The following is a 144,179-nucleotide window of genomic DNA, read 5'->3' on the forward strand; positions in this document are numbered from 1 at the left end:
AAAAAAAATTGATCACACCAATTTTTTTCCATATATCTAAAATCGCAGGACGCCTGGACCGAGTTGACTAATTTTTTTTTAATGTTCGCAGTACATAGTCCACAAAAGTTTTTATATAAATATAAATTGCCCACGTCCACTTATTAAATACATCTGCAAAATACATCGGTCTGTGATCAATCATATTTCAAACCAAAATTCTATTTTTTATATAAAAACTCAAAATATCTAAATTCGCTAATAACTTAGCCAATAAGCGTTTAATCAAGAAAAGGAGCTCGATCTGTGATCACTAAAATTTCTGAACAAAAATCGATTTTTTATATAAAAACTCAAAATATCTAAAATCGTTAATAACTTGGCCAATAAGCGTTTAATCTAGAAAAGGAGCTCGATCTGTGATCACTCAAATTTCTGAACAAAAATCGATTTTTTATATAAAAACTCAAAATATCTAAAATCGTTAATAACTTGGCCTATAAGCGTTTAATCAAGAAAAGGAGCTCGATCTGTGATCACTGAAATTTCTGACCAAAAATCTATTTTTTATATAAAACCTCAAAATATCTAAAATCGTTAATAACTTGGCCAATAAGCGTTTAATCAAGCAAAGGAGCTCGATCTGTGATCACTCAAATTTCTGAACAAAAATCGATTTTTTGTATAAAAACTCAAAATATCTAAAATCGTTAATAACTTGGCCAATAAGCGTTTAATCAAGAAAAGAAGCTCGATCTGTGATCACTCAAATTTCTGAACAAAAATTGATTTTTTATATAAAAACTCAAAATATCTAAAATCTTTAATAACTTGGCCAATAAGCGTTTAATCAAGAAAAGGACTTCGATCTGTGATCACTCATATTTCTTAACAAAAATCGATTTTTGATATAAAAACTCAAAATCTCTAAATTCGCTAATAACTTGGTCAATAAGAGTTTAATCAAGAAAAGGCTCGATCTGCGATCACTCATATTTCTGAACAAAAATCGATTTTTTATATAAAAACTGAAAATATCTAAATTCGCTAATAACTTGGCCAATAAGTTTTTAATCAAGAAAAGGAGCTCGATCTGTGATCGCTCATATTTCTGATCAAAAATCGATTTTTCATATAAAAACTCAAATATCTAAATTCGCTAATAACTTGGTCAATAAGAGTTTAATCAAGAAAAGGAGCTCGATCTGTGATCACTCATATTTCTGACCAAAAATCAATTTTTTATATAAAACCTCGAAATATCTAAAATCGTTAATAACTTGGCCAATAAGCGTTTAATCAAGAAAAGGAGCTCGATCTATGATCACTCAAATTTCTGAACAAAAATCGATTTTTTATATATAAACGTAAAATATCTAAATTCGCTAATAACTTGGTCAATAAGAGTTTAATCAAGAAAAGGAGCTCGATCTGTGATCACTCAAATTTCTGACCAAAATTCTATTACTTATTTAACTTGGACAGGACAACGTCTGTCGGGTCAACTAGTACTTAATAAACTTAATATGTTTTATTCGATTAAAATTAAAATCGAATATTTGACAAACCCACTTGATACCTAAAATAAAAATAAGATTGCATGCATATCTCAATTACCAAATTTTACATTTTCAGAATTTAAAAAAAATTAAATTTAAACAATTGGGGTCGTATTGTCATAATGTCTTAAAATATTTTTTAATTTAAATAAATTTTTGTTGGATTTCAAACATAAAAGTTATAAACTAATAAGACTTTTTGAACTATGTTTATTGGTTTGTCATAAAATAACCCTTTTTTTGTTTGCAGCACAACAAGAATTTGTTTAAACTAAAAAAATATTTTACGACATTATGACAATACGACATAATAGCAGACCGTTTGAATCCCTCAAATGTTTTAAAGCAAAATTTTTATACAAAATTTGATTTTTAAACGTTTAAATTTAAAAATTGTTTATGAATAAGGCCGTAGAGGTTTGAAATTAAATATTAGAAAATAGCATTTATTGAAACCGAAAATAATATTTCTTTAAACAATTTTGAAAATTTTAATTTTAGAATTTTATAATTTGTATAATTTGTTTTTGGTATCAAATGAGGATGGGTTGTCGATGTTAAACAACTTTTATATTTAAACATCTATGGGTAAATGAAATACATTATCTGTTTGCAACTGAATATTTTTTCATTATTGAATTTATTGAAATTTTGATCCACGCCTGGTCCAATCTCTAATTAAACGTTATTCGATTTTGCTAAAATGTTCAGCATTTGCGTTTTATATAAAGGAAAACAATTTTAGACCTTGGACAATCACAGAAAGTGCAAAATAAAGGCCACCCTAATGGACATATTGTGAATCTTTAACAAAAATAATATATGCAAAAACGAATGCACACCTTAAAACACTGGCAATAACCATAAACAAACAATCTTACGAATTTGTATTAAATTCTAAATAGAAAACAACTGTACAACAATAAAAAAAAATCATGAAAAATTTGTTTATAAACTTTTTTTCTATTGTGATTTCTTGAGAAAAACTAGAGCAAAAAAAAATCAACCAAAACTTTTTCTTTTTGTTTCAATTTTATTTTCAACACAACAACAAACAGTAAAAATTAAACACACACACACATACAAAACCAACTACAAATGTAAATACACACATACTACATACACATAAACGTGTGTGTACACAGAAAGTTGTAAGAAAGACAAACTGACGTTGATTGGAAAATTTATGCATACCCTCAAAGGGATACTATTTTACGGCTCCTACCTTTAGCTAATAAACTAACTAAAACAGGATATAAAAAATACAAATACAGAAAAAAAAAATTATATTAAAAGAATAGAGAAAAAATCTAGGAATTGCAAAAGTAAAACTCTGTAAATGATGAGAAAAATTTTGCCTTAATGAAAGTTAGAGGAGAGAGAGCACAAGTAGCTGGAGTAAAGAAAACAAATACCTTTAAACACTCGAGGAAAAAATAGGTTAAAGTAATTTTTATACTCAATACCAGAAACATAAGGGGTATGTTGATTTTGTTATTGAAATATTGGTCGCAGAAGCAAAAAATATTCTGTGTCCTTATAAAATTCTAAGACGATCTAGCTATGTCCATTAGTGTGTCCCAAAAAAAATCTATATAAATAAAAATCAAATGTCGTTCGTTGGTAATTGCATCAGTAGAGAACGGCCGGATCAATTTAGACAAATTTTTTTTTAAAATGTTGGTCATATCCCAACATAAGTTCTTACGGAATGAAAAACTGACCACGCCCACTTTTTTCGATATATTTAAAATCGGAAAACGGCTACATCGATTTGGCTAATTTTTTGTTTAAATGATCATAGTAATCCAATTTAAGTTTTTACTGAAAGAAAAATTGACCACACCAATTTTTTTTTTCGATATATCTCAAATCGCAGGACACCTGGACCGATTTGACTAATTTTTTTTAATGTTCGCAATACATAGTCCGCAAAAGTTTTTAAATAAGAATTGTCCACGTCCACTCATAAAATACATCTGCAATCGGTGTGTGATCAATCATATTTCAGACCAAAATTCGATTTTTTATATAAAAACTCAAAATATCTAAATTCGCTAATAACTTGGCCAATAAGCGTTTAATCAAGAAAAGGAGCTCGATCTGTGATCACTCATATTTCTGACCAAAATTTGATTTCTTATATAAAAACTCAAAATATCTAAATTCGCCAATAACTTGGCCAATAAGCGTTGAATCAAGAAAAGGAGCTCGATCTGTGATCACTCATATTTCTGACCAAAAATCGATTTTTTATATGAAAACTCAGCTATGTCCATTAGTGTGTACCAAAAAAAAATTTTTGTTGGGGCTCAAGCATAATTTGAAAGCTTATAGGGTAGAGTATTTTTGAGATTTTTTTCAGATTTTGCGGAAGAGGTTTAGAGGTCGATCAAGTCGAGTTTTTGCCAAAAATCGGGTTTGTCGGCCTTTTTTTGAGTTTTCTTCATAACTTTGTCATGAAGTTGGTACAATAAAGTCTCCAGGGAAGGACGAATATAATTTGTTGATCAAACATTTTTGGTATAGAATGTTCATATTTGTATATCTCTCACCATGACTGGCAAAGGGTAAATTCGTCATTCCTTTAGTAATTTCTACATTTTTCATTTTCTATCCCACAAAGTATATATATTCTAGATCGTTATAGATAGCGAAGTCGATATAGGCATGTCCGTCTGTACGTCAGTGTGTTGAAATCATCTCTCGTAGCCCCCAAATAATTTAAAATCGAGACAATCGGCCCAGAAATGGCTGAGATATAAGAGATTTAAAGTAAAATTTGGTGAAGGGAATATAAGAGTCTGCACAGCCGAATAAAGCTCTCTTACATGTTCAAAAAGGTTTTGCTATTTTCTTTAAATATATTACAGATAATATCATGCAGACGTTGTTTCCATGATAAAAGGACAAGCTCTGTTGAAAATGACAAGAATCAGTCAATGATTTCATCCAGCCCCCATACAAATTTGCCATATTATATTGGTGGTGGGTATACAAGATTCGACACAGCCGATATTTTTCTATAATATTCCCTGAATTTGTATGAATATTTTGAGTGTATAGTAAATAAAACTTTTGCCAGAAATCATGATTCGTTTTTTTTTTTCAAATTTCCTTCAAGCAACAATTTATTGCAACCCTTTTCAAACATTTAAATTGTTAAAAGAAAACAAGTTCTTGATTTCTTTCGATGATTTTTCGAAACAATAACCAACAAAACCAAAGCCATGAACAACATGTTGTGTTCACAAATTAAAAACAAAATATAATTGGAATATTGTCCCAAAGTTACAAAAGTGAATAGTTTTTGTTTGGAAATTGCAAGTAAGTAGTAAAATAATAATTTACATATTGTTTGTAGGACTAAAACTGAAATTACTAGACATTTGTGTTTACCGCAATAACTTTTGAGAGAAATGGACAGCAGAAATAACCTTAGGGAGAAATAATTTTACAATTATTTAAGAAAATTGATTTTCACTTCTAAACTTTAGAATCTGAAGTATCCTTTCCTTTACTAAAGCTTATTTGAAGGTTAGTGTTAATAGAAATACTTTTATCGAAAAATATTGAAAAAGAACTCTAAATAACAAGCAAAGAGCCTGTACAAAACGCAAATTAAACCTAATTCACAATCCTTCTTCTGTACTAGTAATTCCAAAATATTCGTACTTTTGTTTCTTTTAACATCTTCTCTTTGTTTTCTAAAACTAAAACAAAAAAAGAACTATTTTTGTTTGTCTTAAACATTGACCCAGCATTGTACCAGTAAACGAAGCCATTAGCAGCAGTACAACAATACAGAGCAAGAAAGTGTTACTAATAAATCCTTGCAAAAAAAAACCAAATACAACTACACAAAAAACCAACAAAAATCCTTTCTACCAGTTAACACTAGGTTAGTTGGTTGCTGGGTCATTGAATTTAAGCGCACATTATGGGCATTTGATGAGTCTAAAAAAGGCCTTGGAAAAACTACAAAGATGAATTTGTGGAAAAGCACTTCCTTTTCTACATCAATTGGGCACAATTATTTATTGCCAAGTGTTTTCTTGCATTCCTTTTCCACACTCATTTAAGTTTTAGTAGAATGTAGAGAAAGAGAAATTAATAAATAATTTAGCTTTTTTTTTACTTTCAGAAGATTCATTATCAGTGCACAAAGTAAATGCTGTAAAAAGTCATTTTTTTGTTTTTATTTCGAAAGCAGAATAGGGCAGAATTTAGCTATAATACTTTTGTAATATATTTGTCGCTAGTTGTCATATTAACCCAGAAAACTATTGTCAATAACATGTAATGACTACTAAAAGGTGTCATGTGAGTGAAGTTAAATTCAACGTAATTCGTTACGTCATTACGTATTTGCAAATATCTCTCGCATATTTGAGACAAATTTAGCAAATTCACATAACATTTTTAAAGACTTTTTTAAGTTCTGATCCTATCAGAAAAGATTACGGAACCGGACATAATACAAATCATAGGTAATTGAACCCGCTACTGGAATCTTTGTGAATATCTGGAAATAATATATGACACAATTCATTACGGCATTAGCGTAAACGAAAAGGATGACAAACTCTCCAAGATGGGATCATGTCTGGATACCATCACCCGGGAAAATGTTAAACACTTCCCATGTCAGAAACTGACAGCACTCTACTCTGCGGTCGCATAGTAGGTCAGAATCAAAATTGTTTGGAAATAAATCTGGCAGGGTACAAAGTAGGATACCTTCGACATGTAAACTTTTTAAGCACGTTAAATTTTCTTGTCAAAAGGTCAAAGGGAATCCGGCAATTCCAAAAAATTGGAGCGAAATTCCCAAAAATGGTATTTTTTACAATTTTCCCAATGGGGTCCACATTTCCTACTGGGCTGAGAAAATACTTTGAGAATAAATAGGGAACACATTAAGGTTTCTAAAACTGCATTTTTTTATCCCAGCTTTGGGATTTTAGAACATGTGGCCCAAAGTTGAAATTTTGATAAAAAAAATCAAGTTAGAAAGTATGGTCGGTCAAGCCCTACCATAACACAAAGTAAAAGAGCAAAAACATTTTTCTGTTAAAATTTCAATAATTTATATTTTTGAGTGATTTTCGGAAGTGGGCCTTATATGGGGGCTATGACCAATTATGGGCCGATCATCATGAAATTAGGTCGTGTGATTTATGTCTATATGAAAGTTGACTATGTTGAATTTTTGTGAGTATACCAACATTTTTAAGCGATTTATGCACGTTAAAGTGATTTTCGGAAGCGGGTCTATATGGGAGCTATGACTAATTATGTACCGATCGTAACAAAATTTGGTGACATGAATTTTGTATATATAAAACTTATTTGGAGCGCAATTTGTGGAGATACATATATAAATTAAACATTTATGACCGATAAAGTCCAATTTCGGAAGGACATTTGTATGGGGGCTAGGTGAAATAATAGACCGATTTCAGCCAGTTTCAATAGGCTTGGTCCTTTGCTAAACGAAATAATATTTACCAAATTTGATCGAAATATCTTCAAAATTGCGACCTGTACTCTGCGCAGAAGGTTTACATGGACAGCCAGCCAACCAGACGGACGGACGGACAGACATCGTTTAATCGACTCAGGAAGTGATTCTAAGTCAATCGGTATACTTTAAGGTGGGTGTTACAAACATCTGCACAAACGCATAATACCCTCCCCACTATGGTGGTGTAGGGTATAAATAGGCCACATTTCGAAGGGCGTAGGGCCGACATATTCGAAAAATAGGACATATTTTTTATACGAAAATATTCTCCGTAAAGATACCTTACAGAAAAATTTAAAATTGTTATATGTTCTTGAAGTAAGTTTATTTTTAATAAAAAAAGAATTAAGTCACCTTTTCGCCCAAAAAACAGCAACAATAAACTATTTTTTTGAATATTTATTGAATATTGCTCTGAAATCGTTTGTATGTTATTGGTAATATAGTTGTCTAACTAACTAAAAAAATTTAGTCCACTCTGTCCAAAAGTACGGCCTGTATTTTTAAAAAAGCTGACCAAGATATGGCTAAGTGCTTTCCAAATTCAATAATTTAAACTTTGGGGTTTAGACAACCCACATGTGATTTTCTAAAAACAAATATATCCCACCTACATCATTTCACTGGTTGGTGTGAATTTTGGACTGGAGGCATGCTTCGTCGAAAATGAAGTTGGTCAAGCAGTGACTGTTACTGGTGCTCGATATCGTGCCATGATATCAGAGTTCTTTCTACCATAATTGGATGACATTGATGTGAAATAAGTATATATGATTTATACAAGACGGTTCCACAGACCATTGAATTAACTTGAAGAATGGGTAAGTGGGCGTTTGTCAAATTCATTTATGTCGGCACTATAGCTTTTCCGATCAAGTAAACGAGGCCGTTGCCGGTTTCATAACTATCCATTCTTACTACAAACATCTCATGTCAATCAATAAGTTGCTAGAACTTGTATTTATAAACTAACTTGAATTAAACAAAAATTTGTCAACTCACAGAAATAATTTTCCTAAAGGCGGAAACTAAGGAAAACTCATGTTTTATTTGTTGAATTATTAATTTTGTTGTTATGGCCATTGTGTTTGGGTTGTGTTAATTGGATGTTCAAAAAACATGAAACATATTTTATTCAACATTAACAATGTCGTCTGCAACACAGTTAAGACACAGCCAACAGAAGTCAACCAAAACATAATAATGATCATCAGCAACACAGCAAAGATTATGTTAAAAATATTTTCTTTATTTTTACATATATTAGAAAATTGTAACAATATTCCAGCAAAACTTAGCCATCATCATCATCTTTAACTTGAACACTTTAAGAATTTTTGGTTGCTGTTTTTCATTTTCTTTTTTTTTTGTTTTGGGTGGAGAGGAATAGCAAAAAGTATTAAAACTATGTAAAAGTTTAATCAACTCTTGTACTTTTTCATATCATCAACAACAATAAAAACAACACAATAAGAATGAATACAAAAATAAAAACAAAAAAAAAAACTTGTACAACTAACATCATCATCTTCATCAGTTACAACTTACAATTTAGCAACAACAAAAGTTAGCAACAGCAGCAGCAACAGTACAAGCTGTAGTAACAACATCATCTCTAACAACAACACATTCGTGTTAAATGTTGTTGCTACTCTTGTTGTACTCTTACAAGGAGTATGAGCATGAGTACGAGTATGTTGTATGATGATATTGGGACGTGAATTGCCCCATTGTGGTGGTGGTGCTGGTGCTGTATGACCCTCAATCAAGAATCACAGCTTTTTTGTTACTAAGTGTAAATGAGCAGAGAGAAAACTAACAAGAAAAAAAGGAAGAAAGTACAAGATTGTATTTAGTTTTGATGTTGGATTTTTTAATTAAACTAAAAACAATTTGGTTGGTTGGCTTTGCTACTATGAATATACAAACTAACAAACAAATAACAACAATATTGCAAAACTTTAATAAGAAATAAATAAAAGTATTACACACTTGAATGGGGTCGAAGTTAATACACACTTCAGTGGATTTATGTCAGGGATGTTAAATGAAGTTTTCAATTTTGTACCACCCTCCAAAAAAAATTGTACTTTTTGGACCTTCGCGGTACCATTTTTTTAGTTTATTAAAACATCAAAAAAGTACATAAAAGTTCAATTGTACACAAAAAACAAAACTTAACATTAACATAGATTAAATTAGCTACTACCGACCAAAAACTACAAATGTTTTAATTTTTTACTGACTTCAGCTGAAGCTCTAAATTGATTACACAAGGCAACAAAATCGGAAAAAAAATTTAGAGGCTTTTTAAACCACTACAAAATTTTGATGTATTGTCCAGTAGTACAAATATGGTCCAAATTTTAAATTCTATTAGAGGATTTTTTAAAAAAAAAATGTTTAAGTAAAATTGAGCTTTTTATACTTTTCTCCACATAAGTAATGATAACTCAAGAACGGTTACTCCGATATTATTAAAATAAACTTAAAAAAATTTAAATATACATAACCTATATTCCGTTTAATCGGCTCAGTAGTTTCGGATTTATAATAACAAATTGAAACAAAAATATATTTTTTACGTGAAAATAATAACAAAACAAATGTAAAATTTCCACTCAAAGTTTCGATTTTTCATGAATTTTTTAAGACAAAAAAATTTGATATTTTCATGTAAAAAATATATTGTTTGCTTCAATTTGTCATTATAACTCCGAAACTACTGAGCCGATAAACGCAATATATAAACGGATTAAAGGTTATGTGAGGAGACGTCTATCAAAATTTTGTAATTTTACTTAACAATTTTAAAAAAAAATTTCTCCATAGAATTGAAAAATTTTACCATTTTTGTACTTAGGTAGCAAATCTATAAAGTGGTTGTTCCCGTCTTTTTTGCTGTTGACCTGTGTTATTGATTGAAACAAAATTTGCAATTCCCATTCGGGAACATTTTTACTAATAGATGTACAATACTACTTGAAATAACATTTCCAGGAGTAAATTTATGGAACCAATTAACACTTCGTTATTAAGGTTGATTTTATATAAAATTGTTTGTAATTTTCTTTAATTTCTTTAACAATATCAATATAGATATTCTGTTTACAAATTGCTTGTGGTTTTTGTAAAAGTTGTTTATATAAAATATTTTAAATTGTACCAAATGAGACGCGGTAGTACCACGGTACTTTAGAAGGTCAAAATGTACCAAAAAAAGTACAATTGTACCAACTTTAACATCCCTGATTTATGTTATGCTTTGAAGGGTATATAGTCGTCTCCGGAAAGTATTTAGGGGAAGAATAGTATTTCGACAGTAATTCAAAAAGTTTTCTTTACTACTTACTAAACTGTAAGTCAGTGTTTATGATAATTTTCATCAGCCCCAATGTCCAGTATTCTTAGAAACATAACTTCCAATCCCTTGCTTATATTTAACTAAATATGAAACTTTTTCCTTCGTTCTAGTTAGAATTTCAACTGAATTTTTTGGAAATAAAAAATTCGGCCAATACTAATTCAAAATATATGTAAAGGGTGTTACTAAATTCAAGCAAGATTTTAACTTTTAAAGTAGTTGTTGCTAACCAATTAAAAACAAGTAAGAGAGCTATATTCGGCTGTGCAGAATCTTATATACACTTCACCAAATTATACTTTAAAATACAAATTTTAAAAATTTAAATATTTTATGTTATAAAAATTTAAAAAAAAAAATTTTATTTGTTATTGAAAAAAAATGTATAAAAAAAATGTATTAAAAAAAAATTCGGGTTAAAAATATTTTTCCCGATTGTGGGTCCAACGTACTATGGCTTTATATGCAAAGGACTTTGAAATATCTATCATTAGATATCCATATTGTCTATATTAATGACTTAATGAGGTTGCCTTGGTATCTTCCTTATATCTCAGCCATATGTGGGCCGATTTTCTCGATTTTAAACAGCAACTGAACCGGTCTATAGCGGATATATTGATGTATAAATCATGTACGTAAGTTATTTGGGGGCTACGGAAAGTTGATTTCAACATACAGACGGACATAGTTATATCGACTCCGCTATCTATGTATAACGATTTGCGGGGTCGCAAATGGAAATTGTAGAAATATACTCATCGTGAAGGGTATACAGTTTGATAGCTGACAGCTTGCAGCATTTCACTAGAGAACAACGATATTTTTAAAGTAATGATAGGTTTTCGAGCAAAATCATGAATTTCCTTCTCACTTGGATTTCAAATAACCCTCATGTGATGATCGAAAAAGAAATGGCTCCACAATATGTCCCTACTTCCTGTAGATTTTGAGCTGCAGACATCATGGGTGTCCTTTCTACCTAAATTAGATAATATTGATGTAGATGACATGTGATTTCAACAAGCTGTTGCCACATGCCAGATGCTCCGTGAAACAATTCAATTATAATATAAGGCGTATCCCGATAGTGTATTCTCTCGTTTCTGTGCTCAGAATTAATCCACTAGATCGTATGTTTTAACAGCATTGGATTTATTTTTAAGGGATTTAATAATTTGTTTTCTACATACATATTTCAATATTTCAATTCATATATTAGAATTACATGATATGTTATGTGGCTACACTCAGAATATGGTCATGTGATATAATAGGTTTAAAAATAATCACATTAAGAATAAACTGGAATCATAATACATATATTTGGGCCAAACATAATATTATTAATTTGATACTGTTACGAATCATTATAATTGACACCTTCCAAAAAATCCAAGCAGTTCGATTATGGCCATCCACAAGTAATGCTAGATCAATCGTTTTTTAGTTGTTGCACTTCCTTAATAGTTTTCTTGCTTTTTGGTGGGATTGATAAATCAGTTTATAATTCAAATACTTTGTAAATTTATTTATTTGCGTAGTATTTTCTTCATAACTTTAGCTTTTGCAAAACAAGTTGAAACATGTTTAGAAAACAAAATCATGCGTACTTAAACTTTTAGTTTTCAATTAACAAAAAATTTAAATAAAAGAACAACAATTAACAAGATAAAAGTTTTCTAAACAAATAACAAATAGATGGCATATACATATAATATTTAGGATACTTAAACTGAAACAATTTTGTTAGATTATTATATATTAGGATGGCCCTTATGTTGCACTTTACAGATATTAGAGGCACCCGTCATTTTAAAATTAAATATTGATAATTTTTGTGAAATCGGATAACTTTCAGACGATACATTTTCGAAAAAAAAAATTAACGAAATTTTAAAAATTTAATGAGATAGTTTTTGATTTTAATAATTCATTCTTCCCCACTAAATAAGCACTTTGGAATCGTGATAACTTCCTGGTCTACCCACATCTGCGTGGAATATGTAAAAAATTACATACATTCAATAAACAAATTTTCAAGTATTTCAATATTTAAAAATAAGCAACTTTTATAATCAGATAACGAAGCAGCCGTGAACAACCGTAATCTAAAATCCAAAAATAAACGATTTTCAATTTAAAAATTAAAAAAATAGTAGATTTTTGCTGTTTCTTGGATGATAAAAAACTTTCTTTGACAATTTATAATAACTTTATGTTTTTCTGTAAGGTATGTTTAGAGAGAACCTTTTCGTATAAATTAAATGTCAGACCTACCCCCTTCGGAATTTTACCTATTTTTGATAAAAATTTCAACTTTGAGCCACATGTTCTAAAACCCCAAAGCTGGGATTAGAAAATGGAAAGCAGCTTTGGAAACCTTGATGTGTTCCCTGTTTCTCCCCAAAGTATTATCTCAGCCCCGAAGGAAATTGTAAAAATACCATTTTTGGGATTTTTGCTTAATTTGTTTAGGACTTGCGGGATTGCATTTGACGTTTTGGCTAGTATTTTACACTTTGTTATTTAGAATAATAAATTTAAAAAACATTGACTCTGTGACGGAGCAAAATTAGACCTTGGAAGCATCGAACATCGCAAAAGTTCAAAGTAAGAGCCATCCTAATGTGCATTTGATATATAAGTTTAAATCTATTATATAGATTTGTTTAGAATTTATAATAAAATAAAAATTAATTTTTCAATACAATCACTAATACTAAACATACAGTGGGTGACAAAGATAGCTAATATGAGTTTTTACTTTAAAAATGAGCGTTTGTTGCAAATTTTAAACGGCTACAATATAATATTTTAAAGTTTTGTGAAAGCTTTTGATCCGCCAGTTATGTGGGCGGTTTTCAGAAAAATCTCAGCAAAATTGTAAACCAATTTAGTTTGTTTTCAATTGAAAATTTCTTGAATAAGTATGCGATATATAGATGTAAAAAATTGGACCATAACTTATTTATCTCCTTTGAAGAATAGATTATAACCAATATAAATCAACTTTATGTTTCTAACATAACACTTTTTTTCATCACAAACTGTATAGAATTTAGTTTTGCATTAAATTGCATTCATCATACAGCATGAATAATGAAACAAATAAAAAGCATCAACTATAGTTCTCATCCATAAATACTTACACTCTTTACTTTAATGGGTTTTTTTTTAAATTTGTATGTTTTATTTATCGCTTTACTTTTGGAGTTCGAGCAAATAGAATAAAAAAGCAGTCAGTATGAAACGTTAAAACTTTACTAATTCACATGTTTATGGCTTGAAAAAAGTTAACAAAAAATAAACTACAGATTTAAAAAGTTTATTGAAAACAAACAAACCAGCCAACTAACAATCCAACATTTACTTGGAGTTACATTAACTGACCAGTCATCAACAAATAGATGGACGATTTAAAATTCCACTTGTAATGATGACCTCTATATGTGGCATGAGAGCGTTTGCTGGAGTGTTGCACTTACAACGAGATGAAGTTGTGCTGATGCAGCAAAAAGTGAAATTAAGTAAACTTTTTTTTTGGTTTTTATTACATAAATACTTTTATTATTACTATTTCAGTTGGAGCAGTATAATATTAGTGGTCAATCGTTTGGAAGTTATAGTTTCAATTTACTTTACTTTAAGTAGTAATTGAATAATTGCTATAGAGTTTATAAAATGATATAAAATAAAACAAAAAAATAATATTTTTTTGTTTATATAAAATTAAGAAGAGTGAGATATATATTTTAAACAAGAGTAATAAATATTTTAGTGGTTATAAATATAAACATTTCAACACCATTACTGATTATTTTGTGTGGTAACTTTGTTAAAAATTATTGAAATATATTGAAGAAAATCTTATTTTTTCTTCCACTACTCATATTTCAATCAGTGTTATTAATTCAGCTGTTTTGTTGCCATTAGTTTTTGCTAAATAAATAATCGCCTATTTAAATGACCTGACACGACGAGTTGTTTTTAAATACTCGTAGCTTTTAATAATTTAAAAGCCCATTTAACACCATTTTTTTTTTTCTAGAAAACAAATGTACTGTAACTATTGCAAATTTCTACTATATTCTAAACTGTAAGTCCAAATTACCTAAACAAACATTAACTAAGTGACATAAAAATTTAATTCTAATGCTCCCATATACAGAATACAGCTCATTAGTTATCAACAGCTACAAAATAAAATTAAATAAATAACTAAGCAGCAACAACTGCAAAAAAATGAGGTTAAATAATTTAAATAATTTGTTTTATTTAATGTGCCACAGTAATTTGACATACAACATACTCTACCACCCCAAAATACACACACATGTAAACACAAACTATGACATGCATAATAGGATTGCCCCATTTGTAGAAGCAACAAAAAGTTGTTTATGTAGCTGAATCCTTCCCCGTATCTGACTGAATTTGAATCATACCATTCCGCGTATGAAGGAATCCAACCTTCTGACATCTGTCTCCGACAGATCCCCAGAATTCACAATATTTGGTCATCCATTGCGCATCATTGTACTCTTCACCACTGGCGAGCCCCTGGTTTCATAGTCTTCTGATCTCCTTCATCATGACAACTTCTAGAGAAGTCATGGGAGATTTAATCAAGCAGTGACCTGATATATCGGCAACCACAATTCTTATTCGATGAAATGACCATCAGTGTCATGGCCTGCCGACAGCTATACTAAGACCATATGGTCCCTGTTGTCGTAGTGGTATAAAGCAACCATCTACTTTATGAGCAATCACCCCCTGAACCCATAGCTTGCACGATAAGAGCAGTGAACCAACCAATCGTTTAACCTCATCACCCAAGAGTAAGTGCTCTTCTTAGTGCAGTTTCTATGCTATTTTGATGTTCAGGATTCCAAAAAAGCTCTAGTGAAGAATGTCACGCCATCTCGTTCAGAGATGCCTGTTATTGGATTGGATGTTGTGAGTTTAGGTCGGCCTGAAAATCAGTGCGAATTCGAATGTACACTCTGTATATTCGATAAAACCTGAGTCAGAAGAATACTACATTAACTCAGTAATCTAAAAGACAAACACGTATCAATTTGTGCAATATAAAAGCTTCTCGCCACACCCACTTCGATTTCAAGACATCATTGAAGATCTCAAATGTGTTCTCCTGGAAGGTCTGTATGCCAACAGGTCTTGCCTCCGTCAGCAGCAGTAGTGCATTAGTCAATGTTGTCCCGAACTCCGTGTAGACGATTGAATATAGTCACATAACTAAAGTTCCTACGGTTCCATACATCAGATAAATCAAGTCTTATGGTAACGTTCATGCCAAAAGGTCAAGAGTATGACAAAGAAGGCTTCTGCAGTGGCTTTATTAGTGCCTCAGTGTTCTGATTCCATGATAGCTTTGAAACCGAGAATAACTTATAGATACTTTGCGCTATCGAATTGGGTTAGTTTCATATTACTAAGACGGGGTATTGTAAAAGGGTACAAAATCTATCTTTACGGAATTCACACTAAGTCCACTCTTAATGCTCTAAGAAGAGAGTGTTCGGAGTTCTAATTCCACAGTAGCTGTGATATCACAGCATCTTGAGGAGTCTTGTATGAAAGTCTCTTTATGAAAGCAGTTAGCAACTGATTGATTTCAATACTCTGTAGAGCCGATATTATCGGTCTCGCGGTGGCATTCCTGAAACCCCCTCTATGACCAGGAAAGCCAACAATATATTGTTACGAAATTGTACTTGAATTCAAATATAACATTTTTACCTTCTGATTTAAATGTAGTATAGTGCCTTCAAATAACAGTGCTGTAATAACAAACTGTAACATATCTGTGGGCATTATTAACATTGAATAAAAGCTTTCAGTTGACTATTGATCGTAAGTTTGCTGCGACCGTATATTCGAATTCGAATATTCAGTTAAAGAGTTGTTACAATTTTTAAACTACTAAACGGCTTTTATTTGCAATCAAAAGTATCCGGTTTATTTAAAGGAAATAAACAAACGTTTTGAAAAGGTTAAAACGTAACAATATTTATATTCCACATGCTCGAGAGTCAGATCACTTGCCTTTCATATAGGCATGTTGAGATGCGGATAATTGATATCTTCCTATCGCCAATCTCAGATGAACATCAATCAGTCTCTTCAAATTTTTCAAAAGGCAGGAGATCTGTAAACCTTCGGTTTCGTACGAGATATCTTCCTATCTTTATTTACGAAGGTTTACTAACGTAATTTGGAACTGTTAGTGTGGTTTAAAGGATTTTGCGTAGACGACTGATTTCAGAAGATTTTTCAAGACCTAAGTTTATCCAAGACCTACGTTTTGAATTTCTTATTTTATTTTAAAATCTATTCGATAAGAACTTACAGGGATTGCTGTTAACTGAGGTCCATTGAAATGTTTGCGGGACTTTCTTGGATTTTTCTCCACTTTGGAGGACCACCAAAACTCTTCAAACTATCTTCAGCAATTAATTGACGGATTAAGTTAGTAGTCGAAAGTGGTGAGAGGGTCCTTGAACAGATGCCCCTGATTGTAAGAACTAACAAGGAAACAACATTTTCTTAAAACAAAAAAAAATTAAATTTTTAAATAGACCATCCTAATAAACATTTTAACACACGCAGCAGCAGTTCACATAAATACATACAACTATTGGGCATAGAAAGGACATTTTTTGAAAAGAAGAACAATAGGATAAAATGTTACAACTAACTATTTTATGAAATGGGCAAACACTAAACTAAATAATTATAAAAACAACATAAATTTATTAACAATAAACAAATAATATTCTACGTAAATTATTTATTATGCAAATAAATAAATTTATCTTAGCCTTTCCCTAAAAAATAACTCATTTACATTTGCTGCAAACCTATAACTATTTCCCATACTGTAGCTGTCCCTTGATCAAAGTATGTGTTTTTACATAGAAACTACCAACCACAATATAAACAATGTAGAAAAGTGTAGCCAAAAAAAATAGTGAAATAGAGTCAAACTAGGAGCCAGCAAGGTAAACTAAAACTAAATAGATTTTTTCCTAAACACAGTTCTGTTTTCAAAAATAACTAAATTACAATTAAAAAAAGTTGTAACATCAACAGATGTTACATTTTTTTTTGGCAAATACAGGAGGAAAATGTGGAGGTAAAGCTTATTTTTAAATTAAAAGTTATTTTATTTGGGTGTAACAAAATGTTACTAATTAAAAACGTAAATCCCTTTTTGGCAAGAGATTAATCAAATTCTAAAAATGTGTTTATCATGAAACAAAATGTGTCATTCAGTTAGTTGTATTTATAATTTTGGAAATAACTATAAGAATATGAAATTCAATACAACCACAACCATGAAGGTCTTCTCGGATATTCACTCTTAACGATTATGCAGATTTTAAATACCACAACACTTACGACATTAGTAAACATTGTTGCGGTTATGTATTTTCCATGTGAGAGCGATTTAAATAGACTAGCTCGACATAGATATTTTTCCATAGCCTTCCTACTGCAACGATTCTGGGAATCTGAAATAGCATAACACTTAGGGTATTAATAAACTACCTAAGTCTCATTAGTTTCGATTTTGTGTTTTGGTTACGACAGTAATTTACACAGACAGTCAGATGTAATTGATTTAAAATTTCGCTTATTTTGCACATTTGATAATTTCGATGCTCCCAAAGTGTTGACTTGTTTTTGTCATCTAAAAATCAAATGCTGAAAATTTAAGCAACTTCTGATAAAATTTATTTTATTTGAGGCAAAACTTTCCAACCACTTCACTCTAAATATTTTTTAACAGCAACTGGGTGTTTATCGGCCAATGCTCGCTTCAAACGAATCAGTTGCATTCGGTACATATTGCTTGAGATAGTCTGGCCAGATTTCAGCAGCTCATAATAAATAGGACCCTTTTGCTCACCTCAGCACCATGTATTTTTGACTTTGGTGTCGATTCGGCTGGCTGGACGGGCTTCATATACGACCTCTTACGCTGTGAGTTATCGAAATGGATCCACTTTTCATTGCAAGTAATGATTCGGTGCATAAATGATTTTCTTTTTTAGCATTCAATCATTATTTCAGACATGCAAAATCGTCTTTAAAGGTCTCGCGACTACTATTCGTATGGTATCCAAATTTCCTGCTTTTGGACGAATGCTGCTGCTATGCAACGTTTTTAAATTGCTGCCTGAGTAGCTCCAAATGGTTTTCAAGCTTTTGTTTAGTATGACAACAGTTTGCATGGAGTAGTACATCTGACAGACAAAGATAGCACAGTAGGTCTGGAATATAAGGTTGTCGAAGCAAAACTTTATAACCACTTCTTTTTGATAGGTATTGCAACATGTGTCCTAGCGTTGTAATGAATGAATATTACGGTTTCATGTCTGGCTGCATATTCTTGATACTCGCTTCAAACGAATCATGTGATGGTCATATTGCAGCAGCTCATAATAGATAGGACACTTTTGCTCCCACCAAATACAGATAATTAACTTAGCGCCATGAATATTTGGCTTTGGTGTCGATTCGGATGGTTTGCTGGGCTTCACATATGATCTCTTATGCTTCGGGTTATAGTAATAGATCCATTTTTCATCGCAAGTAATGATTCAAAACTCAATTTCTTTTATAGCTTTGAAGCAGAATTTCGGAAATACAAAATCGTCTTTCAAGGTCTCTCGGCTTCAATTCGTACCCAATTCTGCTTGGTTGAATCCTGCTGCTCGCAAACGTTTTGAAATTACTGCTTTAGTCCCTCTCAATGATTTTGAAGGCTCTTGCTGAGTTTGACAACAATCTTCATGGAGTAATGTGTACGATCCCGACAATGATGATGAAGAAAAATAAGATTCAATGGGAGTTTCCTCCGAGATTATGTCACAAAATTGAAGTTAACTGACTAATTAAAAACAAAATTTATAACCGGTTATGGCCAATAGGCTAGGTTGTTGAAAATAAATAATAATAAAAAAAAAAAATGTATACTGATTTTCCAGGGTCCCACTCAATGAAAACCAAAATACCGCTTTCCTTTATTGACTATGTTGTAGCCGGCTTTGAGCTTAATAACTTTGCTGAACATAACTTTGCTATATTCGGACAAAAAATTACAATTTTCCCTATACGATATTTATGTACTAACTTCATATCAATATATCTCGATTCCTAGACCTGACCCAACGAAACGCCAGGATATAATTTTATTTACCGAAATAAAATTTCTGAAATTCTTAATTTCAGAAAAATTCTAGAATGAGAATATATGCACATTAGGGATATAACTGATTTTGGCAAAATTTTTGGCATGCCACCACGTGATGGCCAATGTTGTATAAGTAATGAAAATCATTTTTTTAGGTCATTTGGAATCAAAAACATCACGCACCATCAGCAATTTCTAAAATAAACCGAATTTATTTTTCACTGAAAAATTATATAAATAATTTCATATTTTTTTTTGCAAGTGTGAGGGATACTTCCCTTATTTAAAAATTATCTTTTGTAGTATGTCCGCAGTTGTTCTTAAAATAAAATATATTGTATTTCGAAATAATATTCAATGATAAACTTTATTGCGTTTGGTGCGTGAACTTTTTTAACAACCGCCAAAAAATAATACTGTGGTTTTTCATATTTTTTAATTCTCTATCCGACTATGCTATGCCAATTTGCATATTTGCAAAAATTGTCAATAGTTATATCCCTAATGTACATATGTATGTACTGCATATTTTTTCCTAATCGCTATGACATTCAAAGACTTTTGAATTTCCTTTGGAACAAATGTAAGAAAATAGAGAAACAACATTTTCATACTTTGATCCACTTCAGCAACGTCTAATATCAGATTAACCATTATTTGAAATATTATTTTAAAACAAAATGTTATATCTTAATTTATATTTGAATAAAAAAATTAACTACAAAATAGTGACATTTTCAAAATGTTGTAAAAGAAAATCCGCAAACTAGAACAAATCTATGGTCGGTTGGTTAAAATGGTTTATACGGTTTTGAAATTATACTTTATATAGCGTTAAAAACACACAACTATACAAAACTATAAAAATGTATGTATGTATGTTGTCTATTGCCCATTATAGTGGTAGTTTCCGGTCATGTGGGTTTTAGTAGCAGTAAATTTCTTATTTAAGGTGATTTACTGGCACAAAGAGGCTGGCACTGACTGACGATTATATAGCTGTAGCTACTGCGGCTGCTGTTGCTGCTAACCAGAGAAACAAAATTAAAACCAAAACATCATCAACAAATGACAAGAGCAACAGCAAGAACAACATACAACAATATTTATAACAACTAAAATTATATGTTTGCATATAAATTAAAATGTGTGACGTTTTACACGGGTCTTGTATTCACAGTTAACCGCAAATTTATTTGTCCATGCTACAAACATACAAACACACAAATTCAAACACAATTACAAACAAACTTTAAACCGCCACAGATACACTAACACACATTCATACATAAACAACAACTAATGTAAATACACAAACAAACAGATAGAAAAAAGCATCCACATCAAAAACCATCAACAACAACAAAAAATATATATAAACGTATGACAATGATGCCTAAACAAACAACGATTCTAACCCAGCAGTTAAGCAAGTAGTCAATGTATCCTCCAGCAGTAAAGTAACTAGTCAATGTATCCCTTTTATTAATGTCTGATCCTTTGACTAACTCCAACTTATACATTTTGGGTCATTTGACACGTATGTGCTCATTGTAGTGCACACAGAAGTTAATTGGTTCCTTTATACATCCCAAGTAACCTAGCGTGAAGTCAGTTGTCACTTTAGTGTCTCCAAGTAATCTAGAGTGTAGTCACTTTAAACGTTTATTTTGTGCTGCACTTTAAAAAGTAGTCATTTTACCCATTTTTGTGGCCAAAACTATAAGGAAACACTGAACAATATGAAAATCGGTATACGGGGATTTTCAAGGCTTCTGATTTCGAATCTGAGGTAAAATTTTTCAAATTTAAAATGGCGGATCCAATATGGTGGCGTAAGTTTTCAAAATGACTTCTGATTTGCATGAAAATCGGTATACGGGAGTAGTCAATATTGCTGATTTGGAATCTGAGGTAGAATTTTTCAAATTCAAAATGGCGGATCCAATATGGCGGCATAAATTTTAAAATGTCTTCCGATTTACATGAAAATTTAGTATACAGGGGTATTCATGATTGCTGATTCATGGTAAAAAATTTTCAAATTCAAAATGGCGGATACAATATGGCGGCATAAATTTTAAAATGACTTCTGATTTACATGAAAAGCGGTATACGGGGGTATTCACGATTCCTGATTTCGAATCTGAGGTAAAATTTTCCAAATTCAAAATGGCTGATCCATTTTTGTTTCCAAAACATAAAAAAAAAAATTTTTTTCCTTCACTTAATCCTATTCCTCATTCAAAATATTGCCGCATTCAACTTTAGCAACAACAAAATTGTAAACAGCAGCATTCTTCTCCTCTTTCTTCCGTTCATCCAACCAAACTTTCGCAAGTTCGTTATTTTGCAAGCGGAGGTTGCCTACGAAAAATTATATTTCTCAAAAAGTGCAATATGAAATTGACAAATTAAACTCAAAATTCCACATTTAACACGTTTCTGATTGTTTAAACCCGGCCAAATTCGACCAACTTTTTAAAACTTTATCCAAAGTTAATTTTTCAGAAAATATTATAAAATTAAGGGTTATGTCAGAACTATGAGTTTTTTCGCCAAAAACAATTTTTTTTTACAAAATATTTTTCTTAAAATATTAAGCACTTGTTTTCCATGTTTAATATAAATTTATGTTTGTTTTTTAACTATTTAAAAAAACTTAAAAATTCGAACAAATTGCACTGTATATACTGATTTCAACACTTTGCTCCCAAACAATGACTTTGACCACTTGCTAAGCAGTCGCCGTTATTTTTTTACAAAAACAAAACTTGCAGTTGTTTGCTTTAATGTTTTCTTTTTCAAAAACCAACAACAAAAATGCATTCATGAATGTTCAAAAAAGGACTTACCTATAGTGTATTGGAAAGTTGTTGAAGGAGGGTTTGTTTACAAGCAATCGGTTATTGGAATGTCTATGAGATGTCGTTTTAACTGACTATTTGAGGTCAATTAGCAACCGTACATAATAAAATAACTAGTTTTAGTCATTTGACAAGTGTGTGCTCTTTGTAGTGCAGAGATAAGTCAATTGGTTACTTTATACAGGTAACCCAAGTAACATAGCGTGAAGTCAATTTCCACTTTATTGTCTCTAAGTAATCTAGAGTGTAGTCACTGTAAGCGTTTATTTTGTACTGCACTTTATAAAGTAGTCATTTTAACCGTTAAAAGTAATCTATTAAAGAGTTGTCGGGGGATGGTTTGTCTACAAGCAAACATATATTGGACTGTCTTTGAGATAACTTTTTAACTGATTATTTGAGATCAATTATAATTATGTAGTAACCAGTTTGGTAACTAGTTACGTTAGGTTCACTAGTTCGAAACAGTCATCAAGAACTGCTGGGTACACACAAAACTGTACTACACTCACACTGTACTCTAGCGGACTAAGCAACGTATGAGTATTAAAAAATTACTCATACGTCTGGGTTGTGGGTTAAAATGGTTGGTTGAATGACTGACTAAACAACTGAACAAATGAATGGCTGGTAGATTTTGTGGTTTTGTATATAAAATTTTAGTTTAAACATAAAACTTTTTATTATTTTTATTTTTCTGGTGAATAAAATTGTAAATACTGGTATTTTTTGGTTGTCTTTTTTTTACGATCACAACGTTTAGTTGTTGTTTATGTTTAAGGATTTTTTGTTGTTGTTATTGTTGTTGTTGGCTTGTAAAAGGCGTCACTTTTACATGTATTTGCATTTTTTATATACATACATATATATTTTTAAGATTATAAATTTTTGCTTTATTTGTTTCTTGTTTGTTTTAGTATAATCCTTATGGTAAAAGTTTTACGAGAAGATTTTAGTTTCAAAATCAAAATGCCTAAGCAATCCAATTTAGTTAATGTTTGTTAAAGTACCCTACAGGAGGTAACGTAAGTGAATTTATTTAAAAAAATATCAATATATAAATTAATATTATCTAAGAGAGAATTATTTTTTTGGTTGTCTTCACCTGACTTTTGAATGGATCTGGAAATTCTAATTGCCCTCAGCGCATTATATTGCAATATTATGTAATTTTACAGAATTATATATACATTTCAGACGATGCCAAACATAAGTATTCCCTGATAGTAACATAACAACAGGTTATTTCAATATGGCAGGAATTTTGATACTCCCGTTCTCTGCCCACCATGAATCACCCATGAAACCAGTTCTATAACGTTTTTCTTCTTCGAATTGTTGTCAATCGAATTATTCGTTGCACACATAAAATTGTTCAGTTCTAGCAACAATGTTTGTTTTCCCTTCTAAAATTTTGTAACCACAACTGTAAAATTAGGGCACTTAGGCAGAATCATTCGATTGGCAACAAATTCGATTGCTACTACGAAGCTGCTTTATCTGTGTAGCTAATCGAATCATTCTTTTTCTTCTTGGACCAGCATTCTTGGGATGACACCTACTCATGCAAAGCATTGTGTTGGAGTTAGGAAAATAGGTTATGGATGAGGGGTTAGAGTTTGTATTAATTCGATTTGAAGTTTCCAATTTCAGCTGGAAGTCAATAGACTTGGATAGCCTACTGTCACCAATAAACACCTTCGACCTCTCCTATAGGCGTTTGAGAAGCTCCAAAATAAACTTTGGAGCACCGGCCCATATATTGGAGTTGTATTAAATTTTCGGACGGATGTAGATGGTGTAAATAGTGAGGAGATCGGATGAAGTGAAGTACACCGTTTCAGAAATCCGAGACACTCGAATGCTTCTTTCGACACTTTAAAAATGTGTTTAGACCATCGGACATCACATTGAATTCTTATGCCCAGAACAGCAAGATCGTTTGATTCCTCAATATTTACACCACCCATAAATACAGATGAAGCGACATGGTCTTCCATTCGTTTTTGTGTCCAAATGCAACACTGAGTCTTGTGAGCATTGAAAGCGACGCTATTCTCACGATTCCCCCCATTCAGAGATTTTCAAAAGGTCACGATTGATTGCGCTCTGCTTATGGATATCATAATCTGAGAACAACATATTATGATAAAATTATTCATCATAAATATGGTTGTCACAAACATATACTTGTTTACTGTAACCATATATATGGTTGATACAATCATGTGAATCGTAAATTAACCATATTATGGTTACCACAATCATGTATATAGTTACCGTGACTATAATATTGTTAAAGAACTTGTAACAATATTAAAAGTGGTTACTGTAAACATGCACAACTATATTTTCTCTGCTTGTAGTTCTAATCGAAGTTTTCTTTGTTGGAATGAAAATTTTCAATTCAATTGCCGAAAGAAATCGTTGAGCTCAGCCCAACGAGCCTTTTCGTAAATAAAAATTTATTGTTTCATAGCTGCTTGTGAAGCATTGTGAAGTTCCAAGAGCGAAAAGGAGGCCGAATTACATAATCGAATCATTCAGTGTTAGTGACAGAATTTTTCAGTTGTGGCTGACAAATTTAAGTTGGGTGACAAAAATTCCGATAACTCAATCGTAGTTCTTCTTTTTTAACCGACTTTTTCTAACTAGAATCGAAAAAATCTGTCATCGAAAATTTAGTCATCACAACGAATTCGATTTCCCTGTGTAGTTGAATATGTTGCCACAATTACCAAGTGTTTTGTGTATAAAGCAAAGGATTTCCTTGTAAATTTATTGGAGTTTTTACCACTATTATAGGAAATACAACAGTTAGAACAACAACTGTTCACTGGCCATGCATAAATTGCTTGTTTTACGGAGTTTTGCCAAAACAAATACATAAGTGTGTGTTGTAGTTTTTATTCAAAATGTTTTTTTGTTGTTTTGTATCTTGCTGAAATTTTGCTGTCGCCATTAGAATATTTAAATAGAACTTAGAACTAGTATTGGTGTACACTGTTTCCAAAGGTTAAAAAAAATATTGGATGCATCATATGTGACAGGTTTAATAAGATTTTTTAAATCTGACAAGACCTACCTTGACTTCCTGTAATTTTTTTAATGTTTTGCAACAATTATTCCTAAAACAGCTTCAATTTCTACAAATGTTGTAAACAGTGTTACGGAAGTAGTGATGGCAGCCTTATAGTTAAAGTCAGAATGGGCGTTCTATTACTACAATACACTTTTGACATTCACCTCCTCGAAAAAGGATTTAATATTTCTAGTGACATTTACATCGAAAAACAAATTGTTTTTTTGTTTCGGTTCAATTGATTGAGACAATAGAAACCTTCACCTGTCCGGCATTCTACAAATTTTTACAAGAAATTATTTGTGAAAAAAAAAACAAAAAGCTAATTGTCGAATACTACAAATGATAATGTCACAAAATTTGTTGAGTAAGAGGTAAAAATTGGCACAAATTCAAGATTTTTGAAGAATATAATAACATAATTTTGTTTAGATGTAAACAGCTAAATAACCTTTACTACTATAATTACACAGTTATGCAAAAGTGAATGAAAAAACAAGTAAGAGTGCTATATTCGGCTGTGCCGAATCTTATATACCCTTTTTAATTTTTTCATATTTAATTTTTTTTCCAGTTGTTTTTTTCATTTTTTGGAAAAAAAATTTTTCGATTGTTATTTTAAATTTTTTTTTTTAAATTTAAAAATTTTTTTTTTTGTTTTTTCAATTTTTTTTTTGGAAAAAAAAATTTGGGGGTAAACATTTTTTTCCGATTTTGACCCATTGTAGGTCCAACTTACTATGGTCTTATATACGTCGTTGCAAATGTCTTTGAAATATCTATCATTAGATATCCATATTGTCTATATTAGTGTCTTAGTAATCCAGATATAGGTCAAAAAAAGAGGTTGTCTTGGTTTTTTCCTCATATCTCAGCCATTTGTGGACCAATTTTGCTGATTTTAAATAGCAAAATTCTCGAAAGCATGTCTGACAGAATTATTGAAGATTTGGATCCCGAAGATATCTGGGGTCTTCAGAAAATTGATTTCAACAGACAGACGGACAGCGGGGCAATTCTTTTTTGTTGCAAAGAAAACCCAAAGACAATGAGAGATGTCATATTTTCAAGCAAGATTTTTTCATTTTAGAAATATTGAAGAAATTCCATAAAACCAGTTTTACTTTTAAAGAATAAAATTTATTCATTTCCAGAAAAATAATTTTTTTCTACCTCTTAAAAATCCATTCACATCTACAATATGCATCTTTTAATTTTTCTTTAACAGATATTTTTTGTTGTCTAAACTAATCGAATTTTAATTGTAACAAAAAAAAAACATATACAACAACTTGAAACTCAGTGACAAAAAGTTTTTTTTATTTTTTGGTTTTACTTTGAGATAAAATCTACATTTTAGTTCATCCCCACCCATTTGTAAAATTAATGTTTCTTGTTTGAATCCTTTTAAATTATTAGTCCTTTTATTTTATGGAATTTTGTTGTCTCTTGTTTTTGCAGCAACATCAACAACAACAACACAATTCTCTAGAGAATTGACAGTGTAAACTCCGCCTGTCCATTTTTTCTATTTAGACCCGTAAATAAACAAAATGTGTGGGGAAGCAGAAGGGGGCAATGTGTATTGTCACAACATACACGTCGCAACATATGTTGCTACATACATTTGTTTGTTGGTTTTTGCTGATATTTGCATATTTGTGGGGTTGAGACATACAACAGAAATTATTTATGCATGCAGGACTATTTTTTTTTTTATTTATTTTATTTAACAAAAATTTCAAGAATAAACAAAACGGAAACATGTTGACTGAGACTCAAAAAAAAGGGCGCCATGTTTTTGTTTCGATTTTTTGGTAGCACTTACCTTTTAGATTTAATGTAGATGAGTCTGAAATGATAAAGATAAAAATCAAGATTATAAAAAATATGTATAGAAGAGAAATACTTTTTATGGCAATACATATTTGAAAACTATTAATCCAATTATTGTTATTATAAAGGAAATAACAAGGGAATAAATTTAAAATAAAGAAAATATATAAATATGTAAATGAGAGTTACGTATGAAGCATTACTTTGCCATCACATATAATTCTTAGGAAAAATTACTTTAATGTTAAAATTTATTTTGTAGCCTAATAATTAAGGGTTTGAAATCTTCACTTTTTTAGTTTCTGTGGAAAAAAACTGTACCTCTACAGATTCTCATATTTCTTATATTAAATGTTTTGTTACACACTGTTTTAGAAATAAATGAAGCAAATTTGAAATTTTTAGAAAATATGGTAATATTGTTGTTAGAACCATCTCATATTAAGAGCAAAGCAAAAGCTATCTTCCAATAAACATTGCTGTAGTTGTTTGCCATTGATTTACATTGGTTTAAAGTTTTTGGTATTGATATATTGGCTGATGATAAGCATTCATCAAATGTAGCTAGACGTCAAATATCAAAATTTTTATATTGTTCACTTCCTCAATTGACATACCAAGATTCAATGAAAACCGACTAGTAGTTTAGAAATTACGTATTAGCGTTTCCACGGTTAAGAACGCGACATTCGAAAATATTTCTTATTTAAATTTGTTGATAGCAAAAGTAGCACTTAGTTACGATAATAACCATTGACAAAAAATAGAACTCCTTTTCGACTGCATCTAGAAACATGTATAAGTCTGCGAATTGGAAAGTAATTTTTAAAGTGTTTTATTCTTAATTGAAATATAATAATGTGGCTTTCTGTTGTTGACATGTTGAAATTTTTACAATTATCTATTCAATAATTTTTGTATTTGAAATTCAACCAATAACGAAAATTGTATATTCAGTTGTCAAAATAATCAAATTCAAAACTCAAAATTCAATAGAAAATATCAAGAAATTTTGTTTTTGAGCAAATGAATACTTGATTTAATTATGAAATAATTGAAACCAGTTCAATATGGGATAAATGTTTGAATTGAAATATAATTTTTTCTGTGTACAATATTTATTTAAATATTTCCCAAAATGTAGTGCATTTAGAATTGTCAAATATTGGACATATTCTAAAACCCGGTTTTCGAATAATTCGAAAAAGCTTCATTTTTAAAAACAGGTTTTCGGTTTTTTCTATCAAAAACCGGTTCGAATAACCGGTTTTTAGCCTTTTTTGTCAATTTAAGAATTGAATGGCAAGGGTATATACATATAAGTTTGTCATTCCGTTTGTAATTTCTACATTTGCGGACAGACGGACATGGCGATATAGCCATGTCCGTCTGTCCGCCTGTATGTTGAAATCAACTTTCGGTGGCCCCCAAATAACTTACATGATTCATACATCAATATATCGGGAATTCTTCCGGCTCGGTTGCTATTTAAAATCGACAAAATCGGCCCACAAATGGCTAAGATATAATGAAAAAACCGGGAAAACCTAGATTTTTGTCCTATTTTTGATCTATATATCTGGAGTACTAAGTCATTAAAATAGACAATATGAATATCTAATGAGCTAGGGTCAAAATCGGGAAAAATATTTTTTTGAATTTTTTTTTCATCAAAAAAATTTTGTTTGTCATAAATTACACTAGTTTACAAGGTTTTTGCTCATGAATTGAAACATATTGGGATTTGTGTATTTAGGTCTTCTAACTTCGGAAAAAATATTAAAAAAAATCCTGGACGTCAAACTTTTGAGATATTTATTAAAAACGAAACATATAAAAATGTACATTAAATTAGGACAAAAAAATTAAAAGTGAAGTGTTTAGTCCTCTTTTTATAATTATTTTCATTTGTCTCCCTCACGACACTCCAACAGTATTCTCCTAGCATATTCTGATCCCAAAAACCTTGATAATTCCTCTCGAAAAAATCTTGATGGAAACTCTCTCCATGTTCGTCACTCATGTGTCCGAGGTTTTCCGGGAAAAAATCCACATGAGATTTTACACCCATCAGTTCAAAATTATGTAATAAATTCTCAACAATATCTCTGTAATTTTGAGTTTTCTTATTCCACAAAAATTCTTGAACAACAAGTTTAAAAGAATTCCATGCTGCATTTTCAACATCGGTTAATAGACACTCAAATTTGGTATCAACCAAAATTTTTCTTATTTGAGGATCACAAATATCCCTTCTTTTAGTTTAGCCTCAGAAAGACTCGGGAACACGCTGCAAAAATATTGAAATGCTGGTTTTGTCTTATCTAAAGCTTTTACTAAAATTTTCATTAAACCTAATTTAATGAGGAGTGGCGGCAAAACAATTTTTTGTGAGTCAACCAAACTGACATTTTTAATGTTCATTTTACCTGGAATATATTCACTACAATTTGTGGAAGTCGAATGAGGGACCCACTTTTTATCCTGATTTTACATGGGGAATCCAAAATAATGTAAATAAGCATTTTGCAGTGTTTGTGTTATAGGAAAACCTCGATTTGACTGAATAATTTTTCCGCAAATAAAACCAAAATGGTCTGGGTTTATTTTACACTTTCTAGAAGACATTTTAAAATAGTTTTTAGTTTAGAGTTTTGTATTTAATAGCGATTTATTAACGTTTATCTACAAAAAATATGTACTTTTAAATAGTATTTATTGTTTTCCCGTTAATTTTTTTTGAATTTGTTAAAAAAAAGACAACTCTGAAAGTATGTAGTAGCTTCGCCAGAGTGTTGAGTACCCAAAAACGATGTAAATAGCTAATTACTACAATTCGGTACACTACAGTATGCATTAGCAGTACTCAGGGCAGGTGAAAAATAAAAACCCATATATCTCAAAATTTTGACGTATAGGTGGGAAACAAAAAATGGTCAATTAACTAGCGTCCCTAGCTCTTTTCAAAAATATAAGTTTCATTCAATGAGCAAACAAAAATGTTTGATTTGTAAACTAGTGTTATTTTTCCCCAAAAAAGATTTTTTAAAAATAAAAAATTAAAAAAAAAAATTTGGAAAAAACTTAAAAAAAATTAAAAAACAATTTAAAAAAAATTTATTTTGTTTAAATAAAAATATTTTTAAGTATAATTTGGTGAAGGATATATAAGATTCGTCACAGCCGAATATAGCTCACTTACTTGTTGTATTAAAATTATTAAAAGTAATCGCATAAAATCATAACATAAATTTAAAAAAATATTCGATTTTGTTGAATAATTCGAGACAAAAAACCGGTATGTCGAATAACTCGAAAACCTTCCTTCTGTAAAAACCGGTTTAAAAAAACCGGAAAAATGGAATAAACCGGTTTTTCGAATAATTTGAAAACTGGTTTGACAACTCTAAGTGCATTATTGCTTTCCTGCTTCTTTTGACACATGCAAATTGTAAAAAATTTAATTTTTAAAAAATACACACTTTAATATCAAAATAAAATAACTCTGTCCAACAGCATTTTTGGAACACAATAGCTACCATATGTTGACTAGATCATTTTTGTAGAATAAACTTTGGAGTGTGAGTTTTTTTTACAGTGGGTCTAAGTTTTAATTTTATGATCGAGAGAATGTCTTAGAGAATTCTTATTGTCCGAGTTATATTGTGGAATTTTTTGAAAATCATTTTTGTGAAAGATCTTAACCGTCCTTTTACACTTTTTTCGAGAAAATGAAGAAAGGTCCTTTCAAAAATAACATTTAAGGATTAAAATATTCTACGAACATTTTTGCCGGAAAATTTTAGCTTGGGTCACCAAACATACCAAAGTTGTAAATAAAGCTGTTAACGTTTAATTAGCAAAATTAAAAGCCACCTTGGATCTCAAATATTTTCAGACCAGCTGGACTATAAGATTGTACTACAAAAATGGTCTATTCGACATGCCCTTTCAGAATTATAGGGTCGTTATTCTGTTCCAGTCAAATATTTGCAATTTGTCATTATTTTAAGACACTAAATTTTGATTTGTATTACAATTTTCAGGCACTAGATTAGAACGATCGGGGAGTACTAATAACAAACGATGATTAAGGTACCAGAACGCGACACTTTTTTTTTGATATATCGCACTGGTTCCTCTAAAGTGAGTCAACTCAAAATTTAAACATGTTCAGTAGAACTTTCAGAGTATATTCAGAATTATCTTGACTCTAATATTCTGCATAGGTTTTACTTATAATTCATAAGAGTAATGAAATAGAGCTCATTCGCAAAAAATGGCCAAATAATTGGTTTTTCTCGAAAATTTCAAAATTTAAATATAAGAGATATTTTCATAATATTTTTAAATTTTTATTCCCTTATATTCTCAATTAATTCCAATGAGATGATCTAAAAATTCTGAAATTTGTTTAACAAAATTTTTAAAAATTTGAAGATGAAGTTTTGAAACTGCCTAAAAAAGTTTTATTTGTTTGGTCCTACCTGCGAATAGGTTAACGGTATTTTTTTACTAATGTTCACCAATCTGGGGGTGAGAATGGCCTAAATCCAACTTTCGTTTACTAAGGGCCACCCAAATGACCACTGCACATCGATTTTTTGCAAAAAGTGAAAATTGAACAATTGAAACAATTGAACGCTCTTTAGAGGAACCAGTGCGATATGTATCGATGCCTTAATACAAAAAGGCACTAACTTGTGTTTTTTATTGTAAGTCTAGATTTTCGTTTATTTTGATAAATGGTCCGATCATATATAATAATTAGACAAAAAAAACGAGTTAAGGCATTTTTATATTAAGGCATCGGTATGTACATTTTCTATGGAAATGTCCATATTTATTACCATTTACACTGAACACAGCCGACGCTATTTCGTACCTCTTAATTAAAAGTCTTTTACAAATATATTTCTATTAAAGATTTATTTATTTTATAACAAATTATAATGTGTATATCCTAAAACTCCAAAGTATTTTTGGAAACAACTGTTTATTAGTAAAATCACTAGCAGTTTAATTAAAATGTTAAGACCACAAGTCCTGCAAAAACGAGACCAATATTTCCACCTTTGTTTTGGGTTTCTCTTTGGTTAAAAACCAATTTTGAAAATATTGCCACCAACCGTCCAAATAATCCCACAAACATTTAATATCAAAAAATGATGAAAATAGCCATGAAATCACGGTGATCAAGGTAAGAGCCGAGGCAATGCTGCGTAATTCTAAAATAACCCAAAAAATAAATGTTAAAAAATAACATAATAGATTGAATGCCTACCGGTATATTTCCTTAAAGTAGGATTGTATGTAGTATAAATCTTTAAGGGTTTTAAAGATGGTGGCGATGATGTCATTTCATAAAGGCTCTGAGAATTAATTCTAGTTTCATTGAAATATTTTCTGGGACCTTCCATTGGCATATGATTGAGGCAGCCAGTTACATTAGTTGATTTAAATTGGCTTGGTTTAAAAGAGCTGCAGCTTAGAGATGGAAAATATTCTGTTTGAGTTTCTGTGCTGGTGTTTTGGGATTTTCTTATATTTTTCATTGGAGTACTTAAATCTGTCTGTCTAGCTGTTGCTAGTAACTGTGTAGAGGATGTTGTCTCCATATTACGTGGTGTAAAAACTAAACGTTGCTTATGACTTATATTATGTTTAGGGTGCTAAAAATAAGAAAAAAGCTCTTTACATTTACTCAAATTTCTGTTACACCATTACAACCTTAGGTTTCTTGTTTAATTTACTTTTGCTTTTGTTCATTGTCTCTGTTAAAGATAACTGCGAGTTGGACTTTTCCGAAATTCTTTCCATTGTGGGTGCTGAAAATCGTGGACTATGCAAAGTAAAAGGATTTGAGCTTGATTTTGTAAGGGCAGCAGCATCCACATCTAATAGATGTTTTTCACCAGTTTTAGTGACCACAAAGGCGCGAGATCTTTCGGGGGCTAAAATACTAAAAAAAGAAATATGATACGAGTATATTTTATATTAATGAGTTATTGACTTACGTATCTCCTATGAAATTTGTTAGCGATTCCTGATTACTGGTCATAGTGTAGGGGCTACGCTGCTCTAAATTAAAAGTATCTCTATGAGGACTCAATTGTATAAGATTGACATCATTGTTGTCATTGATAAAACTACTGGCCGCCTTACGATGTGATCTTAATACCAAAATAAAATTGCTTAAGATAACTTTAAATTAATGTTGAAATAAGTACTTACATGGGCTTTGGCGAAGCCATTTTAACGAATTATTTATTTAATAAACTCAACTAAATTAATGTTAAGCTAAATGTTTAGCAAAACCAAAAAACAATTTCTTCTAAAATATAATTTTTGTTTGACAAATAAATGAAAATGAAGTAGAAATGTAAATAGAAATATTATATTGAATGAGGAATTTTTGGAATTTGAAACATAGTGTGTGATTCAAATATGGTTTTAAATAAAGAAAATTGGGCAGAAGTTATACAAAAGCATACATCAAGTCAATGCTGACTTGATGTATGCAGGTGACCACGAGTGCATTACTTGACAAGGTATATCGCTTCATCTGTGTCTCTATTAGTGGGTTCATGAGGACCTGTCCCACTCACGCTCAGGGTGCAATCCTACACATCCCACCCTTACATATCGAGCCCTTAGCGCCAAATTATCGTAAGCGACATTTTCAAAATTTTTTTTTTATTGCAAAAATTAAAATTTTATGGACCGACTGAAGTTTTAACGTTCTCAGAATATCAAAATTGTTAATAACTTCAAAATTATAGGGGGTAAGATTTTATCGTAAGTCAATGTTTACATTTAACAGTAAACGAATTTTATCGTAAGCGACACATAGTGGTATAGAAAAAAAAGAAGGAAAATCCAAATGGTTAGATTGGTTTGAATGAAATTTCACATGCGCAAAGAAGAAGTGCTGAATGTGGACCTCATGGGCCCACCAGGGGCGCGACCAAGGGTCCTCAAAGTAGGACACCTCGGGTATGTTACATTTATAAAACGACATTATTTCTTGGTTTGAGTTACGATTTCAAAAACATTATACAAGTAGAATCTTCTCATCGAGCACTACAAAAAACCTTGTCTAGCTATCAATTATCTATTATAGCTTTGGAGATATTCGCATTTGAAAATTAAATTTTCAACATTGATAACAGCGTATCCAAATATTTCCCGATTTTCTCCAGTTTTGCTTTATTGGACTAACAACGTCAAATGGAAAAAGAACTGTTTAAAAATAATTACTAAGTCCAAAAAGCGATTTTTCGCTATTTTTTGGGAAAAAAATAACTTTTTTTCTTTTTAAGTTATCGCAAAAAAATTCTAAGAGGATGTATAAGGAATTTCTATTTTCTGAAAGCTAAGTTTTGATAAAATATTTTAAAGGAAAACAAATTTCAAAATTGTTGTTATCGAGGGGACCAGGTCCTTTCAAAAACACCTATTTTTTATGTAAAATAAAACTTTAGGGCAAAAATTCTCAAATCGCGTATCCGATATCAAAATATAGTAACCGATTATAGGTGGCTCAATATGTTTCTAATTATTTTGTAAGGGGTCCCGATAACCCCGACCCTGGTATAAATATTATAGCCAAAAAAGTAAAAATTTGCATTTTTGGAATTTTTCAACACTTTTTTGGGAATTGCGGGATTGCTGATAATAAATTTCAAAATTCGTTTTTATTTTTCCATTTTAAATAGAAAAATCTACATAACTGTGAAATTTCATTAAAAACTATTTATAAATAAAAATTTATTTCAATTCGAAAAATTTTTATCTATGCAAAAATCCAATATAAAATATTTTTTGTCATATTTTTCTATAAAGTATTCCATGAATTTTTATAAATATTTTTGAAAAATAGACAAATAGCTTGAACGAAATTATATTATATCGCATCATAACATTTTTAATACTATGTATAAATTTCAAAATAATCAAAAAAAACCTTCTCCTGTAAAATTTGTGTTTTGTCGCTTACGATAATTTGGCGCTAAGGGCTCGATATATTGATAATGAAGGATGCCTATAGGAGTGCATCCAGACTACCGGGGATATCCCGTGTAATGCCGGAAGATCTGCTTGAAACCTTTGGCCCTAGGCATCTTTGAAAATGATCCTAGTATTGCAATATGGGACTATATGTCACCAACTCTGGTGTTAGATACGATGTTTAGGGTCCTTATACCTGAAAGGGACGATTGGTTAAAGTGGCAGAATAATGCCGATCAAGTATGGTTTACGGATGGTTTCAAACAGGCTAATGGTAACACTAAGTCTGGTATCTATGGGCCCAATTTTCAAAGGGGTATTCCAATGGGTACATTCTCATCAATATTTCAGGCGGAGATTTACGCCATCCTTATATGCTCCAATGAATGTATAAGAAGGAGGTTAAGGAATAATAAAATATTTGTTATGTCTGACAGTCAGGCTGCTCTTAGAGCACTATCATCATATGAACTGAGGTCAATGAACTTACATTGGACTGGGTACCTGGCCATGAAGGTCATACTGGCAATTAACGCGTTGATTGTCTTGCCAACAGGTTTATAAGTTGGAACGGTCCTGAACCGTTCTTTGGTATCCTTCGTGGATACACTATGGAACGTATTCGTTCTTGGGTTGAATCGGAATTTGCCCGTTTTTGGGGTAACCTACCAAGACTAAGACAGTCCAAACGATTCATCACGCTATCCAGACGTAGATCCCAGTCGTTGCTTTAGCTTGGAAAGGGAGACTTAAGGATACTCACTGGATTATTCACCAGACGCTGTGGTTTGAAGTATCACCAATTTATGCCAGATAACGTTGAGAATGAACAGTGCAGGTTTTGTCGACTTCATGTCGAAGCCTCAGAACATGTTGCAAATGCTGGCAATATGCAGAACAAAATGGCTCGGAAGGACACGTAATTGATCAGAATACCAAACAGAATACTTGGCTTTATACGTAGCCTAAATCTGGATGAAAAATATAAGACTAATAATAATAATAAAGTGGAGCCATGAAGGGAACTCGAGATAATAAACATTTATTAAATTTTAGCTTTTATTTTGAAACATTTGTGCAATATAAATTTGTTCAAAGTATTGGCCATTGTTAGCTATGACCATTTCCTCTCTGGTAACATATAGATTCCTAGCCAAAAGAACTGCTCATCTTTTGAGGTAAAGAACGAATCAAGTCAATATACTCTGTTCCAAAGTGAAGCGTATCCCAGAGAGAGCGTTCCGCATCGATACAGAGATTCAGCTGGTTGGCCGGGCTTCACATACGATCTATCACGATTCGGGTTATCGTAATGAATACATTTTTCTTCGCATATAATGATTCGGTGCAAAAATTACTTTCTTTTACAGCGTTAATGCATCATTTCGGTCTTTCAAGGTCTCTCGGCTTCAATTCATATGATACCCAATTTCCCTGATTTTGCTCGCAATGATCTTGCAATCCCTTAATGAGTTTTACAACAATCTTCATGGAGTAATGCCTCCAATTCTTAGACTTCAAACTTTTTTGGCTGGCCTGGGCGATATTTGTCACCACTTCTGAACCGCAGAAACCATCTCTCGCACGTTGAATCACATGGAACACATTTTCCATAAGCTTTGGAAAGTAATCGGATATGCCATCTACAGTAAATCCCACATTTTTAAGTCATACACTCAATATAAATAAGATGACATCAAAAGAAAATCTGTAAAAAAAATATTTTCCTCATACCCGTACCTTAATACATTTAGCTTATTTACTAGAAATCTCAACGCACAGAGCTTATCAGTAAGTATTGTATATACTATGGTCCAGTATAATGCAATTTAACTACTTTAGATCTTATCCCACAATATTATCTTAAACGCATCACATTGTGCAAAGGACATGTTGCATTTGTCACAAGGACAAATACAAATCAAACAGACACGCTCTTATAAAACAGAATTTTTGTTTTGTTTTCTCATTTTAATTAATTTTAATTAAAAATCATCACACACCACACTTCACAATCCTTACAAGCGTAAATTTTTACGATTTTGTATTTTATGGTTGTTTTTTGTTCATTTTTAACTTAAAGGCCAGCAAATAAGGTTGATATGTACAATACTTACATACGTACAACCCTTAGCGGTATATAAAAATAAAACAAAACAAACAAATAAACAAATATTTGTAAATAAAAGTGGACACAACAAAAACAGCAACAACAACAACATAGAAAAGGCGCCTATATGTAAAATTGTTTGCATATATGCGTGCGAGTGTTTGTTTGGGTATGTGTTTCCATGATTCCATCAACATATTTACATTTGTTTTCATAATAAAACAAAAAAGCTATACTAAAGTTTTTAAACTCGTTTTATTTCGACTTCCTTCCATTGACTCAACCAGCCGAATACACAAATTCATACGCATGCATTTATGCATGTAAATACACATACGCATATGTGCACACCTACACACACACACACTCACACTAAAACAAACACTTTAAATGTTTGTATTCATGCATGTGTGTGTGTATAGCAGGGATACAAATTAAAACTTAATTCAAATTGTACCAACCAAATAAAGGAATTTGTACTTTTTCGACCAATCTTCATGTACGAATACATGGTCTAAGCTAAATCGACTTTGGACTTTCTAAGAATTATATCTATAATATGAGGGCATTCTCACGACCAAGAACGCAACATTGGTGTGTTTTAGAAATGAAAAACAAAATAAAGAAATCTAAACAAATTTTATTTTGTTTCTTTTCCTCGATAGCACCTTAGGAGGAAATAGTTTAGAGCAAAATATAGTATTTGTAGTTCTGTTAGTGATAGACATGGGATCCAGAACGCTACAAAAATATAACGTTTTCGACTGCATCAAGAAAAATGAGAAAATCTAAGAATTTTTTAAAGCGATTTTTTTAGATCATTGTAGAATAATAAGGCTATCTGTTGAAAGTTGTCATGTTGAAATATTTTGAAGTAGAGTAAGTTCGGGTAATATGGTTTAGGCGGGTGAAGTGGTGTAGCTACTTATCTATAAAACTAAGAGCATAGGAGTAACGGTACCAATCTTAAGAGTTGTATGATCTTAGAAAATTAACATTGCGTGAGTGTACTTCATTTTTGCAGGTCATGAAAATAGTCAGTTGTAAAAAATCAGCGTGATCTTGTGGAAGACTTTATTTTGTCTGTTAAAAATTAATTTTTTTCTAAAATTAAAACATCATTAACATGAAGTTTAAAACATCATTAATTTAATTTAATAAAGCTTAGTCAGCCGCCAACTTTAACCGCATCCAATGAATATGATTTACATAAAATGCAACTCATTTACAAATTAAAATACTATGCAACGGTTATGTGGTTTAGTGTACAATATTAACAGAACATGGTGTACCACATTACCCGCCAATTTTTCCAATGGCTTGTTTATGGGTTTTTTCTCTTTTTCCAAAATTTATCTGAAACTTGAACTTAAAAGACTTTTTTACTTTCATGGATGTAAAACTAACACCTGTAGTAGAACACCAGCTGAGAACTGGTTTTCTAAAAATTATAGTCAAGTAAAAAATAGGTATACCACATTACATGAACTTACTCTAATGTTTTATTTATCACGCGACATATTTTCCCGTCACGTTTAATAATGAGGATTAGTTCATGTAACTTCAACACAAGCTTCGTCTTTATCATACCTTTTATATATGTAGTACCTCAATGTCTTCAACTCTTTAACTAAGCCCACTTTTAATGCATTTTCTGCCTTCATGTTCCGTGCGTTTCGCCCATTTTACTGTGAGGCCCATTCTGGTGAATGTCAACAAACAAAAATGTCGAAATTGGGATGATACCAATCCACATGAGATCCAATGAATCCCGATAAAGTCACTGTTTGGAGTGTATTTTGGGCTGGCGATGTCATTGGTCCATATTCTTTTGAGAACGATGCTATCTGGCCATAACCGTCAACGGCAAGGGCTATAGCTCGATGATTACCAACTTCTTTTGACTTGAATTGGATGATATTAACACAAACGACAAGTGATTTCAACCAGACACATTGGACATTCTGCATGATCAATTTGAGGGCATGATCATATAATGTGGATGTGATGTGAACTGGCCACCAAGATCGTGGACCCCGTTAGGCTTTTTATTGTGGGGTTTTCTTTAGTCACAAGCCTATGTATGTGAATAAGCCGCAAACCATCGGTTAAATTTAGCCAGATTTATTCGCGACGCACAATCAAGCCGCGGCGCGCTGTTATTTTCCATATATAATGGCATCGATAAGCCTTTCAAACGATTTAAAAATGTCAATGATATATCTCTTCCCCATTCCGTTTGTAATTTCCACATTTTTCATTTGCAACCTCATATAGTATATATATTCTGAATCGTTATAGATAGCGGAATCGATATAGCCATGTCCGTCTGACCCGAATTTTTTTTCACCAAAAAAATTTTTGGTCGTAATATTTGTCTCACTAATAAATTTCCCAAATTTTTTTTTTTAAATTTAAAAAATTAAAAAAAAAATTTTGTTTGCCGTAAAATTTTTTTCACTAAAAAATTAGAAAATCATTTTTTTTTTTTAAATTTTGTTCACCTAAAAATATTTTTCTTTTAAAGAATAATTTGGTGAAGGGTATATAAAATTCGGCACAGCCAAATATAGCTCTCTTACTTGTTTTATTTAAATTTAAAGATAGGATACGCTTACTGAAATACCCTTTATAAGATTAATACTTCTAATGCACAACTTTTTTCTGCCTTATACATAATATTTTACCCGTTTTCCTGTTTTTCTTGGCACACGTTTTACTCATAAATATACATATGTATATAATAATAATAAAATCATTTGATTCACTCACGATAGCGAAAGCGACACATTTCGAAAATCAATATAAAAGGTTTAGTGCGATTATTATTGCAGTGTATTTTTTCTACTTAAAGCCCCTGAATTTTTATTTGAATTAACATGTCCATACAATTGATTAGAACGATCGCGGAGTTCTGATAACGAACGAACCAGAACGCGACATTAGAACATGAAAAAAAATTAAATGAAAAATCTATATTTGTTGCCAATTTACGTCACCATCGCGGTTAATATCCTCAAGTGGTTCATGCAGAATCTCTATTGTAGAGTGGTAGCTTGACGGACGACACCAAGGACTGCCACTACATGTAAAACTGAATAATTTTAGAGTATGTATGTCTTTCTAAACAAAAAATTAAGGCTGCACGAAGAGCAATGTGAACATTATTTCTGTTACAACTAACAATTGTGGCATTCCAGTAAATTCCAAATGGTAATATTCTTCTACCAAAAAAGTTAAATAATTATTGCTAATTTTACGATTTCATGCCTTCATTTTTAAACAATTTGAATGGGAAAATTCTCCAATTACATAAAATAATATATTTAAAGTACCATCGTAGCTTTCACATTTAAATTATTTTGCACCCAAAAAAAGTACAATTTTTCAGCCCCTTAGTGTAGACATAAAATCTACATTTGATGTAAGTGTGTCTGTTAGCATAATAATACCTGTATGTTTGTTCTGTTATGCATGCATGATTGTATATTGTAGATTTTTTATGCATTTTTTTTCTTTACATTGCATTGCATTGCCTTGTTTTGTTGTGTTGCATGTATGCATGAATAAAATACACATCCATACAGGCAGAAATATGCGCCCAGCACAAATGTATGCACATATTTGTGTACGAGCTCTGAATGAAATCCATACATACAAACATACATTCATGCATTCAACGTACAATAGAAAATACCAGCCGACATTTACTTTACGCTTATGCAAATACCTACCGCTTTCGAAAGTGACCAAATGACCATGTAAACGCATATTTGAACAAAATATTGCTTGCATGTACGTTTAGACATGTGTATGTACGAGTATGTTTGAATGAATGTGTGTGTGTGTGTTTGTAGGTATGTATGTGTTTGTGCATTTTTGCCTGTAAATAGTAGACGTTACTATGAAATTCAACCTATCTACTGAATAAATACCGTGTGTCACTCAGTCACAGTTAGTCGGTCAGTCATTCAGTCATTGAAGCATTCAGTCAGTCAGTATTTTGCATTTACTTACTTACATTTATTCTTTCAACCATTCACACAACAGAAACCATTTCAAAGGTTTAGTCAATACAAATATACACAATTTTTTTTCTGTTTTGTTCGAATTGCTGCTGTTGTGGCAGTGGTGGTAGATATAAGGAGATGCTGGTTATCTGACAGCTCCCAGTAGTTCTTTGAAAGTGCCATTTAAGTAGTTGCCTATGGAATCTAACCATAATTCATCATACAAATGGTTGTCACGAACATATACTTGTTTACTGTAACCATATATATGGTTGATGCAATCATGCAAATCGTAAATTAACCATATTATGGTTATCACTATCATGTAAATAGTTACAATGATGAAATGGTTACAGTAAACATGCACAACTATACTTTTTTCTCTGCATGTGGGCAATCATTTATATGGGTCCATTTATAAATGATCTCATTGATTACCAAGGGGTCAAGTTGCAGGTCAATCTGTCCTTACTTTCCTTACTAATCCAATTAGATTATCAGATAAACAATATGGCTGAACTATGTATACTCCTAGATCTTAGAGGTATGAAAGACAGATCGCGCGTGACATAGAAAACATATATTGATTTCTATGTTTCCAAGTTGGAACAAAGGAACAGATTCTTCCATCGGGATCTGTCCAATGCCATTAGTCTTATCTCATACCAAGTTTTTCCTGTTTCGCTAATTTCGGATTCTAGTTGCCATTTCCAAGTGATAGCGGGTCTACCTTTTTCTTTGCTACCTTGAGGGTTCCAGTTATTTGCCATGATATATCATCATGAGGTCTTCTCAAAATATGGCCAACGCAGCTCCATTTCCTCTTTGCAATTTCTATGAGGATTGGTGTTGGAAAATACGCCCGGCTAAAATATTCGCAATATTTTTTGCAAGCAATGGTTAATAAATAATTGCAGGGATTGTAAGTCGCTTGCAGTAGAGTTCCAGGACTCACATCCGTATAGAAGTGTGGAGCGAAAAATTTGAGGAGTAAATACGGAGCTTAGCTTTGTAGTATCCCAAGTGACTGTTTTGCTTTACCTATGCGATATGTAATATCATCATATGGTGGATATGATACTTCCTAAGTAACAAAACGATTGCACATCCTCGAGCTCTATGTGATTGACTTCGAACTAAACTAGTAGAAATTAGTTGTATTGATATGCAGAACCTTAGTTTTGTCGAAGTTAATATGAAGGTCAAATGCTAGCTGATGTATCTGATCCAATATAGCTGAGATGTCAGTAACTTTATGTGCGAGCAGGCAAATATCATCAGCGTAGACAATATCTTCCAGTCGACCATTCCTACCCCATTTAATGTCTCTTCTAATGCGGGTTGATTGCTGCATAATAAAGTCGAATACAATATTAATAAATGATACATCCCTGTTGTGCCCAAGTGCTTACACCAATCGGATTGCTTATCATGCGTTCATGCAACACTTGGCTTGTCGAGTTGCCATACAGTGCTCTGATAAGGTCGATTAGCTCAGGTGGAATTCCCTTGCATCGAAGTGTGTGCCAAATTGCCTGATGGTGGATAGTATCAAATGCTTTGAAGAAGTCGATAAATATCAGACATCGCCATTAACCGACAGCTCCACTATGATCCGTAGGCTATTTATGTATATAATAGATGCTAGATCGTTGTAACCTGAAACCAGCTTGATCATTGCGAAGATCTGCTGAAATTGATGATAACGGTCTAGCATGGATTACATTCGCTAACACCTTATTAGTCATGGTTAAAAGAGTTATACCCCTCCAGTTTTTCCATTCTGTTAAGTCTACTAGCTAACCACTCTCTATTCTATCATATTTGGTTGCACCATATTTATCTTAAACAGTCTATGCACAAGACTATCATTAGACCCAAGAATAGTTTACATAGGGACAAAAAAATGACAATTGACCTCCCTATAGATGAATTTACAACAGTCATGTGACCAGTCAATGCTGTCACAAAGGAATGCAATGTCTCATATAAAACTACCGAGCAGATACTGTATTTGTATGTGGTGTGTGTGCGTATGCAAAGAGTCGAGTCGTATTTTTGAAATGGATTCTCTTATTCTTTACTTTTTGCGTGAGGAAATCCAATTGTAAAACCCATCATCCAACCATCTACTATTACAGTATGATCTTTAATAACGCAAAACATATAACAAACAGTGTAAAGCAATCCATTTTTATTTACTATTTCCATAGCAATTACCATTTGAAGTTACAATCCTTCATATGCATACATACTCGTATTACAAAGATAATATTAACCTACATAACTATTGGACTGCAACAGTGAAGTTTCAAACCTACTGTTTCATTTCCAGCTAAAATAAACTGCATTTAGAGAATTAAATACCGAAAACGTTAATCGTTTTTTTCTTTTTTGAAAACCGACCAATTTGGATTATTTTATATTTTTGAGATAGATTCGAATCTATTTTTTTAGTAAAACTTAAGAAATACTAATGTAGTACTGCATGTTATGAAAACCTGCTCTTTAAAATGCAATATTTTGAGGCCAATAACGAATCAAGATAATATCGAATACTCTGTTCCGAAGTGATGAGAGAGTGTTCTGCATCGAGCGAAACAAATATTATTCGGACGTGGTAAGGTCTGAACTATAAGGCGGATGAGGCAAAATCTCCCAACCACTTATTTCTGAAGAGTTTTAACGGATATTGCAACATGTAGCCGAGCGGTGTCATGATGGAATATTACGGTTTCATGTCTGGCAGCATATTCTGGACGATCTTCGTCAAATGCTCGCTTCAAACGAATCATTGTATTTGTATGCCGTTTTTCATAACATGCAGTTGTGTACAGATTTCATAGTTTTTGCTTCGAGTTATCTTAATGGATAAATTTTTCATCGTAAGTAATGATTCTGTGCAAAACTAATTTTATTTTATAGCGTTCAAACATCATTTCAGACATGCAAAATCGTCTTTCAAGTTCTTTCGGCTTCAATTCGTATGGTACGAAATTTCCCTGCTTTTGTATGAATCCTGCTACTTGCAAACGTTTTGAAATTGCTGCTTGAAGAGCTCCCAATGATTTTGCATACTCTTGTTGAGTTTTGCAACAATCTTCATGCAGTTTTTTGGCTGGCCTGGGCGATTTTTGTCTTCCATGTCAAAATCAAACGTTTTTTTCAAATTACGGAAATAAAGCAAAACTTCCCGCATATGACGCTTTGTTGGCACAAAATTCGACATTTTCGAAAAAAAAAAAAAAAACTTTGTTGTTTACACTATAATGTTGAATAACTAAGGGAGAATAAATTCCAGACATGTACCCTTCAAAATGACATATACGTTATTGAAAACAAAAACCAAGTTCAAAAGATAGGCCATATATTGTAAATCCCGCATTTTTAAGTCATACACACGATATATTACAAAAGAAAATTATAGACGTTTAACCTTTAACTTATGACGTGAAAATTTTTGACATAGTCACAGATGTGGTGTAAATTTTACACCTTATAATTTTTGCAAAAAATTTTACTTTAAAAAACATTTTTTCGTTAATATTAGCTTTTTAACAATAAGATACAACCATTTTAATTTAAAAAAATTAAAAAATGTAAGCAAAATGTTATTTGAAACAAAAATGCAGGCACTTTATTTCGTAAGCCTTTGTGATAAAACTTTAAAAAAATTAAGAGAGGGTGTAAAATTTACCACCACCTCATAAGTTAAAGATTAATTTATTTTCTAAGGCTGGTCTAACTTTAGGCCATGATTTTTACGGCGCGCGTAGTTTTTTCTTAATTTCCTTTTAAAATTGCTACCAAAAACCTTTTCCGTTTATACGATGAATTTTGGTTTCAAGTCTTTTTTTGATGCAAGGGTTGAGTTTTATTGTTTAATCGGTTAATCTTCTTTGTTAAACTACAGAATAACAAAAAGAATAAAACATAACAAGAAGAAAAGAAATTAGTTAAAGAGAAATATAAAAAAAGACACGAAAAACACAAATCGAGTCTATTTGTTTACCCCCCATACTTCACTATTCCATTCGCCAATAAACAAAGAGTGACGTCGAAAATGCGATGTCGTAAAAATCATCATCTAAATTTATTTCTTTTAAAATTCGCGACTATTTCTGGAACAAAAATGTTCGTAAAATTCTCGATAATTTTTAGAAAACTAAATTACCCACTTGATCACGGCTGTCGATAATGAAATCACCATCGAAGTTTTCTCAATAATTTATCGGGTGAAACATTCGAAAACGGCTATCGAAAGCGACACGAGAATGTGCTCCTAGAGCTCACCTGTCGCTCAGTTTTTTTTTGTAAAACGAACCTTTGAGAAATTTTGAAGCATAGATAATTTCTCGAACATTTTTGTTTCGAAATTTTAACGAAAAAAACGTATTATCAACAAATTATCGAGGATTCAAATTTTTTTGAAATTTTGGATGTTTTCTCGAACATTTTTATATCGAAATTTCTTCATTTTAGTGAATAATCTTTATTTTCGAAACTCAGGTCGGGTGGGTAGAGAAATTGTAAAGATTTGTTGAAACAACGAATCTTTGTAGTAGTAAACAAATCTCGATCTATAGTGCTAATGATTCGAACCTTGGATAATCCCACCCAACCTGAGTTTCGAAAATAAAGATTATTCACTAAAATGAAGAAATTTCGAAATAAAAATGTTCGAGAAAACATCCAAAATTTCAAAAAAATTTGTATCCTCTAGAATTTGTCGATAATACCTTTTTTTCGTTAAAATTTCGAAACAAAAATGTTCGAATTATCTATGCTTCAAAATTTTACAAAAAAAAACTTCGCTAGCTCTAGAAGCACATTCGCTCGTCACTTTCGATAGCCGTTTTCGAATGTTTTACCCGAGAAATTATTGAGAAAACTTCGATTGTGATTTCATTATCGACTGCCGTCGTCAAGTGGGATGAAGCTATTGCTGCTAAAGCTCAATATTTTTCGAATCGCTCGCAATAGTCGTTCTCGAATGTAAGTAAGACAGCGAATAATTCTCTTACGTCCGATGGCGATACAAATTTCTAATGCTAGAGCCATGTGTTGTTGACATTCAATATAATTAAAAATCCCCGCTATCAAAGTGCCACCTGTTCTATACATTTACATATAAAACGATAATGTCCGGTCCAGTATGACTTGAATGGCTTTTTATACTCGTTGCACTTATTCTTTTTTGGTTGTTGTTATTTGTGTCTTCTACATTTCCATTTGTAATTGTATGTGTTTATTGTTGTTGCTGCTGTACGTTGTTGTTGTAAGTATTTACATACAATTTCAAAGCTTATTTAGTTGTGGGATAAATGCATTATCCCCGGAAACAGTAACAGCATCAAATGACCCTCCATACTTACCACTGATACGATGAAAAGGTGCGTAAAGTGCCATATGATGCGTTGCTCTTGTACTTTACTCTTCTTGTTGTTGTTGTTTTGCTGCTGCAGCTTTACTTGTTTTATATTATTTACTTTTTGTTGTTGTTGTTGTGTGTTGTTTTTTGATGTGTAAGTACTTGGTTGCTAGTGTGGTGTAAGCTTAAAGTACTTTTGTACGCTCATGTTACAAAAGGAAAGAACTCGGATTCGGATTCACTCACTCATACAACAGAGTCCGCACAACATTATTGCATTTTCTATATAGGAAAAAAAGCATGTTTTTTTATTTTCAGTTTTTAATTTCAATTTAGCCTTTCTTTGAGCATGTAGTTGTGGGATTCAGTCATTCAAATAGAGTCCTTATATATTGTAATTTTCATTAACATTCGTTGCGTTTCTAAAGAGTGACCACTTCACAACCGACTTCAAAAATACAAAAAAAAACACTGAAGTCAAATTGAAAAAAATATAAATTGGACCTCAATGATACGCATAATGTCGTTACTTTTAATTGCAGCAGCAGGAGCTGAAACAATGGCAAACATCTTTTGAAGAAAAAATGTTTGAAGACACGCGTAAATTGTGCTTGAATGTTTTGGCATGAGGGCAGACAACCGCAATTGTGTGATTTAATTTCATGAAATTACATGGAAAATTACATCAAATAAAAAAACAGAATTTAAAATCACTAATTTAAGCTTTTAATTAGAAATAGCCATATTATTGAATAACTCATTAAGAATTAAAAAAAAACTAACTTTAGGAAAATCTAACCTTTAAGGTCATTTTACTACATGCGTTTATATAGATTAAATCAATCCCAGTTAAGTACTTCACAGTCTCATCATAATTAGTACTTCACTTTTATGGCTGGTAAATAATTTGTTTAATTTATGATTAGTTTATTGGCTGATTAATAGTTTGTCGTTTAAAAAAAACTAAATAATTTTGCACTTAATAACAAGTATGTACTTACTTAGCCTTATAAAACAAAACAATAAAACGTATTTAATAACAGAAAATATAAACAAATAGTTAAGATAAGAAATCGTATACCAAAATACACTTGCCTACAATATTTGTTTGTTGCTTCGCCATCGGAGATTATGACCTTTTTCACTACAGACTGTTTGGGTTGTGTACTCAACTAAGATTAGCTATATTAACCCATTGCGGTATGGAATTGTAGACATTTTTGATGTCTAAGAAACAGTCTATTCTGTTATCTCTTTATAATATTTTACACAGAAAAAACACTAAATTCCTAGAAAAAATAAAAAAAAAAATCGCCGTAATTTGATTTTATGTTGTAAATATTTTTAAAGGGAAGTAAAATACGTTTAAATAAAAGAACTTTAAATGTTTAAACTTAAAGAAATTAGCAAAATCTTAAACCCGATTTTGAGGGGAAAACTAATTTTAATTATTTTTTTTAGGAAGCATTTTTAACGAAAATTCTATAGATTTGGTTTCTAAAAAACATAATTTATCTTAAATTCCTAGAAAAAATATAAAAATTCCCCAAATGGGAAATTTTTGTTAATTGTGTAATTTAACCCAAAAGTCCCACGAACACCTTTAATTTTGTATTTCCTTGCCGAAAATGCAATTATTTTGAATTCCTTGGAAAAATAAAAAAATCGCCAAAAAGGGAATTTTTTAAAAAATTGAGTAATTTGATTTTTTGTTGTAAATATTTTTAAAGGGAAGTAAAATACGTTTAAATAACAGAACTTTAAATGGTTAAAGTTAAAGAAATTAGCAAAATCTTAAACCCCATATTGCGGGGAAAACTAATTTTAATTATTTTTTTTAGGAAAGGGGTAATTTAAAAAGCATTTTTAATGAAAATTCTACAGATCAACTATGTTTGATGTTTGGTTTCTAAAAAAAAATAATTTATCTTAAATTCCTAGAAAAAATATAAAAATTCCCCAAAAAGGAAATTTTTGTTAACTGTGTAATTTAACCCAAAAGCCCCAAGAACACCTTTAATTTTGTATTTTATAGCCAAAAATGTTATTTTTTTTAATTCCTAAGAAAAATAAAAAAAATCGATAAAAAGGTATTTTTTAAAAAATGGAGTAATTTAATTTTTTTTTGTAAATATTTTTAAAGGGAAGTAAAATAAGTTTAAATAACAGAACTTTAAATGGTTAAAGTTAAAGAAATTAGCAAAATCTTAAACCCCATATTGCGGGGGAAAATAATTTTTATTAATTTTCCCCTGAATGGGGTAATTTAAAAGCCATTTTTAATGAACATTATACAGATCAACTATGTTTGATGTTTGGTTTCTAAAAAAATAATTTATCTTAAATTCCTAGAAAAAAATATAAAAATTCCCCAAAAGGGAAATTTTTGTTAATTGTGTAATTTAACCCAAAAGTCCCACGAACACCTTTAATTTTGTATTTCGTTGCCGAAAATGCAATTATTTTGAATTCCTTGGAAAAATATAAAAATCGCCAAAAAGGGAATTTTTTAAAAAATGGAGTAATTTGATTTTTTGTTGTAAACATTTTTAAAGGGAAGTAAAATACGATTAAAAAACAGAACTTTAAATAGTTAAAGTTAAAGAAATTAGCATAATCTTAAACCCGATTTTGCGGGGAAAACTAATTGAATTTATTTTTTTTAGGAAAGGGGTAATTTAAAAAGCATTTTTAATGAAAATTCTACAGATCAACTATGTTTGATGTTTGGTTTCTAAAAAAAACAAGTTATCTTAAATTCCTAGAAAAAATATAAAAATTCCCTAAAAGGGAAATTTTTTAAACTGTGTAATTAACCCAAAACAGTCACGAACACCTTTAATTTTGTATTTGGTTGCAAAAAATGCAATTATTTTTAATTCCTAGAAAAAATTAAAAAACCGCCAAAAAGGGAATTTTTAAAAAATGGAGTAATTTCATTTTTTGTTGTAAATATTTTTAAAGGGAAGTAAAATAAGTTTAAATAACAGAATTTTAATTGTTTAATGTTAAAGAAATTAGCAGAATCTTAAACCCCATATTTCGGGGTAAAACTTAGTTTGTTGTTTACTTTCTTAAAAAGCATTTAACTTAAATTCCTAGAAAAAATAAAAAAATCCCCTTAAGGGAAATTTTTAAAATTGTGTAACTTAAAATCTTTCGATTTGGTGTCTTATTGCCGTAAAATATATTTATTTTTGTTTTTAATTCCTAGAAAAAATAAAAAAATTCCCCATCATTGTAGACGCTACTCGAGAGATGATGCTCTGCAATCAAGAGTATCCAGGTTTATTTAAAAGAAATATACCACCGTTTTGAAAGGGTAAAAACGTAACAATATTGTGCAATAAGTTAAAATCACAATTTATGCGTCTAAAGAAAATATTTATTCCAAAAATCGAGGTAAAAATTAGCAAAATCATAAACCCGATTTTATGGAAAACTCTAAAATTAATAATTTTTCTTAAGAATGCTTCAATTTTGGGACTTTTTTCAATGAAAATGCCGCTAATTAACTTAGATTGTTGATTAGTTTCCAAAAAAAATTATTTCAATTCCTAGAAAAAATATAAAAATTCCCAAAAAGGGAAATTTCTTGAATTGTGTACTATAACCCAAAAAAAACATGAAATTATTTTAATTTAGTGCCCAGTTGCTGAAAAATGCTTTCACTTTTAATTCCTAGAAAAAAATAAAAAATCTCCTTAAATGGAATTTTTTAATAATTGGAGTAATTTGAAATTTATTTTGATTGGAAAGATAATTTAAATAATTTTGCTGAAGGCTGCTTAAATTTTTGGGGATATTTTTAATGAAAATAAACACAAAATTCCCAAAAATTCAAGCACTTGAACATTATGTTGGAATTTGACTTGTATGCAAACGTAATTATGTTTTAAACTTGAAAAATATTTGAAAAAAAAAATAAATATTTTTCAAACAAAAAACATGTTGCTTGAATTTATGTTTCCTTTTTACAGGAGAATGCTATTGAAATACAACTATAATTCAATTGATTGACACTGGACTCAAGGCTTGAAGTACACTTGCTTTCCACTTGAATTCCAGAAAAAAATGTTGTTGGGATATATAGAGCTAGGTATTGCTGTCAAAGTCGGAGTACTATAACATGTACTCCGACTTTATTCATTAATTTGTATAGAATAAATTTATAATATGATAAAATAACTTTTATACTGTAATTTGTTCTTAACACAAAGTAAAAATTAGCAGAAACGGGGATATTTTTTAAACAATTTAAATGTTCCGAAAAATATTTAATTTTTTAGGGCAACTGTTGTGTGGATTCCGAAAAATCATTTATTTTTAATTTTCATTTAAAATATTCAGGTTATAACGCTGCCGGTTGATTGCTTTTGCATTTAAAAATAAGTAAATAGGTGCACAATGGGTTAATTGTTTATAAAAAAAAAACAACAATTGAAAAATTAAACCAAAACAAATAATAATTTTGTTTACGTTTTTCGGCTAAAAATTATTTGCTGATAAAACGTGACTAAAAAGCAAACAAACAAATCCACAACAAATTAAATTTCTTACATATACAGAAAGTTGTAGATACTTAAATTATCAAAATCTAAGCAATGGAACAAACATTAACAAACAGCAATATTTAAAGATTATTATCTAAATATAAATGTATGGAAAGTTACTAACTGCAACTTTTGAACTAGCAACAAAATAAGTACATACATAGTAATATTTAATAAATTATTTGTTAATAATCTGTTTTCAATTAACAAAAAAGTAAAATATTGAACAATTTAATTTGCACTCATTATATGTATACTAGACTCTGATAAGAATAAGATTTGATAATATGATGACCGTAGGACTAGCTGAACTGTATTGGGACTTTCAAATTATACATATACATATTTTTTTTTAATATTATACCTATATAAGAGTGCATTTCTATTTTAAAATCACACGCAGTTTAATAAAGAATCTCTAGCCAGAAACATTAATATTTGTATTTGTTACACAATTTTCTAAAAAAAACATGTCGCAGTTTTTATTATATGTGTTAATATTAGTTGCAAGTTTAATTTTGAGCTTGTATGTCTATTTGACCTGGCATTTTGATCACTGGATTAAACGCAAGATACCGGGACCTAAACCTGTGCCCTTATTTGGCACTTTCCCGGGTATGGTGAATGCAAAAAGAAATTTTATTTACGATTTGGATGAAGTTTATAGGTGGGCTATTTGGAATTTTAAAACAAAGAGTGAAAGGGTGAAAAATATCGACCACCATCAATTAATTGTTGATCTTTTTCTTTTACCATTTCAGACAATTTAAAAATAAAGCCAAATTTGTGGGCGTATTTGTAACCAGAAATCCGCAAATTATGATATTGGATCCAGAAATATGCAAAGATATTTTGATTTCAAATTTTAAATGTTTTCAAGACAACGAGTCATCTCAGTGGGTAAGTAATATTTAATAATAAACCCATTATGGTTCAATTAGAAATCAGAAAAATGTAAGTTTGGCAGTCAAATTTTAAATCAAAATCATTTTACCAGAGCTAAGTCCATTAAAAAAATAAATTAAAGTTACATGAGACATTTCCTGATCTGCGTGCTCTCTCGTTTCACTCAGAAATGGCACCCTAGATGGATATATTTTTATGGTATTATATGAAGTCAAAGGTATATGCCACAACCAACAGCTAATTCAACGAAAGACACTTTTTATCAAAATGATCAAAAAAAATAATGAATGTTTGGCTGCCACAGTTTCGAACAAAATCATGCTATGCGATGGAATGTTAATCGTCAAAATTGCCGCAATTGGGGTTCATAGATATTTAAAAAAAATGCATCCACAGAGAGAATGGGCAGAATCCACAGAATACCAAGGCAGTGACTGTTACTAGTGCTTAATATCGCGACAAAATAACAGAGTTATTACTGCCTATCTTGGATTATATTGAAGTGGCCGAGATGTGGTTTCAACATTACGTTGCCACAAGCTATTACTTTATGGGACATTTCCTGGTCGAGTACTCTCTCATTTTCGGTGATCAGAAGACAAAGGTCAATCTTGCAACCACCCGTGCATTAATGAAATTCTGCAACATAGACAATGAAAACCGTAACGAAACGAAAATAGAGATCTCATCACCTTCAGAAACAGTCATCTTGATATCTGGGTATACCACTACTCCAACATGTTGTCAAGGGCCGTGCACATATCCCAACCATTATATAACTGCGCTCTTCACATCGAAAGGGATGACATACCAACAACCTCCCGCACTATAACCAAAATATCAAACGCTATTTGCGCCCATAGGCAACACAATGCTCCAGGACCTGACAACATCAACCCAGAGCTGCTAAAAGTAGACCCCGAAACAAGTGCCTTCCTACTTTAGAATGTAGTGCAAAGACTGTGGGATAAAAATGAACTTTCCCAGGAACATAAAGAGGGTTTGATCTTCAACATTCCTAAAAATGGTGATCTCACGGAGTGTAAAAACTGGAGGGAATCACACTCCTAAGCATGATAAACAAAGTAATCGCAAACATTATCAACATGAGACTCGACAAAGAGTTTCTTGCAAACTGGCTGAATTCAGAGCACAAAATCCTGTTTATATCACATAAACAGCCTCCACATAATAAAGATGAATTTCTAAGAAGGGTGATCTCACGGAGTGCAAAAACTGGAGAGAGATCATTCTCCTAAACGTGATAAACAAAGTAATCGCAAACATTATCTCCCACCCTTATTAGAATCCCTCGACAAAGACTTTTCATTGCAATCAAGATGGAATCAGAGCTCAAAAATCAAGTGTAGATCACATAAACAGCCTTCACATAATAATTAAGCAATCTGTGGAATGGAGATTCCCCTATACCTGGTCATCACCTACTTTGAAAAAGCTTTATACACATTTGTCCAAACTACCATTTGAAAAGAACTCACATGTGAAGGCGTACCTAGGAAAATAATAGGGATTATTCGAGAGCTACACAGAAACAGTCTTAAAATCCAACTACAGGACTTACACCGCTTTTGCTACTTGGGTAGCATCATAACATCGACTGGAGGATCTTCTAAAGATGTCGCAAGTCGAACCGTGGGAGATCGGAGAGCTTTCGTCCAACTAGACACAGTGTGGAAGTCACCATCAATCTCCACCCGCACTAAGATAACAATTTTCAATTTGTGCGTGAAGTCTGTGGTCGGTCGACGTTTTTACCATCTAATGCCAAAGAAGTAAACTAAAAATCTAATGGCCCAACAGCGTATAGAACACACCTCTGGGCACTCACACATCAAAGCCAAATACATTCCGAAGTAGTGAGAAGAAAATGGCGATGGATTGGCCACGCATTATGAAGACCATCCGGAGATGTAACCCGCAATGCCATTGACTATTATCCGCAAGGTAGTAGAAGGAGATGACGACCTTTCCACACTTGAAGAAGAAAGTTAGACACAGAGGTTTCGCGAGCAGGAAAAAACTGGAACAGAAAACTAAAGGAATTAATATTAACAAAAAAATCTAAGAAATGTGTCCATTTAATTCAAAACTTACAACACAAACAAAATGCTATTTTCACTTCACTTATATTTAATTTTTCTTTTCAGATGAATCGTAAAAGAGAGCCCATATCAGGCAGCAATCCTTTCGCATTGCCAGCCGCTGATTGGAAAATAAAACGAGCCGAAATTGTACCAGCTCTCACAACGTCCCGGGTAAAAGGCATGTTTTCGATTGTAGAGGCCATATGCAAGAAATTAAACCGATATTTGGAACAGCTCACAGAAAATGGCAAAACTACAATTGATGCCAAAGATGTAAGTTAAATTTAATAATATTTCATTATACACAACTAATAATTTACTCACTATTCCAACACAACTTAGATTGCCTTACACTTCACCGGAGAGGTGGTGGCTGATGTTGGCTGGGGCATAGAGGCCGGCAATTTGGCTATATCTTCAAATAAATCTATCAAAGAAGACACAGCCTTCTTAAGCATGTCCAAACAAATGATTGCCCAAACTTTTAATGCCTTCAAGTACTTTTTTATAGCTGGCATATTTCCGTTTGTGCGTTATTTATTTTATGTGCGATTTTTCCCTGAAATTACCGATCGTTTCTTTTTGCAATTGACCAGTTCAGCTATGCATATGAGAAATTCCAATGGCAGTAGTAAGAGGCAAGATTTTCTGCAGCACATGATGGATTTGCAACAAAAGAAGGGTATTAGTGAAACCGAAATAGTAGCTCATCAGTTAACATTGCTGTTTGATGGTTTCGAAACATCGGCTACTTTAATCAGTCATTGTTTGTTGCTGGTAGGTTTAAAAACAACAAGCTTTAGTAAAAAAAAAGTTTTAATATAAATTTGCACTTATAGCTGGCACGTTATCCCGAAAAACAGCAAAAACTTCGTTTGGAAATTCAGCAACATTTGGCTGACCATAGAAATACTTTTGATTTTGATGAGTTAGTTAAGCTACCCTATTTGGAACAATGTTTGGCAGGTGAGCTTTTCTATATTAAATCATAAACCATATGCATTTTATCCTCTTTCAAAGCAAATAAAATTACAACGTACAACCGTTATTTTCTTTTACCACAGAAACTTTGCGCATTTTCACTCCTTTACCGTACATGGCAAAAGTCTGCACCCAACCTTGTGAGCTGCTCAACAATGATGGTGTCTTACTCAAAATACATCCCGGAGATGTTTGTCTCATACCACTGCACTCGATGCATCACGATGCTGAGTACTATCCACAGCCGGAAGAGTTTGTGCCAGAACGCTTTGACGAGGAGAATGGTGGCACAAAAAAGTACAAAGACATGGGTGTATATTTACCATTTGGTGATGGTCCAAGAATATGTCTAGGTTGGTTACTAAGATTTACATAAATACGTTTTATGCATGTAAATGAAAACTTTAATTTTTTTTTTGGCTTAATTTGCAGGTATGAAATTTGGCTTGTCCCAGGCAAAAGCCGCAGTTGCCGAGGTAATAAAACATTTTGAATTAACGGTTAATGAAAGAACACGCAAGGATAATTATCAGGCTGCAGATGGTTTTATCATTGGTTTAGATGGTGGCATATTTCTTGATATAAAACCATTGTAATATAGAATTAAAATACCAGTTGTAATGGTAGTTATTGTTAGTATTAAAATTAATTAAGCCTTTTTTAATCATAGTATTACATACATAATTACTATTGCAGATAAAGTTTTAAGAAATAAGTAAGAAATTAAATATTTACATGTATTTTTTGGAAAAAAAATTTAAAAAAGAAAATATTTTTATAAAAAAAATAAAAAAGTAATAGAAAATAAATTGTGTTTTAATGTTAATTTCGAATTCTCATAGCTATGATGAATGTTGACTTTCACATCGAAGAAATAGAAGAAATTTAAATAACAAATAAGGATTCATAAAGCACCAATTTAGGAAATGTCCAAGGTCTTAGGGAAATATCAAAACTTGCAGCACATGTAGTTTATGGTGCCCTTAATTAACGAACGTGGGATTTTGGCCAGTCTCACCCCCCAGATTGGTGAACATTAGTAAAAAAATCATCCTGAAAAAATTTTAGGTAAATCGGTTGGGGTTAAGACCTCTGAAGTTTTGAGATGCATTGTAAAAATGTTGCCATTAAAAAATTACTTTTGCAATTTAATTTAAAAGAATTGAAATGTGTACATAATTGTCGTTCTAATGAGATATAAAAACCATAAATTGGTCAAAAAATTTTAAAGTTATTAAAAATTCCCCAGGCCAAAATTAATATATATTAATGTAGGAACAAAATTAATAACATATTTTGATAAATATTAAAATAAAAGCTCATTTTTAGTTAAAATATATCCATATTTACTTGCATATTAGTTTTTGCCTTCGTAGGATACCGTTAACCTATTCGCAGATATGACAAAAAAATAAAAAAATTTTGAATTTAAAATTCAAAACTCCATTTTAAATTTTTTAAAAATTTTGTTAAACAAATTTCAGAATTTTTTGATCATCCCATTAGGATTTATTGAGAATATAAGAAGGAATAAAAATATACACAGAGAACACAGATTCGTGATAGCAACCGAATTTGTTGCCAAACGAATGATTCGGCTGCACACATAGAATTTTTCGGTTCTATTAACAGAAAGTCAGTTGATAAAGAAGAATTTCGGATAAAGCAACCAAACCTTTGTTAGCACTTTTAAAATTTTGCAGCCAAAACTGTAAATTTCTGTCACTAAGGTAGAATCATTCGATTGGAAAAAAAAGTCGGTTGATATAACGAATCTGTTTTCTCTGTGTGCGATTTAAATTTTGAAATTTTCGAGAAAAACAAATTATTTGGCCATATTTTGGCGAATTAGCTCAATTTCCTTACTGATATTAATTTTAAATAAAACCTATTCAGAATATTATAGTCCCGGTAATTTAAATGTAGCCTGAAAGTTTTACTAAAATTGAAAAACGTTAAACCTTAAATCGTGAAGGTCAAAGGTCAAATTTTTCTTAACATTATACGACTTCAATCTAGCATTAGCTTTGGCTCTGCTCACAAAAGAATCTTCGAAAATGATGTTCGACATCTTTTGCCTTACCAATATCTGTTAGACCTTTTTTTCTTCCTGATCCAGGTTTTCTTTCATTGTTCAAGTCTTCCTTAGGATCTTTAATGGCTTTTAAAACAGTATGACGATGAACCTTTTAATCTTTCGCTAGTTTTTTGAAAGTCCATATTTAGAAAAGACATATTTTTAAAAGCTAACGTGATTAAAAAATAATAAATAAAGATAAGACTTGACTGGAATAGTGTATAAGTTTTTTTTTACACAATCTTTACACTTTTGTCGAAATTGTCGATGACCACTTTGCTTAAATCTTCGTTAATGTAGCGTTGAAATTCCTCCTTCAATATACGTGTGATTATTTGCTTGACTGCATAGACAATTTATTACAAATAACCGCATAAACGAATGTTGTTAAGTTATCCGATCTAGGGGACCAATTCTGATTACCGAAACGAAAGAAACCACGACTAGGAAATGTCTCATGCAGTAATCGAACTCTTTCGCAGGCTATATGGCATGTGAAATCACATCAATATCATCCAGTTTAATAATGCATCTGAGATGTTCTATTAAAAGAACTCCCTTCGCTGTACATGGTCAGTAGTGTATCCCAAAAAAAGTTTTTTTTCTTATTTTCATGAGTGCTCAAGCATTTGAAAGCTTATAGGGTAGAGTATTTTTGAGATTTTTTTCAAATTTTTCGGAAGTGGTTTAGTTGTCGCTCAAATCGAATTTTTGCCAAAAAATCGGGTTTGTCGGCCTTTTTTTGAGTTTTATTCATAACATTGTCAAGATCCACGATTTTCATTATTTTGAGTACACAGTTTAAAAGAAAAATGTCCGAGCTTTATTTTTGTGTGCAATAATTTTTAGTTTTTGTAATGAATTGGCTCATTAAGATGCCCTACATTAAAATTTTTCGAAATTTTTCCATAAATTTTGCAAATAAGGCTTTATAACTTTTAAAATTTTTATGAAAATGAAAAAAACTAAAAATGCAGTTTGAAAGATCAATTAATTCTTAATAATTTAGAGACAACAGTTTTCTTTTACAATGTACCAACATTTTTTAGAGATTTGTGATCGTTAAACTGATTTTCGGAAGTGGGCTTTATATGGGACCTATGACTAATTATGGATCGATAGTTATAAAATTGCCACAAACATATATTTGTTTACTGTAACCATATATATGGTTGATACAATCATGTGAATCGTAAATTAACCATATTATGGTTACCACAATCATGTAAATGATTACTGTGACTATAATATTGTTAAAAATCTTGTAACACTATTTAAATGGTTACAGTAACCATGCCCAATTATATTTTTTCTCTGCGTGTGGAGTAGTAGAGAGCTGCTTAAAATTTCGAATTCATGTACACATCACAACCCATGTGTTTAGCATCGCAAATTGATCCAATATCTTTGAAGATTTCAATTACTTTCTTAACAGTTGACTAAGTTAATTTAAAATTTAGACCACATTTTCGAATTGTGGCTGCCAAAATTTTATTTTTTTTTATATAATGTGGAGACACATGGATACGTTCGCTCTGTCGCTTATGTGGAGAAGCCGAATAACAAACAAAAATTTTTATGAAATACTTGATGATCTGAGTCAGAATATATCTTAGCATTGATATGCCAACACAAAAATATTTCAAATAAGAAATACCTAAGAAATGTACATTATTTGTTGTTTCGTTTCTTTAAAAGTTCTGTTTTTGGCTGGAAACCTATGAATTAAAAATTTTTCCCATAGCCACTGTGCCTCGCTTTGTTTAAATACAATTTTCAATTAATTTCACATTAAAAACTCTTAACATTTAACATTTCATTCTCTTAGCTGTACCCAGATTAATTTGTTTTGTTTATTTTATGCATTTAATTATTAAAATTAAGAATTCTCTAATCTCTCATTTCTACTGATAAGGCAAATGCGAGATAGTGCACTGACGTATTATTAGCAACGCATTTTTAATAACAGTGCAGTTTTTCAATTTAAGTGAAGCATTTAACATAGAAATATGTACGGATTATTACAGTTTATTTTGCTTATAGTCAGTTTAATTTTAAGCGTAATTTTGGGACTTTATGTGTATTTAACATGGCATTTCGATTATTGGGTTAAACGAAAAATTCCTGGACCCAAGCCCAGGGTATTGTGTGGTACTTTTCCGGGTACAATAGATGGTAAAAGGAATTTTATATATGATTTGGATGAAATTTATAGGTGAGTGCAAGCTACGACTTAGTATTTTTCTTTACTTTAGAAAAAAAAATAAATACAAATTAACTTCGATGATTTTGAAGAACAATTTCTAACTAGTTTAATATTTATAAGAAAAACTGAAAATAAGGAATTCACTTATTTAATCAGATAACACTTAAAATAAAATGTTCAAGATTTTTTTTAAATAAAAGTCAAAAAAAGTGTAAAGGTTAGGTACATCATGGCACTTAACCAAAAACCATTTTATGACAGTTATTTTGAGTGATCTTTTTTATATAACTGAAAATAAATGGCTATCTTTAACTCTTGCTAATTTATGGGCCTGTTATTTATTCCAAATATTTGTATGTTTATATATTTTCAGACAGTTTAAAAACAAATCAAATTTTGTGGGTGTTTTTATGACTAGAAGTCCCCAGATCATGATCATTGATCCGGAATTGTGTAAAGAGATTTTAATAACAAATTTCAAGTGTTTTCAAGAAAATGAATCTTCTATACGGGTAAGAGATATTTTGATAAATCATTTCATCTGTATAATAATTAATTTTGTTATGTAGACGGATCGCATTAGAGAACCCATATCGGGTAGTAATCCCTTTGTTTTACCCTTCGATGAGTGGAAAGTTAAAAGGGCTGAAATTGTACCAGGAGTAACCTCATCTAAGGTAGGTTTTTCTAATTTTATGTTAAGTATAAACTTTAATAATTTTCTATATAATAATTTATTTGTGCAGATAAAAGGCATGTTCCCGATTATTAATAGTATTTGTACTAAATTTAAACAATACTTGAAAACTGGGATACAAAATGGTATCACGACCATTGACGCCAAAGAGGTAAGAACACAACTTATGGGTTTTTCGTTATATTTTATAATAATTCGCATAATTCTATACTCCTCCATTTAGCAAGAACTGAGAAAAAAATATCTAAAAATATCTTAGTGAATAAAAGTATTTTCAAAAATATTCGGGATTTTGTTTAAACGGTTATAAAGTATTTGAATTATTTCGGTGACTGAATTTTATCTGATTGTTTTCCTTTTCGATGGTAACAATGTCGGGGCTACAAATTCCTTTTGCAAAAAATTTGGCAACATATTGTGTTATACAGAGCAGGTTTAATTTTTTTTATACCCTTCCAAGGCAAGGTTTTGTCATTCCATTCGTAATGTCTACATTTTTAATTTGCGACCCTACAAGGTATAAATATTCTGGATCATTATAGATAGCGAAGTCGATATAGCCATGTCCGTCTTTATGTTGAAATCAACTTTCCGTAGCCCCTAAATAACTTCCATACATGATTCATATATCAATATATCTGCTACAGACCCGAAAATAAGCCAACAAATGGCTGAGATATAAGGAAAAAACCAGGACCTCCATTTTTGAACTATTTTTTATCTATATCTGGATTATGAAGTCTTTAATATATACAAAATGGATATCTAATGATAGATATTTCATAGACATTTGCAACGACGTATTTAAAGCCATAGAAAATATTTTTTAATACGATTATTTTCCCCAAAAAATTTTCATTAATATTTTTTTTTTAAACTAAAAAATATTGAAAAAAAAAATTTTTTTTACTTCAAAAAATATTTAAAATTTGCATTTTAAAGAATAATTTGGGCGAAAAAACTGTAAAACAAAGTGTAAAAAAACTTATCAAAAAGTCAAAGGGAATCCCATAATTCTTAAAAATTGGGACGAAGATCCCAAAAATTTTATTTTTTACAATTTTGCCTATTGGGTCCACATTTTCTTTGGGGGTAAATAGCTACTTTCTGTTTTCTGATCCCGCTTTGGGATTTTAGAACGTGTGTCCGTCCCATAGTTAAAATTTTGATAAAAAAATAGGTAGGAAGGACGTAGGGGCGACATATTCGAAAAATAGGACATGTTTTTATACTAAAATGTTCTTCGTAAAGATAACTTCCAGAAAAACATAAAATTGCTATATGTTCTTAAATAAAGTTTAATAAAAAGAGATTTAAGTCACCTTTTCGCCAAAAGAAAACAAGTAAGAAAGTATGGTAATACCCTACACTAAGTAAAAGAGCAAACAAATTTTTCTTTTAAAATTTCATTAATTTATATTTTTGAAGTGGGAAGTGGAAGTGGGCCTTATATGGGGCCTATGACCAATTATGGACCGATCACCATGAAATAAGGTCGTGTGATTTATGTCTATATTAAAGTTAACTATGTTGAATTTCGTGTGTTTACCAACATTTTTAAGCGATTTATGCACGTTAAAGTGATTTTCGGAAGCGGGTCTATATGGGAGCTATGACTAATTATGGACCGATCGTAACAAAATTTGGTGACATGAATTTTGTGTATATAAAACTCATTTGGAGCGGAACTTGTGGAGACATATATAAATTAAACATTTATGACCGATAAAGTCCAATTTCGGGAGGACATTTGTATGGGGGCTAGGTGAAATAATGGACCGATTTCAGCCACTTTCAATAGGCTTGGTCCTTGAGCCGAAAAAATAATATGTATCAAATTTCATCGAAATATCTTCAAAATTGCGACCTGTACTCTGCGCACAAGGTTTACATGGACAGCCAGCCGACCAGACGGACGTACGGACGGACAGACGGACGGACGGACAGACATCGCTTTATCGACTCAGAAAGTGATTCTAAGTCGATCGGTATACTTTATGGTGGGTGTTAGACTAATATTTTTGGGCGTTACAAACATCTGCACAAACGCATAATACCCTCCCCACTATGGTGGTGTAGGGTATAAACAGCAAAAATCTAATATCTTTTTTGAAAATCGTTTATTTTTTTTGGATCTATAATTGATACTGCTCTGAAACCTTTCGCATATTTTTGGTAATTTAGTTGTCTAACTAACAACAAAAAATCCATCCCAAAGTACGACCTATATTTTTTAAAAAAACGCGGACCAAGGTATGGCAAAATTTTAAAATTTCAATTTTGAAATGCCTATAACTCGGAAATTATAAGATAAGTAAAAACACGCTAAAATTTTAGCCAAGCGCTTTCCAAAAATATAAAAATCTTTGATATCGGATGGGATGGAAAATTTTACATGTCGAAGGTACGCTACTTTGAGCCTCCATAGCGCCGCCCCTGGAGGATTTGTGTGGTCCCTTTTAATAACTTAAACTCGAGTACTCCTTGCCTTTTAGATTTATTTCCAAAAAATTTTAATTCTGCCCCACTGTGCAGGGTACCTTCGTACATAATTTTGTAATCGGGCCAGTAGTATAGAAGATACAATCGAATCCAAATCTTGAATTTATTTGGGAAAAATTTTGTTTTTTTTAAAAAATGTTTCTGTAAAAAATCACGTTTTTGAACAAAAAAGCTGGAGGCTCGGAAAATTAATTTCAGAATCCTTAATATACAAACATATCTATATAATTATGTTTCCTTTTTCAGGTGGCCTTAAAATACACAGGAGATGTGGTGGCCGATTTAGTATGGGGCATAGATGCCGACAATTTGTCAACTAGCCAAGACGTTTCACAGCATAAAACCTCCATATACCATATGTCTAAAGTGATGATTAACCAAAATTTCCATGCTTTCAACTACTATTTCCTGGCTAGAATATTTCCCATCATAAGACGCTTCTACTATGTGCGCTTCTTTCCAGAGTTAACAGATCGTTACTTTATGAAACTTTCCCATTCTGCTGTAGAGCTACGCCAGGCTCAAAAAAATAATTCCAGACAAGATTTTCTGCAATATATGGTAGAGTTGAAAAACAAAAAAAACATCTCAGATACACAATTAACGGCTCACAATTTAACTTTTCTGTTTGATGGTTTTGAGACATCGGCCACTTTAATCAGTCATTGTTTGTTGTTGGTAAGGATTAACAATGAGTTTAAATTGGAATTTCTATTAAAATTACTATATTCTTAGCTGGCCCGTTATCCTTTAGCCCAGCAAAAGTTAAGGCAGGAGCTGCAGGAACATTTTGCCTTACACTCAAGTTTAAATTTTGATGATTTGATAAAACTTCCCTATTTGGAACAATGTGTAGCAGGTGAGATTTCAATTTCATTTTACTGTAATACATTTTGTGATTAAATTTCTTTTTGGTTACTGACTGCATTATAACATACCATCCCATCCCTCCCCCTCTAGAAACTCTACGTATTTTTACTCCTTTACCGTTTATGGCCAAAGTCTGCACACAACCTTGTGAATTTGCAAACAATGATGGTGTTTCCCTTCAAATACAACCTGGAGATATTTGTCTCATTTCCCTGCACTCCATGCATCATGACGAAGAGTTTTTCCCCCAACCGGAGGAGTTTATGCCAGAACGTTTTGCCGAGGAGCATGGTGGCACAAAGAAGTACAAAGACATGGGTGTTTACTTGCCATTTGGCGATGGTCCAAGGATATGTTTAGGTTTGTATTGCAGCCATTGCTCACATGTACTGGCGCATTTAATGATTGCTACATTTTGTGTTTGTTGTGTAAATTTTGTTAGTGGGTTTGTGGATTGTAATTAATATTTTTTGTTTTTACTCTTTACTATTTTTGGTTGCAGGTATGAAATTTGCTTTAACTCAAGCCAAAGCAGCCATTGTGGAGGTAATTAAACATTTTGAATTAACGGTTAATGAAAGAACGCGCAAAGATAATTATCAGTCTGCTGATTCCTTTATGAGTGGTTTGGATGGTGGCATATTCCTTGATGTGAAAGAGTTATAAAATGACAAAACGGTGGTAAAATGTTTAATTAAATGAAGCTTATTATAAAGAATAGAATAAAAAAAAATGTTGGCAAAGATGCCAACGAAACTGAAACTTTGTTTAACTCGCTCAACTTACCATAATTTCAAATTTACAGATTAAGGGTGGCTAATAAAACGTTAGTGAGTCAGTCAGTCAGCTTCTATGAGACATAAAACATAATTGAACCAATTAGGGGTGGCTGTTACAGCCACGTATCAAGAATTGTCTCCAATTATAAACCTTAACAAATCAATTGCCTTCAATATTTAAGCCATTTATCATCAAATAAGATCTTTGAATTCAAAATCCCTGCAAAAAAAATATAAATAATTTCTATCAATCAACTACAAATCCACACACACACACAAACACTCATATACAGTAAAATATTTTAATGGATTATTTTCATTTAATTTTGTTTTTTTTGTTTTCTATTTGAAAATCAAATTGAATGAATGAAACAATCGTTCATTCATTCAATCGTTGTGTTTTAAAACGAAGCAAATACTCTCAATCTTAAATAAACATGTTTTCCCATCTAATCATTATAAGTCTTTAATTTACAAAGCAACATTCCCCTTCTAACACCTCCCCCCCCGCTCTGCTCCACACACATTACACTCGCGTGATGTGTATGTTGCATGCACATGACAGAAGTGAAATAAAACCCCCACATAAAGACACTTATGCGAACGTCTAGTACTTGTATGTGCAAATGTACCCGTATGTTTGTAAAAAGCAGAGGAAAGTAAACGTGAAAAAAGCTGGTAACATAAGTGGCAATAATATTGGAAATGCCGCAGCTCAGCCATACTTTCAACGTTACACACTAAACGTACATACGTTCAAATCAATTTAATGAATGTAGGCAACCGATAAATTTGGTAAAAGGCAAAAAAGTGTATGAAATAGGAAAAAAACACTTTATAAAACCCACGATATTGAACAGAGTCATACGACATTCATACATAAGTATAATGAATACGTGTATGCAAATTATTTCTATGTTGGCTGGGATATAATGAAATAGAGTGCATGGAAATTAAGGTTATAAGAAAAATCTTAAGTTAGACACATGGATTAGATGGAGATTTAAAGGAATGTGTTCGCAGAATTTCACAATACTGAATTTGGATACTATTTCTACAAGATTTATGTAGCTTTTTTGTAGTTTTCATTATCTTTAAATTGGCTTTAGTTCTGGAATATTTGTGGCGTTGAAAATTTTGTTTTCCAAAAATTTATTTTTTTTGATTTCCTGAAATCTTATACTATAAAAATCGTAGTTTATTGAGCCCAGTTCCAAACTTGATTCCATTTTATGCAACAAAAAAACCTTCCATAACAAGGATGTTTAGGCATTCTTTGACCGCGCTCTTGGTCGATAATGATCTGGAACATTTCCTCGACTAACGTATTTTTTAAGGAGCTTTCCCCGAAACATTTGCTTTTACTTGGCGCATATGTATAGGTTTTCTTCAAATTCAATATCTGATAGGTAAGAAATATTATTAAAGGCTGCCGATTCCAAAAACTTCGTTATTTTCCTCACTGACATGGGATAGTCTTATAAGAAGCATTCAACGATCTCCTACTCAATCTCATCTCAACAGTTCCAACAAAAACTGGCACCCAATGAGACTGTGTCCAGTTATTACCAGCACATAGATATGCATCCTGGAGACCATTCTCATATTATCCAACTTTTTAAATTGGTATACCCCCCATTCCGATTCTGATGAAACCCATAAGTTAGTACCCAGTCTGGCAAGCGCATTTGCCCTGATATTTCCTCTAATTGGAATTAAGATTCGAAGGTCCTTTCGGCTGTTCGATTATTACAATATTAATAAGATATTATTGGGTGTATGACTTTAAAATCAGATTTTTTTTTACATTTTTAGCTTTTATTTTGAAACATTTGCATAATATAAATTTATTCAAAGTATTGGACATTGTTAGCTACAATCATTTCCCGGTTTCATGTCTGGCCCCATATTCTGGACGTTCTTCGGCAAATGTTCGCTTCAAACGAATCAGTGGCATTCGCTGCGATCTCTTATGCTTCGAGTTATCGTAATGGATCTATTTTTCATTCATGTAATGATTTAGAGCAAAAATGGTTTTCTTTTCTATGATTCAAACATCATTTCGGATATACATAAATTAGTCTTTCAAGCTCTCTCGGCTTCCATTCGAATGGCACCCAATTTCGCTACTTTTGGACGAATGCTTGCAAACATTTTGAAATTGCTGATTGAGTATCATCCAATGATATAGTAAACTCATGTTAAGTTTGACAACAATCTTCATGGAGTAATTGATATTTGACTGACCTGAGCGTTCAAAAGATTCTCTATCTTTTGTAAATCTAAGTCATACACCCAATAATTTCCAAATAATTTTCCTTAATTGTCCGTATCTATGTCTGATAAATTCTGTAGCAAAAATAGAGATTTAGTAATAGTGAAATTTTGGGAAATGTTTGTGAAATGTAACTCCTCTTCTTTACCAGGAATACAATATTGCCAAGTATTCCGGGACACTTTGTTTATCACTAGAGGCCGATTAGGTATGGGACATAGAGGCCTACAATCTGCTATTCACCAATGATATTTTATAGAAGAAATCCCTTTCCAACGTCATGATTTTCCAAACTATCCAAGCATTAAACTACAATTTCTTAGCCATAAAATAACCTTTCATACGAAGATCGTCCATTCTAAAATTTCAGTATCAAAATTCTTAAAACGGGGTTTTATCTTCAGCAGCCTTGATTGCAGTCTGACTATCATAATAGTGTGTTGAGACGACATTCGGTCTCATGTAGTCAGTATCTTCATTAATTACTAGTACAGCCAGAAAAATACTGCAGTCTATCGATATATGTATGATAGTGCAATTTTGAGCCATCTGGATAAAAGTTAACGCCTCCTCCTTATATCAAGCAAGCCATTTTGTGAAGCACCTGGTCATGTTTTTTTTCTGCACGACAATCAATTTATCCATTATTCATTCTGAACCTGTAAAATCTTAAAAGATCGCAGGCATTTCCACTCATTACGAAGTATAATGTAATTGAATTTCCGAGCTTCTTCTTTATCAAATCCAGGCAATATATCTAGGAGCATATCTAATCCGAGGGTGAGGTAGAGGCCAATTTCTAACCTTTTGTAACATTCAAAGATAACTAATTTCCTCCAGAGCAGTTTTGTCTTAGTACGTGGTCTATTGAATATGTATTTATTGTTTAGAAACCACAAAACTAACATCAAATTAAGGGAATTAAATCCATAAAAATCAAACCGAACACTGTCATGGACTCAGAACATTAATTTACCATCCTAGGAAAGTCGTTTTATACTCACTTAGTTCTACTTACTCTAAAGTGTAAACAGAATTTGAATATTTCATAATGAATCATGTTTATAATCTGAGTTCCTGGTACCAACCTAAAGTTTATTCATCGAAATATTCCTCTTAAAATTCAATAATTTCGTAATAATTATGTCAACGTTATTCAGATGAGGAAAATGTATGCGGAATTGAGAATATCTTACCTTATTTTACTGAATTTAGTCCGAGTTACTGGCATTACGAAATTACTTGGTATTGTTTTAATTTCTACTAGTTACATGTACTTTAAATATAAAGTTTCCCTTTATCATTTAATTTACTGGTTCAAGAGTTAAGAAGTCAAAATCTTATTAACTTAAAATTATGGCAACATTTATTGGAAAGCAACACTCCTCAAGTCTAATAGAAATATGGCGCAAACTTTTTACAAAAAATATAGCAAAAGATCTGAAATATAATCGTCTCACTCTTTCCAAAGACGTTAAAAGGATATAAGGAAGATTAAAACATTAAAAGAAAACCTGGATCATGAAGAAAAAAGATCTAACAGATATTGGTAAGCCAAAAGAAGTTGAACAACTCTTTCGAAGAGCACCGAAAACTGAAGTCGCATAAAGTTCACAAAGTTGAGGTCAAATTTTATAAAAACATTACACCTATTGTGTGATGGATGATGAAACTTATGTATTGCCAGACTTATCACAACTTCCGTGTCAAGATTTTTATGTGGCTTGATGGACGGGGTTGTGTAAATGAACAATACCGAACAAAAAAACAAGAAGTTTCTTGTGTGATAAGCCATATTCCTGGTCATCATGCCCCTATGGAAAAAATGCCGTAGAGTGGTATTCTGGACAGTTTCAAATCCACCCAATAGAACTTCGGCCAGTGGAAAGGTACTGGGCTCTTGTAAAAAATAATTAAAGAACACAGTAATGGATTTTAAGCGTAACTATAAAAGCAACTATAAAATCTTTAAAAGGAGGATTTCCGGAAAACTGGAAATTTATAAATACCGAGTAATATTCCAATATTCCAATATTTTAATGTTTTATGAATTTATACAATATTTGAATAAAATTACGCATTTTTATATTGAACGGTTTAAGATTTATTTATACCATTCGCCGTGAGTATATATAAATATATATATATATATATATATATATATATTTGTATATATAAATTTGTCATTCCGTTTGTAAATTCTACATTTTTCATTTGCGACCCCACAAAGTATATATGTATATTCTGGATCGCTATAGATAGCGAAGTCGATATAGCCATGTCCGTCTGTATGTTGAAATCAATTTTCCGTAGGCCCCAAATAACTTACATACATGATTCAGACATCAATATATCGGGAATTCTTCCGGCTCAACAAAATCGGCCCACAAATGACTGAGAAAAAACCGACAAGGACAACATAGATTTTTCCCTATTTTTAATCTATATCTGGATTACTAAGTCATTAATATAGACAATATGGATATCTAATGATAAATATTTCAAAGTCCATTGCAACGATGTATATAAGTTGGACCTTCAATGGGTCAAAAACGGGAAAAACATTTTTTAAAATTAATTTTTTTTTCACCAAAATTTTTTTTTCTGTCATAAATTCTTTTACCAAAATCTTTCTTTTAAAATTAAAAGAAACAAATTTGGAAAAAACTTTTTTAAAAAAAAAAATTTAAATCAATTTAAAAAAAAAATAATTTTATTTAAATAAAAATATTTTTAAGTATAATTTGGTGAAGGGTATATAAGATTCGGTATATCCGAAAATAGCTCTCTTACTTGTTTTTGCACACTCTTTAATTGAATTTAGCAAAATAATTAATTGTTGACCCTGATCTTTGTTTCAACTGGATACTAAACCTAGATACTCTAAACGTAAGTGAATATATAAAACATTATTTAAGTAATAAAAGAATAAACTCATTTACATTTGCGCTTAAAATCTTGACAATGGCATTGAATTTCGTGTCACTGAATCGCAGAGTGTATGTGTGTGTGTGCGAATATATGTGAGAGTATTTCGGTGATTTCTTTGTATAAAAAGGTGAAATTTTCTTTTTAAACCGCACAAATTTATAATAATGACAGGTAATAGAGAAAGAGATGTTGTATTTATCGATATGATGATGACGATGAAACTCAACGATGACTATAATAGTGAGGAATACTTTCACAACCGCACACACACATCCAGAAACGAAGGATGTGAAAGTGGAGGGGAAACGTTTTTTTTGTGAGATTTCTTTGGCGCGTAATGTATTTACTCGTATGCAGACTTTGACAGTATTTTGTCACTTGTGGTTGATGAGTTTATTGAAACAGGTTGATTTTATTGACATTCTTCTTGTTGCTGCTTTTGATGTTAATGTTGTTATTATTATTTTTTTTTGTTCCTTATTATACTTATTAAATAAGGTGTGGTTTTTGTCAAACTCTATTACACAAAATTCACAAACATGTATGCAGTGACTACATGTATTTGCACTCACTTACGTACACACACTTCCATTAATAATTATGTACATTATTTGTATAGCGTGGCAAAAGATGTTAAAAATTATTTAACATTAAAAGATGTAGGAGCACTTAGCTGGAAAAAAAACTCTCGATTGCTGTTAAATAAAACACTCACACCCTTTTGCTCTCATGTGGGTTGAGGTTAGCGAGAAGCAGTAGAAATAAGAAGATAATTGTTTTTATTTTTTTTGGAGGTTAAAATTAAATAGTAGTAATTAAATTTTACGTTTCGAAACAAAGGATAAGGAAGCTCAGTTTGAAATTACACAACCATGTTGCCTAGTATATAAAAACCTAATGGAGCTTCCCGACATTATTATAAATTCTGTCAAAACAAGGCAAATATATAATTTTATTCTAAAATGCGCAGTAGAATCCAAAAACCAAAAGATTCATATTTTTAAAGTTCACTACTGATTTGACCAAATTTTCGCTATTTTAGATCCTTATGTATTGCAATTAGTCATGAAGTCCAGAAAAACTTAATTTAGCAAAGTCTCTGGATTTTAAAACTCTTGAATCCGAGCAAAACCTCACTTTCCAGGACATCTTATAAGAGTTTAATGTACTAAAAAGCTTTAAACGATAAAACATGCCACCCATTGTTACGGAAACAGGCTGCATTTTTCGAATGTGGCTGGCGCTATGATGTTAAATTCTTTGAAGAAACTGGTCGACCGTCCTAAGTCTTGTAGTCCAGCCAGCATATGAACTCCTAGAGCTGTTAAAGCTCTAGGAGTTCCAGCAGCAGCAAATAATGTCACAGGCAATGAATACATGAAAGATATCCATTTCTCGCATCATCAAAAATGACTTGAGACTTTGTGGTTTCAAGGATCTTTTAGCGGACCATGCATATAAAGCAAAAACAACACTTTGCTCAATTTTATTTATACTGATCTGATTAATTTAGATTATAAGTTGTGGTCTGTTATATGGCACTATAACACCTCCTTAGGGAGTGTCTCTTTTCAGCACTTTCTTTGTGCTCTTCATGTCCAAACTTATCCTGAGGTGATTGGATAAAGGGAATTTGAGATATATCCTCCAACCAAGAGTCAGTATAACCTACCAGCGTAAATTCATTATATGAAAATTATATAGAAATAAAGTGTTTTCGGCTGATTACTGTACTGCAACAATTTCTAATATTTTCCCAAGAGCAACTTTTGCTCTAAATCAGTTTCCAGACCACTGCTTGCGTCTGTATAATTTGTGCTGCTAATAAACATCTGCCAACATTGTCCATTTTATGCTTTGAACTTAAATAAATCTAATTAAAAAAAACCTAAAGCTTAAATATCTTAAATTAATTTCATTTTATTCTATTCTATTGTTTTAGTAATTTTGTACTTTATAACAAGTAAAGAAAAAACCATAAATTTCCAAAAAGCCAGTTTTGCAATAAAAATTTCTACTTAAAATAGTTTTCTGCTTCAATAAGCACAACAAGTTATTCTAAGAATAAATTCATGATCTAAAAGAACAAGAAATAAGTAACAAATTAAAAGTAAATATATTCCAACTCTCCCCCTTTTAAACAAATTGCTTTGTATACGCATTTCCCTTTTAAACGGCCACAAATGCAGAAGATTAAAACAAAACATTTATAAAAATCTTTAGCTGCTTTTGAGAAATTTTCTACGCATTTAACCCTCATTTAACCGAGTTCTGCAATACAACAAGTAAAGTAAAGTATTATCTCGATATTTAGACTTAAAGCAGCAAACTGTGTTGCATGCATCTTAGCAGCAGGACACATGAACACAATTGTGGCAGGGTGGCAGGGCGGCAAGTGCGTTCGTATGCATACCTACATGTTAAATGCTCAAGTCGCTTGCTTGTCTTCCACTTGTAATTGAATTGTGCCTTTTTTTCATCTTCTTTTTTCAATATGTATTCTCCCTTGTGTGGAAAAAATTACTGTTTATAGGGTTTTTTTGTTGAAATAATGTTAAACTTGTACTTAAAGATTAGCCTTTTTTCACTTAACTACTCCTGCTCCTGCTCTACTTGCTGCTCTTGTAAAGTGACACTTTTCATTAAGAAAATTAAATGCATTGAGGATTTGGTATATGTGTGTGCCAAGTACATACAATTTAAAGATTGTGGCAAATAAGTACAAGTATGTTTTAAGTACTTATTGTGCGTATATACATATTTACACTTGTATTTCATTAAAAGTGACCTAACTTACATTATCAAGGACACCATAACACCCCTACACATCCACTAAAACATCCCCCTTAGAAATACTCTGTAACTCATCCTCTGCAACCCTATTTCTGCTGTTGTATAAGAAACTCACTAAAAGATCAAAGTAGTTGATAAAGATTTTGTTTGCAATTTTCCAGTTCAATGATTGCATTTATTATTATTATTTTTAATTATGACCATGAAATACAAATAGTCCTCGTTGGTATTCGCCAAATATGGGGGTACTATTTGTTCTACTTTATCGGTTTGTAGATTTTATAATGGTCAACTTCACTTTATGGTTCACGTTAAGGGAAACAATAGAGGACAAATTGAACTTAAAGAAAATTAATTAAGCAAATATTTGTAAATGTTTAAGTATGCAGTGGTATTTATCTTAAATATTCAAACAATTTAAGTACTTTCATTTAAAACACTGCAGCTCCCATGTTTTCTTGGAACTAGTTCGGATTAGTCTGAATGAAAAAACAATATTGATTAACATACTTTTCAAATTGGAGAATATAAGAGAAGTAAGTTGATTCAAATTGGCCGCTGTATGTCGGTACCAGAATTGTACCAGAATTTATGAAAGAACTAGTTATACCATCTGCATTACTTTAACGTTGTTTAGTAATGGCTAAATTCCTGCATTATTAATTTTCACTATATCTGTTCTGAAGAACAAAACCAGCCGTCATCTGTTTTGTTATCGTGTCGTAGTTAGTTTGTTGCTTAACGTGGTAACAGTCAAGTGGAATTGAAATGACTCCGTTATGACAAGACTGCCACTCGTCAGATATGTTGCAGTAGCCGGGAGATAAGTATATCAGCAGATCATCATATATGAGGAACCGCAGAACGGTAAACCCGGAAAAGGTACTTTTTTGAAAATTTTTTTTCTTTCTTTTGGTTGGCAGAACTTTACTGCGCAAAATGTGGAAAATTAAAATCTTGCGTCAGTTAATGACGTTCACTATTTCGAATGATTATCCAAAATTCAACGTACTGAAAATGTTAAAATGTTTAAATAAAGACAAATGATAAAAGTAAGAGACCTATATTCAGGTGTGGCGAATCTATGAAATTTTAATTTCTATGTAGTTATGTACGTCACTGGAAAAGTCCATTAAGTCGTGGTTATATATCTCAGCCATTTGAGGGCAGATTTTCCAGAATATAAATAGGAATCGAACCTGTTCTATAACTGATATATTGATGTATCAATCATATACACAAGTTATTGAGGGTCTTCGGAAAGTTGATTTCAACATACAGGCGGACATATCGAATCTGCTGAGGTCGAATCTGAAAAATATGGAAATTACAAACGGAATGATAAACTTTTACTTTCTCTTATCACTCATGGTAATGGGTATAAACATTTCATTAAAAGTCTCTACAATTAACATAAAAAAAGTTGTTCTAATAAGTGTCATTTGCATTTGCCTTTAAACCCCACATTTCTCCTCATAAATCATAAATATTGAAATTAAATCTACATTTATTGGCATTATAAAATTACAAGCATATAAGTATAAGTACGTGTAAATAATGTATCATTTATAACACTCAATACGAGTAAGTAACTTGAATATGTCACGGTAATACATAATACAAGAACAAATTAAAAAGCTGTGAAATTGTTAAAATGAAATTTTATACTGACAGCTTAACTCGTACTACTACTTACTTACTACAACGTTGCTATTTATTACTGCCAAACAACACAAAAATAATGCAAATACGCTTAATACGATAACAAAAAAACAACAACACAACACTAAATAAAATTGTTAAATAAATAATAATAAAAAAAGAATTGAACGTATAAAGTTATTTATTCATTGCTAGTGACAGTTTTATTGAATTTTGATCGATTTATGTGGTTTATTTGCTAAAAGGAAAATGTTGTGGAAAAATGTTGTCTCAAATTTCAATTAAATAAAATAAAATTTCTATATAAATTTACATAGAGTAAACAAAATGATGAACTTCAAGTTTGCAAGTAGAGATGATGGAAAAGAAATTCAAGAAAAAAAAATAAATTAAATTCTTGATAAGAATTTAATAGAAGATTTCTTTTAACAAAACTCTAATAATGGTATTTTTTTTTTGTAATAGCTTAAAAATACATCTAAAGAAAATTTTTTAAATGCAGAAAAGAAACATTTAAATTGCGTGTTAGTTTACCTTATGTGCCAAACTGATTAACTCCACTTTATATTTGAATTGGAGGCATTACCCTATGAAGATTGTTATAAAACTCAAAAAGAGCTGGCAAAATCATTGGGAGCTACTCAGTCAGCAATTTCAAAACGTTTGCAGTCATCCAAAAGCAGTGAATTTGGGTACCATACGAATTGAAGCCGAGAGACCTTGAAAGACGATTTTGCATGTCTGAAATGCTGCTTGAACTTTGGAACAGGGTATCCGATATTGACTTTTGCCTCGGAATCCATATGTTGCAGGAAGATGGAAAAATGTCATAGCTAACAATGGCCAATACTTTCAATAAAAAAACGATATTTTTAAGTTATACACACAATATTTTAATATTTTTTGGGTTTGCGAAGTTAATCTATTTAGCAATGAGGCTTCCATTTACAAATTACATACGTAGTGTATGTACGCACGATGTATTGTTATTTTGTCTTGTAAGAAACTACGATCTTGAAAGTCTTTTTTAGATCTCATGCAAGTAACAAGTGTTTGTTGACCTTATATAGTTGCAGCAGCGTTGGTGGTACTTAATAACTTTCTTATCAAAGAAACAGGCAACATGTTAAATTCAATTATAACAAATATAAAGTTACATAATACACAGGATACTTAAGTTTGTATACCCTACAGCAGCATAAGTGGGGATTAATGCTTCAATACTCAGATAATTTTCCAAATTAAATAGAACATATCTGTCAGTCTGTCCTTATAAACATTGTTATCAAATGTCGCACATCGGGGTCGATTCATTTTAGAAAATTAAATTTGTGACTACTCGGTTAAAAAAACTTACAAGGTGAGATATACAGGGTGTTAAAGTCGACCACCTCTGGTGTGCGAAACTTTATAGAACTCGAAACAATTTTTTGTCAAAACGGGGTCCCTTCGACTCTACTTGATTGTTCGCAAGTAGTGAACTACCACGTAAACCAACTTAACAAATATAGACAGTTTTAAAATTAATTTGCTACAGAATAATTTTGTTACGGAATAAATAAAGAGAATCCTGTTTATTTATTTTAGTTATCTCTTAAGATATTAAAGTTTCAATTTGCAATTTTTTTGTAATTTTCGTTTTTTACCTTAAAACAATTTTGTTTTTTAAAAATATCTTTAGTAATAGCGTTCCAAAATTGTTTCCAAAAATATTGTCTTATTTCTAATAAACTCCAACCTAAATGTTAAATATCATTGGATGTATGACTCAAAAAGAATAGATGAACGGAGTTTTTGTTTTTAATAACTTATACGTCATTTTGAAAGGTACATATCTGTCATTTGTTATTGAACATTATAGTGTAAATAACAAAGTTATTTTTGCTTCGAAAATGTAACATTTCGTGCCAACAAAGCGTCATATGCGGGAAGTTTTGCTTTACACACCGATTGCTCACCGAAGCTTATGGTGAATGTGTTTCATCGGTTCCAACGTATTAGATATGGTTTGTTCGGTTCAGAAGTGGGGATTTTGACACGGAAGACAAAGATAGCAAAAGCCAGCCAAAATAGTTTGAATACCAAGAATTGGAGATATTAATCCATGAAGATTGTTCTAAAACTCAACAAGAGCTTGTAAAATCATTGGGAGCTACTCAAACACCAATTTGAAAGCAAATAGCACGATTCATCTAAAAGCATATGAATTTAAGCTGAGAGACCTTGAAAGACGATTTTGCATGTCCGAAATGATGTTTAAACACTATAAATTAATATCAGCCGAATCGACACCAAAGCCAAAGGTAATTCTCTGCAGTGGTTGGGAAGTTTTTCCTCACGCGCCTTATAGTCCAGACCTTGTCCGTCCGACTACTATTTGTTTCAATTAATGCAAAGAGATCTCTCTGGGATACTTTGAAACAGAGTATCCGAAATTGGCTTGATTCGTTGTTGACCTCAAAAGACAAGTAGTTCTTTTGTCGCGGAATCCATAAAAATGGGAAAAGGTCATAGCTAATAATGGTCAATACTTTGAATAAATTTATATTCTACAAATGTTCCAAAATAAAATCTAAAAATTTTAAAAAGTTTCGAATTATATTGAAAATGATATAAATTATCTTTTATTTACATAAAATCACTGACCTTGAAAGCCTGTATATAAGAAACTATACAAACTATCTATGAGAATTGAAGAAAAGGTCGATCAACAGTTATATTTATATTTAAGTTTATATTTAATATTTAATTTTATTTTACCGTGAAATATAAATTTATATAATTTCAAAAATTGAAAATTTTATATTATTTAAAATATATCAATTAAGCACCAAAGCCCCAAAAAATCAAGCACTTAAACATTTTGTTGTAATTTAATTGGAATGTTTTAAATTTGAAAAAATTTGAAAAAATTAAATTTTTTTTTTTATACAAAAAATATATGGCTTGAATTTATGTTTCCTTTTTCTGGAGAATGCTATTGATATAAAGTGTAATACAACAATAATTCAATTGCTTGACTATAATTGAAAGCATGAATTACACTTGCTTTCAACTTAAATTCCAGTAAAAATGCTTATTGGGTATATTTACATTATCGGCCCAATTATGAATAAAAATTCCCCGGGAGTTTTTCTTCTTTTCTTATTTTTCCTATTCAAATTCAATGGGAAAAAACACTTGATTTTTTTTTGCCGCTTTCATGTATGTTTTACATTATTTACCTTTATTTTCATAATCTCAACAAGTAAAATACAAAGAATATTAAATAAAATTTATTTAATGTTGTTAATTTTATAAAAAAAAATTCCTAATATTTACTTTTGAAATATGAACATTGTTTACATTATGTAAATTTTATTTAAATGTCAACCATTTTCCATTATTTACATAATGTAAAAAATTTATATTTTTTTTTTGCAAATTTCACAAAATATTTTTCAAATGGCCGATTTCATATCGGTTTTATATTATTTCCCTTTAAAATACATTGTTTACATAATGTCATTAATAACGTTTTTGGTAAATATCCCTAAATTTTGTTAAAGATTTGTCATTATTTACCTTTAAAATACATTGTTGACATAATGTCAATATTAAAGATTTTTCAATATTTATATAAACAAGTAAGAGTGCTATATTCGGCTGTGCCGAATCTTATATACCCTTCACCAAATTATACTTAAAAATTTTAAATATTTTTAGGTAAACTAAATTAAATTTTTTTCCAGTTTTTTTAATTTTTTGGAAAAAAAAATTTTTCGATTATTTTAATTTTTTTTTTTTAAATTTTAAATTTTTTTTTTTTAAATTTTAAAATTTTTTTTTTTTAAATTTTAAAATTTTTTTTTGTTTTTTCATTTTTTTTTTTTTTTAAAAATTCGGCTTAAAAATTTTTTCCCGATTTTGACCCATTGTAGGTCCAACTTACTATGGTCTTATATACGTCGTTGCAAATGTCTTTGAAATATCTATCATTAGATATCCATATTGTCTATATTAATGTCTTAGTAATCCAGATATACAGCTATGGACATATAAATGGCACAAACTTAAATTGAGCATAAATATAAGTATTTTCCAACAAAAACTTTTAAAAATGCAATTTTTTTTGTCTTCTGATTGTTGTTGTAAGAATATTTGTCTCAACAGCGCTCAAATGTTCCGCTATATTCTGCAAATTATTTACCGTTATCATGTTTTGTGTAAACCTGCTGATTTTAAGTGGACATATAAATGGCACAATTTATTTAAAATAGGCAGTACTCGAGTTGTTTTCATTGAAATCACTTGAAATTTTGCGTAGTTGAAAATTAAATATAAGGAGTGAAAAATTATTAAAAATGGGATCAGGCCGACATACCACAACTGAAGAAAGGCGCATCATATGGAAAATGCATGAAAATGGAAAAAAAGTGGCGGAAATTTCTGAAGTAATGAATATTTCTCGAAAAAAAGTGTACAATGCAATAAAATCATGTGTTGAGAATCCCGATATATTGATTAAGGGCAAAATTCGGAAGCCAAGGCCTCGAAAAACAGATGTACGTACTGATAGAGTTATTGTCGGAATGGCGAAAACTGATCCATTCAAGTCATCACGGCAGATAGCATCCGATATTAATGCATCTATGAACCTGAATATATCTAGCAGGCTTGTCAGAAGAAGATTAAATGATGCAAATTTGTTTGGGCGCATTTCCAGAAAAAAGCCACTTCTCTCAAAGAAAAATATTTCAAAACGATTAGTCTTCGCCAGAACCCATAAAGAAAATCCCATTAATTTTTGGAAAAACGTGTTATGGAGTGACGAAACAAAAATTAATAGGATAGGACCAGATGGCAGAACCTTTGTTCATTGTCCTAAAGGACAAGAATACAATCCTCGCTTCACTCAGAAGACAGTAAAACACGGTGGTGGTAGCATTATGGTTTGGGGTGCATTTTCTTGGCATGGCGTGGGTCCCCTCATAAAAATCAATGGCAAAATGGATAAGTTTCAGTACTTGGACATTTTGAAAAACCATATGGAGCCATATGCCTTCGATTCCATGCCAATTAAGTGGAAATTCATGCAAGACAATGACCCCAAACACTCGTCTAAGCTTGTAAAAAATTGGTTCTCTGCTGAGAAAATTGAAGTTTTGGATTGGCCAGCGCAGAGCCCTGACTTAAATCCTATAGAGAACCTTTGGAACGAAGTGAAGGTTGAAATAGCAAAAAAAAATTATAAAAATATGGACGATTTGTGGTCGGCGGCACAGAAAGCCTGGTATGCCATACCCAAATCAAAATGCCAAAAACTAGTCGAAAGTATGGGACGCAGGTGCGAAGCTGTTATTAGAAACAAAGGCTACAGCACTAAATATTAATAGTAAAATATTTGTACATACCAAAAAACCAACAAATGCAATATTAAAATAATTTTTTTTTTCTTTTTTAAAGATTGTGCCATTTATGTGTCCAGCTGATTTGAGTGGTGTTTTTTTTATAACGATTTTTTTTTTTTTTTAATTAGTGAATTTAAATTTTAGTTTATATTAACATAAAAATAAGTAATAAAGCTTTGTAAAAAACCAAAAAAATTTTGTTTGTTAATAGTATTTACGATATTGTAGCATAAGAAAGAACTTTAGGAAAAATGTGCCATTTATATGTCCATAGCTGTAGGTAAAAAATAGGTAAAAAATCGAGGTTGTCTTGGTTTTTTCCTCATATCTCAGCCATTTGTGGACCGATTTTGCTGATTTTAAATAGCAAAATTCTCGAAAGCATGTCTGAGAGAATTATTGAAGATTTGGATCCCGAAGATATCTGGGGTCTTCAGAAAACTGATTTCAACAGACAGACAGACAGACAGACGGACAGACAGACAGACAGACAGACAGACAGACAGACAGACAGACAGACAGACAGACAGACAGACAGACAGACAGACAGACAGACAGACAGACAGACAGACAGACAGACAGACAGACAGACAGACAGACAGACAGACAGACAGACAGACAGACAGACAGACAGACAGACAGACAGACAGACAGACAGACAGACAGACAGACAGACAGACAGACAGACAGACAGACAGACAGACAGACAGACAGACAGACAGACAGACAGACAGACAGACAGACAGACAGACAGACAGACAGACAGACAGACAGACAGACAGACAGACAGACAGACAGACAGACAGACAGACGGACATGGCTTAATCGACTCCGCTATCTATAAGGATCCAGAATATATATACTTTATAGGGTCGGAAATGAAAAATGTAGAAATTACAAACGGAATGACAAACTTATATATACCCTTCTCACGAAGGTGAAGGGTATAAAAAACAGTAAGAAAGTATGGTCCACCACGTAAATGAGAAAAAAGAATTTTATTTTAAAGTATAAATAATTTATATTCGTGAGTGATTTTCGAAATGGGCCTTAAATGGGAGCTATGACCAATTATGAACCGATCGCCATGAAATTATGTCGTGTGATTTATGTCTGTATGAAAAATATTTATGTTGAATTTGGTGTATATACCGACATATCTAAGAGATTTATGCACGTTAAAGTGATTTTCGGAAGCGGGTCTATATGGGAGCTATGACTAATTGTGGACCGATCATAACAAAATTTGGTGACATGAATTCTGCATATATAAAACTTATTTGGTGCGAAATTTGTGTAGATACATACATAAATTAAACATTTAAGATCGATAAAGTCCAATTTCGAGAAGACATTTGTAGGGGGGCTTGGTGAAATAATGGACCGAAAAAATTATATATATCAAATTTTGTCGAAATATCTTCAAAATTTCGACCCTTACTCTGCGCACAATGTTTACATGGAAAGCCAGCCAGCCAGACGGACGGACATCGTTTAATCGACTCAGAAAGTGATTCTAAGTCGATCGGTATACTTTAAGGTGGGTGTTAGGCCAATATTTTTGGGCGTTACAAACATCTGCACAAACGCATTATACCCTCCCCACTATGGTGGTGTAGGGTATAAAAATGTTTCAAGTGTATAGATCATGAGTATTATAAATATTTGTATTGTAAATATTGTACATTTTCTAATACATTGGAATAGGGTATCATATGGTCGTTTACTTGCAGCCTACTTTCTTAATTATTTTAAGTACGCCTCTCTGTTCTGTAATGAAATTAAAATACAACATGTTATAACCTCAGTATTTAGCACGCATTACTTCTAAAATATATTTCAAGCCATTCCAGTTCGAAAACCACCCATACATATACATAACTACCAAGAATGTGGGAGGGAGGACATTCCCAACAATTGCAACATGTTCCAAACATATTTCCTTACTAGTTTATTAGGTTTCTGTTACTAAATGTTGCCTAAATGTAATACTGATCATGTAATTTTAAATTGAACATAAACTTTACTTTTTAACCTTCTGCCAGTAGAGAAAGCGGCATAAAGTGTAAACGAATACAAAAAAAAAGAAGAGTTGTTTGGACATTTAAAATAAATTTTCTATTTTTAAAGTAAAAATTGTTTTTATCAAGTCAAGTCACCAAAAAAAAAACTTGAATAAAAATATATAGCAACCATTGGTTTAGTGTTTTTATTTTAGTTGGCGATTTAGTGCATGACCACCAAATTGCAAAAGAAAACAAACGAGGGAAGGTCAGGAATTAGGAGGAAAAGATTTAATAATACTGGTATACATATACGTATTTAGATATTTCTAGTTAGAAGATATATAAGTCCTTAAACTAATACAACATTACACAGTGCGACCAATAACATCAAGGTCTCTTATCGGTCATATTGTCCTAATATATCACGAATCTTCAGCTCGGCTTAACCGACTCTTAGGCATTCGGCGCAGATCTCTGCTGGTTGGTTACGATAACACAATAAACATAGCATACAGAGTAGTATTATTTTAGGACATTATTTGCTTCAAAAGCAATAAAAACCATTGTGAAATATTAGGACATTATGACAATATGATATGATAAAAGACCTTGTGAATTGACCAATTATTTGTTAATAAATTTTGATCTCAAAAATAAACCACTGGTCCAATGATATTAAAGTGACTTAAAGCATAAAAAATTCACCCCATTTTTGTGAAATGAGGTGGTTAACTTATTAACCACCATGGAGGTTGGCATTAAAAATAATTATGATAACAATTTTCGTATATTAGCGTATACATTTTTTTTTAAATCTTATAATTTTGACTAAATTTTTTGACCAAACAAACAAAACACTCTGTGCATTTTTTAATTGAATGCGTGAACGTCCCTTAGAAAAACTGCGGTTTACAATATTTTAAAATTAATATATTAATCTAAACAAAGCACCCTGACGGCAAAGTTTTGCAAAAAAACACAAACGATGGCTTCAAAAAATGTAATTCTTTATCGAGATGCCAAAAAAAAACTTTGTTTTAGATACTATAGAAAAGGTGGATTGTAAAGTGACCACTAAACTGCAAAGAGTTAAAAAACAATTAAACTATTTAAAGAAGAAACAAGTAAGAATGCTATATTCGGCTATACCGAATCTTATATAACCTTTACTTTAAGATACAAAATTTTTGTAAAAATAATTGTTAAAAAAATTATTGGGATTTTTAAAAATGTTTAGCTTTTATTTTGAAACATTTCTACAATATAAATTTATTCAAAGTATTGGCCATTGTTAGCTATGACCTTTTCCCATTTTTCTGGCATCATATGGTTTCCGAACCGCTCATCTTTTGAGGCCAAGAACGAATCTAGCCAATATCGGATACTCTATTCCAAAGTAAAGAGTATCCTAGAGACAGCGTTCTGCATCGATCGAAACAAATTGTAGTCTGGACTATAAAGCGGGTGAGCCAAAACTTTCCAACCACTTCATTCTAAATACTTTTTAACAGGTATTGCAGCATGTGGCCTTTCGTTGTCATGATGGAATATTACGATTTCATGTCTGGCCGCATATTCTGGGCGTTTTTCTACCAATTCTCGATTCAAACAAATCAGTTGCTTTCGGTACAGGTTCTCTGTGATGGTGTGTTCAGATTTCAGCAGCTCATAATAGATAGGACCATTTTAATTCTACCAAATACGTTAACGTCATGGATATTTGGCTTTGGTGTCGATTAGGCTGATTGGCTGGGCTTCATATACGATCTGAGAGAGCGTGAGACGCTTCGGGTTATCGTAATGGATCCATTTTTCATCGCAAGTAATGATTCGGTGCACAAATGATTTTCTTTTATAGCGATCAACCATCATTTCGAACATGAACAATCGTCTTTCAATTCGTATGGTAACCAATTTCTCAGTTTTAAAATGTATTATGCTGCTCTCAAAAGTTTTGAAATTGCTGCTTCAGTAGCTCCCAATAATTTTGCAAGCTGTTGTTGAGTTTTACAACAATTTTCATGGAGAAGTACTTCCAATTCTTGGTCTCCAAACTTTTTTGGCTGGCCTGGGTGAATTTTGCCTTCCGTGTAAAAATTACCACTTCTGAACCGCACAAACCATCTCCCACACATTTAAAGCGATGGAACAGATTCACCATACGCTTTGGTGAGCAATCGGTGTGTTTCTGTGTCACTTTTTTCAAATTGAAGAAGTAAAGCGAAACTTCCCATATCAAATTGACATTTTCGAAACAAGAAAAACATTGTTATTTAATGACTAAATTAGAATAAATGGCAGATATGTACCCTTTGTGAAGAAAAAGTAGGTAAAAACAATGTTGTTGCCAAATAGGTGAAAAATTGACGTAATCGCGGATTTTTGTTTATATCTCAGCCATTTGTGGGGCGTTTTTCCCGATTTTATACAGCAACCTATGTTGGACTAAAGCGGATGTAGCAAACATGTATGAAAGTTATTTTTCAGCTTTGGAAAGTTGATTGCAACAGACAGATGGATTTGGCTCCGCTATCTATAAGGATCCCGAATATATATATATATATATTTTATGGGGTCGTAGAGGAAAAATTTTAAAATTACAAACGGAATGACAAACTTATACTTGTCACTTAGGGTTTAAAAATACTAAAACATCATTAAAAACATGTGTCATACGGATATATTGTGTCAATTATTCAAAACGTACTCTTTTTTTAACTGGTCACGGGACTAGACTTAAGTACAGAAAATAGTTTAAATATTTTAAGCCAACTTGGAAACAGGGTAAGTTTGCTTAAATGGGTAAATTTTCCTCGCTTTGTTAAAGAAACAAATTTTTCTCAACAACTAAAACTGGGTTCCTAATTTTGAAGTAACTAATCACATGGCTAGTTCTGTATAAATACTCTTCCTTTAGAAATCAAAGACGATCTGCCCTCGTTTAATCCTCTATATACCACTCCAATACATAAACCTGGAATTCTGTTGTTTCAACAATTTTTTTCTCTTCCTTCAACAAAGAAAAATACGGCAAGTGTATATTTTCCTTTGGAATATTTAAACATGTTTGGCAGCACTATAGTTTTTTCAACACGACACAACACAAACGTCCATCTAACAATTTATACCGTAGAAAGTATATAGAAGTTTAAAATGTTGCTGCTGTACATTTGTGGTAGTTGTACTGATATCGTGTTGTCGTATGGATTTTAAAATAATAACTTTATTAGTTAAAAACTGCTCATGGGTTTGTGTTTGTGTGTGGCAAATAGCGAGGTGCCAATCAAAGGAGTGGTTCATGCATGCATGCTTAAGTTCATGCATGTTGCTGGATTGTTGGTTTCTTTTTTGTTTTTTTTTTCAAGTTTTCCTTTCATGGGTTTTCGGTTCCGGAAATTGTTAGTTTTATATCCTGCTAAATGTTAGGACTGCTATTATAAACATTATTTGAAGTGAAAAATAATACCAAGGAAATATAAAATAGAGAAAATTAAATTAAATACAAACATATAAAATAGAAATTACACACCTTTAAGGTTTATAAATACTTAATACGAAAATTTAATTTTGTTCAAGTTTAAATATTATGAAATTTAACAATTAAATTAATAAATTGAAAGGCCATCAAATTAAATTTTCATAACTTCCTATAATGTGGTTTATAATCTATCTGTCTAGTAATTATCATATTGTCTATTACATAATGTAGCAATTAAATTCACAATTAAAGTACTTTAGAAGTACAAATGCAGTGTAGGCATATACACTTTCATACATATGTTACATAAGACAAACTTTCTTGCTCAACAAATTCAAATTATTTGAAGATACAGATACATACACACACTCTCTCATGCAATTAGTCAAAGTTAATTATTTGACAAACCAAAAAACACAGATTGTATACAAACCAATACATTGAACTATTGCACCAAGCTCGGGGTCATACAACAGAACATGGAACATACAAGACATAAGGGAACTAAGGAAACTAACTGACTGACTACTGATAGATAAACCTCAAATCGACCAACAATACAGTAACCCCGTATGACAAAAACATTAACCAATATTATGCCACATGAATACATTCATTCATACACATGCTTGTGCAGCGGCAGCAACAGCACACTCCAATAAACACCAATTTTTGTGTTATTGGCCCTGGAAGGAGCAACAAAAAACATAAAGTATCCTTAATGAGAAAACAACACCGAGAAAAGGGTTAAAAAAAAAGTTTATCATTGCAGACAATACGTAAGTAAGTAACAATAAAATGAAGTCGAAAACTATTACAGTGAAAGCTAGTAATGCTGAATGAAAGAGAAAATTGTAGAATATCATGAGAGGTAAGGGTTTATTTTAATTTTCGCTACTCCCAAGGACTATAATTATTATTATAGTATATTTGGCTATGCTGGATCTTGTATACCCATCATCAATAAGTGACAATTAAATATTTTTCTGAGGGATCAATTAGACCGTGCAACAGTCCAAAACCCACACGATCGTGACAGTATAGGTTCGACTCTACTACCAAAAGGGTAGTAATTTTATTTTTATGGGATTCTGAAAATAAAATAAAATGCCATTTCATCGAGCATGTTTAAAAATCTAAAATTCTTCATTTTATTTCTTTATGAGATTTACCACCCTGTTGTGGGTTTTTTTAAGGATTCAAAAAACATCAATTGTATTAATTTTTGATGCAGAATCGACTGGTGAAATCAGATTTGCAATATGTATATTCAACCGTTTTTGATCTACAAAAAAATGTGCTCCAAATCCATGTCATTAGGAGCGTTGAACCACAAGAAAGTGTGAAAATTTTCAAGAAAAGGACGCTATTATTTTTATTTACGCAAAAACTTTCAGAAAAATTATGATACCTTAAAAACAAATGTAGTGACCTGGTCACAAACTAACTCTAATGTAGATATATAAAACGCAAACAAATTTTCTACTAGACTCTAAAACCATCCAACCTATGAACTCCAAACCGGTTTCATTGGAAAAGCAACTAAACGGAGAGAAAAAATATAGTTGGGCATGGTTACTGTAACCATTTCAATATTGTTACAATTTTTTTAACAATATTATAGTCACAGTAACCATTTCCATGATTGTGGCAACCATAATATCGTTTACGATTCACATGATTGTATCAACCATAGATATGGTTACAGTAAACAAATATATGTTTGTAGCAACGATATTTATGATGAAGGACTTATCATATTATATTGCTCTCGGCTTAAAGCTTATCATAATCTGAGAACAACATATTATGATAAAATTATTCATCATAAATATGGTTGCCACAAAAATATATTTGTTTACAGTAACCATATATATGGTTGATACAATCATGTGAATCATAAATTAACCATATTATGGTTACCACAATCATGTAAATAGTTACTGTGACTATAATATTGTTAAAAATCTTGTAATACTATTTAAATGGTTACTGTAACCATGCCCAATTATATTTTTTCACTGCGTGTATGGGCAGATGGTTTTAGACCAGTGATGTTCATCCCATACAACAATTCTTTAAAAAATTTAAACACATTTGTTATGCACTTTTAAACAGCATAACAAATGTCTCATTTTTTCAAAAAATCAATAAGCATTGTTGTTGGTTGGTTTTTGGATGAAGCATAGCAAACACACGCGTTTCAATTACAATTGAACACAAAACAACAAAGTCAAAAATAAATAAAAAATTTGAGAGTATTTCGGCCGTATAATGTATATTCTTTCATTTCCCTAAAATTTATATTACATTCATTTAATAAATTGGTTATATCTGGCAAAAATTCTAAATCTAAACATTCTTTATTTTGTTCTTATTTTAAGTGTTTTATCATTATGTTTGCTGGGTAGCTCTCTCACCAATACATCTTCATTTTTTTTTTTGAACATCACTGTTTTAGAGCAACATTAATATTTTAGAAAAGTAGTAGAAATACTACTTTAAAAAAAAGTAGAAATACTACTTTTTAAAAAAGTAGTAGAAATACAACTTTTTAAAAATGTAGTAGAAATACTACTATGTATTATAAAAAATATTACAAATACTACTTTTTTAAAAAAAAGTTGTAGAAATTCTATTTTTTAATAACAGTAGAAATACTACTTTTTTAAAAAAGTAGTAAAAATACTACTTTTTTAAAAAAAGGAGTAGAAATACTACTTTTCATCTCCGAGCTCCCATCTTAGCTTAGAATACTTTCGAGCTAATAAAATGATTCGACGTCCTCGATTGCCTCATTAAACAATGTGAGGGTAGATCTGTTTGTTGAACCGATACGCATTATATGTATTGTTCTTCCCGATATTAATTTTCATACCCACAGATGTTGCATTAGCAGCGAGTTTTTTTAGTTTATCCTCGAGCCATTAAACACAAATCATTCGCATAATCTATATCGTTGATATATTAATTTAAATTCTACCGAATACCACGGGCGGAGTCGATATTAGTTTGTCTCATAACAGAATCAAGCAGTATCAAGAAAAGTGTAGGTGTAGGTTTTCCGCCACAAATCCACACAAAACACGATATTTAAGTTTTTTGAAAAATAATGTTTCGCCGATTTTAAAATTTGTATTTGGGTTAAATGTTATTATTATTAAGGTAGCAAAATTCAATAATTTCAAATTCGAAATATAATGTGAAATATTTAAGGATATTTTTTGATGTTACAGAAGTATATTTTGAATGATAAAATTGTTGAAATGTGCTTATATTTGACACTAATTTTGATGTCATTCATAGTTGTCTGCAAACAAAATTCATATGTTAGTATATAAATTCCCTGTTCCGGACATAAATTAAAAAAAAATTTATAATTTTATATTCATCTTAGTTATCCAGAATATTTTTTACATGTATTTTGCGATGTTTTCATATCACGGATTTTATTGATAAAGTTTCGAAGCTTATTTTTAAATTTCAACGTTTAAATGAAGAGTTGTAAGATGATTAGTAACCAAAAATTTCGGATTTACAGGTTTTTTCTAAGGTCTATTGATAACTGTCCCTGATTTTTATTTCATTTCGAAACACAAACGAAATTCGTGAAACACAAAATTTTAGATTTTCTTCATATGTATATGTATATTTTTAAAATATTTATTTAGAAGCCCATAAAATATATATATTCTGATTGAAATAGCCAGATTTAACGGTAACCTCCAGTCCACCTTTAACACTCTTCACTGCCCTTTTAAACACGTTTCCCTGTATTGTAAGTCTCAATAGTAACACCGAAATTTACTTTTCATGTAATTTTGTAATACGAACAACTTTTTATTTCTCTACCCCACTCTTTGACACTCTATCACTATCACTTTGCAGACCTTTAAACAACATCCTTTTCTGATGCTGGCATTGTGTTATTTGATTGCCTTATGCACGTTAAAGGACCTTTTCTTATACGTTTTATTTAGTTTTTGGTTTGCACAAAAAAAATGTAGCAGAAACTACAAGGATACTTTTTTAACTACATACACGTTTACAAAACATGTTGTATGTCTGTTTGTCTGACTGTCTGTCTGTGTCATGTTGATTGACATTCGTGTTGTATTTTGCTGTGCTACTGTTATTTTGTAAGAGGTCTTTTTTACTATTTTCATTTTCTTGCAATTTTATTACACTCTGCTTTTTTATTTCCTATTCAGTTGTACGCCAGCAATAGTGAAGAATGCTGTAACAAGAAACAAAAGTAAAAACAAAAAACTAATTTTTAAAATAAAAATGTATATGTAAGGATATTAGACCTGCTCTTAAAATATAAATTATTTGATTGTACAATTTGGAGCCAATTTGAAAATGGAAACCCGTAGCAAAAAAAGCGACTAGAAACTGTAAAACATTAAATAATATATCGAGTGAAAAATTGTCATAATTATTTTCATAGTTTACGCATATTTTACCGAAATTGTTGTATACGATATCATTGTTTACTTTGGGCAGGTCTAGTAGACATACACTGGCGTATGAGATAAAAAAATAATTGAGAGGAGTGTTTTTAATGACTTATTCTTGTCAGAGTCTTAAGAGAATCGTTTTTATTTTTTAAATCACAAAACATGAATAAAATAATACTTTATGCGACAGACAAAAAAATGTTTTCTGAAAAATTTTATTTAAAAACCTATTATAAAATTAAAAATGGTTTACGAATATTTGGGTTAATTTTATAGAGCATATTTTTTTAATTTTATGATCATATAAAGATCACATATAATCTTCCTTTTTCATTGGTATTATATTTACTTAATTTTTTTTTTGCAAAGCATTCCAAATTACCTTAAATTTTAACTTAAATTTTTAAACATTAAACAACAAATAAAATTACAAATATTTCTTATTAGTATATTTAAAAATTTATTAAATATGGAACAAAAATTTTATCTTGAATTAGTATCATTTTAATTGCAATTAAGAAAAACCTGTATTTTGAAAATTTTTTAATTTCCTCTACGATTTGTTAAGTTTTCCCTGATTAATTTGCCAACTAAAAAACATAAGGTAGACATTCGGGTAAATCGGTTGGGGTTAAGTCGTGCCGCAAACCCTCTGAAGTTTTGAGATGCATTTACAAGGGGAAAAATGCAAGATTTTCAGTTTTTGTAAAAATGTTGCCATTAAAAAATTACTTTTGGAATTTAATTTAAAATAATCGAAATGTGTACATAATTGTCGTTCTAATAAGATATAAAAGACAAAAATGGGTTAAAAAATGTTAAAGTTATTAAAAACTAGCTGACCCGACAGACGTTGTCCTGTCAAAGTTAAAAAAAATGCTTGTGTTCGATTTTGAATTTGTGAGAAGCGGTTTGAAAAGGGTAAAAATTAAAAAAGAAAAAAAGAACGTATTATTGAATGATAATTTTTATTCATATAGGACATAGAATAAAATATATATAGAAGCGCTACTGAGAGACAAAGAACCTATGTTTGTTGTCAAAAACTCAAGTTCTTGCAACAAACAGAATACATGTAAATCAATGTACATATTTTGAGTTTGTTATATAAGTAATCGAATTTTGGCCTGAAAAATTAAACGCTTATTAGCCAAGTTATTAGCGATTTTAGATATTTTGAGTTTTTATATAAAAAATCTTTTTTTTTGTATAAATATAAGTGGTAACAGATCGAGCACCTTTTCTTGATTAAAAGTTTATTAGGCAAGTTATTAGCGAATTAAGATATTTTGAGTTTTTATATAAAAAATCGAATTTTGGGCAGAAATATGAGTGATCACAGATCGAGCTCCATTTCTTGATTAAACGCTTATTGGCTAAGTTATTAGCGAATTTAGATATTTTGAGTTTTTATATAAAAAACTGATTTTCGGTCAGAAATATGAGTGATCACAGATCGAGCTCCTTTTCTTGATTAAACGCTTATTGGCTAAGTTATTAGCGAATTTAGATATTTTGAGTTTTTATATAAAAAATCGATTTTTGGTCTGAAATATGAGTGATCACAGATCGAGCTCCATTTCTAGATTAAACGCTTATTGGCCAAGTTATTAGCGAATTTAGATATTTTGGGTTTTTATATAAAAAATCGATTTTTGGTCTGAAATATGAGGGATCACAGATCGAGCTCCTTTTCTTTATTAAATGCTTATTGGTCAAGTTATTAGCGAATTTAGATATTTTAAGTTTTAGTATAAAAAATCGATTTTTGGTCAGAAATATGAGTGATCACAGATCGAGCTCCTTTTCTTGATTAAATGCTTATTGGTCAAGTTATTAGCGAATTTAGATATTTTAAGTTTTTATATAAAAAACAGATTTTTGGTCAGAAATATGAGTGATCACAGATCGAGTTCTTTTTCTTGATTAAACGTTTATTGGCCAAGTTAATAACGAATTTAGATATTTTGAGTTTTTATATAAAAAATCGAGTTTTGGTCAGAAATATGAGTATTCACAGATCGAGCTTGATTAAACTCTTATTGGCCAAGTTATTATCGATTTAAGCTATTGTGAGATTTTATATAAGTAATCGAATTTTCGTCTGAAATATGATTGATCACGTATTAGTGGACGTGGACAATTTTTATTTATGTAAAAACTTTTGCGGACTATGTATTGCGAACATTTAAAAAAAATTAGTTGTATAGTCAATTTTTCTTTCAGTAAAAACTTACTATGATCATTTAAACAAAAAAATAGCCAAATCGATGTAGCCGTTTTCCAATTTTAGATAAATCAAAAAACGTGGGCGTAAAAGGGGGCGTGTTCAATTTTTCATTCCGTAGAAACCTAAGTTGGGCTATGACCAACATTTTAAAAAATTGTCTAAATCGGTCCGGCCGTTCTCTACTGATGCAATTTATATATATTCGCCTGGCCATTAATGTGTCTCAGGCCAATAGAACAAGAAATGTAGGAACAAAATTAACATATTTTGAGAAATATTAAAACAAAAGCTCATTTTTACTTAAAATATATCCATATTTACTTGTATATGGGTTTTTGTTTTAGTACAAGAGACTAGAAAAATCCAACTTTTGTTAAAGGTCACCCTAGTAGACTGTATATAGACTGTATATTACTTTTGATGGAATATATTTTTGGAAAATATGACAAACTTTTTCAAATTGAAATTAAATTTTTATTTATGAATATTTTTTAATGAAATTTTACAGTTATATAGATTTTTCTATTAAAAATGGAAAAATAAAAACTAAAAAATCCCGCAATTCCCAAAAATGTATTGAAAAATCCTAAAATGGAATTTTTTATTTTTTTCACCAGGGGCGGGGTTATCGGAACCCTTTACAAAATAATTAAGAACATATTTGGCCATATATTTTGATATCGACTATGCGATGTAGAATTTTTGCCCTAAAGTTGATTTTTATATAAAAAATATGCGTTTTTTGGATACGCCTGTTCCCCTCGGTATCAACAATTTTCAAATTTGTTGCCATTAAAAATATTTAATATAAACTTAGCTTTTAAAAAAATATAAATTCCTAATACATCTTCTTGGAAATTTTTTTAGATAAAATTTTTAAGATTTTTAAATTCAAATGCATATAATTTTGGAGTCAGTCATGATTTTATTTAACATATGCATTTGTTGTTAGTCTAATAAAAGAAAAATGGAGAAAATCGGAAAATATTTGGACCCGCTGTTATCAAAAAACTGGAGTAGAGTGAGTAAAAATGGTGAAACATTCATTTTCAAATGCGAATATCTTCTAAGTTATAAGAGATAATTGATAGCCGAGGAGATTCTATATATCGTTACCTTAATATAGAAAGGGCCATATTTTCGTTTATTTCGATAAATGGACTTAAAAAAATCAAATCGGGACACAGACGAAAAAATAGGATCGTTTTAAGAATTTAACATACCCAAGGTGTCCTACTTTCATTAAAATCGGACTAAGAGTTTAGAAGTTACAGATTTATGTCCCTCTTTTTTTTCTATTCCACTGTGCGCGATGTATTTCTTATTGTTCATTCAAAACATTACTGTGAAAAGAAATAAAAATCGTAAACCCATATGAATCGTAGTTTTCTATTTACAGCGTTGTAATGGTACAGAGTATATGGAAGGGGTTGTAATTTCTGCGTTGGTACTAGGGTTTGGGGTCCGGGAATTACCGTAAAATTATTGCCCGGGAATTACGGGAAAGCCGATATTTTGCTATGATGAACACTCTTTATGAACAGCTGTTGTCTAAAAATTCTACGATTTCTCCAAAAAATGGTTCTTGCAATAAAATTCAAAGTTAATAAACAATATAAAAGCAGTCTTTTGTAAATTTCCTAATCTCTTAACAACATAATAAGCTAAATTATAATACAAAAGGCAATGTTCGTACATACGCCTATTTGACCGCAATGTTCCCTCATCAGTTCAAAGCGATCATGATGAGGTTTCTGAAATACAAATGGAGCAAAATTTTAAAAACGAATTAGATTATTCAATCAATATTGAAAAAGAAAATCCTAAACATTTAAAATCAAATGCTGAAAGTCGTGAATTATAAAGGTACATTCACAATTTATAAAATTTTGTGACACTTAATTGCTATTTTGCTCCATTACCAGGACAAGAGCTCTACATCATGAATATCGTTAATATTTAATTTTATGGTAACAAATGATCTCCAAATATTTAATCCAACATTTGTTTTATGTTAGTAGAATTGAATTGTAATGTATTGTTTTACATTTTCTTTTAATAAAATGAAACAATTTTGTAAAATAATATTCCGGAAATCCCGGGAAATGAGATTTTTCATTCCCTTTTCCCGGGTAATAAAATTATCCGGGAAACCCCAAACCCTAGTTGGTACATATAATCTTATAGAAAGGATTATTGTTAAATACTTTCCATCAATGCAATAATTTGTTGATTTATATCAATAAAATTTAATACTTATTTATAATTCATTAATCTTTTAATAAAATGAATTAAAATTCCACTAGACAATAGACGATTTTCTCATACTACTTACCTTAAAAGTCATATTCTCAAATGAATTGATACTTTAAGGGTCTACCTTAAATACTTGCAGTTGTAATACAAGTTGCCATTTTATTAAGTCTGTCTGTTTTACTTAATCACTCAAACATACACACACAGATACTCAGTCCTGTACTGCAGATACATTCATACGTAGTAGTGTTTGTAAGTAGCACACTTTTTTATGCTCGTTTATTGTTGCTGTTGTTTTTATCTTAATTTTTTTTCCTACGTCTATATTTCGTGTAAGTAGTTAAAGTTGTTACATGTTCAATATTGTATTTGACATTTGTAAATGTCACTTTGTTGTCAGCACTTTTATTTAAGTTTTGTTATTTTTTCCTGCTTCCCTTGTTATTTTTATACTTCTCCCCTCTACTGACACAGAATTTTCTTCTTTTGTTTTCTCTCATTCTCTATTTATAGTTTTCGTCTTCCTTTCACATCTCCATCATCGGATAGAGAAAAATAAAGGAAAATATTTAGCCCAGTGTTTGTTAGTGTGTGTGAGAGTTTGTGTATGTGAATATAATACACATCAACATGTCAGTATTTGTTGCTGTTGTTATTTAGTGATTGTGTGTGTGTATTGCAATTTGTCCTTTTCATGTCAAATCAGGTGAAAGTTTGAGGTGTTAATGTTGAGTGACATCATTTAATAAAAACACACAGCTACGAAAAAATATATATATATAGAAATAGAAAATACCGCAGCCACTATTAGCAGGACAAAAAAGAAACAAAACAACAGCAGCAGATACTTGTAGCAGAGAAAGAGGACCATAATTAAATGACATGTATTCAGCGGAAATAGAGCATGTTGGACGTCCTTGGCTAAAACAGAAAAAAATAACAAATACGTTTACACAACCACAATATTTGGTTAGAAGCCAAAACCATGAGTACAAGTACTAAAACATAAAATATAATTGAAATTTGTGGTTGACTGCAGATTATTAAGAACTTTACAATATTTATGGAAAATAAGAGGTGAATATATATTTCGTGAGCTTAGAGCGTGCAAGCAGCTAAATTCACTTTTTAGTGAATATGATAAAGAAGGATTTAATAAGTCCGCAAACATATAAAATATAAATAATTAATAGAAAATATGCTGAGTAACATAAAGAGATTTACAAGTCTTGTATAGTTTTCATTAGAAACCTTATCAGTGAAGCGAAAAACATGTTTAAAAAACATTTAAAAAATATTCTAAAGACTTTATCTCTCTCTTGCTGCCGAATCTGATGCACAGTGGGACAATTTAACCTTCATAATGTCTTCAAATTTACTGACACTAACGATCTTCGGGTCAAATTTAACCCAAATAGAAAATAGATATTTGTTTCTGCAATTTTTTTTAAAACCTAACGTAGTTGTTGACATTTGAAATAAAGTAAATAAAAGTCATTAAATATCAAAAATAACAACCACTCACTTTTAGAAAAAAAAAACAAGTAAGAGAGCTATATTCAGCTGTGCCGAGTCCTTTATACCCTTTACCAAATTATACTTCAAAATTAAAATTTTAAATATTTTTAGGTAAACAAAAAAATTTTTTTTGCAGGTTTTTCATTTTTTGGAAAGAAAATTTAAAAAACATTTTTTAAATTTTAATATTTTTTTTTTTTAAATTTAAAATTGTTTTTTTTTTGTTTTTTGGTCTTTTTCTCATATCTCAGCCATTTGTGGACCGATTTTATTGATTTTAAATAGCAAACTTCTCGAAAGCATTTCTGACAGAATTATTGAAGATTTGGAACCCGAAGATATCTGGGGTCTTCAGAAAATTGATTTCAACAGATAGACAGCCAGACGGACATGGGTTAATAGACTCCGCTATCTATAAGGATCCAGAATATATATACTTTATAGGGTCGGATATGAAAAATGTAGAAATTACAAACGGAATGACTAACTTATATATACCCTTCTCACGAAGGTGAAGGGTATAATAAATTATAATTTCAAAATGTATCAAATTTGACCCGAAGACCGTATGAAGATTAAGAAAGATTGATATAAATCAGTAATTTCTAAATGAATTGTCCGAATTTAATAAAACACATGGCTAATAAAATATACATATTTGAGTTTAGGTTTTGTATTTGAACCTTTTGACTACTGTTAATAGGTTAATTCAGAGAAGCTGTAATTTTAATACATTATTATTTTCTATTGCTTAGCAATCAAAAAATACATACAAATAGGAATTAATTCAAGGAAAAAATTTCATAAATGGTACAATTTATCTCAAAATTAACTAAAAAAAATTTCACGCAAAATTATTAATATCTTAAAACGCGAATTTTATTGTCTGTAGTTTCACGTTTATTTAAAAAATTTTCAGACTAACCACAAAAGTCTTCTCCTTAAATTTATACTCAAAGTACTCGCTTGGGATATGGAAACCATATCTTAAAGTCGATTTTAAATTCGACTATTATTTTAATTTTCGTACCATAAAACAAATATGAAACAAAATTTAAAATGTTGTTTTATTATTTTAAAAAATGCGTTTTGTCTTGAAATTGTATTTACATTATATTTGTAAAATATTATCAATTTTGTTCTAAAACTAATGTTATACTTTAACAAAAACATGTAAGAATGTAATCCCGACTATATAAACCCTGCACTGAATATATGAACAAATTATGCACCGGTTGCAACACAATTTAGTAGCATGATTTCTGCATAAAAAAAAATATTAAAAATTTTATACACTTAAATATCTAAAGTTCATTAAAGCAAACTTTATAAATATTAAATTTAAAAGATAATATATATAAATTAAATTTAAATTTTTACCACTTTATATAAAAACATCAATCAATATTTAGCTAATTACAGGAAAAAATCAAATTAAATTGTTGAAATTTCACACAGTTATGTAGAATTTTGTATAGTTTGAAACAATACCAGTTATTTCGACAGAAACTTAATTTTTCAAATTTCAATTAAGCGGCTCTTTGGACACATTTTAATTCAGTGTGCGACGGGGTCACAAGGCCCCATGATTTGAAACAATGCAAATTTTTGCTTTTGAAACGTTTCAAATATTGTACTATATATCGAATCTACTATACAAGTAAGAGAGCTATATTCGGTGCCGAATCTTATATACCCTTCACCAAATTATACTTTAAAATAAAAAAATAAATAAATTTTTAATTTTTTTTTAAATTTATTAGCGAAAAAATTATAGACTCTTCACCAAATTATACTGTAAAATAAAAGAAAAAATTTATTTTTTTTTTAATTTATTAGTGAAAAAAAATGTATGGCAGAAAATATTTGGGTAAAAAAAAAAATCAGTGTAAAAAATATTTTACCCGATTTTGACCCATTGCAGGTCCGAATTACTTTGGCCTTAATACGCCATTGCAAAGGTCTTTGAAATATCTATTATTGGATATCCATATTGTCTATATTAATGACTTAGTAATCCAGATATTTAATGCTGTTAATCCAAATTGTTAAAGCTGTTTAAATAATGTCTAGTTCGTATCTAGGGATGCCAGATTCAGATTCGCAAAAAGCTGGACATTGGGTTTTAAAAAGATGGACAAATCAAAAAAAAAAAACTGGGCATTAAAAATATGACCGAGACAATGTAATGTTGGTTTTGTGTAAATATTTTTTTAATAATATATTTATATCCATTGTACACGGTGCTACAGTAAAAAAAACTAGAAAAATTAGCGAATTCACTTAATTGTAAATAAATTCGAAAATTCTATTACATGTGGCTTTACGATAAAGCAATAAATCTGAACAATTTCTCCCGTTTTCGATTTTTTATGATTTTTTTAAAACAAAAAAAATTTTATTTTCGCGCAAAAAATATATTTTTTGCTTCAATTTGTTATTACAACTCCGAAACTACTCAGCCGATTGAAACGCAAGATATATGTGAAAATTTGTACATAGCATAGGGAAAATGTTTTTAAAATTCAAGTAATCGAAAGAAGAATATTAACTACTCAATTTTATGTATATCATATAAAAAAAAGTAAAATTTTTTGAAAATGATCGAATTTACTTAATTGTGAATAAATTCGAAAAGAATCAATCGATTTTTATGTTCGATATACTATTTTGTTGCTATTATATACGCTTTTGCGACAAAGTAATAAAGCTGAACAATTTCTGCCATTTTAGATTTTTCGTGAGTTGTTTAAAACACAAAAATTTGCTTTTTTTCACTTAAAAAATATATTTTTGTTTCAATTTGTTATTATAATAATATTGATTAGTAAAGCCTGTGTTAGAGTAAATTTTCATTTATAGATATTATTGTCCAAAATTTCTATTTATCTGGGCAAATTCAATTTTAGCTTGAAACTGGACAGGCATCAAAAAAGCTGGACAATCCAGTCAAGTACAGCCCGGCAGGCAACCCTATTCGTATCTGATGACAATGCAATATTATGTTAGGAAATTTGAAATTAAGTTACAAAAATCAAAATTATCTTCGAAAAAGCTGTTAAACAAAGGTTTTTAAGAAGTAATTCCTAATACAATTTTCGAAGTCAAAACTAATTTTCTCTGAAAACAATTCCGTTAATGAATTCATTGTGAATTAATTCATAGGCTTAATTCTTTTGTACTTCAAATGTATTGAAATCATTCCTTTGTTTATTTATTCTTTATATAATTAATTCCTTATTGAATCATTGAAATTTTCTTAAATTCAAATCCATACTGTTCAATTATACTTTAATTCAAACGTTTTACAAAAAGACTTAAATTTGTTTTAACAGAAATTGAATCATTCAAAGGTTGAAATAATTATTCCATTATGAATTAATTCAACGACGAATGAATTCTATTTGAATAAAAACGTTTGAATAAAAGTAAAGAATTAGATGTTTGAAAGGGATTTATGGCTGTCATTTTTTAATTGCGACTTAAGATTTTAGTGAATTAAGTTAAAATTTAATTAATTAATTCGAAGCTCTGTTGTTAAAGAAGTGTCTAAATATTGAGGATTCATAAAATATAATTTAAGTTTCATTTGAGGCCACTTTCACTTAAAATGATGAGAAAAATATAATATAAGCTTTTTAAGATATGTTCGAAAATTGGAATTTAATTTTGAAATATTCAGTTTGCGCTTTGAAATATTTGGGATATTCACACGGTCTACCATTAGTCATATTGTCATAATATCCTAATATATTATAATAGTTGTTGTTGTATTTAAAAAAAAGTGTTATTTTATGACAAAACAACAAACATAGTTCAAATAGTCTTATTAGTTTAGAAGTTTTTAGTTTGAAACACAAAAACACAGGATATTATGACAATATGACCAAACAGTAGACCGTGTGAATACCCCTATTATTTTGAAACATTTCAAAGACAGATTTTATTTGAATGCTTAAGCTATTCCTTTAAGATGTTTTTGGTCGCTTAGTGGGGTGCGAGTGGGTTTCTTTTGAGCAAAAAAAAAAAATTTAAAAACAAAATTTAAGTTTTTACCAAAAAAAAAGTCAAAAATTTTATGTCTTGAGTTTCAAAATAATTATTTTGATAGATATCCCACTCTTATCCCACTAAGCGACCAAATATGTCTTCAAAGAAAATATCTAATCTTTCTTTTAAGAAAAAAAGCCGCATTTTGAAAAAAAAATCCAAAAGATTTCGGGAAAAAAAATCAACATTTTTATATTTTTTTAAAAAATGTTTTTTCGAAAGATCGAAGAAATAAATGGATGAGAAAAAACACCTACTTTGCCAAAATATCAAACTCTAACTCAGAGAGTTCTCCACCGATCTTGTGTCTGAATTACTATCTAATAGAACTTAGCTTGGTGCAAATTTCATCCTGATCGGAAGACATAGATTTCAAAAGTTGGTTCACTTGACTTGAAATCCCCCATATATATTGCTTTATTTTCAAAAATTGTTATTAATTAACGCCGGCCCCGTAATTCCAAATGCAAAACATAAACTCAAACTAAAACATTGCAGTGTTAATAATACATTATTATGAAATGACCCCACAGCGCGATGTGTATTTTATCAGATTATGAATCTAAATCAATTACGTTCTAAAAACAATTTTTTTATTCACTAGATGCATTAAGAATATAACTGATTATAAAATGTGACGTCACCATCCTAACTTCGTTAAAACAAGCCATCAGTTTAAACCAGTGATCGGCATTCATAGCCACCAGGTGTAGAAGATGATCATTAACCTGCATATAGAACGAATATCAACAAAGCTCATATAAATTGTCAGAGAAAGTGCATAACATGATATTATAATGTAGTTCCATGTTCTCTTTATGCCGACCACTGATTTAAACAACAAAACCCTGCTAAGCTTTAATATTTATACTCTGTTATCAGCTGTTTAAAATTATATTCAGCTGTATATATTTATTCAATATAAAAACAATCTAAACATTAGCTTTCTACTCGTTCGTTCGTTCACTCACCACCAGTTATCAGTTTGTGTTCGCAACAACATGTTGTTCTTGCTAATTTCTCTGTCAGTGTCAATAATAATTCTAATTGTTTATTTATATTTATCTTGGTATTTTAATTATTGGAAACATCAAAATCTAGCTGGTCCCAGACCACAGCTACTAAAAGGTACATTTCCCAAAACTCATGCCGGAAAATGTAATTTACTTACGGAACTACATGAGATTTATATGTGAGTTAAAATATTAAAAAATTTCTGAAATTTTTTTTTAACAAAAAATCTTTTTTTTTATTTACTAAATTTAGGCATTATAAATCCTCGCAAAGTTGTGTGGGTGTTTTTGTGGGCCGTAGTCCAAAATTATTTGTTTTGGATCCCAAGTTAATACAGCAAATACTTACGCAAAACTTTAATAAATTTCGTGATAACGAGTCTTCGCAATGGGTAAACTTGTGATTAGATATAATTAAATGTAATAATTTGAAATTCATGCAATAATTTAACAGTCATCTGAAGCAGTAGAGCAATTACGATTTGGCAGTCCATTTGTATCAGTGTCTGAGGTGTGGAAGGAGAAACGTTCGGAATTGGTACAGGGTCTCACAGTTAATAGGGTAGGTTTGAAACGCAATTTTATGAAATGTTCGATTGTCGCGGTAACAGTATTTTAGCGGTACCGGAAATTGTAGTTCGGTGACAGTAGCCAAACTTATTTAAAACTTCAAAAAAAACTAAAATTTTTAATTTCGAAGAAAAACAAAACAATCGTTAATTATATTTATGTTTGGAAGAATCATTACAACTTGCATTAACCTTGCAAAGAGCCTTTAATTCTAACTTAAAATTCTCCATCACAGATACGTTCCCATTATGACATAATGAAGGATAGTGCCTCTCAAATGATAGAGTTTATTAAAGCCCAAGATCCTCAAACAAAATGGGATGCAAAAGAAGTAAGAATATAATTAATAATTATAATTCTGCCAACTATTAAAACCTTTATTGCTTCCCAGCTAGCAAATCGTTTCACCTGTCACCTAATGGCCAAATTTATATGGGGCATTGAGGAAAACACTTTCCAGACTCTCAACAATCACTCGACCCTTCACGAAATGGCAGACAAAATGCTACAACAATCCTTAAAATGTGTTCGCTACTATGGCAAAACAGCCGCCTGGCCTTGGTTGAGAAAATTGAAACCTGAACGTTTCTTCCCTGCCGACTGCGATGAGTTTTTCAAACAATTGGCCAAGGATGTCATGGAACAGAAAATGGCCACAAATAATAAACAAAATGATGTGATCAATCACTTGTTGCAACTAAAGAAGAAAAAATCTTTAAATGATGTACAAATCGCTGGACATACGACAACCGTGCTGATTGATGGCTTTGAAACGGCAGCCATTGTAATAGCCCACTGTTTATTGTTGGTAAGGTGGATGGAGGAGGTGAACAAATAACTAATGAATTTAGTGTAATAGTTTTTATAGAAATGTAGGGAAAGGCTAACTGTTAAACACATGTTTTTCTAATGAAACACTTACTGTCACAACAAATCTGTTTAACTTTCTCTTTCACTCTGTAGCTGGCTCGTAATCACAGAGTTCAACTAAAACTACGTCAGGAGTTGAAAGAGGCAGGTGATGAGATAACCTATGATAAATTAATGGAGTTACCCTATTTGGATCAATGTATACAAGAGACTTTAAGACTATTTCCTCCTTTGGCTACATTATTTAAACTTTGTACAGAATCTATTGAGCTGCAAAACAGATTGGATGGCGGCTCCAAGGTGTTGCTAAGCCCTCAAGACGTAGTTTACATTTCAGCTTATTCTTTACATTATGATCCTGAGTATTATGAAAATCCTGAAGATTTTTGGCCCGAAAGATTTAATGAGGACTTGGGTGGTGTAAAGAAATTTAGAGATATGGGAGTGTTTTTGCCATTCGGCGATGGACCCAGAATGTGTCCAGGTGAGTAATTATGTACACGAATGTGAACAAAAATTATGAAAAGGGAAGATTGGTAATTTTATATAACAATCATCGTTTTAAGTAAAATAATAATAATGTTTCGTGTTTTGCTTGTGCCGACCACTGATATAATTATAGTTTTTACTATTTTATTATAATTTTTTTTCAGGCATGAAATTGGGTTTGTCAGAGGTAAAGGTTGCTGTAGCTGAACTATTGAAAAATTTTGAATTCTCTTTAACTGCCAATACACGACTGGACAATACAATTGCCTCCGATTCATTTCTGCTTACATTGGATGGAGGTATTGAATTGTATATTAAAGGCCTAAGGGATTAAATAAAAATCATTAAAGAAAGTCTCTAATGTGAATTTTTATTCATAGTTATTGGTAACATTTTTAATCGAGTTAAAAAATATATAAATTAAATAAGGCATGTACTTTTATTCCGTTTCAAGTCCTATTTTTAATGTAATAGGTACGAAAAGAAAAATTTCAATCCGAAAAATGTCATAATATTTGGCATACATGTTTCCATGGTCATATAAAATTTAAATACGTGAAAAAATATTTAAAACTTTTCAAAAAAAGTCCAATATGAATTTTCCAAAAAATAGATATAGATCTGAAGGTTCGTCGGACACTGTTTCCAAAGCCATTTAAAGGTATAAGGAAGTCTTGAGCATTTAAAGGAAACCTGGATCAGGAAGAAAAAAGGTCTAACAGATATTGGTAAGGCAAAAGAAGTCGAACAACTCTTTCGAAGAGCATCGAACACCTCTATCAGAAAAGCAGCTTGTAAAGTTAAATTCATTAAGGGCCATTATTACAACTTGCAGTTATAGTTAAAGATAAGCAATAGAAAAAGGTACCCTTAAAGGTAAATTTGACTATAACGGCAAGTTGTAATAATGGCCCTAATTATTTTGTGCGTAGAGCCAAAGCTAATGCTGGATTAAAGTCGTGTAAAGCAAAAGAACAAACACGAAAAAATTTATGTAAAATTTTATAAAAAAAACGAGGTAATGTTCAACACGGGTGAAAAAAACAAACAAAATTACCCAAGAAATTTCTTGTGTGCCAAGCCATTTGCAGTTAGGACAAAAGAAGCCAATCATTTATGACATCAAGCTCTATAAACACAGAAATATGTATATATTACGGAGCGTCTACAAAAACGGTTTTACTTTAGACATCATATCACTAAAAGCCCTTGATGGTATTCAAATAATAATGTCAATTTTGTACCATTGTCGCGTTCTTCATCCCATGTATAAAGGAGATTTTGCAATAGAAACAAGTAAGAAAGTATGGTCGGTCAAGCCCGACCATATAATACCCTACACTAAGTAAAAGAGCAAAAACATATTTCTTTTAAAATTTCAATAATTTATATTTTTGAGTGATTTTCGGAAATGTGCCTTATATGGGGGCTATGACCAATGATGGACCGATCACCATGAAATTAGGTCGTGTGATTTATGTCTATATGCAAGTTTACTATGTTGAATTTTGTGAGTATACCAACATTTTTAAGCGATTTATGCACGTTAAAGTGATTTTCAGAAGCGGGTCTATAAGGTAGCTATGACTAATTATGGACCGATCGTAACAAAATTTGGTGACATGAATTTTGTATATATAAAACTTAGTTGGAACGAAATTTGTGGAGATAGATTTATAAATTGAACATTTATGACCGATAAAGTCCAATTTCGGAAGGACATTTGTATGGGGCTAGGTGAAATAATGCACCGATTTTAGCCAGTTTCAATAGGCTTGGTCCTTGGGCCGAAAAAATAATATGTACCAAATTTGATCGAAATATCTTCAAAATTGCGACCTGTACTCTGTGCACAAGGTTTACATGGACAGCCAGCCGACCATACGGACGGACGGACATCGTTTAATCGACTCAGAAAGTGATTCTAAGTCTCTATTAGAACTACAGCATCTATCTATCACTTTTAAACGTGAAACGTTTCGTATTAGTTAGCTTCAATTTCATATAAAATTTTGTTAATTGGTATTGTTATCAACAGATTTCTTATGAACATCTGTTAAAAAAATAATTTTCTTCAAATATTCAAAAAGTTTTCATATTCTTAAACTGCCTTACCAAAAATACAAACCAAATTTTATTGCCCTGATTTTTTTCTAATCAAATTTTATTCCTTAACGCTGTCCTAACTAATTAATATTTACTGCACTCTTTACACAAATATACACATATATTTTCATTTTATTTTTATGATTTGGGCAACTAATTTTGAAAGGATCAAATGTTGTTAAATTCACATGCAATCCAGACTATCAAAAATGAATACCAAACATAAAAGAAACATCCAACATTAACAACTTTTTCTGTATGTTAGAGTCTACATGTTCAAAATAAAGAATATTTATGACCATAATTTACCGTTTATTAAATTTCATTGTAATTTACGCTTCAATAAAAAAAATAACACGAAAAAGAAGCATCTACATTTTGGCTACATCTTGTTGATGTTATATGCATCATCAGTTGGCTGTTATGAAATACAGAAGAAAAAAAAACTTTTGGAAAAATATTACCTCCCACTCCCTTATAAACTGCCGTTTTCCAAATGTGTCTGAATCAAACTAAGACAAGATTTTTCCTTAACTTTTTCTTTATAAGTTGTTCTTTTAGTAAAACGAAATATGCTGCTCCTCACATTGATTTATGAAAATGTGAAAGTAATTGCTGCACAAAATAATAAGAAGACATTTTATGAAGTTTCTGTTTATTTTCTTAAGGGATAAAATGCGCCCAATTTTCATAAAATATTTTCATGTCCCTGTACGTATTTATATGTATTTTATGGTAGTTTGTATATGTGTTTGTTATTTTTTTTCGTTAGTGTTAGTTATTATAGAGTAATAAAATAAAGCCTTAGCACGTGCTAGCTACCGCATCTGCACAGCATGTGTGAAAATTTAATCATATGAGAGGGCGGTATGAAAGCCGACTTTAAGAGGAATTTCTAATAGAGGTTAAATTAACCCCATAAATATATAGTGAATCAGTAATTTAATTTTCTTTTATTAACTAATATTTACTAATTTTAGATTGAGTTTGCACAAGGTTAAAGTGGTGAGGTGTCTGGGGGAGGAAGTATATTTTCAAAAAGAACAGTTTCAGGATTTTCTTTTTAAATGTAGCAAAATGTCCAACTGGCCTTTTTTGGAGAAGACAGCATTAACTGCTATTTTTGGTTTGCTGACAAAACCAAATTTCAACTTGAGCTTTAAAAAAAGCTAAAAATGGTTCCAAAGGGCCTCGATGTTTATTGAGCATATTTGAGTTTTAATGAACGCGACATAAGTACGCCTTTGAAGTGGATAAAATATAGAAATCTTAAATTTTTGTTCAAATTTTTTCTATTGCAAAAGGTTGTTTTTGATGATTTCGATATATTATTAACAAACATGGGATGAAGAACGCGACAATGGTACAAAATTGCCACTTTTGTTTGAATACCACTCGATATCGAATAAAATTTCTAAGAATTTCCAATAAAATATTGTGTTATTGATTTACATCCAGTTTTTATAATATTTAATCGTTAATCGATCTAAATATTAGAGTTACTATTCGAATAATTAAAATATTTCGTTTGCAAAGTTTCATCGAATAAAATATGCGATTAATCGAAAAAAACCCTGATAATTTAAAAAAAAAAAAAATATTTTTATTGGATTATAGCAAATTTTTGCGTAATGTAAATCGAATTTGTTGTTATGCAACGATTAATCGATTAAATATTAAATATTTTTTATTCGATTAGTTGAATAAAAATTCGAAATCTCTAATAATTTACTGTGTAATTCATTTAAAATGAATTTAAATACTAAATGGTTAATGGTTAATCGATTTAAATAATCGTGCTAATATTCGAATAATCGAAAAGAAATCTTGATAATTCATTAATTTAATGTATTTTAGAAAAAGAACTTATATAAAATAATAATAATAAAAATAATAAATATAATAATCGAATAAAATAATTGAGTTTTTTATTACATTAAAACAGTTGAAAATTAATGATTTAGAAATGATAATATCTGACATATTTTAAAAGCTAACGTGATTAAAAAAATAATAATAATTTGTTGGACCAAAAATATACGTTTTTTCTGATATACCAAGCAATAGTTTTCATTTTCTGAACTTAAAAATAATTTTAAAAGTGTAAATTTCAAAAAAATTCATACTTAAGCTGGGTTTCCGCATACACCGTAATCGGCGACGATAACGAAAACTGAAACTGAAGAACGTTGGTGTTCGTCACCGTCTCGTTTCTGAATTGTTTTCGCGTCAGTTTTTTTAATTTTGGATGTCACACATTAAATAGAATTTCATTATTTTTCACAAAATCTATTATTTTTTCCTCTTCCAATAAAGAAAATTTATTTTTTTTATTAATTTTGGTTTTCTTTAAATTTGAAATAAAAAAATAATTTCGTTCCTACAGCACCGAAAGCAACCTACTTGAAGTTGTTTTCGTTCCGGCCCCAAATGACAGTTTTTTCGTTACTGATCGGTGCCGTTTCGTTCCCAATTTACGTTGCCGATTTCTGAAACGAACTTTTTTTCGGTGCAAATGTATGAAATTTCGTTTTCGGTGCCGATTACGGTGTATACGGAAACGTAGCTTCAGCAGTTTGTTTTTTGTAAATTAAATTTAAATAATTCCTTATTTGCAATTTCAAAGATAATGTTTGCTATTTCTTACCACATATTAAATTTATTAAAAAAAAAACAAAGCAGGCAATATTAAAAATTAAGTAAAAATTCTTTAAATAACTTACTTTATAAATTAGACAATATGTTTGTCAAATTTTATATTAAACAACTTTTGCACTTATGCACTTCCATTTCTTACATATTGAATTTCACACAAAAACCTAATTCAAGTATTTAAAATATCGATTACATTACATTGTGGTTTATCGATTTATCCGGCCTAATAGAACTCAAAGGCAATTTATAAGTTTAAATCATTAAGAGATGATAGTTTTGCTAAGAAAAGAAAATATGTACTTAAAAACATCAATCTCTTCTAAAAATTAAGCAAAAAAATAAAAAAGTTTTAATGAAAAAGTTTGTCTGGTTATTTGTGGTTTTCTAAAAGAAGATTAAGGATTTTTCTTAGGAAAAACAAAAACCAAAAATTCAGCTTTTTAAAGTAATAAGAAAATTAAACTTAAAAAAAATTCTTAAAATATAAAAATCCCTACAAACTTACAAAAAAGTTGCACATACTAGTAAGAATTTGTGTCTGTCTGTCCATATATAAGTTGCTCTTGCGGAGACGTGTAGAATTTTATGTGAAATTGTTAAATTATTTTATGTAGTGCTGTAGTTGTTGTTGCTGTTGTTGTTGTGGCTGTCGGAGCAGTTCTTCCTCCTTTGGCCTACTGTTCACCACAATCAGGATTGTGGATGAGCATGTGAGTTTTTATTGTTGTTGTTATGTATTTGGTTTTATACTGACATGAAAATTATTTATTATTTCTTTCAAGTTTTGGCATTTAAAACTCCTCCTATTTGATGTTGCATTTTGAGTTGTATTAGTTTGTTTTTTTATTATTATTATTGTTGGTTTTTTTTTTGTTTCGTTTAATACATTTTTCTTTTCTTAAAGTATTAAGAACATTTAGAGTTGTGTTTTTATTATTCTTTAGGTTTATTAGGAGTAGACGATGTGCAGCAGATGCTGAAATGAGTTGGGCTGTTCTACTTAAATTGTGTTTTGTGTTGCATTTTATTGCATGTGGTTGTAAATCAATCACTAGCTAAAGTTTTATGTTGTACTTTCGATAATTTTTTTTTCAATATATCAAGAATAAAATAATAATGTAAGGATTAAAACAGTGTGACCATTAGGGTGGTACTTGTATTGAAGTTGTTGCATTTTCAGGGCTCCCAAAAACTAAAATTGTTCTCCATCTTCTAAAAACGCTACAAATATAAGTAAAATCATATAACATTTAAAGGTTTCAAATTTTATTTGATATTTAGCAAATATCGATAAAATTTTGAATTTGATGATATGGTTATGATGTGACCAAGTACATCTATATTTTTTCCTTGGGTTTAGAAAGATTTTACAGAAGACGATGTTAGGAGGAACATAACTTGGATATGGGGGGTTACTCCATCAAATTTCGTCAGAATATCTTTAAAATTAAAGCCAGACCGACTGACATTGTCAAATACTTAGTAAATATCTTCAAGAAAGTGATATTGAATCAATTGGTATACTTTAAGGTGGGTGTTCATTTTCCTAAAAAACATTAACAGTTACAGTGACTATAATATTGTTAACTCTTTTAGCTTTTTTATGTAAAGTTTAAAATCAAAACAATTGCATAGATATGTATATACTTTAACTAAGGTTAGTTTATTATGAAAAACAAATAAAAAAAAAAAATAAATCAAAAGTAAAAACGACAGTAAGAGAGCTATATTCGGCTGTGCCGAATTTATATACCCTTCACCAAATTATACTTTTTTTTTTTTTTTTTTTTTTAATAATAATTTTTATTTAAAAATAGTATTAATACATGTTAAGTACGCGCCTCAGCACCAAAATTGGCATTAAAGAGGCTAGTAGGCAACTAGTTTATTTACATTGTGTTTACACTACATATTAACATATTGAAAATTATTTACATATGAAAAAAATGAAATTTATATTTATAAAAATCTTTTAAGTTTGCGTAAGAAGTGTTTCTAGATTGTTTAATAAAAACAACTTAAGCTCTTTTTTAAACGTTGAAAAAAGTAAAATATTTTTTAAAGAAACAGGCAAATTATTAAATTCATTAGAACCAGCAAAACGTATCCGTTGTTTTGTCAGCTCAAGACGACATCTTGTTACAGACAGATTTTGTCCTTGTCTTGTATTTCGATTTGTGACCTGGGCATTTTGAAAAAACTGAATGGAAGAATTTCCGAGACCTTTTATTGATTTAAATACGAATTTTAATAGCTGCATTTTGTACAAGCCGTTTATGGGTAGAATATTGTTTGCATATCGTCTAAACAGATCCAGTGTATGAAATCTTATGGGTAGGTTATAAACAAGTTTTAAAGCTTTGTTTTGTGCGGATTGAATACACCTTAATGAGGAACTTTTTCTGCTTCCATATATTATTGGAAGGTAAGATAAATGACTGTGTATCAAACTTTCATAAATTAGCATTTTTATTTTAGTATTAAATTTCTGCTTGAATTTGTATAGAATGCCAACAGCAGAAGATATTTTACTTTTAATAGCTTCGATGTGATTATCCCAGTGTAAGTTTCTGCAAAAATGTATTCCTAGATATGTTACCGACTCCGACTCTTCTATTGGAACACCATCAATATGTACAGTCATAGATTGATCTCGTTCTAAAATATACGGTCTAAATCTGATGAATTTAGTTTTATCAGTATTCAAAATAAGTTTATTTAATCTTAAATATTCAGCTAACATTGATGAATCGTACTCCACTTGAGTTTGCAACACACGTTGATGTTTGTAACGGTAAAGTAGGCAAATATCATCAGCAAACATGAAAAGTTGACCATTAAATGTTATGTTCTTCAGGTCATTAATAAAAATCTTGAACAAAAGGGGTGCGAGTACACTGCCCTGCGGTACTCCACATGTAACAGGTAACAATGTGCTTTTAGCGTCACCAATCTGTACAAATTTTGAACGACCGGACAAGAAGTCTTTAAATAAGGCATTAGAACTGTTTGAAACTCCAATTATTTCCAGTTTTTTAATTAAAATATCATGATCCACTAAATCAAAAGCCTTAGATAGATCAAAAAATACCGCAGCAACACCATTAAAACCAACATCTAGACCGCCACAAATATATTCAACGACATTAACAATAGCCTCCTCCGTTCCAGAACCTTTACAAAAACCAAACTGTCTTTCACATAATATTTTGTTTTTGAGTAAATAGTCAGACAATTGATCAAACACAATTGTTTCAATTACTTTATCTATTACTGATAAAACAGATACTGGACGATACAAATCAACCTTGTTAGATCCCTTACATTTAGGTATGGGGACAATCTTGTGGATTTTTAGTTCATTGGGATATTCTTTGTAATCTATCATGCTGCCAAATATTTTAAATATAATTTCTGCAATTTCCGTTTTTCTGCATAAAATCATTTTTGGAGAAATTTTATCATAACCGGCACTTTTATTTTTTGGTAACCTATCCAATATATCTTCAACGCATTTTTTATCAACTTTTTTTTAGATTAAAAGTTGTCATTAACGGTCTCAATGTTCTTAAATTGTTTATGTCATCATTTAAATAACACGGAATATTGCTTCTCAGATTTTCAATTGAATCAAAAAAATACTGATTAAAACCCATAGCCTTGTCAATATCAGTTGTTAAAAGATTACCATCCTGAGAAATTATGTCCCGTGTATCCTGGGGGCACCTACCAAGTTCATTATTAAGAAACCGCCACGATTTTTTAACATCCCCAGCACACTTTTCCAAATTATTCTTATAGTATTCATTCATCAGTTTTCTGTTACTAGTTTTAATAATTTTACTAATTCTCTTTAGCCGCTCTGATATAAATCTGTCGTCCTTATTTTTTCTTCGAGCTTTTAACAACCTTTCTTTGAGCTCCAATAGCGAAAACAGATTCATATTTATCCAAGGTGTTATTTTTGATCGTATATTTACTGTAGTTGTAGTTGTTGAAGTACACTGTGAAGCAGCTAAGGAAATTTCATCCATTAAGTTTTTGCATTGTTGAGAAGGATTTTCAAAATTACTGTTTGAAGACAAATTTCTATCGAGTAATGTTCCGAACTTTTCATAATCAAACTTGTACCAGGTTTTTGTAAAGCTTTCATTACGGTTTATATTTATTTTAAAATTGCAACTTATTATATTGTGATCTGTAAGTTTATTCTCTATTGCATAAACAGACATGTGTTCAGACAAATTTCCAAATACGCAATCTATAGACGTTTGACTTAACGGCCTAGTAACTAGGTTATGCGATTGGTCTAAATCATATTCCCGGAAAATATTTTTTAAATCTCTACTGAAAGTGTTATTGACCAGTAAATCTGCATTAAAATCACCAATGACAACACACGGTTTATTTTCTACTTCCTGAAGAATATTTTCCAACTGGCTGCAAAAATGTTCAAAAGAACATTTTTGGGATCTGTACAGTGAAATTACTCGTAAAGGTTTATTGTCAAAAACTAACCCAGGCAGCTCAATTACAACCAACTCTAAAAATTGTTCACTACGACACAAGACCACTTTATGACTTAAATTCGAAGATATATACATGGAAACTCCACCATACCCATCAGCACGACAACAATGAACAGCACTATACCCGGGAATCGAATACAAATCAATACAGTCACTGCTAAACCAAGATTCCTGGACTGCAATCACATCCGGAAGTTTATGAAATTGGCTCAAAAGCAATTTAAATTTGTTAAATTTTGTTATCGAAGAAACACTTCTTACGTTTACAGAAATTAAATTGAACATATTAAAATTTATTCTTGAAATACTATTATTATATGAGTTTAAATTAAAAAAGTAATTTGAATTATTCATTAAAAAATAGAAAAATATTTACATTTTATAATACTCAACTAAATACTCAAACTGGTGACATGAATGTATTGTCATCTTCCGCATCTGATACGTCAGGATCAATTACAGCAGTACGAGTCCTCCTTACTGTTGATACACCTCCTTGGGATGACTTCAAGAGAACCTTATCGACTTCATCCATTGATGTTATACGAACAACTCTGGAATTTTCATCCTTTCTTATAAAAACATTACTGCCTCTTACAAAAACAAATTTATAGCCAACGGCTTTGACAGATTTTGCATGATTAAAAAGTTCCATCGTATCTCTGCTTAAAAAATCGTTTATAAAAACATTTTGTAACGACTCATCGGTTTTAAGATTCGATTTTCCAGCCATAAACTTCTCTTTGTAAATTTTCCTAGCAAACTTTACAACGATTGATTTTTTGTTTTTTGATTCATTGTTATTACTTGCTTTATTTTTATTGTTCCTTTTATTAGGTAAAAAATAAGCATCATCGATCTGATCAGCAACAACCTCCGCACCAATTTTTTCAGCAATCTCAACAACAACATCAATAGCTTTCTTTGTATCATCACTAACTGCCACTCCATTTATTATACAGTCGTTTTTAACTCGACCATCATTTAAAAATTTTATTGAAGATTTTAAAGAACTAACTTCTTCCCTTAATAAACAATTTTCTCTTTGTAAACAATCGATCTTTCTTTTGTTTACTGCAACTCCTTTTAATATTGTGTCATATTGCGATGACATAAACTGAATTGTTTTTGTTATTTCATCCAGCTGATCCAATTGTTGTAGTTTTGTTTTTATCTCCAACAAATCATTTGACACTGATGAATTCTCACTACTACCATCACAAAACTGACATTCATAGTTTAAAGATGTATTATTCATGAGCTTTTCATATTCTCTTTTATCAAGTTTCGTACAAACTGAGTGGAGTGTTTTTTCACAAACATCACATTGAATTGCGTCCTCTTCTTCTAATACTTGCAATTGACATTGGCGACAAATAATTTTCTTTTTATTCAAACTTTGACGAGATTTTGGAGGCATTCTTTAATTTGTAGCGAAAACTGAGCTTTTTATAAATATGATTAAAAAGCTTTATTTAAATAAAACAGGGTTTAAATAATAAAACTTTAATTTTAAAACTTTTGATAATACACACAGCAAATTTTGACTTCTTTTCACACCGGCGTTGCCAGACTTTTTTTTAAATTTTAAATATTTTTAGGTAAACAAAATTTTTTTTCCAAAGTTGTTTTTTTAATTTTTTGGAATTTTTTTTTTCGAATTGTTATTTTAAATTTTAAAATTTTTTTTTTTTTAATTTTAAAATTTTTTTTTTTTTGGTTAAAAAATAAATTCGGGTTAAAAAATATTTTTCCGATTTTGGTTTTGGATCCCGAAGATATCTGGGGTCTTCAGAAAATTGATTTGAACAGACGGACAGATAGACGGACATGGCTTAATCGACTCCGCTATCTATAAGGATCCAGAATATACATATATATCGCTGGCTTAACATGCAAAGGCTCTAAGTCCATATTTTAAAATTTTGCAGGAGAGACAAAAAACATTCAAACTTTTTTTTGCGTAAATATTTTTGAATTCTGTAAACGCAATTTTTTTTGTATTTTTCTTTGTTTTCGATGTGCGTAAAAGCAAAATGTTAAAGAGATAAAAGGTTTTTTTGACATAGAACTTTTTTTCTATTGCTTAGTTTGTATTTTTTCTCAGGTCTTTTTCTTAGAACTTGTCTTTCATTTCTTATTTACTAGTTTTTATATCTGGATTACTTAGTCATTAATATAGACAATATTGGTATCTAATGATAGAAATTTCAAAGTCCATTGCAATGATTTATAAAAGGCTATAGTAAGTTGGACCTACAATGGGTCAAAATCAGGAGAAATATATTTGAACCTGAATTTTTTTTCATCAACAAATTTTTTTGCCGTAAATTCTTTTTTTTAATTTTTAAAAATTTAAAAAAATTTAAAAAAAATTTGGAAAAAACTTTTTTAAGAAAGATATATTAGATTCGGCACATCCAAATATAGCTCTCCTACTTGTTTTTCACTAATAATTTTAAAAAAATTAAAAAAAACATGAAAAAAAAACAATTTAGAAAACAAAAATTTGGTAAACATTTTTTTTTAAATTTTAAAAAACAATTTTGAACATTTTTTTTTAAATTTTGTATACCTAAAAATATTTAAAATTTGTATTTTAAAGTACAATTTGGTGAAGGCACAGCCGAATATACATAGCTATAATATGTTTGTGTAGATGTTTGTAACACCCACCTTAAATTATACCGATAGACTCAGAATCACTTTATGAGTCGATTAATTTTAAAGACATTTCGTTAAAATGTGGTATATACACTTTTTTAGGCCCAAGGACGAAGCCTATTGAAATTAGCTGAAATCGGTCTATTATTTCACCTAGATCCCATACAAATGTCCTCCCGAAATATTTTATACTATGGAAATCATGTCACCTAATTTCATGCCGATCGGTCTATAATTAGTCATAGCTCCCATATAGGGCCCGCTTCCATAAATCACTTTAACGAGCATAAATCTCTTAAAAATTTTGGTATACACATAAAATTCAACGCAAATAACTTTGATGGCGATTAGTCATAGCTCCCAAAGACCCTCTTCCGAAAATTACTTTTTTAAATTTTAAAAGAAAAAAACGGTTGGGCATGACCGACCATTTTTTCTTACTTGTTTTAATAATGTAATTGAAACATTTGACAGAAATTGTTAAACTATACTTTTTATAGGGACTTAGAGCTTTTTCTTGTGATAAATTGGACTAAGCGCTTTTGCTCATCACTACAAAACAACAACAAAATGCGATATAACTCCAATTTTTTTCTTTGTAATCAATGTATTTCTACTTATTGTACATTACTGCATTAAAATCTCAATTTCAAAAAAAAGTGGACTTAGAGCCTTTGCATGTTAAGCCAGCGTTTATATAGGATCGGAAAATTATATTGTGGAAATTACAAACGGAATGACAAACTTATATATACCCTTCTCACGAAGGTGAAGGGTATAAAAACACTCCATTCCATTGGTAGGCAAAAAGAGGCATATCCACTACAACATCAAGAAACTGAATGAATTGTGTGTATTTTTACGCTCTATTACGCTCTTTTGTTCACATTCGGGTTGTTTGACGAAAATCATTGTAACCTGAACAGTATGAACGCCTACCATGGCTCCATTCCAAGGTTTTTATTGTGATGGTTAGTTTATTAACCACCACGGCGATAGGCATTAAAAATAATTATGATATAAATTATCGTAGCGTATAAGTTTGTTTGAAATTGAATCATTTTTACCAAATTTTCTGACCAAAACAAACGAAATAGCGAAGTAAAACTGAATTCGTTGAACAATAAACATTATATTAAATGCATAAAAGTCTCTTAGAAAAACTTCGGTTTAAAATATTTTCAAATTAATATATTAATTTAACCAGAGCACCCAGATGGCAAAGTTTTGCAAACAAATTTAAACTATGACTTTAAAATATTTAATTGTTTAGCAAAATGACAATAGATGCCATTAAACTAAGTTGTAAAGACTATAGAAAAAGTGGTTAGAAAAGTGACCACTATACAGCAAAGAGTTAAATAATCATGAATATTCTCTGGGTGTAGAAAGATTTGAAAAAAGTACAAGGTTTTTAATTACGTTAAATAATTCCTAAAAGGATAGTAACCTGGATATGCTGGACGTGGGTTACTTTAACAAATATCTTCAAAAATTTTAGCCTGACAGAAGAACGTAGTCAAATAACAAATATCTTAGAGAATGCGATTTTGAGTCAATTGATACTTTAAGTTGTTTTTCTTAAAAATTCAAAAAGTACAATTTTCACCCGCACTGTTTTGTAAAAATATCCTATGTTTAAAAGAATATCCTCATATGAAATTGATTTATTACTTAAGTGTATTTGAACATAAAATTGACAATGGAAAATTTACACAGAGTGAGTGGAAAGAAAATCCAATTGACCCATCAACATTTACAGCAAATCCCAGCCCTCATAACAGACAGCAGCCAATGAAATAGAAATGTTATAGTAAGAATATTTGTATATGAAAATAAGCACCAAGCTGTTCTGGCAGAGTCTCAAACTAGTAATATTATCCCCAATTTGCATAATTATAATTAGTTATTTATTTAACAAGTCATCATTACAAAAAGAGACTTAGTGACAATTGACTCTCCAATAGACTACTTTTGGTAGGCTAAATAACTATTTCCGAAAGTACAGTACTAGTTATTTGACTGTCCTACTGGAGCTGGGATATGAAAGATTGTTCTCAGGATGAGTCAACTACCAAGAATAGACAGGTACATGTTAAAATAGCTAATTATATAACTAAGAAAACTCTATGTAACCGGTGAATCCCTTTGTACCAGTATTTTTACAGTATCTTTGTAATATGAGAGGTCTTCCAATAGGGACTTCCGAACATTGACAGCTGATAGAGGCCATGATGTTGAGGCGACATCTGTCAAATTTATTCAGCTTGTTTTGCCAAATCATCACGGACGGATGTAGCATTTAACAACACGTGTAAATGACAGAATCGTTTCATCAAAATGGTTGTTCTATTAGGACAACATTCCGTGCGCTTCGCCCATTTGACGGTGAGACCCATTTCTGGATAAACGATATCAATCCCCATGAGATCCGTGAGTGTCCAATGTATTCCGAAAAAGTCACTGTTAGATGTAAATTTTGGGCTCGTGGCGTCATTGTATGAGAACGCTGTCAACGGCGACCGCGATATATCGATGATTACACACTTCTTTTGACCTGAATTGGGACAGTCACCCAAAACTGTAAGGTTACTTCAGAATTTTGTAGTTTTTTTCTTGTATCGATGAGTGTGAGTGTTTGTATTTTCCTTTGTAAAACTAATGACAAGAACACCAAAATTTGACATTAAAACAAATGAATTTTTGGCCAATTTATGATTGAAATTATGTGTAGATATTGAATTCCTTAAGGACTTTTACAAAACACACTCACATACTTAAAGGAAGACACACTTACACGCACATAAACCAGCATTCCTGGTCAGGGACAAATAAACAAACAAACATGTAAGTATGTATGTATCTGTGTTGTTTTTGTCTTGTAGCCTTAAGGTTTGAAATTATAAGTACTTTATGGATCTGTTTGCCTTTACAGCTGTTGTTATGCTACTTCAAGGTATTCAGATACATATTTATGTATGAATGTGAATTTTTCTAAAGAAAATCTTTTTGGAAAACAAGTTACAAGATTGTAAAATTTTAATCAATTGCCAAATGTATGTATTTCTCAAAGGAATTTTCAAAATATTTTAAGATTTGTTGGTTTTTTTTTGTCGATAGATAGAAATGTTGCAAATAAATATTTAGCTTACGGAGGAAAACAGCAACAACAACAACTATAACAAAAAGTCATTTATTTTTATGAAAGGTAAAAACAAACGAACCAAAGAAAGAAAGCAAAATAATCTGTTTTATTTGCTTTTGTTGTTTTTATTATTTTTAGTTTGTTATTAATTTATCATATTTAATGAAGTTTTCAAATACGTATGCATGAATGTATGTAGCATTTCATACAGTTTCTTAGAATTGATGATTGTTAGTTTTTCCAATGGTTTATTATTGCTGGCTGTGGTGCAGGAGTTAAGGAAATATATTTGGCTAAAATTTATATTTTTCTTGTTGAAAATTTATTTGAATATATTTAAAATTTATATGGTTTATAGTATGCGTAATTCTCTTGTGTGGCGTTGTAATTTGATTTGGGATTTTGTTTAAAATTTATTAATAAAACAAAAAAATTTTAAGAAAATATGATAAAATGTCAGGTATCAGATTGCGTAATAGATTTTATTTATAAGGAATATTTTTAAAAATATAAAGTTAAGTAAGTTTCAGTTTTTTTACAACGAAAGAAGTTTTTGTTTCGTTTGTATTTAAACAGCATATCGTGATTTTGCCTGCATAAAAACCTATGTAATTTTTACAAAATTTTTTATTCCCAAAAATTTCTTATTCATCACCAATTATCATGTATGACTTCAAAATGCGGGACTTACAATAGATGATGTATCTTTTGAACGGAGCTATTCTTTTTCATAACTCATATGTTATTTTGAAGGGTACATATCTGTCGTTTGTTTTAACTTAGTTATTTTTGGCTTCGAAAATATCGAATTTAGTACCAGCAATGCGTCATATGCGGGAAGCTTTGCTTGAAAAAATTGCCGCTGAAGTACACCGAATGTGTGAATGTGTTCCATCGACTTCAACGTGCGACAGAGGATTTGTGCTGTTCAGAAGTGGTGATTTTGACACGGAAGACAAAGATCGCCCAGGCCAGCCAGAGTAATGGAGGCATTACTCCAAGAATATTGATGTAAAACTCAACAAGACCTTGCAAAATCATTAAGAGCTTCTCAGGTAGCAATTTCAAAACATTTGCGAGCAGCAGGATTCATCCAAAAGCAGGGAAATTGGGTATCATGCAAAGTGAAGCTGAGAGACTTTGAAATCTAGAAAAGAAAATAAGTTTCTCACCGAATTATTATTTGCTAAGTAAAATGAAGTCTGGCCAACCATCCGAATCGCCAAATATTCATGGCGCTAAGGTAATTCTCTGTATTTGATGGGAGGTAAAGGGTCCTGACCAGACCATCACAGGGAATCCATACCGAATATAACTAATCCAGGATATGCGGTCAGATATGAAACCATTCCAACAACGCTCGGCTGCATATTGCTACACCTGTTAAAAAGTATTTAGAATGAAGTGTTTGGAAAGTTTTTCCTCAAATGCCTTATAGTCTAGAATGAGCCCCATCCGACTACAATTTGTTTCGAGCGATGCCGAACTTTTACTCTGGGATACGCTTAACTTTGGAACAGAGTACCGGATATTTGCTGGATTCGTTGTTGGTCTCGAAAGATGAGCAGTTTCTTAGCTCGAAATGCATATGTTGTCAGAAAGATGGAAAAAGGTCATAACTAGCAATAGCCAATATTCAAAGAATAAATTTATATTGTACAAATTTGAGCTTTTTTTGAATCTTGTTATAGTTTCGAGAAGATCTCGTTGAATTCCACATAGAACACGACATAGTGGAAATATTGAACGATCAGCTCCGTGAGAAATTCAAGGCTAATAAAGTATGAGATTTTATGCACCTAGATAATTTTCAGTTGGACTACGTAAAGCCACTCTTTTATGTTAATAAACTAGGATCAATTGCAATAACAAAATCACATATGTTATTAGCAAAATATTTATCATCCGCTTGACCAACTTTTTTCATTCACTTTTGAGCAATTTTTCATCACCAGTTGCCAGTTAAATGAAAAGAACCTTAATTTTGGACGGATGCGTATTTCGGAATTACTTTAGATAATTATTTATGTCATAGAAACCGTGGTAGATTCAACCAGGTACAATTATTAGAAAGTATGTTCTCAATTATAATTTCCCTAAAATGTCAAACAAAAGAAAATGAAAAATATCAAAATGGAATGTCTAAAAAAAATAAATTAAATTCCAGTTTTGTTAAAAAAAATCATTTTGAAAAGTTTATGTGTGAAAAAAAATTAAATTTACGAATTAAAAATGTAAAAAATTAATGTTTATCGCAAAAAATTCTAAAAACACGCACAAATCAAATGAGAACATAAAGTTATAACATCCATAGTTTGACGTTGTAGGTTGATTCTGCCATGATAGAAACCAAATTTATTTTGAAATTAAAAACAAATACTTCTGACTTGTAGTTCAATTTTATTATTTTAGTTTTATTTTATTATTTATTGCAGACGATAAATAACTCTGTTATAATTTTATTTTTAAAGTCCAATTGTTTTAAATATTTAGTTGTGATCAAATTGCAATCATTAATTTACGCGTATTTTCTTAATTTTCTTGGAGGCGTATGATTGTTATTAATTTCGAAGTTACTTTGAATAATTCTTTATATATCTTGCGGTATGAGACTTAAAACCAAAATTTATTTTGAAATATAAGTAAATAATTCCTGTTTTCCCATGCACTTACATTATTATTATTTAAATTTCATTGAGAAGGTCAAAATACAAAATAAAAATATACTAAAGAATTTTTAAAAGTTTTTTTTATTTTGCAATATTTGTATGTTTGTTTAGATCAAAATCAGAGACATAACTGTTATAAGAAATATCATAACTGTTATATTGTAGAAATACATTTTTGTTTCTTTAAATAATAGTTATTCTCAACGAAAATAAGTTTTGCTTTTCAATAAGTGTCCCAGCCAAAAATTTTGTGAATTTTTGTAATGACAACTAGTTATTTCATGCATTCTTTTGTAAGGAGTGGTGGTTACCCAGCACATTATTTTATTTACTAGAATAAGTACTTATTTTTATACAGGCTAGTAATGAACTTTTGCATTTAGCACAGCTATCTAGTGTGTTTGACTGGAAAACGGAAGGTTAGTGGTTCGCCACCTGTCAAAGCCATTCATTTTTTTGTTCATATCATATTAATTTATATGTTGATGTTAAAACTATTGTTAACTTACAATAAAATAACTCGTACATGGAGCAGTGAGTTAGCAGCTTGACTATCAAACACAAGCAAATAATGTGACTGTTCGATTCCCACACAAGGCAATATTTTTTGTGTTTTTTTTAGCTACATATTCTTGTTGTGAATTTACTACTTATTTCTCAACTGATTGTAAGTACATTTGTAAGCTTGACCCCTGAATTTTTTAAAAATCTCGAACTCCAATTATACTTGCAGGCTTACTAGGTAAGTAAAGTTTTTGCTGGGGTTATTCATAATAAATATTTTTTTTCGTTGCTCATAACTTTTATTTTTGATTTTTATGTTTTTACGTTGCCTTATAAGAGTTATTCATAATAAATATTTTTTTACGTTACTCATAACATTTATTTTCGATTTAACTTCACCTGAAGTATCTCCACTTCAACCAATATCCGATTTTCTGATTGACGAATAGACATCATCTTTGTTTGGAACATCAATTAGAGAACTTGAAGTGGATTTATCTTCAGAAGATGACAAAGGCAATACATCGCGAGAGTTATTAGCAGCTATAGCTGAAATAGAGAGCTTTAAACCTATGAGACTGGACGTAGAAGCTGATTTGTTGCAATATTAGGAAGAGAAAAAGGATACTTTGCGTATTTTGTTGACTGAGAAAAGGTGCAACTTGGCGGACAATGCGTTTGCTAAAACATTGATTGTGAAACATAATTCTTCATAATTAAAAAACACAGAATAAAAACCATCAATCTCATACCAAGCTTATTTTTTGCGACTTTAAAGGTTAAATACAATGTATGTACTAATAAAATGGTGACGAAAGAAACTTCTTTTGAGTTATGAGCAACGAAAAAAATATATTCTTTAGAATAACTCTTATTAGGTAACTTAAAAACATACAAATCGAAAATAAAAGTTATGAGCAACGTAAAAAAATATAAATCGAAAATAAAAGTTATGAATAACGTAAAAAAATATATATTATGAATAACACTTATTAGGCAACGTAAAAAATATAAATCGAAAATAAAAGTTATGAGCAACGAAAAAAAATATCTCAAAGTCTCAAAAAATTTAATAACAGTTATTTTTGGTCTCTGGTCAAAATTTGTAATTTGTATATTCGAAAATTTTTGAAAGCTGTTAAAATAATTTATAAATGATTAGGATTCTTGAAAAATTAATTTTAGATTTATTAAAACTTATTTTTTTTAATTCAAATGAATTTTAAAGTAAGATTTTAAAGATAAGTTCCAATTAAAATTCGAAATATGTATTCAAATTGCTCTAAAAAGACGATTTTTAAAACAAGGTTTTATTTTAATACTCTAAAACAAAGAAAATACACATTAAATTATATCAACTATTTAATACATTATAAAATTTATATGATATAAAAAATTGTCGCGACAAGCCCGGCATCAGCAAAATATATCGACAATCTTTTCATCAAATAAATTCTAGAACTTGATAAATAGTTTGATATAATTTTAAGCGCATTTCCTTCTTTTAGGCTATTAAATTTTTTCTTAATAAAAGATTGTTTTTAACATGTTTTTATTATATTAACATTTACAATATTGGCTTTACTATCTAGTCGTAGTCGATATTTACATGAAATAATCTTTGATAAGAAAATTGCAATTATTAATTTATTTAATAAAATATAAATTTCTTCTAATTTTGATAAAATTTGTCCACTATGCATGAATCCACAACATTAAAAATTGTTAAATGGAGGCGTATGATTAATATTAATTTCGGAGTTACTTTAGATCCATGGTAGGCGTTCATATTGTTGAGGTTACGATGATTTTCGTCAAACAACCCGAATGTGAACAAAAGAGCGTAATAGAGCGTAAAAATACACACAATTCATTCAGTTTCTTGATGTTGTTGTTGAAGAGCACAAAAATTAAATGCCTCTTTTTGCGTACCACTGCTTTAGATAGTTATTTATATCTCTCACTGAACAAGTCATTAAATCAAAATTTATTTAGAAATTAAAGGAAAATAATTTCATCTTTCCTATTTTTTAATTATATTTCATTAAGAATGTTTGTTATTAATTAATCTATTACTATATTGACATTAACATGTATAACATTTTGTTATACCTATTTACTCACCTAAATGGAATTTTTCAAGTAACATGTTGAAATTTGGTTTAGATACTATATACTTTACAGAGCAGTTAAGTCAAGATTTTTTTAAAATAGTTTAAAATTTAGGTTTTGATTTATACATAATATTACTTTAAATACTTCAGAACTTTTCTGTTATATTTGTAAATTTTATACCAAAACTAGTAAAATTATAATCTTAAACTGATTCCACCTCCATAAACTCAACTAATTTAAATCTATCATTATTTTAATTACTTACTTAAATTCTTTCTTAAAACATAAAGACATTCGTTTAATTTCAGCGACAAAAATGTAAAATAATTAAAAAGAAGTTTCTAATAAATGTATTTGAATATTTATAACATTTAATTTATGCTTCCTGTGAAAGTATTTAATTTCCTTCTTAAATATTCTAAATTGTTTTCTTTGTTCTCCCTTTAAATGATTTGGCTCTTATAAAGAAGTCGCCTTTGCCTTATAGACATTACTACACTATTGTTTAGTTTAACTGGAAGAAAAGGGAAACATTTCTAAAATTCCAAAAAAGTAAGTGAAATGCTAGCATTAATACTTAGTACTAGCAGTAGTATATAGTACGAGTAGTAACGTTTAAAATTTTAATGAGTTCTTCTGCATCAGTTGCCTCATTTAAACATAAAAATAAAATTAAATGTTTTTATTTTTTTGTTGGTATCCTTTAGAATAATAAGGATCTTTTTATACGTATGTACATTAGGGAGAGGTCTGAAAAAATATTTGGAAATATTACTTTATTTTAAAATGAGATGGATCAAAGTACATAAAGATCCCTTTGTAGGTTCTTTAGGTGTTTCTCGTATTTGTTTTAAAGTGACATGATGACATTTATGTATCAAATCAAAGGTCCTTGAATGTCTTGAATGAATTTTCAGATAAATTTAATTTTATCCGATGTTTTCATAACAATTTTTAAAGTTAGTGTACTGATATATTAATATATTGTAGAAAAATGGTTAAAACAAACATTTTAGGAAATTACATCAGAAAATTAACTAAACTTTATTTTTATCGATTATGTGTTATTGTTTCATACAAATGTAGCTACCCTATGGTGCATACTTCTAAAATTGTTCTACAGTGCGTACTTTATAAGGAGCATAGGAGACATGATTTAGGTTTTATTATCACATAGACACCAAACTGAACAAAATAGCCAGCTAATATTCGGAAGAGGCCGAATAAAAGTAGCCTAATAATGTCTTATTTATTATTTGATATTTGCTTATTTATAAGAGAAAATCAATATAATTCTCATTAAGTTAAGAATAATTTCGTTTTCATTCTAAGAACTAAAGAAATCATAGAAATAAAAGCATTTGTTAAAATTTATTTTCAAAAATATATATCAATATACATCAAGTATTATATAAAATATGAAAAATTAATGAACATATTTGTACCCGGAAGTACACTTATTTATAATATAGAAATACGGCGATCAATTGCCACAATACATTGTTCTAATATATATTTACAATTCAGGACAGGTTGTTACAGAAAATGTTAAAAAATTCCAGAAAAATGTCTTAAAATCTGTTAAAACATGTTTAAATTGGAAAACACAGCATTTTAGAAAAGTACTTCTTTGGTACTTTTTAAAACTTTTGTAAAATACAAACCGATCTTTCAATATTTCTCAAAACGTTGAAAACCTCTCGATTTTAATTTGGAAAAAACCTTAAGTTTATAAAAGGTAACTTTTTGGTACTTTTTTAAAAAATTGTTTAGTTAAAAGTACTATTTGGTGTTTTTACAAAAAGGTGGAAAAACTCCAAGGAAAATGCTTTAAATCCCCTTAAGCATTTTAAAAAAGCACTTTATGGTATTTTTTTAAAAAATGTTTTAAAAAGTACTTTTTTGGTACTTTTTACAAAAATGTAGAAAAAATCCAAGGAAATGTTGTAAAACTCATTAAAAACGTTTAATTTGGAAATTACAGCATTGTACAAAAATACTTTTTTAAAAAAATTTTGTAAAAATTATTTTTTGCTACCTTTATAAATTTGTTGTTAAAGTCATTAACAGGGAAACCAAAATATGCAAATGCATGTTTTTTCTGGTGAGTCTAATGAGCACATGGATAAGATATTTACACGTTTCACGTGTTAGTGCATATTTTTGCATATTTTACCCTTAAATGCAATTTTTTGCATATATTTGTTTTAAGAGCATATTTATGTCATATTTTTGCATTTTTAGAGCATATTTTACTGTTTAATAGCATATTTTGATTTTATCAAAAACAAATTGTGTCTTACTTATTTTTCGCTGTTGTGTTACAGGTTTTTACTTCCTTTGTTAAAAATTCAAAATTAAAAAATAGATGGCTTTTCACCAAAAAAAAAAATTTTAAAAACAAAATTTTTTTTTTTTAAATTTAAAATCAAATTTTAGTTCCAATTCAAACATAACCGTTCTAAGTGTTAAAGAAATATTGTCTTTTAAATTTGCTCCTATAACATCAGTTGATGTCGAAAGAATATTTTCTATATTTAAAAATGTTTTCAGATCCAATAGACAACGATTTTTCTTTGAAAATTTAAGTCAATATTTTGTAATTTATAGCAATAATAACTTAAATTGGAAAAAAGTGACTATATATTTATATAAAATATCATCAAAAAATACCTCTCGAGGCCTTTTCATAACTTAAGTTCCTATTGTTTTTATGTTGTATTTATTTTTTGTTATACTTGTTTTAGTTCATGTTATTTTTGTTTATTTTATTTAACTTTACCTTTTTAGAAATGAATTCTATTGATTTTTTTAAATAAAAGTATATTTTTTGGTTAAAAATTATATAAAAGTTTGTATTTTTAAGACAATATTTTTTTAAATTTTAAGAGCATATTTTAAAGTTTTTACTGCATATTTAAAGCGCTTAAAACGCTTTTTTTATTTTTATTTCATTAAACACGTTTAATTTGAAAACAACAGCATTTTACAAAAATACTTTTTTGGTACCATTTTAAATTTGGAAACTACAGCATTTTACAAAAATAATTTTTTGGTACTTTTTTTAAAAAAAAATTGTAAAAAGTACTTTGTTACAAAAAGGTGGAAAATATCCAAGGAAATGTCGCAAAACCTATTAAGCACGTTTAAGTTGGAAACTACAGCATTTTATAAAAACACTTGTTTGGTACTTTTTTAAAAAATGTTGTAAAAAGTACTTTTTTGGTATGAAAGTGGAAAATATCCAAGGAAATATCGTAAAATGCATTAAACACATTTAAATTGGAAACTACAGCATTTTACAAAAATACTTGTTTGGTACTTTTTTTTAAAAAAATTTTGTTAAAAGTTACTTTCTAACAAAATGAAGAACAACTCCAAAAAGAATGTCATGTTTAATTTGAAAACTATAGCTTTTAAAAAAACTCTTTTAAAAAATGTTGTAAAAATTTAAAATTATCTTCAAATACGGTTCAATACATTGAACAAAATCTTGCCAATAACGATAAATATCATAAAAATCTTTAAAGTTGCAAAAAACTTAAGTTTAGAAAAGTGGTGATTTGTTACTTTTTTAAAAAAATGTTTTAGTAAAATGCTATGTTCACATTTGCAGAGCTAATCATCTCAAACGTGATCACTTCAAAATCGAGATGATTATCCATACATTTAAATGATTTGTTAATCACTTCAAATTGACATGATTGAAACTTAATCACTTCATTAATCACCTCAAACCGACTATGATGTAGCATCGGCCACCATTCAGTGTAGTACCGTTAAATACATTTTGACAGAAGTTTTTTTTTTCCTTAAAAAACCTTAAATAATCCATCAATGTTCACAAATTTATCATTATAATCAGCTGATATCTTTTATAAATTATTTATTTCCATATTTAATGCCTAAAAGAAATATAAATTTGTTTGTTATTTTTTATTTGTCAACTTAATCATGATTAACTTAATCAAAATTTTGCTTAAACGCGTTTAATAGCCCAAGTGTGAACATAGCAAAAAGCTATCTTAAATAGTGTATTTTCTAAAATATTATTATGCATAAACCTCGTAAAATCACTTTAAAATGGAAAAGAATATGACTTTACGAAAAGTACTTTTGTATTAGTACTTTTGTGCACATTTAACTGAAAATTTCAGTTTTTTAATATCAAAATACCGAATTTCTATAATATTAATGTGAATTACTTTCAATCTTTAAATCATCCCATTGATATGAAATTATCCAGACAAACTTTAAGCCAGACTCTTCCTAGATGCAGTAGTGTAAGGAAATAATCGATCAGTTTTAAGAGTGAAATCAAAATCTATGATTAAATAGAATAACACAGACACAAATCTACTTCATAGTAAGAACTCCCCATTAAAAAACCATGTCTTCTGCAAATTCGATTTAACCCTCTACCTGGCAGAAGGCATGATTTGTTCAAAAATCTGTTAAGTTTTTACTGTGAAAATTCATTTTAAAACACCCCATTCCAAGGTTTTTTGTAGAGTGGGGTAGTTAGTTTACAAACCACCGTGGCGAAAAACGAATAATATTGACTAAATTTTCTGACCAAACAATAAAAATACCAATAAAACACTGAATTCGAGGAACAATAAACATTCTGTGCTGTTTTTAATGAATGCGTGAAAGTCTCTTAAAAAACTGGAGTTTACAATATTTTACCCTGACGGCAAAGTTTTGCAAAATAACAAAAACAATGACTTCAAAAAATATATTTAGAAAAATGCCAATAGATGCCAATAAACTATGTTTTAAAGACTATAGAAAAGGTGGTTAGTAAAGTCACCACCTTCCAAGCCCAGCAGTTAATTTCGCGTTCCGGATCTGTCAACTGGCCACCTAGATCATGTGATATCACAAATCTGGTTGTTTTTCTTTGGGATTAGAGTGCTCAAAAATTAGACCTTCCGAATGAACCACCTACAGCATAGTTATGGTCAACATTTGAATGAAATTATCTTTAAAAAGCAAATGTAAGAGATTCTTCTTTGGGTTCATAATAAAGATTCCAATTCTATTTTAAGTAAATCTATACAAAGTCCATGATGTTTTCCAAAACACCCACCCACATTAACACACAGACTATAGGGTGCTTAAAAACGCCATTTGTGATGCATTCCTCAAATTAAAGACAAAATAACTACAGAAATTAAAATTTATCAAATAGCAAGACAGCAGCATGCAACACAGCAATGTCCGGATTCTACAAGCAACTTGTACACACACAAAAATAAGTAGATAGTAAGTGGCAGTGGAACACGATAAAATACAACAATACCTAAAGGAGTATATAAAGGACAGGATGGAATAGGATAGTAAGGACATAGAAGGGGAGGATGGTAAAGGCATACAAATTATACCGTGAAATTAAAGAAGTGGTAGTGAAAATGAAAAATGCCAGCAATTGTTTAAAGTGTGATAAGGTATGTTGTACTCATTTTCTTAAACATCAACTCGTTTTTCTTAGCATTTCTAATGATAATGAAACTAATTTAAAAGAATCACACTCTACATAAAAATGAACTAAATGAAGAAAGAATAGAAGGAAGGAATGATTGTATTACCCCCTCCTTTTCCTTCTATTATTCTTATTATTACTTACACTTCTACAACAATTAATGTTGCACTCTGGTGTGTGTATGGATGCTTTAGTTAAGAAAGGGGGTAGCAAGTTTTAGAGGCATAATAGATGACACCCCACTTACAATGGCGACAATATGAATTGTATCTATATCTAAGAGTGAGTGTGTTAGAGTAGAATTTCGTTTATTTTGAAGTTTATCTAGATTAAAAATACAACAGCACACAATATTAAGAGACCAGGCCAAATAATTTGAGAATTTGAAACTTTTTTTTTTATTTGTTTTAAGGCTACAAATACATTCATACTTTGCTACTTTTATACAAATCGCATTTTATTACACTTTATTGTGCCAGGTTGATTTTATGTCCTGGCTCTAGGGATTTTCAGCACAAAAAAAAAATAACAAACAAACATTTATAACTAATGAAAAAAATAACAAACTGACAGAGAAACATTACTACTGCAGGTTTGTGTACGTTCGCATTTTCGTAGACGACAGTAGACAACATACACAAATAATACAATAAAAGCTACAACTACAACAACAATGATAATAATTTTACTATGGCTGTTGTTGTTGTTGCTGTTACTGTTGTTGTTTAAATGTAATGGCCTGAAAATACCGATGAAGCGCAGAGATTTAGAAAGTTATTATTACCTAATTGTCTGGCCTTTTAAAAGTCATATATACTTATGAATACACTGCTAGAAATAGATTTTGGAAATTTTAGGACAAAATTAAAAAAAATTCCAGAATTTCCTAAAAGCTCTACCTTTTTAGATACGAAGGCGGTTCAATGAGTCCGTGACTTTTTTAATTTCCCGCCTCTTAACTGAAATGACAACACTGCTCCTGTCAACAGGCATCTGCCAGTTGACTCTTGTCAAAATTTTTACATGCTGCTTCATTTAGTTTGTGTTTGACAACCATTCATATCAGGCTAATTCGTGACTTGAGGAGAACTTGGAAAAAAGTGAATTTCATCTGCTCATTAAGCATTATTTTTTGCGGAAATAAAGACACTCATATAAAGGCTAAGCTTGATAAATATTTAAGTGGTTTATTGAATTTCGTTGTGGCCGTGCAAGCATGGAAGATGTCAAACTCTTTGCTATTCACAATATGGAGTTGGCCGAGCAGATATTGTGGAAAAAACTGAGACAGTTTTATCAATTTTTAATGATTACTTGGGTATGAGAAAGCTTTCCGCAAAAATTTTGCCGCGTTTGCTCACAATCGACCATCAAGGCAACTGTGCAACCTGTGCAGTTTCACTGGCAAAAATTCCTCATCCGCCCTATTCTCCGGATTTAGCCCAAGTGACTATTCCTTGTTTCTAAACTTGAAGAAATACGTATTTGCATGACCTCGACAAATCTTATTTTTTGAAATAGAAAATGCTCAGTTGTGTTCTCCTGACTTTCTTCTTCGTGGCTATTTCTACAAAACTGGCACAAAGCACTGCCTTTAGGCTCAACGCCTTCAACGCATGGAATTTTAGACCATATGGACATGCCTCCATAAATAGAAGATTACAAAATCTTCCTGATCATGTTGACTACTGCACCCCCCAAACCCTTCTTCCTGAGGAATTTTGGTTTCTCAATCCCATCCAGTATGAGCCCGCTGATGGTATCTCCGTCTATGGAACGAGGCTATCAATCTATACGGATGGGTTCAAAAAGGGGGAAAGGGTGGGCGGTGGTATATACATTCCTCGGAATAAGAATATCCTTTAGACTCCCAAATGGATGCAGCATCCTTCAGGCCGAGATATCCGGATTATCTGTGAAGGATAGACGCCATTATTAAGGAAAGCGGATGGTTGATAAGAACAGACATGCAAATTATTCCTCTTAGGGATCCAGCAACCATTCCATGATGGTTTGCGTTATTCAAATTCTTTGAATTCTCGATCCCTCTCCTCCTTCTTTTCTCTTTTTTTATATACACTCTATTCTTGAAATTTCACTATAACTTTCTGTCTTAATTTTTTTCTTCAGGTATCACAAAGGGAACAAAGTGGAAACTCGCCATACCAAAATCATATAATCAGTAAGGGACATTGAAAGGGCTTTCTTTAGTTCCACAAAATTGTTTTGACCCTCTCGGTTTCCAGCAATGTTCTAATGTCCAAGAAGCCCTTTGTAAGAGTAACAGATTAATGTTTCGCTTTTTCCTTCAAAGACAAGTCCTTCTTGGAAAATTTTCGATGTGATATACCCATTCTAAGAACCCAATTATATGGGTAATTCATGAAGTTTTCGCTATCTCCCAAGGAACCTGTTCTTCTTAGACAATTTTCATACAATTGTTATACATATTCTATAGGAATCTAATGGCCACTTTGTTGAGAAAATAAAATGATGCATCTAGTTAGAAATAGATGAGTCAGAAGTGGTGCACTTTATATACTAATAAATACGTTTATTAGAGGTGGATCAGAAAACATTTCGATAGCGAGTGAAACCTGTTTGCAGCGAAGAAATGTTGTCCATGTTATGTTGTCCAGTGGCACTTTTGTTGTGTATAAACCTTCCTTACTTTCTTTAAGTGTAACTTTAAAATCACATAAAAAATTACTGCACCAGACTTTTCTAAAATATTCTAACAATCTGCATTAACAGCACAACCTCCACAAACCTCCCCATTTCTAGCAAAAACTCTCCTTTATTATTGATATCCTTCGTCCTGTCTAGCTTTGGTGTTAGAGTAGTGGCAAAGTATTTCATGTCCTCTAACCTAAATATGCGTGTATGTGTGAGTGTTACACTTTTTGCAACTGATTTCCTATGCGAAAAGTATCTTGTTGTTGTTGTTGTTCGGGGTTGTTCAACTTTTAAATCCTTTCCTTGCACAAGGGTTGTTGGTTCCAAAGCTTATCGTCTCTTACTCATAGCTAAGACTAAAGTTTTTGAAAAATTTTTCAAATTTCAGGCCATATTTTATAGTATTAATATGGTAAAATATTTCGTTGAAATTTCTATTCTGTACCCTTCCACACTCATTTAGTTATGGATGTATTCACTTACTTTGTTACTCGAGTAACTTGGTTGGAACTGCAACAAATACACTAACGCATTGTACAAGTACTTTGATAATTCCTATGAAATGTTTTCTGTTTTTTTCTTTGCTGGTTGGTTGTCGTATTTGTTTGCCGACAAACTCTCCAGTGAGTTGACAACACAATGTTCGAAAAGGTTTATTTTATTTTATGGGTTGTGTGTCCGTAACATTGGTATGAAATGGTATGGTAAATATAACTATGCTCTGAACAATGTATCTCTGGTATATTTAGTAGTCACCTCATTTGCAACCTTTAAAATGTTGAGTCCATTAAAATACCACAATGACAATTTAACAACTTGAAATCTAAGCATTGACCGACCAGCAGAAGCAGCAAAAGAGTTTGAATTGTATAGAAACTTTACATTTTCAATTCATATTTTAGTTGCAAAGTTATAAATTATTGTCACAATAGGTATAATGGTCATTGTAATATATATGTATGTATCTATGCAGGTATGTACCGGACTTGTGAATGTGAAAGAAAATATTGCAGTGAGAAATGTTATGTTTGTATGTTGCTAAGTAAATTTTTGATTTTATAAAGATTTGTTTATCTTTAAATGATCAATGGTAATTTAAATAATATTGAAGTTTAATTTTAAAACGAAAGTATATTATAACTGAGATTAAATTACTTCTCAATTAAAAACTTCTAAGAGACACAATACGTTTGATAATTGCTACCGTAAAGAACATCAACTTATTCAACGAACATTTGATGTTCAAAAACTACAAGATCCTATAATTTGAAGCACGGAACATTCGACATCTGGAAAAACATAAAATATTGTTTTTTATAATTACCACTAAAGAACACAAAACTGACAAGTGTGGATGGATTTCAAGTATTACCTGGTCTTTGATCTCTGTTATGAAAAAAATTATGTTACGCACAATATATTGATCTATCTCATATACGGCTCATCATAGTATAAGAAATAATATATCCATAGATTGCACGGATATACCCGATATTATAGACTCCATTATAACCATAAAAAAGAATAAGTGCCAAGTTATAGACAACATCTCTTCAGAGTTGCTGTCAGCAGCAAAATGATTGAAGAATTCTGGTGAACTTGCATTACATAACTGATCTGGTGAAAGGGCTCATTATTGAGATCCCACATTCATCAATATAGCGAATTATAAATAAAAGGCATTAGATCACAATGCCGCATTAGATCACGATGCCAACCCAAAACAACCTGCATAGATCATGTGAACAGTTTATTGATCATAATATAAAACATTCAGTTGGGTAGAATTTGAAGAATTGAGAAGAATAACCAATAAGTCGATCAATAATTAACGATTAATCGAAAAAATTTATTTAAAAACAAGTAAGAGAGCTATATTCGGCTGTGCCGAATCTTATATACCCTGCACCAAATTATACTTTAAAATATTTTTTTTATTTCAAAATTGTTTTTCAAATTTTTTTTTTCGAAATTGTTTTTTAATTTTTCTTTAAATTATTTGTTAAATTTTTTTGGTGAAAAATAAAATTTCATGTTAATAAATATTTTTTTTTCCGATTTTGACCCAACTTTTACTATGTAGCCTTATATACATCGTTCCAATGCACTTTGTTCTATATTGTCTATATTAATGCCAAAAATCGAGGTTGTCACGATTTTATCCTTATATCTCAGCTATTTGTGAACCAATTTTGTCGCTTTTAAATAGCAACCGAGCCGGAAGAATTCCCGATATATTGATGTAAGTTATTTGGGGGCTACGGAAAGTTGATTTCAACATACAGGCGGATAGACGGACAAGGCTGTATCGACTTCGCTATCTATAACGATCCAGAATATGTATACTTGATGGGGTCGGTATAGAAAAATGTAGAAATTACAAACGTAATGACGAACTTATATATACCCTTGCCACTCATTGTGAACGGTATAAAAAAATAGTTTAAAAAAATTGGAGAAAACATTATGAAGCTTAACTGGAAATAAAAATGTTGCGAATTTTAAAGACTTGTTGGCTATATGACTTAAAATTGCGGGATTTGCAATAGACGGCATATCTTTTGAAAGGTGCATATCTGTAATTTATTCTCACTTAGTTATTGAACATTATCGTGTAAACAACGTTTACGTTAATGCTTCGAAAATGTCGAATTTTGTGCCAACAAATCATCATATGCGTGAAATTTAGCTTACTTCTTTAATTTGAAAAAAGTTCCGCTGAAGCGCACTGCTTGCTCACCAAAGGTTAATGTGTTTCAACGGTTTCAATGTGCGAGAGAAGGTTTGTGCGGTTCATCAGTGGTGATTTTGACACGGAAGACAAAGATAGTCCAGGCCAGCCAAAAAAGTTTGAAGATACTGATTTGGATGCATTACTCCATGTAGATTGTTGTAAAACTAAACAAGAGCGTGCTTGGATTCATACAAAAGCAGGAAATTGGGTACCATACGAATTGAAGACTGTTTAGCATGCGAATCATTACTTGCGATGTAAAATGAATCCATTACAACAAACGTAGGAGATCGTATGTGAATCCCAGTCAACCAGCCGAGCCGACACCAAAGCCAAATTATCCATGGCGATAAGGTAATGCTCTATATTTGGTGGGACCAATAGGATCATATCTATTATGGCTGTTGAAATCTGGCCATACCATCTCAGGGAAACTATACTGAACATTACTTATTCGTTTGAAGCGAGCATTGTCAGTAAAATTATCTGAATATGCGGCCAGACATGAAATTGTAATATTCCATTATGACAACACTCGGACTTATATTGCAAAAAGTATTTAGAATTAAGTGGTTGAGAAGTTTTCTCACTCGCTTTATAGTCCATACCTGGCCCCGTTTGACTACTATTAGTTTCGATCAAAGCAGAATGCTCTCTCTGGGATAAATGTCATAGATAACAATGGCAAATACTTTGAATAAATTTATATTGTACAAATGTTTCAAAATAAAATCCAAAAATTTTAAAAAATCCTGCATTTTTTTGTCATACTGAGGGCTAGGTACTAGGGCTTGAGAAGTCATTTGATATCCTACGCTCCACACTATTACATCTTTGAAACAAACGCTCTACAATAATATAAGCTGCAACCCGTGAGTGAAGAGGAATTTTCAGAGAACGCTGGACGATCTCGAGAGCTGCTAGTCTTTATATACCAATGTTTGTGGACCTAAAAATATTCTGGTCTTAAAAATAACGAACTCTCATAAATAGAAATAATATTACGGAAAGTACAGCTGGATTGGTTAAGTTTTTAAGATGACCTGTTAATAATACAACAAGGCCTATTACCGATAATCGCCAAGTTAGCCTAAGAAGGGGTAGACCATCTCACACATGATTTCCCCAATTGCCGCAGAAGCTGGAGAAGATCGTTAATTCTATTAAGTGTCTTTTAAAATATATTTCAAAGTGTAAAGGTCACCGTCTCCACTTTTAGTTTTTTTTCTTGGACCAGCACTCAGGAGATTAAGCTCACTCATTAAGAACATTGTATTGGAACTAGGAAAATAGCTTATTGAAGGGATTATAAAGGGTGTATTGTTTGTGGACATTGATTTGAACTTCCTTAAATTGAAAGTGAAATGAAAGAAGTTTATTCCACATACGGACTTTTCAGTCGACCGCAAATGGAGAAGTTTTTGTTGAAAGACGTGTATTACGTAAAAATCTGCGGATAGCAGGATCAAGTTTGAGTAAAACACCTTACATTATAATTATGAAAGAACAGGGAAACTTAACCCTCATTGTGACGTTACTCCAGTGAATCAATAGAGTTGGATACCTTACTGTAGCCAATAAGAATATCCTACCTCTCCTATCATAATTCTATGATTCCTCCCCTAAATAACTTGCTTTCCAACTATCAAGGATATTTGCTACTCTCTTAAACTACCATGAAAACTTCAACTTTAAACGCCCTTAGTTTTAACATCCATTCCCTGTAAATCTTAAACAACAAAAGCTTTAATTTTAAGAACATTTTACTCCTTAAAACAAATTTAAATAACAGCCATTATTTACTCATTTAAAAGGATTTTTAGCATGGATTTCTAAAACTGTCTAAATGTCTCTTTACTCCTCGTTATGGTGTGTATTTTATAATCAAAGTATTTAACCTGTAAAAGCATTTCAACAATGTCGTCTTTTGTTCAGGACATTCTAATGAAAGGAGTGATGATCATAAATAAAATACACATTGTACGAATGAGAATATACAAACATTTTACATACATACATATCTATAGCATTCACAGTGTGTCTTTCTGTCCGTCAATCCGTCTGTCCCTGGGCCCAACCAAAGGTAAATAACGTATAGGTAGGTACTACTACAACCTATATTCGTATATGTGGCTAAAACAAAAAGACATTAAAGTGTGAATTGTAGTGATGACAACATTTCATTTCAGTTCAGCTCATGTTATTGTTGCTCTGTTGTTTTTGTTGTTGTTTTTATCTTTCATTCTTTTTGTGATTTGGGTGCAATTGAAGAATGCAAATGTGATACATGCCGCTCAATAAAGGTAGCCGAAGGCTTTTTAATGTACATAAAAGCAAAATGTGTGAATACAAGAGCAGCAGCAAAAAAAGAAAAATAATCAAACGAAAATCTGTATCAATGCTCACAATGGTAAATGAAGAAAAAGTATGTGGACTCTAAGTGACATTCAGCCAAAACCGCACAAAATACGTAAAGTTACACCCAAGCTAAAAGATACATCTGCAGACAGACAAACGTGGACGATGCACAGTGGGGTCGATTGAATAATGCTGTATGAATAAATCGTTGAGAAGGACATGGGCTTTATGAAAATTTTTTGAATATTTCAGGATATCCTGGAAGGTAATCACATTGCTGAATACCTTCGACAGGTCTAGTGAAGATCGTCCTTTCACAATGCCTCTGCTGGGTTAATCTTAGTAGCAATGGCGGTTAATTCAGGGGTGGTGCTATGCATTTTGCGGATTCCATGCTGGTGACGAGTTGATAGTAGGTGGATGTTCAGCTGGGGGAGGAGAAGAACCTCAAGAGTCTTTGCGACATGTGACAAGAGGGAAATCGGCCTGTAGGATTGACCCTCAATAGCGTCTTTTCTAGGTTTGGTAATCGGAATGACACTAATCAGGCTGCTCACTGGATAACAATCATTGTTAGGTACTCACTCCCCGTTCCCAAAGGCATTTCAGTATTAGTATGATAATTCCGTCTGGACCAATTGCGTTGGATGGTTTGGCCGCATTGATGGCCTCTGCAACTTTAGTTTACGTAAAAAGCTGTGGTGTGTCCGAAACTAGAAGGTTGTGTAGTTTGCGAACAAAACTTCGTTTCGCCTCAGCTCTACTAGGTGTAAAGTTTTCCTGACCAGAGGTGGTCGAATTTGACACCCTCTCTACCATTTATTCATACATCATTCTGCAATCAGTAGTTCAGAAGATCCTGATTTATTACCACTTTTTTTCAATTGACCCCACTGTGCTGCGGAACGGACATATGAACAGTTGGACGGACAAAAAGTTTAAGTAAAGAAATTTCGAACAAACGAAGAAATGTGATAGAGGTAGAGTACAAACTAAACAACAATAAGAACTTAACAAATACAAATGTTGGAAGCAAAAACCGAAATTGTCGGTATTTCTTGTCATTTTTATTTTTTTGGTTTGGTTTTTTGAAACCGACAATGCCTTCCTCGCCATTCACTGAAATGTGTAACATTCATTCCGCAGGCATTTTCGTAACATGGCAGTGGCAGTAGCAGCAGAAGCAACAACAGCGGCAGCAGCAAAGAAACGGCATTAAAGACATGATATGCAAAATGATACTTAACGATGACAAAAATGAAATAAACAAAAAAATAAGCGGAATCAGGTAAAAACCCAACAGATCGTGGCCGGCAGAGTACAATATGAAAAGCACTACACAGTATAATAAATGCCAAACCAGTTTATACTTTCAGCAATAAAATGATAAGACCCATATAAACAAATTAAAGTTTAAATTGGTTCAAAATCTTAAAAACTCATACAAAAAGGATCTCCCAACTGATATAAATGAAATTCATGCTTCCTATTCGTCAAATTTGGTGCTCTTTGGTTTAAAATCGGCTATCAAATCTGAAATAACCTTAAAGGACTTAAACAAAAAGGATCTCCCAACTAATATAAAAGAATTCATGCTAATAAAAAACCTATCAAATCCCTGAATCTCGAAATATTTCTTTACAAACCTTTTTAATCTAATATTCGCCAAACCCAAAGCAAAACTTTGTATGCCCTCCCCAAACCATACTGACAGCTTATGGCAACTAAAAGAAAAAGAAACAAAACTCATTCCTGGTGACCATAAACAAATACTGATATTTTCCAAATGGTATTTTATGTGTTTTTTTCCACGCGACAAGTACTCAGGTTTATTTATACTTCAAAACAAAAAAGCGTTACATTTAGTTGGTTCATTTCGGTTGGATTTGTTTGTTTTGTTGCAAGAATAGCAATAGCAAACAGCAACGACGACGAAACAAAAGTTGATTTTATTTGTATTATTTGCTGGGCCAAGAAAGAACTAGAGCAACAACGGCAATAGAATTGTTGTTGAGTTGTGCTGAAAGCGACATAAAATAATTTATTTATTCTACATTTACTTACGAGCTCCCAGTTACAATAGAGATACAACTTCAACGACAACGATGACGACTACATACCACTAGCAACACTTCTGCTGCCTTAACTACTGCAGGTACGTAAACTGCGAATGCACGTAGCAACCAGAAAGGAGATACGTGAAATAACCAACAAAACGTTAACTGTTATGCGGACTACTACTCTTCATATAAATAAATGAATGGATACGTATGTTTGTTGTAATAAAAATGGCAATAGTTTTCTTATGCGAGTACAAAACGTAGTTCCCGGTTTTAAATTTAAATTCATTTCTTTTTTTGGTTTTCCCTTTTTTGCTGTAGCTTGGAGAAAAAAGGTTGAAAATTTTAGTGTGTTACACTGATGCTTTAGTGATTTCAAAAATTTATATCTACACAGAGAAAACAGATTCGTGATAGCAACCGAATTTGTTGCCAATCGAATGTTTCGGTTGCACACATAGAATTTTTCAGTTTTTACAACAGAAACTCAGTTGATAAAGAAGAATTTCAGTTGAGGCAACCAAGCTTTAGTTACCCCTTACAAAATATTGTAGTCACAACTGTAAAATTCGGTCACTAAGATAGAATCATTCGATTGGCAACAAATTCGGTTGCTATCACGAATCTGTTTTCTCTGTGTATATATAAAGTTTAGAGACTGATAATATGAACAATAGCAGCTTGTTAATTAATTGAAGGCTACTGATCGCATAAGATCGAAATATCATAGAAATCTCTAGTGCTGATCTTAATCCCGAAAGGTTCGGTATGGTATTAAATCTGTTACAAATTCTGAAATACGTTAATGATCACAATTTAACCTCAATAACTGGTTAACATTTGCAATGGTTCATCATCATTATTAATGTTATATGTCCCTTTCGTACAGAGTTAAAACTAGACCGGTTCTGGGTCTATTCATATCCCTCTCGGGAAACACCGATCCACATTGTATGATTACACAGGTCTAAAGGAAAAAAAGGCTTCACTAACCACTATATAGATTTGATTCATCATGGTTACATTTGATTCATCATGGTTAAATGGTAAAATTTTTGAATTCTATGAATAGATTTTTTTTTAATTTTTTTTTCTAAACTAGAGAATTTTTTTTTGATAAATTATTTTCGAATCTATTCACAATTAAGTGAATTCGCTTATTTTCAGAAAATTGTATGTGCGTACAAGCGTGTACTTTGAGTGTAAATTTTACATGTGTTTTGTTATTGTAACAAAAATTTTAACAAAAACAAAATAAATGTAAAATGTACACTGAAAGTACACGCTTTAAGCACATACAATTTTCTGTAAATAAGCGAATTCACTTAATTGTGAATAAATTCGAAAATAATTCATCGATTTTTATGATCGATATCTCATTTTGTTCCTATTACATGTGACTTTGACATAAAGCAATAAATCTAAACAATTTCTGCCGTTTTCGATTTTTCATGATTTTTATAAAACAAAAAAATTGGATATTTTTACATTAAAAATATATTTTTTGCTTAAATTTGTTATTATAACTCCGAAACTACTGAGCCGAAACGCAATATATATGTGAAAATTTGTACATTGCATGTGGAAAATGTTTTTAACAATCAATCAATCGAAAGAAGAACATTAACTACTCAATTTTATGTATATCAAACAAAAAAAATTAATTTTGTGAAAAATAGGGAATTCACTTAATTGTGAATAAATTCGAAAAAAAATCAATCGATTTTTATCTTCGATATCTCATTTTGTTGCTATTATAAGCAACTTTCCGATAAAGTAATAAACCTGAACAAGTTCTGCCGTTTTCGATTTTTCATGAGTTTTTTAAAATACAAAAATTAGCTATTTTCACGTAAAAAATATATTTTTTGATTCAATTTGTTAATATTACTCCGAAACTAGTGAGCCGATTAAAACATAATATATAAACAGATTAATAGTTATATAAATATGAAGTTTCCTAAGTTTACTTCAATAATATCGGACTAACCCTTTTCAGGTTATCATAAATTATGTGGAGAAACATCTAAAAAAATTCGAAATTTTAGAAAAAAAATTTAAAAAAAAACTTCTCCATAGAATTCAAAATTTGTACCATATTTGTACTACTGGAACCTGGCTGGTTTAAAAAGCCTCTAAATTGATAACTTTGAGTAGGAGAAGGGCGCTTGTTTTAATATGGAACTTTTGAATTCATTAAAAATGTCTGCGGAATAAAATTGCAACAAAACGGAAAAAACATGTTTATACCCGGTTATTCTTTTAACATAATCTACAAACTCGTTTCTCTTGGAAGTAGTCGGAAAACAAGTTTATTTTCTTCTAAAAAAAATCCATTTCACTGCCTTCCTTCCAATGAAAATAAAATAATTTTCGGAAAAATTACCAATATTTTTTCAATATACATAGTTCTACTTTTGTTATCATTTTGAAATAACTAAAGAAAAGATTTCAAAATTTTGTTAAAATATTATGATAAAACTGTCCTGAAAAACTCAAGGACTTTTTCTTTGATCAGCGTTGACATTTTTTACCGCATACATTACTACGATGTCCACAGTTAATCCACTTACAATGACCGCAAGTCTTTCATCCTACGGTAACTGACTACCGAGTTTAGTATATATTTATTTGTGACTAGAGGCACACCGTATGGAGGGTTATATCTCCACTTTTGTAAAGATTTGTGAATGAATACGTTTTCAGTCTCAATAGAACGGGTTCCAAGATAGTAACATATGCTGAAACGTTATGCTAATTATTATGGTCTGGTTAACCCGGTAAAGACAGACCTTTTATTAAAATACAATCGTTGTGATCTAAACTCAAGACTTTTAATTTAGACCACCACGATAGTATGATACTTTTCTAGAGTTTTGGAAGGAAGCCAAAAATCTTGGCGTAATGCTGACAGTCGAACCTATTCTAACCTAAAGATAATTTTATATCTAGCTATTACTGGATCCATGAGTTCCACTACTCAGGGCAGTCCAGATAAGATTCGAGACATACCTCTCCTCGATATCGATAATAAATTCATATCTGCAACATCTGCTTTAAGAATGAAGGAGTCAGGCGGACTGAAGCATGACCGCATTTTCCAAGGTATCATCCAACGAAAGGGACACATGCCAATCTTGGTGCAGTTTACGGATTATTTAGTACCTACTTTGCTATGACCTTTAAGATTAGAATACCAACAAGAGATCCAAACTATTCAGGCGTTTCAAAGACGAAAACTGGCAATGACTCAGAAATTTTGTCTAAGGAATTTGGGCTTTAGTTTTTCTCAGCGTCTTCCAGGCGAAAATCTGTGACATCGATACAGCTGCGAAATGAATCCGGAAATTAAATCTCTTTGGTTGTAGTATCAAACATGGTTGATGCATATGTATTACCACTAGAATGATCTGACCCTCTCTGGCACAGTAAATATTGAAGTAGGCAGGCGAACTGAAGCATGAACGTATTTTCCAAGGTACCATCCAACAAAAAGTAGGCAGGCCAATATAGGCGCAGCTCACGGATTGTTTAGTACATACATTGAACTTTCTTATGACCTTTAATATTAGAATCCCAACAAGAGATCCAGACTATCCGGGTACTGGCTCAGAAATTTTGTCTAATGAATTCGGCCTTTAGATTTTCTCAGACTGCCCGTTATTAGGATCATCATCCAGGAAAAAATCTGTGACATCGATACAACCGCGAGAAGAATCCGTAAGTTAAATCTCTTTAGTTGTGGTATCGAATAAGATTGATGCAAGAATGCTCTGGCCCCCTCTGCTACAGAAATGAACCAAGACAGTTTTGGCACTTTGTTGATTCAATTACTTACTTACTGAGAACTGTATGATTGGCTACATTAGGGTGGCCCTTAATAAACGAAAGTTAGATTTTGGCCATTCTCACCCCCCAGTTTGGTGAACATTAGTAAAAAATTCATCCTGAAAAAATTTTAGGTAAATCGGTTGGGGTTAAGACGTGCCGCAAGCCCTCTGAAGTTTTGAGATGCATTTACAAGGGGAAAAAATTCATTTTTTTCAGTTTTTGTAAAAATTTTGCCATTAAAAAATTACTTTTGTAATTCAATTTAAAAGAATCGAAATGTGTACGTAATTGTCGTTCTAATGAGACATAAAAAACAGAAATCGGTTAAAAAATTTTAAAGTTATTAAAAATTCGCCAGGCCATTAACTTGTCTCAGGCCACTAGAACAAGAAATGTTGGAACAAAATTAACATATTTTGAGAAATATTAAAATAAAAGCTCATTTTTACTTAAAATATGTCCATATTTACTTGTATATGAGTTTTTGTCTTCGTAGGATACCGTTAACCTATTCTTAGGTATGAACAAAAAAAATTAATTTTTTTAACGGCAGTTTCAAAACTCCATTTTCAAATTTTTAAAAATTTTGTTAAACAAATTTCAGAATTTTTTGATCATCTCATTGGGATTTATTAAGAGTATAATAGGGAATTAAATCGTGAAAAAATTATGAAAATATCTCTTATAGTTTTTCCGTACCTGCGATTTAAATTTTGAAATTTTCGAGAAAAACCAATTATTTGGCAATTTTTAGGCCAATGAGCTCTATTTTCTTACTCTTATGAATTTTAAGCAAAACTTAATTAGAATATTATAGCCCAGATAATTCTAAATATACTCTGAAACTTTTACTAAAATCAAAAAACGTTAACCCTTAAATCGTGAAGGTCAAAGGTCAAATTTTTCAATATTTGGAATTTCTCTTGGAAAGATTTTGAAATGTTCGAAATGTTGTATATTTTTGGGCCGATTTTGATGAAATTTAACAAAAATATAACACAAAGCCTAGTATTTACAAAAGCAGCAGAAAAATTAAAATTAACCCTATATAGCACTTGGTGTTAAAATGACCCCAAACTTCTAAAACCATAAAAAATTATGATTTTAAAAGTTTGGTGTCATTTTAACCCCAAGTGCCATTAAGCGTTAATTTCCATTCTTGTGCTGTTATTATAAACCCTAGAGTTTATGTTATATTTTTGTTAAATTTCATCAAAATCGGCCCAAAAATATACAACATTTCGATCATTTCGAAATCTTTCCAAGAGAAATTCCAAATATTGAAAAATTTTACCTTTGACCTTCACGATTTAAGGGTTAACGTCTTCCGATTTTAGTAGAAGTTTCAGAGTATATTTTGAATTATCTGGACTATAATATTCTGAATAGGTTTTACTTAAAATTCATAAGAGTAAGGAAATAGAGCTCATTGGCCTAAAAATTGCCAAATAATTGGTTTTTCTCGAAAATTTCAAAATTTAAATCGCAGGTACGGAAAAACTATAAGAGATATTTTCATAATTTTTTCACATTTTTATTCCCTATTATACTCTTAATAAATCCCAATGAGATGATCAAAAAATTCTGAAATTTGTTTAACAAAATTTTTAAAAATTTGAAAATGGAGTTTTGAAACTGCCGTTAAAAAAATTAAATTTTTTTGTTCATACCTAAGAATAGGTTAACGGTATCCTACGAAGACAAAAACTCATATACAAGTAAATATGGACATATTTTAAGTAAAAATGAGCTTTTATTTTAATATTTCTCAAAATATGTTAATTTTGTTCCTACATTTCATGTTCTAGTGGCCTGAGACACGTTAATGGCCTGGCGAATTTTTAATAACTTCAACATTTTTTGACCGATTTCTGTTTTTTATGTCTCATTAGAACGACAATTACGTACACATTTCGATTCTTTTAAATTAAATTACAAAAGTAATTTTTTAATGGCAAAATTTTTACAAAAACTGAAAAAAATGCATTTTTCCCCTTGTAAATGCATCTCAAAACTTCAGAGGGCTTGCGGCACGTCTTA

General features: G+C 30.7%; 3 protein-coding genes across 3 annotated transcripts; 2 read left to right on the plus strand and 1 right to left on the minus strand.

The window, feature by feature from the left end:
* Positions 1 to 32,410: 32,410 nt before the first annotated feature.
* Positions 32,411 to 33,790, minus strand: LOC135956213 (uncharacterized). Its single transcript, XM_065506618.1, has 5 exons — positions 33,675 to 33,790; positions 33,458 to 33,613; positions 33,171 to 33,402; positions 32,725 to 33,112; positions 32,411 to 32,668 (listed from the first exon to the last, which is right to left on the minus strand). Exons 1-5 carry the CDS (start codon positions 33,692 to 33,694, stop codon positions 32,472 to 32,474), a joined length of 993 nt encoding a protein of 330 aa, XP_065362690.1. The 5' UTR covers positions 33,695 to 33,790; the 3' UTR covers positions 32,411 to 32,471.
* Positions 33,791 to 51,923: 18,133 nt separating this feature from the next.
* Positions 51,924 to 102,942, plus strand: LOC135958289 (uncharacterized). Its single transcript, XM_065509188.1, has 16 exons — positions 51,924 to 52,161; positions 52,256 to 52,394; positions 54,569 to 54,778; positions 54,848 to 55,282; positions 55,345 to 55,471; positions 55,570 to 55,839; positions 55,919 to 56,080; positions 69,771 to 69,891; positions 79,107 to 79,604; positions 100,610 to 100,858; positions 100,933 to 101,071; positions 101,134 to 101,241; positions 101,485 to 101,580; positions 101,641 to 102,057; positions 102,213 to 102,603; positions 102,773 to 102,942. The coding sequence occupies exons 1-16, from the start codon at positions 51,965 to 51,967 to the stop codon at positions 102,940 to 102,942; spliced, it is 3,729 nt and encodes a 1,242-aa protein (XP_065365260.1). The 5' UTR covers positions 51,924 to 51,964.
* LOC135956784 (probable cytochrome P450 28d1) lies at positions 59,543 to 64,600 on the plus strand. Its single transcript, XM_065507357.1, has 8 exons — positions 59,543 to 59,778; positions 60,143 to 60,281; positions 60,339 to 60,446; positions 60,516 to 60,617; positions 63,215 to 63,646; positions 63,704 to 63,827; positions 63,929 to 64,198; positions 64,341 to 64,600. The coding sequence occupies exons 1-8, from the start codon at positions 59,573 to 59,575 to the stop codon at positions 64,502 to 64,504; spliced, it is 1,545 nt and encodes a 514-aa protein (XP_065363429.1). The 5' UTR covers positions 59,543 to 59,572; the 3' UTR covers positions 64,505 to 64,600.
* Positions 102,943 to 144,179: the final 41,237 nt, after the last annotated feature.

Source organism: Calliphora vicina, chromosome 4 (genome assembly GCF_958450345.1).
Source record: "Calliphora vicina chromosome 4, idCalVici1.1, whole genome shotgun sequence".
Taxonomy (NCBI): Eukaryota; Metazoa; Arthropoda; class Insecta; order Diptera; family Calliphoridae; genus Calliphora; species Calliphora vicina.

Coding starts and splice junctions, on each gene's coding strand:
- LOC135958289 (XM_065509188.1), top strand. CDS start 51,965: ATGTCGCAGTTTTTATTATATGTGTTAATATTAGTTGCAAGTTTAATT. Junction 52,395..54,568: donor ACAACGAGTCATCTCAGTGG/GTAAGTAATATT, acceptor TTTTCTTTTCAG/ATGAATCGTAAAAGAGAGCC. Junction 102,604..102,772: donor TGGACCCAGAATGTGTCCAG/GTGAGTAATTAT, acceptor ATTTTTTTTCAG/GCATGAAATTGGGTTTGTCA.
- LOC135956784 (XM_065507357.1), top strand. CDS start 59,573: ATGTACGGATTATTACAGTTTATTTTGCTTATAGTCAGTTTAATTTTA. Junction 60,282..60,338: donor AAAATGAATCTTCTATACGG/GTAAGAGATATT, acceptor TTTGTTATGTAG/ACGGATCGCATTAGAGAACC. Junction 63,647..63,703: donor TCAGTCATTGTTTGTTGTTG/GTAAGGATTAAC, acceptor CTATATTCTTAG/CTGGCCCGTTATCCTTTAGC.
- LOC135956213 (XM_065506618.1), bottom strand. CDS start 33,694: ATGGCTTCGCCAAAGCCCAT. Junction 33,614..33,674: donor ATGGCTTCGCCAAAGCCCAT/GTAAGTACTTAT, acceptor TTTGGTATTAAG/ATCACATCGTAAGGCGGCCA. Junction 33,113..33,170: donor AATTAAACAAGAAACCTAAG/GTTGTAATGGTG, acceptor TCTTATTTTTAG/CACCCTAAACATAATATAAG.